We start from the raw sequence: 137,274 nt of genomic DNA, 5'->3' as shown, positions 1-137,274 counted from the left end.
GGACCCAGGTCACATAGCTGGTGGATTGCGCAGGCGTGCTCCTTCGTGCTCTGGGAAGCCGGGGAAGGCAGACAGGGAGGCCAGCAGTCATAATCCCGAGCTAGAACATGAAAAACTGATAAACTCTGAGAATACAGAGGAAATTGAGAATTATTGTCCCCAGGGGATTTGTAAGGAGGAGAGCAGAACTAGACAGATACTTGTGGAAGGAGTATTCCAGGCAGAGGAAACTGCTGGAGCAAATGCCCTCCCAGGAGGCAAACTGGCGCCTCGGAGGATCAGCAAGGGGGCCAGTGTGGCTGGAGTGGAGTGAGTCTTGGGAGGGAGAGGAGCGATAAGAGGGACTCAATCAGGTGAGACCCCTGGGGCCTTTGTAGGCACTCCGTCTTTGACTCTGAGTCCACTGGGGAGCCATTGCAGGATACTGAGCAAAGGAAGGACATTACTATTTTTGGGTAGGTGAAATCCACATAACATAAAATTAACCATTTTAAAGTGAACAATTCAGTGGCATTTTGTACAGTCACAATGTCGTGCATCCACCACCTCTATCTAGTTCCAAAACGTTCTCATTGGGGAAAAAGAAAACCCTGTACTCACTAAGCAGTCACTCCCGACTTCCCCTTACCCCTAGTCTCTGGCAACCACCAATGTGCATTCTGCCTCTATGGATGTGCCTATTCTGGATGTTTCATATAAATGGAATCATAAGATATGCGGCTTTTTGTGTCTGAGTTCTTTCATGTGACGTTTTTGAAGTTCATACACACTGTAGCATGTATCGGCAATTCATTCAGTTTTTTTCTTTTTAAGATGGAGTTTCGCTTTTTGTTGCCCAGGCTGGAGGGCAATGGTGGGATCTCGGTTCACTGCAAACTGCCTTCCACCTCCAGGATTCGAGCGATTCTCCTCCTCAGCCACCTGAGTAGCTGGAATTACAGGCATGCACCACCACATCTGGCTAATTTTTTTTTTTTTTTTTTTTTTTTTTTTTTTTTTTTTAGTAGAGATGCTGTTTCACCATGTGAGTCAGGTTGGTCTCGAACTCCTGACCTCAGGTGATCCATCTGCCTTGGCCTCTCAAGGTGCTAGGATTACAGCTGTGTGCCACTGCACCTGGCACAGAACTCCATTCCTTTTTGTGGCTGAATAATATTCCATTGTATAAGTACACCGTATTTATATTTTGTTTATTCATCCATCTGTTGTTGGATAGTGCTTTGTTTCCCCTTTTTGGCAACTGTGAATAGTGCTGCTAGGTGCAAACAAACGCTGGAAGGAAGCAAACATCAGTTGGAAACACGTGAAGATGACACGATCTTTTTGGCACTTCCCAGGCCCCTTCCTCTGTGGAGTGGCCGTCTACAGGTGTCTGTAAGGGAGATGGCATGATGCTGTGATTTGGGTGGGAACAATGGACTGAGAGTCCAGATTTTCTCACTTCCCTTGTCAGGGATGTAGTTGATTATAGGAGAAGAAAGTTCAAGATCTCCCAATTGCCTGCTGGGGAAGCTGGAAATGGTCAGATATTGCCACCTGCTGGCAAGTTCCAGCTCGGCCTGGCTTCCGTCAGGAGAGGGTGTGCGTTCCCAGAGACGGGTTTCACTTGAAGCTCACTAGAGGAAGGGACCCTCTCTCTAGCAAGGGTCTGTTCAAATGACTACCTGGAACAACCCCCTCCTCCACAAGAACGTCCCCTTAAGACCTCTCTCAGTATCTGGAATTCCTCCGTAAGGGTTGAGGATTGTTTGTTTTTGTAAGAGAGAAAATAAGATTCTACCACTTGGCATGAAACCGAATCTTCTCTACTATGAGGTCTCAGCAACAGGGGCCCAGGTTGTATGATGGCAGGGGCCACTGTGAGAAGGACAGGCTTGAAAACAGCTGCAATTAGAAAAAGTGGGGTTGCACAGTGTTTTACAGCACAGCCTTTAAATTTAAAAGAAAATGAAGCCCTGGGCTTCTAGTACACCATATTCTAGTTCAGTGACTATGGACCATTTATTTATTTTTTGTCTGAGTTTCTGTTAGCTCAGTTATAATAATGGGTATTATAAAAGTGTACATCTTGCAGGATTGTTATTGGAATGCACTGGTATGACAAAAAATCATTTAGCAGCAACTAGCACATAATAATGAGAATAAATATGAACACGACTATCTATTTGATGGATGAAGTCCTGGTCTGTTCATGAGAGGTGAGAGCTAGTTCTAGCTGGGTTCTATTACCTTGCTCTTGGGTTTTGTTTGTTTCTATATGTACAGAGAGGGGAATGAGAATGAATTATCTCAAGATTCTTTTCGTATTTATACATGATGATTTTGAGTCTCTAACAATCTAAGAGTCCATTTGCTGGTTGAAGAGTCTGTTTCGAGATTCTATGACTCTGGGGCCCTTTTTCTAGAATTCCAGAGTTCTATAACTCATTCAAAATTCGACTGAAAGGTTCCATTTGCACAAGTTATTACCTCTGCACGGAATGAAAGTTCTTCTAAGACGGGAAGAGTTTGCCTCACTAGCTCTTAGTGCACATTTCACCTTAAATAGCACTTCTCAGAAATTCCTTCCTAATTCATCTTCCAATGTCTTTTATTTTTGTTTTATTATTATTATTTTTATGATACAGGGTCTCACTCTGTTGTCCAGTCTGGAGAGCAGTGGCCTGATCAACCTCCATCTCCTGGGCTCAAACAATCCTCCTACTCAGCCTCCTGAGGAGCTGAGACTACAGGCATGTGACACCACACCCAGCTAATGTTTGTATTTTTTGTAGAGATGGGGTTTTGCTATGTTGCCCAGGATGGTCTTGACCTCAGGGACTCAAACAATCTGCTTGCCTTGGCCTCTCGAAGTGCTTGGATTATAGCTGTGAGCCACGACGCCCAGCCCTCCACTGTCCTTTTTATTTACTTAATATTTGTTTATTTATTTATTGGCAGAGATGGGGTTTTGCCATGTTGCCCAGGCTGGTCTTGAACTCCTGAGCTCAAGTGATCTGCCTGCCTCATCCTCCCAAAGTTCTAGGATTACAGGCATGAACCACTGCTCTCAAGGGTCCTTTATGTACCCCTTCCCATAGTCTCTCCTAAAATCCTGTTTTTTTCCATGATCATTCAGATCTTAATCGGTAATTAAATTTTTATTTATGTGATTTTGGTTAATGCTGTCTTCTTTATGTTTCCACTGCTTGGTAAGTAGATAATAACTATTAGATGAATGAAAAATAAGTGAATGAATGAATTCTACAACTCAAAGATTCCATGAGTGTTTATTCCCAAGGCCGTCTATTTCAAACACTCCCCACCACCTGCCCTGCCTCAAGGTTGACACCTGGGAAAGGAGTGAACTTTCCAATTTCATGATGCTGCCTGGACTGTGTGTGCCCTGCCCGCTCAGTGTCCCACCGCTCCATTATCGGCCTCTTTGGGATGTCTTGGATTAGAAGAGAAGGCTGAGCCACGTCTCTGCTATTGAAACCAGCCTGCAGCAGCAATTCATTCACAGCACATATTTGTTTAATGCCCACAAAGTGCCAGGCACTGTGCTGAGGCACTGGGGACAAAGCGTGAGGAGAGCAGACCTGATCCCAGCTTTTGGAGAGCTCAGAGCCTAGTACCCTGGAGATGGACATTCGTGACTCCATCACACAAATTCTCATAAAATTACAAACCATGATAAGTGCTGTAGGATGGAGAGGAACAGGGTGCGCTGGGATCAGACAACAGTTCACAGTTTAGACCCAGGACCTTGGGCTCAAGGGCACAGTGGTGCCTTGGGTGGGTCCCACATGAGCATTATCTAGGACATGTGGATACTCTTCTTATGGCATCTCTGCCCTGGGAAACCATCAGCTAGAACTTGGGTTCAAGGTGTGACCTGCCACGCTCCCAGCACTTTTCCTTGAGATTCTTTTTTTTTTTTTCAGAGAGGGAGTCCTGCTCTGTCACCAGGTTGGAGCGCAGTGGCACGATCTCAGCCCACTGCAACCTCCAGCTCCCAGGTTCAAGCAATTCTTCTGCCTCAGCCTCCCGAGTAGCTGGGACTACAGGTGTGTGCCACCACGCCCAGCTAATTTTTGTATTTTTAGTAGAGATGGGATTTCAACATGTTGGCCAGGATGGTCTTGATCTCTTGACCTCGTGATCCGCCCACCTCCACCTCCCAAAGTGCTGGGATTACAGGCGTGAGCCACTGCGCCTGGTCTTCCTTGAGATTCTTTTTTTTTTTTTTTTTTGAGACAGAGTTTCTCGCTCTTGTAACCCAGGCTGGAGTGCAATGGCGTGATCTCGGCTCACCGCAACCTCTGCCTCCTGGGTTCAAGCAATTCTCCTGCCTCAGCCTCCCGAGTAGCTGGGACTACAGGCATGCACCACCATGCCCAGTTAATTTTTGTATTTTTAGTAGAGACGGGGTTTCACCTTGTTGACCAGGATGGTCTTGATCTCTTGACCTCGCGATCCACCCGCCTCGGCCTCCCAAAGTGCTGGGATTACAGGCGTGAGCCACTGTGCCCGGCCTCTTCCTTGAGATTCTTAAGGCTAAGCAATCACCTCTCAAAGCCCTTCCCCTCCTTTTCAGGGGACTCAGTCACTGAAAAAAGCCCTGGAAGGCCAGAACTCTAGGTGTCCAAGACCCTTCTTGAACGGGCGGCGAAACTAGGGCCTAATGAGAAGAGGCTGTGCAAGGTCACACAGCAAGGGGCAAAGCCAGAACGAGAACCCAAGCTCCCCTGCGCCCCATTCTCTGCTGCTTTCTGCCCTATCTACCTCCCTTTTTCTAAGAAGGATCAATGATTTTAGAGAGGGAATTCTGTTTCAACTAGAACCTGGAGGGTTTCCACTGGCTCCAAGCAATAGTTAGGACATAGACAAAATTCTGCTGGACAGCAAGAATCTTCCAGCTATATTTGGAGGGGTTTGCCCCGTGGTGATGACTTAAGACACAAACACATATGAGGGAAAATACATCAGGTGGCATGTTTGGATTGAATGCCATTCTTTCATTTAATAAACATTTTCTTCAAGAAAAATGTAGCTGTTTGAGCCTTGGAATGCTAATCCTTCCATTTTACAGTATTGTTTCCAGCAGCAAAAAAAAAAAAAAAAGAAAAAAAATTTGACAAAATCTAAATTTTCTTTGGCAAGGGAATAGATAAACTGTGGTGAAGCCCAACCATGGAGTACAAGGCAGCATTTAAAAAATAATGAAGGTTGAGACCAGGAGTTTGAGACGAGCCCGGGCAACAGCCTGGGCAACATAGTGAGACTCTGTTTACACACACACACACACACACACACACACACACACACAGACACAGACACACAGACACACACAAAGCCAGGCCTGGTGGCATGCACTTTTGGTCCCAATACTCAGGAGGCTGCGGTGGGAGGATCGCTTGAGCCCAGGACACTGAGGCTGCAGTGAGCTGTGATCCCATCGCTGCATTCCAGCCTGGGTAGCATGGTGAAACGCTGTTCCGAAAAAAGGAAAGGGAGTGGGGGGTGGGGAAGAATAAAGGTAGGTCTGTATAGGCCACCAAAGCACATTGCTGAGTTTAAAAAATGCAAATTTTAAAAAGTATATGCAGTGTAAAACCATGTACAGAAAGAAGAACTCATGAAAAAAGTGTATGTTTCTATAGATACGCATATACATACATAAACGCAGAAAAATCTCCAAAAGGAAACACCCCAGAGCGCTAACTTCCGAGTAAAGGTGGGGATGGCCGTGTGTGTTGGGACAGGGAGTGATGGGTTGGTCGAATGGAACTTAAGCTTTATCTGTTTTTTTTGAGAGTGAATTGTATTTCTACATTATTTAAGTGAAATTGTTTTCTAGAAATACCATACTTTAGCGCAAGCGTCAACAAACATTTTCCATAATAATGTCGGTAATAAATATTTCAGACTTGTTGGGGCACACAGTCTCTGTTCCAACTCTTCCATTCTGCTGTCATAGCACAAAAGCAGCCACGGACAGAACGTGCAGGAATGAGTGTGGCTGTGTTCCAATAAAACTTTATTCATAGACATTGAAATCTGAATTTCATACAATTTTCACTTGTTACCAAATTTTAATGTTTTCCAATCATTTAGAAATGGTAAAACCATTCTTAGCTCGCCCCCTATGCAAAAGCAGACAGCCCCGCAGCTTTAAGGCCAGTTGAAGTCTCAGCACCTTCGTAGCCCCACTCACCTGTTTTGTCCTCTCCTCTGTCTGTCCTTCAGCACCCCCTTCTTGTGACCTTCAATGGCCCCTCCAGCTGCTGCCCATCCCTGTCTGCCCTTGGGACCCTCCTCTCCTGGCTGCAGGACTGTTTTTTTCCTGAGTAGGACTCTGACTAGCTCCATTTACTTTGGTAGGGGGAATACAGAGAAAGGAATTTTGTTTGGCTTTTGAAATCAGGACTTTGATTTGCTTTTGAAATCAGATCCCATCCCTCCCATACGTAGGGGCCCCTGGCCACTTCCCTGCGCACACCCCGGGGCCCCAACAGTCTCTCTCCTGTATCCCTGCTGCCAACATCTGCATCGTGGCTCCGAATTGCTCCACCATGGACCCCAGAGCCCTCTGCTTCTTGGCCTGTTTCCTGCTCATCTGTGTCATTTCAGGTATGGACATTTCCTTCCATCTCAGCAAAACTTTTAACTCCCCTGCAGTGTCCTGAGGTCCCCCGTCTCTTCATTTCCCAGGAACACTGTAGGCTGGAGTGCAGTGGTGCGATCACGGCTCCCTGCAGCAGCAGAAGGAAGGGTGATGTGCACTGGAACCTGGTGTCAGGAGGCTGAGGTCCCAGGTCAGCATCTTTGCTCACTGTTCTGCTTTGGCCAAATCACCTCTCTGAGCTCAGCTTCTTCATCTGTGCAGTGACAAGGGTGAACTGTGTGCTCTTTCAGGTCTTTTCCAGACCTAATGATCCCCTCTGATCTGAAAGATCATTTTTAGTCTAGCAATCTGGGACTCATGTCATGGTTTGAAGAGTATGGAGCTCTGGAATCTGATAGAACTAATTCTGGCCCCTCCACTAACTGGCAAGATTTAATGAGACTGAGCCTTTAAGACTCAGTTTATTCAGGAATATAATGGGAATAACAATAACCTGAAGGATTTGTAGCCCAGAACTTGATAGCAGATAGATCCCAGGAGAGGCCGAGGCCCCAGAGAGCTACCACCTCTGTCTCTCAGCTTCCAGACATTCTAGGAAGAGGTTGGGGCCATAATAACCTCTGCAAAACATGGCTGTGCTCAGAACAGGATTTAGAGAGACATTGCCATTCCAGATTTCCTCTTCCAGATACTGCTTGGCTGTTAGATGCTCCTTAGGGAAACTCATATGGAAAGAAAGGGGCAGGCACCTTCATGGTAAGAAAGTAGCAGTTTAGCAAAGGTCTGTTGGTTGGTGGGTTTGTTTGAAGGAGAGGGAACTGGAGAATGGGGGTGCTGGGAGTGGGTTGTGACCTGTCTACAGTGAAAAGGAGCCGTGAGAGCTCATATGGTCCAAGGATTTAAAACTACGTTCTGAGGAATTCTGCTGCCCTACTGCATGCCTTAGAGTAAGGATGGGTGGTGATTGAGAAGCTGATGGGTAGATCTCCAGCTCCCACCCTCTCTAATCAGAATAACCCTATTATTTCTTTTTTTAACATTGACCTTTTAGTTTTTTAGTTTTTATTATTATTTTTATTTTTTGAGATGGAGTCTTGCTCTGTCACCCAGACTGAAGTGCAGTGGCATAATCTCGGCTCACTGCAACCTCTGCCTCCTGGGTTCAAGCTATTCTCCTGCCTCAGCCTCCAGAGTAGCTGGGATTACAGGCATGCGTCACCTTGCCCAGCTAATTTTTGTATTTTTAGTAGAGATGGAGATTCCCCATATTAGCCAGGCTGGTCTCAAACTCCTGACCTCATGATTTGTCTACCCCAGCCTCCCAAAATGCTGGGATTACAGGCATAAGCCACCATACCTGGTGACCTTTCAATATTTCAAGGAATTGTTCTGTTATCTATAATCAACCTAATTAATTGGTTTGTTTTAAACTTGAAAACCTCAGGGTTAGTCTTATCTATTTATTTCAAAGATTAGGGCTGGGTATGGTGACTCATGCCTGTAATCCCAGTGCTTTGGGAGGCTAAGGCAGGAGGAATGTTTGATACCAGGAGTTTGAGACCTAGACAAAAAAGCAAGATCCTGTCTCTATTTAAACAAACAAAAAAAGCCAGGCTCACACCTGAAATCCCAACACTTTGGGAGGCCAAGGCAGGTGGATCACCTGAGGTCAGGAGTTTGAGATCAGCCTGGCCAACATGGCAAAACCCCGTCTCTACTAAAAATACAAAAATTTGCTGGGCATGGTGGTGCACACCTATATTCCCAGCTACTTGGGAGACTGAGGCAGGAGAATCGCTTGAACCAGGAGGTGGAGGTTGTAGTGAACCGAGATTATGCCACTGCACTTCAGTTTGGGCAATGGAGTGAGACTCCATCTCAAAAAAAAAAAAAAAAAAAAAAAAAAAAAAAACAACTGGGCATGGTGGTGCACACCTGTAGTCCCAGCTGCTCAGGAGGCTGAGGTGGGAGGATTGCTTGAGTCCAGGAGTTCAAGGCTGCAGCTATGATCATGCCACCATACTCCAGCTTGGGTGACAGAGTGAGTACCTGTCTCAAAAATAATAATAAAAATAATACTTAATAAAGATGGCAAAACCAGAGACCCAGAGACAGCAAAATAAACCATATGGAGAGGTACCATCAGACAGGATTCCTCTAGTTTGGTGGCCTTAGGAAAACTACGTAACTTGTGTGACACTCGGTTTCCTCATCTGTAAAATGGAGATGTCAGTGACAGATTCCCGGTGGGCTTTGTGAGTCTTAAATAAGAAAATGTATGAAAAGTGCTTTGCACTGTGTCTGAGTGTCCAGTAACTTTTAGCTATGAACATAGTCATCATTATGAGGTTTTGAAATCACACTTGGCATCTTCTTTAAGTTTGCCTGGGTGACTTGGGAAACCCAGGAGGCCCAAAGCTGTACACAACTGTGATGGCTCTTAGACAGAGCCCCTTCCTCAAGGCCTGGCAGCCACACTGCCTCAGGAGATGGAGCCTCTGCTAATGAAGATATATTTGCAGCCACCTCATAATCAGCCTTGTCCTGGGTCCTATCAGAATCGGGCCAATACAGACCCAGCTCCGGGAGCAACTCTAACCTGGCCCTTGGTTGGATTTCAATTTCAGACCCAAATGGGAAGGTGGCCAGAATCCAGGGACTTCCTCTTGCCAGCTGCTCTACCAGCCTCTCAATCAGGGCAATCAAAAAGCCAGTGGGTGCTCCTAGCCCCTTTCTTCTCCTGCCCTCTGATTGGCTTGCTTCTGCTTCACAGTGGAGGCCCTATACTTGGAGATTTGGCTATTAAAGGATTAGCTTTGTATTTGGGTTTTTTAAAATATAGTATACAATTTGAGGAGCAGAATCATGGCTCCTCAAAGATTTCCACATCCTAATCCTCAGAACCTCACATGGCAAAGAGCAGTTAAGGTTGAAGATAGAATTAAAGTTGTTAATCAACTGACCTTAAACTTGGGAGTGTTTGCTGGGTTATTCATTCAAGTGGGTCCATCATAATCACAACGGTCCTTAAAAGTGGAAGAGGGACTCAGAAGAGAGAACCACAGAGATGGTGGCACGAGGAAGACTTGGTCCAACCTTGCTGGCTTTGAAAATGGAGAAATGGTTCCATGAGCCAAGGAGTATGGATGGCCTTGAAAAGCTGGAAAAGGCAAGGTAACATTTTCCAAGAGCCTCCAGAAGTAACACAGCCCTGCTGACACCTTAATTTCAGCCCGGTGAGACCAGTTTCAGACAACTGACCTCCAGAACTGCAAGATAATAAATTTGTATTGTTTTAGCCACTAAGTTTGTGGTAATTTGTTACAGCAGTAATAGGCAATTAATACTCTCTTCGTGATAATGAGTATTTATTGAGCTTCTATTGTATGCCAGACACCGTGCCAAGGGCTTCACATATGCTATCTCATCTAATATCCATCCTAGACATGGAAGGCAAATGTTCTTGTTCTCATTTTCTAAATGAAGAAAATGGGACTCATGGAAATTAAATGACTTGGTCAGGGTTACACAACTAACTTGTAGCTGAGCAAAGATCAAATCCAGCACCCCTGGCTCCAAAGCCAATACTTCATCTGGTCACCTTGTCTCATTATCTCTTCGCTAAAGTTGTCTGACTACCTCCTTAGAGAATCTTTGTTTTTAGATGCCAGATACCATTGTTCTAGGTCACCTCATCAATGTGCTGAGTGCAACTGTTCTCTCTGAGGCTTCCTTTCTCAACCTGTAATAAGGGGGTCTTACTGCTCACGGGGTGCCCTTTTGGAGCTACAGCAAGGATTCAACCAGAATGTGCATAGGGAAAGTCTCCCTTTTTAGTGCTCTCTCCGTGTAAGAGATTCAGTATAAATTTTCCTCAAATTTCCCAAAACCATTATGCCACCCTTTCTCCCTAAGGCCAGGCATGGTCCCCAGGAGAGAGGTCCTCACTAGGAAGATCTTTTGAATTGTGAAAACCAGAAGACCAGGGTTTGAAAGTGGCTGTTTTGGCTCTGTTATCTTGCTTTGCTTTTGCCAACTGGGTACCTGCATATATTGGTGGGGGTGGTTTGAGCTATTGGGCCCAACTTCATTGGGGCCATCTCTATTACTGCTGGAATAGAAGTAGTTAACTGATCTTAGTATGGAGGTGTAAGAAAGCTTTTGTACCTGATCTTAGTACTGAGGTGTGAGAAGATGTATGTGGGCTGGAAGCGGTGGCTCATGCCTATAATCCCAATACTTCGGGAGGCTGAGGCGGGCAGATCACCTGAGGTCAGGAGTTTGAGAACAGCCTGGCCAATGTGGTGAAATCCTTTCTCTGCTAAAAATACAAAAATTAGCTGGGTGAGGTAGTGGGAGCCTGTAATCCCAGCTACTTGGGAGGCTAGGGCAGAAGAATCGCTTGAACCTGGGATGCGGAGGTTGCACTGAGCTGAGATCGCGCCATTGCACTCCAGCCTGGGCGACAAGAGTGAAATTCTGTCTCAAAGCAAACAAAAACAAAAACAAAAGAGAAGAAGATGTATGTGATATTGTGTGCAAGGCAGATTAGAGGCCAGGTGACACACAGGTGGCTAAAGTAATAGTCCAGATGTGATCTGATCAGGGCTTGCACAGATGGTGTTAGCAGTAATGATGGAGAGAAAGGATGCCTCTCTGTATGCAGAGACGATTTGGGGCTGGGGTGGCAGAGAGGTACATGAAACAGTATTGCTTCCTCCTCCGTGAGAAAGAAAAATGAGATCAGTGGAAGTTACAGGCAATTTTTCTTCCTCTTCAACAGGGAAGAAAAATGAGATCAGTAGATCAATATCTAAAAGGGCTTTCTAGTAGTCAGAGCCAATCTGCACTAAGGCCATATGTGGGACTGCCACGGGCTCTGGAGTAAGGCTGGCTCGGGTTTGAGTTCTGGGTCTCCTTCTTGGTGCAGCACTCACTCTGGAAAAGTTAGTCTCTGTAAGCCTCAAGTGCCTTACCTGTAAAATAAGAATAATACCTTCTTCGCAGTCATTAAGAGGGTAGAATAAAAAAATGTATTTTAAGGGGCTAGCACTTTTCCAGAAATACTGTATGTTTTGCCAGTGGTAGTTATTGATATTGCTAAGTGCTGAGTTCCCTATCATCAGACGTATTTAACCTCAGGTTGAATGACCTCTTTTGTAGCATGTTCTAGAAGGTTTTGAAATCTTGGTGGAATCTTGGAAAAAACAATGCATAAAATTGCTTCCAGAGCCCACTGGCAGTTCCTTCTAAGGAATTCATTCAAGGAAGTGACCTTTTCAAAGGTGCAAGCGCAAGATGTTTATTTCAGAATTGTTTATTCTGGTTAAGACTGTGAAATAACCTAAATATCCAACAATGAAGAAATAAATCATGATACATCCCTATCGTAAAATATCATGCAGGTCATTTAAAATTTTAGTGAAGGGTCAGGCATGGCGGCTCACGCCTGTAATCCCAGCACTTCGGGAAGCTGAGGCAGGCAGATCACCTGAGGTCAGGACTTTAGACCAGCCTGGCCAACATAATGAAACCCCATCTCTGCTAAAAATACAAAAATTAGCTGGGTTTGGTGGTATACACCTGTAGTCCTAGCTATTCGGGAAGCTGAGGCAGGAGAATTGTTTGAACCTGGAAGGCGAGGTTGCAGTGAGCCAAGATTGTGCCACTGCACTCCAGCCTGGGTGACAGTCTAAAACTCTGTCTCAAAAATAAATAAATAAATAAATATAAAAATAAAAATAAAACTCTGACCAGGCACAGTGGCCTGTAATCCCAGCACTTTGGGAGGCTGAGGTGGACAGATCACTTGAGGTCAGGAGTTTGAGACCAGCCTGGTGAAATGCCATCTCTACAAAAATTGTAAAAATTAGCTGGGCATGGTGGCACGAGCCTGTAATCCCAGCTACTTGGGATGCTGAGACATGCGAATCACTTGAACCCGGGAGGTGGAGGTTGCAGTGAGCCGAGATCATGCCACTGCACTCCAGCCGGGGCAACAGAGTAGGAGTCTGTCTCAAAAATAAAATAAAATAAAATAAAATAAAATGTTGGCGCACATGTATTTCCTGACATAGAATGATAAACACTACATATTCCTAAGTGAAAATGCAGATTATTAATATGTATTACATTTTTCCATTTTATTTTTTAACAAAATATTTAAAATATTTGCATTTAAAGACCTCAGAAAAATATGCTTCAAAATATTAACAGTGGTTATCTCTAGATGGTAAGCTTCAGAGCAAATTTAATCCTTTGTCTTGGTTTGGCTGTATAATTTTTTTCTCTGAGTAAGAATTATTGGCAGTAGTAATAAGTACAAAAGATGACAGAACTCTGAGATTCCACTGAGGTGAGTGAAGGCTGGTGATCCCAGATCCACCCTGTCTTCTCTGCAACTGAAATCCAGGAGCATGGCAGAACGCCAAAGGCTCAGGAAATGAGGAGCTGCAAAGCAGCTGACCCCAGTGAGTGAAGCCTTCAGGAGTCCCCCGCCAGAGAAAACCCAAAGTAAATGGGAGGCAGAAGCCCATGCAGATGGAGACCCCCATGGAGGCTATAGCCTCTGTAACCCCAAGCCCCCCACGCCCCTCCATCCTGACCCAGGTGTTAGGGAAGGGCCAGTGCCAAAAGGTGGGACACTCTTTGAGCCTGCTGGTGGCACGCCCCTGGAGGTGCGCTGCAGAGGGAAGGTGGTTTGCTGAAAGGTGCCTGTGTATCTGGAGGAGGAGGGCGAGGGATGCCTGAGGTATGGGGTAGAAGAACTCTGGCAAAATTTTAGTCTAGGAGTGCATCAGAGGATGTCGGGCAGCAGTTCACAAGCACTGAGAAAACAGTTTACAGGGATTAAGATGGCTCAGGATCCACACTGGGTATCCTGTTATGTACAACCATAGGCGCCTAAAAGAAACAGTAAGATGGGTCAAGCCTCATTAGATGCATGGTGATTAAACAGAGTAGGAGACAAGCAAACCTTCCCACAATCCTGGGCTGCTTATATAGGGGCAGGGGAGGGGGCGGGCCACAAATCGAGCCACTAGGGAGAGAGGTGGCAACAGAAAGGCAAGAGGTTGCCTGTCTGTCTGACCTATCTGTGTTGGATGGCAGGCTGGAGACCACTCTTCTGCCAAGACACCATAATAGGGAGGCCAAAAATGAAAGCAAAGTTGACCCCACCAGCATTTCCCTCTGCCAACCCAGAAGGAAATCAGGCAGAGGCTGGGATAGAAAACTGGGTCTAAAAGATTCGCCTATCGCCGGGCGCAGCGGCTCACGCCTGTAATCCCAGCACTTTGGGAGGCCGAGGCGGGCAGATCATCTGAGATCGGGAGTTCCAAACCAGCCTGACCAACATGGAGAAACCCCATCTTTACTAAAATTACAAAATTAGCTGGCGTGGTGGCGCATGCCTGTAATCCCAGCTACACGGGAGGCTGAGACAGGAGCATCGCTTGAACCTGGGAGGCAGAGGTTGTGGTGAGCCGAGATTGCACCATTGCACTCCAGCCTCAGCAACAAGAGCGAAACTCTGTCTCGAAAAAAAAAAAATTCGCCTATTCTTTCTCACTTCAGCCTCTTAAGATGGGCTCTCCTGGGACTCTGCCTCCTTTGGTGGGTGTTATAGGAGGGATCTTTTAGGAGGTGAATGAATCATGGGGGAGCATAGGAGGCCACGATGATGGAGAATGGGAAGAAAAGTGTGAAGACACAGCAAGCAAATATCACCTTCTCAAACAGGGCTGTGTCTACACAGGCCAGCTTCAACAGGGATAGCATTTAACAGAAGAAATGATTCATTTCCCTCAAGCCACAGTAGGGGAAGTTCATTACTACCACCATCTGGATCAAGCCATCTATTATCCCAAAGGCCCAGGAGCTCCCAGTAATTTGGAGACAGACCCTCTGATTCATGAGGATGGGATAGTGAAGTGGGTGGCTAACGGCCACATAGCAGTCATAAACCATGAGTCCCAGCAAGAGCCCCTCAGATCCTACAAGACAGACGAAGAGGCCAATTTGTGTGCCACAGCCCACAAAGGAGATGGACTTCCTACCAGACAGGAAGTTGGCCACCATTTTTGGCACATTGATACAGACCAACATGAGGTCCATGAGGGAGAGCTGGCTGAGGAAGAAGTACATGGGGGTGTGAAGTTGAGGGTCCATATAGATGAGAAAGATGAGGAGGACATTCCCACAGAGGACCACTGTGAAGACCACCATACCCACAGAGAAGAGGACAAGGTCCCCTGTACTGTGGGAGAAGATGCCCGAGAGGATGAAGTCATTTGTGGTTGATTGGTTCTCTCATGTCTCCATGGCTCAGTTGTTATTCCTGGTCACCTGAGAATATGGACAAAATGTATTAGATTGACTGACATTTCTTTTTTTTTTTGAGGCGGAGTTTCACTCTTGTTACCTAGGCTGGAGTGCAATGGCGCGATCTCGGCTCACCGCAACCTCCGCCTCCTGGGTTCAGGCAATTCTCCTGCCTCAGCCTCCTGAGTAGCTTGGATTACAGGCACACGCCGCCATGCCCAGCTAATTTTTTTTTTTTTTTTTTGTATTTTTAGTAGAGACGGGGTTTCACTATGTTGACCAGGATGGTCTCGATCTCTTGACCTCGTGATCCACCCGCCTCGGCCTCCCAAAGTGCTGGGATTACAGGCTTGAGCCACCACGCCCGGCCCTGACTGACATTTCTTTATAGACCTCTGCATGCTCTGTCTTTAGTCAGCTATTTTGTGTGTAACTTATTAGAGCTTAACAACTGAAGCTTTGGGTCATGATAGAGACACTCCTTTATGTCTCCCTAACACAACAGTCGGAGCCCTTCTGGCTCCTAGAATTGGACTGCATATATGTGCTGTGTGTATCTTTATCAAGAAGGGTAGAACTGAGCTGTTTCATGTGTCATAGACCTTTGGACAACCCTCTTCATCACGCAAAGTCTTGGCTGTGCCGTATGAAACAAAATTTTTTTATCTGAGATCACATGGACTTGGGAAACTATGTTTCATGGAGCTGAAAGCATTTCATTCCCAGGAGATAATTCATGTGTTCTATAGAAAGGAAGGGAAGAAAGCAGGTGTTGCCCTTCAGTCTGCAGTCTGTATGTTCTGAGAGTTTTCTTAGGCTAACTACTCTATTATGTTCATAATATAGGAAAAGGATGTTCTCCTGTTGTGCCCCACATGAGAAAGGAAGAGTTGTGATGGATTCTGTCATTTTCAGTCATATTGAGAGTGACAGGAAGTCACAGGGGCAGTGAGGAGAAGCAATGACTTGGTATCCAAGACTCTTAAGAACAGTGAGGTTTTAGTTATGCTGGGCCTTATAAAATAATCCCACAGTCAGAGCTTCAGTAGAAGTGGCTGAAAAAGTAGTATAGGTAATATGTGCTTCCTAAGTTACCTTTATTAGAAATTGCAGTGCCTTCTTTATGAGATCCTTTTAACTGATATATTTCACTTGGATTTCTGAGTCGTTTATTCACTGTTTTATCAAACAAAGTTCCAATGAATTTGTTTGGAGCCTGCTAATAAAGAGGGATTTACCTTGATATTTAGCCAGGAATTATTTTTTGTTTTTGTTTTTTTGAGACAGGGTTTCACACTGTCACCAGGCTGGATGCAGTGGAATGATCTTGGCTCACTACAACCTCCGCCTCCTGGACTCAAGCCACCCACCCACCTGAGCCTCCCACAGGTGCCTGCCACCATGCCCAGGTTACTTTTTAATCTAATTTTGTTAGATACGGAGTGTTGCCATGTTGCCCAAGCTGGTCTCCCAACACTTGAGCTGAGGTGATCTGTCTGCTTTGGCCTCCCAAAGTGCTGGGATTGCAGGTGTGAGCCACCATGTCCTGCCAAACAATTTGTCCTAAACACCTTAGTATAGAGAGACATCAGAGACATGGTCTGATTTTACATGGACAAAGCCAAGTCAGGAAATAACATCATGCATATTAAAAAAGGCAAATGTTCCTTGACAGTAGAATATCTGAATCCAGGGCAAATAACAGAACAGATAATTACAGACAACATGTCGAAAACATTGCCATATTCCGACTCTGAGTCTGTTATCATTGGCGTCACACTCTCCCCCGGCTGAGCCTTGTCTCCGCTCTCCAGGGAGTTCCCAGTTTTCCTTGGGCCTCTTTCTATTCTATTTCTCATTTGCCTCCTTTCGATTTGGTTGTCCGTTTATCCATCTGGGCCTACATTGTCAGGCAATATCACTGTTCTGTAAGTAGCACAGCACTGCAGTATGTTTTCCCTTAATTTTGTATGACTTTCTTATTGCTTTGTAGCAAATAGCTCCAGAACCGAGGAGCTTCAAATAGAATCACACACATTTGTTTTCTCATGTTTCCCATGGACCAGGGATCTGATGCAGCTCAGCCATGTGCCTCCATCCTGAGGCCTCTCCTGAAGTTCCCGCTCAGCTGTTCAGCAGGTGCAGCCCTCTCAGGGCTTGGAGGGGGAGGCGCTTCCTGTGGCTTTTGGCACCTCGTTCCCTCCTCGAAGGTGCCTCACTACATGACCGTTGACTTCTGCCAGGGCAACTGATCCTCCAGAGAGTGGGAGGAAATCACCCTGAAAGGAGCAGGGTATTTTGTAACCTCACGTTGGAAGTCACATCCCTTCAGCTCTGTGTACTCTGTTTTTAGATATGAGTCACTAAATGCAGCCACATTCAAGGGAAGGAGAGTACCCAAGGTTGTGAATGCCAGGAAATGGGCACAGATGAGGACCCTCGTAGAGGCTGCTGACCACCTTCCCTGTTTCTGTCTCAAGTCTTGATTGCTGATAAAAATAAATTGAGCCTTGATTAATTTAATAGGCAATCATGGCATACAGGAAAGGTGATGAATTGCATGGAGCCTAGAAAACTAAGAATCAAAGGTTTTGGGCTGGGTGATGTAGATCAAACCTGTAATCCTAGCACTTTGGGAGGCTGATACAGGAAGGTCACTTGATGCAAGGAGTTCAAGCCCTGTCTCCACGAAAAATAAAAAATTAACTAGGTGTGGTGGCATGTGTCTGTAGTACCAGCCACTCAGGAGGCTGAGTGAGGAGAATCACTGGAGCCCAGAAGCCCAAGACTGAAGTGATCTGATCATGCCACTGCACTCCATCCTGGGAGACAGAGTGAGACTCTATCTCAAACAAACAAACAAACAAGCAAAGTCTTTGGGTTTGTCAGTCTATCTCCAATCTGCTGAGAAGAGGCAGGTCTCTAGTGACAGGCAGCACTCACTCAGAAAATCACATTCAGTGTCTGCAGCCACAGTATTCACATCCATTTTTATTTTGGCCCATAGTGATCCTGCAATAAAGGTAGAGTGATTTATTAAAATGGATCTTCTTATACAGGAGAAACAGAGGCTCTGAGAAGTTGACTGCATAGCCCATGTTTGGTAAATGTAGAACCAAGACTTGAGAAGGAGCCTTTGAATGTCAGTTCTGGAAACTTATCTTTAGATCAGCCTATTCCTGGGGAAAATACTTTGAGAAGGGTAAGCTGCCTTATCTTGTAAAATCTTTCGGTTAGGAACTTCTGGTTCCTTTTTCTCTGACTCTTGGCTCACCCAGCAGGCTTCTTGTTTGAACTCTGAACAATGGGAGATGCTTTTGCTGAAGAGCAGCACTGGTATCCTGTGAGATGCAGCTCTCATTACGGGTGGATGTATGCTCTCCTGTGGTGATTAAGTTCCTGACTTATGAGTTAGTTAGTGCAAATGCAATTCCCCAACCTTAGAGGAAAATTACCATTGGATTTCTGGACCTGCTGAATTCCAGGGGTGACCTCGATGATGGTCATGAGGCTGAGGTGCAGGAGCCAGAGACCCCTCTGGGCATCTCTCCAGGTAATGCCATAAGTCTTCATGGGATTCCAGACACCCCTCCCAGCCCCAGCCTTGAACTGCAAATTTCCCACAGAACATATACAATTGAGTGACTCCCTGACACCTCAAACAGAAAACAACCAAGCACTGTTTTTCAGCTGCCCGCCATACAAAAGTTATATCCCCTCCTCTCATCTTATTAATGCTGATGTCCTTTAGGGCTCAGCTCAAGTTTACTTCTGCCATGAAGGGCCCTCCACCTGACCCCACCAGGTGATCCCTTCCTGTGCCCATGGCACTTCTGACACAATGCATGTGTTGCTGAGGACTGCAGCTGGGGTCACTACAGCCTCCCCACTGGCTTCACCCAGCAGACTGAGGGTGAAGCCATCGCCTGGAATTTAAGCCAGATGATGTCAGTCTTGTGCTCAGAATATGACACTGGCTCCCAACATCCTCCCAGCAAGGGCCAATGTCCTCCTAGGATCCCCCACTTTGCCTCCCACAGCTGCCAGCCCTCACCTGACTCCAGGTGTTTCATTTGTTAAGGCCCTTGTATTATTATTTTCTTCCTGGAGAGAGCCAGATGCCTCTGACCTCAGCACCTTTCCTGCTCCTTCTGCATGGAGCATCTTCCCCACTTGTCTATACCCTCCCTTCAGGTCTCCCACCATGTGCCTTCTGCTCATTGAGAACTTTTCTGCAAAGCACCCGATGCTGCCCTCCTTCCCTGCTTGCTTTCACTCCACAGCTCTTATCACCCCTGATACTCTACATGCTTACTTATCTGGTGGGGCTTTTTTTCTGTCATTGAGATAGGGTGGTCCAGGCTGGGGTGCAGTGGTGCAATCAAGGTTCACTGTAAGTTCCACCTTCTGGGCTCAAATAATCCTCCCCCCTCAGCCACCCATGTAGCTGGGACCACAAATGCTCAGAAAATTTCTAAATTTTTTGTCAAAATGGGAGTCTCCTTATGTTGCCCAGACTAGTCTTCAACTTCTGACGTCAAGCTATCTTCTCACCTCAGCCTTCCCAAGTGCTGAGATTCCAAGAGTGAGCCACTGCACCCAGCCCTGTGGGTTTTGAATCATCAGCTCTATCCCACTGGCTGTGAGCATCCTGAGAGCAGGGCACTCCTGCCTGATTGGCTCTCTGTTCTGTTTTTAAGATGGTCCCTCTGTGAGATATGCGTGCTAACTGAATAAAACCACACCCATGAAGTGATATGCAGCTGGAGTTTCCATTTTCCGAATGCAGAAGGTTTCCTCTTTACATGTGGGAGAGCTCTCTCCTGACCTGACTGTAGCAGAGGTCAGTGCCAGCTTCCTTCCCACGCAGAGCTGTGAGTGCTAGTGCATGTCTTCAGTTTACAAAAGACAAGTGTGAGAAGCGCAGATAGGGGACAGTTGCATGCAGATGTATTCAGGTCCTTCTCTCGCTGCAAAGACAAAATGAGGCCATTCCATAGGACACGTTCTCTGGGCAAAGACCTGGAGTAACATCCTCATCTCTGATGCACCTGCCCAATTGCAGAGCCTTGGATTTAGCCACCTGAGCTGTGTCCCTACAGAGCGAAGCATGTCCTGACTTGTGCCCTAGAAGATGTACCCAGGGGTCCTTGCCACCAACACTTAGGTGTGATGTGGTGAGGGTTTTCTTTTTTCTTTCTTTCTTTTTTTTTTTTTTTTTTTTTTGAGATGGAGTTTCGCTCTTGTTACCCAGGCTGGAGTGCAATGGCACGATCTCGGCTCACCGCAACCTCCACCTCCTGGGTTCAGGCAATTCTCCTGCCTCAGCCTCCTGAGTAGCTGGGATTACAGGCACGTGCCACCATGCCCAGCTAATTTTTTGTAGTTTTAGTAGAGACGGAGTTTCACCATGTTGGCCAGGATGGTCTCAATCTCTTGACCTCGTGATCCACCCGCCTCGGCCTCCCAAAGTGCTGGGATTACAGGCTTGAGCCACCGCGCCCGGCCATGTGGTGAGGGTTTTCTATAGATGCAAACTGCTTTTCCCACAGCCTTCAAACACCGTCTTGTCCAGATGGGCCCGAGGCCCAAACAACCAACCAAACAAAGCAGGTCCTCCAGAAATTCACAGCGGAAGTTCCCCTTCCTGTCTGCAGGTGCCCAGTCCCACTACTGTGTACAGAGGCACAGGCCGCCTGCACCTTCAAAAACATGCATTCTGTCTATCTCGGATTCTCTCTTTCTCTGTCCATCTCTCTCTTCCTTTTGCTCCATGTTTACATTTCTGTGTCTCTTGAGAAATGCTTATAGTGCATTTATGTAACAAGTGACTCTCCAGAAAGAATCTTTCTTTGCAGAAAGTGCAAATAGTCAGAAAACCAGAAGGCATTTGAAGCCATGTGCCCAAGATCCACACCTGCTGCCAGTTACTGTGGGCCATGTCCACAGCTATATCTGCAGAGTCAGTCTCTCTGTGACTCTGCAGATACAGCTGTGTCCTCCGTGAAGATAATCGTGGCATGCCCATGAGCCTCTGATGAGGAAATTTATGTGGGGCTTCCAGGACAGATTCTGCAGAGGTAACTTGTACAATGCTATATGGGTCACTAAGGACATTTGTCTCCCTGTCTGGGATGGCTTCCTTGAACTCAGATTCTTAAACCCACTGCGTACTTAGCATCCACCTGGATGGCCAGTGGCCTATTCTGCCTGAAGTTACCAAACAGAGCTGTTGGTCTGCCTGGAGAAACACTTGTCCTGTCCTCCTTCCCAGCTCAGTTAAAGACAGGGCTGTCCAGCTGCCCAGGTCACCTCACTTGGGTTATTCTGGAGTCCTTTCCTCTCACACACACATCCCAACCATTGGAAACCCCTGCTGGCTCTTCTTCTAAAACTTAGCCACCTCACATATCCACCCCTGATCACCATTCAGCCCTGCCTGGCCACACCATCTTTGCAGCTGCCCTGGAGGATGGCATTCATCCCCAGCTGGATCTGTCTCCTGAGTCCTCTCTAGTCCCCCACCCCAGGCTATGGTCACACAGCCCTGGAGTGGACCCACCCCTGTAAAAATAAAGCCAAAGGAAATTCAGACATCAACTGCAGGCCCTCCATCAGCACCCAGCCCTCCTCTCCTTCTGCTCTCCCCAGAGCTCTGTGGGCTCCTGTCTCCCTGGCTTCCCTGCGGTTTCCCTCACACAGCAGGACAAGATCACCCCAAGGGCCTGGCACTTGCTCTCACCTCCATGCAGAAGGCTCTTCCCGACTGGCCCTGCCTTGCTCCCTCGGCTCCTCCTCACCTTCTCAGCAAGGCCTTCCCTCAATCCCCCATTTAGAGTCGAAATCCTTCTTCCTCCTTCTCCCTTCCCTGCCTTGGCTCCCATAGCACACAAAGCCAGGAGGCAGGCTCCAGACTGTTCACGAAGACATTTTTTACCCCCTGCTTTCCCAGCTAGGACCCAAGTTCCCTGGTACTTCTGGTGCTCGGTGGGATCCCCGGCTCCCGGAACAGTGCCCAGCATCTATTGCGCTCTCACTAACCATGTGATAAATGAATCATGATTGTGTTATGAAATACAACTGAATTTATTATTGCATGTCACTTGCTCATTTTCAGACTTTTCTGCTGGGTGTTTAGTTAATGGTTTCACTTTTCTTTCTAGAAACCACAACATGGAAGAAGCCACCATGTCTCTGCGATATTTCCCAGGGATGAGCTGACCCTGTCCCACGTCGGCCCCCACCTGCCTGCCGCTTCACCTTCGCTCTTCACATACATCCCTCATTGTCTTTCAGCTGTGGACCGCTCTCCACCCCAGGGACCTACAGCCCAGTCTCCAACCCAGACAGAGGGAGAGGGACAGGAAAAGGTGAGTAAGACACCAAAGAAAGAGAGAGAGAAGTGGGTCAGAGGAAGAGGATGAGAAGAGTGAGGAGAGGCACCACACAAGAAGGCGGACGCCCTCCAAAAACCCAAACAATTGCACCCTGATGCAGCAGGCAGTGCGAGGAAGAACACGTGCTGATGAACAAATGGGGACATGAACCGGGAGCAGAAGCTGCAGGGAAGAGTCAGGGGTGACAGGACAAGACCCTCAGTCACCTGTGGGCGGGCCCCCTGCAGGGGAACACACTCAGCAGGGATGCCTGTGAAGGAGCTCCTAGTGTCAGGAGCAGGCACGCATCCTCCTGTGCTTGCTCCCACTGGGGTCGGGGGACAGGAGGAGCCCCCACCCCGACCTCCTTCCTCAGCCCTTGCTGACCCCTCGTCAGGCTGTGGAGCTCACGGCACCCTTGGCCTCCAGTGGCCCCTCAGGCTCAGAGAGCATGACTCACACAGACCACAGCCTCCTTTTAGAGGGAGAAACGGGCCCAGAAGGAGCTGGGCAGGAGGGGCAGAGCCAGCAGTGGTGCTCCAAGCCCACCCAGGATGCCCACTTGCCCAGAGGACACCCTGGCTCAGGCCCGGGTGGCAGAGTGACCTCCTACTGCCCACACTGGTACTGAGCACAGACACGGGGTGAAGAGGGGGAGCTGACTTCAGACCTCAGCTCCCAAGGGACCCCACAGGCTCCAGCCCTGAACAGGCACTCCCAAGATTACAATTAAAGAGACCCACAGAGGGGCCTGGGGACAGGAACAGCAGCAGGGCCGGTGCGAACAGTGTGAGGAAATCCAGTTAGGGAAGGAAGGATACAGGGCACCGCAATACAGCTGTGGAACCCGAATATCTGAGACAGGTGTCAGTGAATTTAGAAAGTTTATTTTGCCGAGATTGAGGACATGCGCCCATGACACAGCCTCAGGAGGTCCTGACGACATGTGGCCAAGGTGGTCAGAGCACAGTTTGGTTTGACACATTTTAGAATGAGACATCAATCAGCATATGTAAAATGAACATTGGCTTGGTCTGGAGAGGCAGGACAACTGGAAGCAAAGGTGGAACAACTCAAAATGGGGAGGGGGGTTCCAGGTCACGGGTAAATAAGAGACAAATGATTGCATTCTTCTGAGATCTTGATTATGGAGGCAACCAGATATGCATTTATCTCAGTGAGCAGAGCGGTGACTTTGAACAGAATGGGAGGCAGGTTTGCCCTAAGCAGTTCCCAGCTGGACTTTTCCCTTTAACTTGGTGATTTTAGGGCCCCAGGATTTATTTTCCTTTCATACAGGAATGCAGGGGATATTCCTGGTGTTCTATAGGACCCCCACATTCAGCACCTCCCAGTGACCCCCAGTGCTCTCATGGGGTCTCCATCTCATACCTTGTGAGAGGGAAAGAGCAGCACCACATTCAGAAGAGCTGGATGGAGGCATACGGGCCTTGGGTTATCCCAAACCCTGACAGGTATTTCTGCAGGCTCAGTGCCTTCACGGGTTGCTGGGTAAAGCGCTGAGAGGCACAGTTCTGATGCTGCTGCCCGTGCAGGCATGGGCAGCACCGCCTTTCACTCTCAAGAGTGTCCAAGAAGGATGCTACATTTTTTGGTCACTCTGTGCTGGACTTTATGTCTCACCGAAACAGATCTCTTTTCAAAATGGCAAATTCATTGGAAACCCAGTGGTAGAGTCATCAACTTATCTGTTCCTTTTAACTCTTTGGTTGTTTGATTTTACTCGTTTCCTTTTATTTTCACAACAGCAATAAAGTGTGTTTCACCTGCCATACAAAGCTATTGGGGGCTTCAGCTGGAGGCAAAACTCCAGAACTTCAGTCAGATCAGAGGGCTGAGGGGAGATGATGGATCATGTGGAGAGGGTCCAGTGTAGGTAGTGGATGCTGTGGACCTAGGAAAGCAGGCCTCGGTCACGTGGTTCCAGGGACAGCAAAGTGGGCTTTACAGAGTCTCCCTACAGCACCACACCCTGTCCCAGCCTCCCTCACGGCTATCCCTCCACAGCCAGCTGCTCTGCTCTGGGTCTGCACAGGAGCCTGGTGTTTCCCCTCCGCACTTTCGATCAAGCTATTCTCCCCTGGGAACTACTTTGCCTCTCTGTCTCCTCCTACTGAAACTTAACCACTCTACAGAGAAACATCTAAAACTCCCTTTTACTCTTCTAACCTTCCAAAGACTCCATCCACAGCCCACTCCTTTGCTGTGAGTTCCTCCATGACCACATAGATGAGCCTGAAGGACTCTATGCTTAGTGAAATCAGCCAGGCCCAGAAGGACAAATTCCACGCATCTCACTCATGTCTAGAATCTAAAACACACACATCGAGGCAGGGGATACAAAGGCGGATAAGAGGCTGGGGCTAAGAGGACTGAGGAGATTTTGGTCAAAGAGTATAAAGTTTTAGTTAGACAGGAGGAATAAATTTTTGAGATATATTGCGCAGCCTGGGGGCTGTAGTTAATAATACTATATAGTATACTTTGAAATGGCTAAGAAAGTAAATGTCTAATGTTCTCTACATTAGATGTGGATGTTGGCCTTAGTGCACCAGGACTCCAGTTCAGTTGGGTACGAATAATTTTAAAATATCCTCACAAAAGGAAGCCCAAGGCTAAATGGCTTCCGTGATACATTCTACCATGAATTTAGGGAGGAAACAACAGCAATCTTCCAGGGATGTTTTAGTAAGGGAGTGGAGACTCTTCCCATTCATTCTACGAGGATAGATAACTTTTTACCCAACACATGACAAGGATGTTACAAGAAGGAATAGAGGCCATGAGAGAGACCCTTCATGAGAGAGGCCATTCTCTCTCATGAATACAGACACAAAAATCTTTAACAGCAAAATATTAGCTAATCGACTATAGTGATATATAAAAAGAATATTACACAACAAAAGTTATATTAATTCAATGAATGTTACAGTGGTTTAACATTTTAAAACAACCTGTGTAAATGTTTTAATGTTTTAATGACATATGGGACTCCCTCAATCTATCCATTGGGTAGCCTTTTTAAAAATTATACTGTAAGTTCTGGGGTATATGTGCAAAATGCGTAGGTTTGTTACATAGGTATACATGTGCCATGGTGGATTGCTGCATCCATTTCCCTTCCCCCTTCCCCGGTCATCTACATTAGGCATTTCTCCTGTTAGCCCTCCCCAATCCCCCCACCCTCTGCTATGCCTCCCCTAACGCCCCCAACCTCTGACAGGCCCTGGTGTGTGACCTTTCCTGCCCCCTGCCACCACCGTGTCCATGTGTTCTCATTGTTCAACCCCTACTTACAAGTGAGAACATGTGATATTTGGTTTTCTGTTCTTGTGTTAGTTTGCTGAGAATGATGGTTTCCAGCTTCATCTATGTCCCTGCAAAGGACATGATCTCATCCTTTTTTGTGGCTACTTAGTATTCCATGGTGTATATGTGTCATATTTTCTTTATCAAGTCTGTCATTTAATGAGTATTTGAGTAGCCTGTTTGGATACATACAGGTTTTAGTTGTTTTATCTTTTTGCCCACTTAGTACCTTTAGTTTCTTGCATATGTTAGATAACAGTTCCTTTCAGATACATGCTTTTCCATAATTTTATCCCAATCTGTAGTATACCTTTTCTTTGGGTTCATTGTTTTCTCCTTGAGAAATTTTAAAGTTGTCCTTTGTCTAACCTGTTTCCATTTGCTCTTGTTAGCAGTGATTTCTGTGTCTCATTGGGAGATAAAGTGAGAGAGATGGAGAAGGTATTGTATTATTTATGGATATAATCTCAATAAGTTTTTCTTTTGGCAAATGGCGTACACAGATTCAAATTTCCTCAAAAGAGTCACCCTATGTTTATTCTTGGGAGCTTTTCTGGTTTCAGGATTAGACTTAGGTGTTCATTTTCTGTTGATGTTTGTGTCTTGTGCAACACAGGGGTCTTACTTCAGTCCTCTGTACATGAATACCCAGGTTTCTGAACTTGGGGGTCTTTGATGTGTTTCTGAAAAATGTGTTTATGCTGTATATTTTGGTCTGATTATTTGGCTCCCTCATTTGGCCCATTTGATTATCTTTCTGTGTTTATGCCACTAACGGATGGAGAGGGTTGGTGGAAGTTTTGTTTTGTTTTCTTGTGTGTGTTTTTCTTTCTTTCTTTCTTTTTTGTTCTCAATCTTGATTTTCTAAAAGAATACCTACTTTTACTATTATTAACAATGTTATGAACACAGTGCCAGTCGGGTGGTTTATCAGTGTAGAATCTCTAATTCAATAGGGGTAAATGTTAATTAAATAATAGAAATAGCAAAGACATTTATCAACAGAGAGCTTTCATCCACACATAAGTTCCTCATATGTTGATACAATGTCTTCTAATATTTATAACTTTTTTATCCGTATGTCATATTTGTCTGTAGTATTCAGTGTATCTCAAACCAGTTAATGATCTTATCACCGAAGAGACCAACCACACGTGGACATCGAGTGGGTCATTATAAGGTGGGGTAGTTAACCTGAACCCTAAGCTGGCACAGAGAGAAGCCACAGTCCTTTAGAGAGAAAAAAATTACAAAGTATAAATATCTTTTGTTAAGAGAAACAGAGACCATCTACAGAGGATATAATAGTATTACATTGTGGTCTCACTGTTCAGCTCCCACTTATGAGTGAGAATATGTAATGTTTGGTTTTCTATTTCTGTGTGAGTTTGCTGAGGATGATGACTTTCAGCTTCATCCATGTCCCTGCAGAGGATGTGATCTCATACCCTTTTATGGCTGCATAGTATTCCATGGTGTATATGTAGCACATTTTCTTTATCCAGTCTAGCACTTATGAGCATATGAGTTGGTTACATGTCTTTCCTATTGGGAATTGTGTGGCAAAAAACATACATGGAGCAGACTGTGCTCAGAGCAAGATGGACCTCTGAGCAAGATGGAGCTCCAAGCATGATGGAGCTCAGAGCAGACGGAGCCCCAGGTGAGATGGAGCTCCGAGCAATATGAATCTTGGAGCAGATGTTGCACAGAGTAAAAGGTAGAGTTCCAAGCATATCGTCTCAGAGCAAAATGGAGCTCAGAGCAGATAGTGCTCAGAGCAAGATGGAGTTTGGAGTGACTGGAGTTCTGAGCTAGGTGGAGCTCAGAGCAGATGGTGCTCAGAGCAAGATGGAGCTTGCAGTGAATGGAGCTCGCAGTGATTGGAGCTCTGAGCAGATGAAGCTCATAACAGATGGTTTTCAGAGCAAGATGGAAACTGGAGTGGTTGGAGCTCAGAGCAGATGGTGCTGAGAGCAAGATGGAGCTTGGAGTGATTGAAGCTCTGAGCAAGATAGAACTTGGAGCAGATGGAGCTCTGAGCAAGATAGACCTCAGAGCAGGCAGAGCTCTAAGCAGATGAAGCTCTGAGCAGATTAAGCTCAGATAAGAAGGAGCTCCAAGCAAGATGGAGCTTTGAGATGATGTTCCTCTGTGTAAGATGGAGCTCAGAGCTAGATGGAGCTTGGCATGAAAGGAGCTCGGATGGTGCTCAGAGAAAGATGGAGTTCAGACTGATTGGACCTCTGAGCATGGTGGAGCTCAGAGCAGATGGTTCTCAGAGCAAGATGGAGCATGGAGTGATTGGAGTTCTGAGCAAGATGGAGCTTGGAGTGATAGGAGCTCAGAGCAGATGGTCCTCAGAGCAAGATGAAGCATGGAGTGATTGGAACTCTGAGCAAGATGGAGCTTGGAACAGATGGAGCTCTGAGCAAGATAGAGCTCAGAGCAGGCAGAGCTCTAAGCAGATGAAGCTCTGAGCAGATTAACCTCAGATATGAAGGAGCTCCAAGCAAGACAGAGCTTTGAGCTGATGTTCCTCTGTGTAAGATGGAGGTCAGAGCTAGATGGAGCTTGGAGTGATAGGAACTCAAAGCAGATGGTGCTCAGAGGAAGATGGAGGTCTGAGCAAGATAGAGCTCAGAGCAGATGGAGCTCTAAACAGATTAAGCTTAGAAAAAAAGGAGCTCCAGCCAAGCTGGAGCTTTGAGCTGATGTTTCCCTGTGTAAGATGGAGCTCCGAGCTACAGGGAGCTTGGAGTGATAGGCACTCAGAGCAGATGGTGCTCTGAGAAAGATGGAGCTCAGAGTGATTGAACCTCTGAGTAAGGTGGAGCTCAGAAAAGAAGGAGCACCAAGCAAGATGGAGCTTGGAGCTGATGTTTCTCTATATAAGACGGAGCTCAGAGCAAGATGGAGCTTGGAGTGATAGGAGCTCAAAGCAGATGGTGCTCAGAGCAAGATGGAGCTCAGAGTGATCGGAGCTCTCAAGAAGATGGAGCTTGGAGCAGATGGAGCTCTGAGCAAGATAGAGCTCTGAGCAGATGGAGCTCAGAAAAAAAGGGAGCTCCAAGCAAGATGGAGCTTGGAGCTGATGTTCCTGTGTGTAAGATGGAGGTCAGAGCTGGATGGATCTTGGAGTGATAGGAGCTCAGAGCAGATGGTGCTAAGAGTAAGATGGAGCTTGGAGTGATTGGAGCTCCAAGCAAGATGGAACTTGGAGCAGATGGAGCTCTGAGCAAGATAGACCTCAGAGCAGGCAGAGCTCTAAGCAGATGAAGCTCTGAGCAGCTTAAGCTCAGATAAGAAGGAGCTCCAAGCAAGATGAAGCTTTGAGTTGATGTTCCTCTGTGTAAGATGGAGCTCAGAGCTAGATGGAGCTTGGAGTGATAGGAGTTCAGAACAGATGGAGCTTGCAGAAATTGCTCCCAACAAAATGGAGCTCCAAGCTGATGGTAATTAGAGCAATCTGGAGCTCCAAGCAGATGGTGCTCAGAGCAAGATGAACCTCAGAATGATTAGAACTCTGAGAAAAATAAAACTCTGTGCAGATGGTGCTTAAAGCAAGATAGAGCTCAGAGTGATTGGAGCTCTGAGCAAGATGGAACGAGGAGGAGATAGAGCCTTGAGCAAGAAGTACCTCCAAGTAAGATGGAGTTTGCAGAAGTTGTTGCCTGGTGTAAGATGGAGCTCAGAGCAAGATGGAGCTTGGAGTGATGGGAACTGTGAACATTTCTCTGAGCAAGATGGATCTCTGAGCAAGAAGGAGCTCTAAGCAAGATGGAGCTTGGGACAGACATTGCTCGGTTTTAGATGGAACTCAGAGTGATGAGAGCTCCAAGCAAGATGGAGCTCAGAGCAGATAGAGATCTGAACAAAAAGGAGCTCCAAGCAAAGTGGAACTTGGAGCAGATGTTGCTTGGTGTAAGATGGAGCTCAGAGCAGATGGTGCTCAGAGCAAGAAGGAGTTTGGTGTGCTTGGAGCTCTGAGAAAAATGGGGCTTAAAGCAAATGGAACTCCAAGTAGATGAAACTCTGAGCAGATGGTGCTCAGTGCAAAATGGAGCTCAGAGTGATGAGAGCTCTAACCAAGATGAGCTCAGAGCAGATGGCGCTTCAAGCAGATGGTGCTCAGAGCAAGATGGAGCTTGGAGTGATTGGAGCTTTGAACCAGATGGAGCTCGGATCAGATAAACCTCTGAGCAACAAGGAGCTCCAAGCAAGATGGAGCTTGGAGCAGATGTTGCTGGTGTAAGATAGACCTCAGAGCAGATAGTGCTTAGAGTAAGAGGCAGCTCAGAGTGATTGGCACTCTTGAACATTGATCTGAACAATTGGAGCTCTGAGCCAGATGCAGCTTGGAGTAGATAGGGCTCTGAGCAAAATGAGCTCTAAGCAAGATGGAGTTTGGAGATGTTGCTGGGTTTTGGAGCTCAGAGCAAATGGAGCCCACAATGATTACAGCTCCAAGTGAGGTGGCGCTCAGAGTACATGTTGCTCAGAATAAGATGAACTCCGACCAGATGGTGCTCAGAGCAAAATGGAGTTGGAAGTGATTGGAACTCCCAGCAAGATGGAACACAGAGTGATTAGAACTTCCAGCAAGATGGAGCTCTGAGTAAATGGATCTGATTAGATGAAGCTCTGAGTAAGGTAAATGTCTATGCAGATGGTGTTCAGAGAAGGATAATGCTTGGAGTGACTGGAGCTCTGAGCAAGATGGAGCTTGGAATAAATAGAGCTTGAAGCAAGAAGGACCTCCAAGCAAGATGGAGATGTTGCTCTATGTAGGATGGAGCTCAGAAAAGATGATGCTCACAGCAAGATTGAGCTCGGAGTGATTGTCACTCCAAACATTGCTCTGAGCCATTGGCATTTGGAGTAGATTGTGATCAGAGCAAGACAGTGCTCAGAGTGATTGGAGCTCCGAGCGAGCTGGAGCTTGGAGAAGATGGAGCTCAGAAAAGATGATGCTTACAGTAAGATGGAACTCCGAGCAGATGACCCTCAGAGCAAAATGGAGCTCAGAGTGATTGGAGCTCCAAGCAAGCTGGAGCTCAGAGCAGATGGACTTGGAAAAGAGACACATCATTTGTGGTATATTTCATTCACTCATGGTGACTTTTTAAACAACACATTATTTAGACATCATTTGGGAAAAAAATGAACAGCATTTATCTTTTGCAATCTTACAGAGGAATTTCTAGCAGATTGTAGTACCAAACTTCCAGTGAAGGAAGAGACCAGGTATTTATTGGCCACATATACTATGATGCCAGTCCTAGGATCACCTTGCAATGGAAAGTTTAATGACAGTTTAAGTCTCAACACAATACATAATCCAAGAGAAGACTTAAAGATTCCTACATCAAGTTCATTGTCTTCAAATATCATAATGGAGAACTACTTGTCAAAGGTTAGTTACAGTATCTCTTTTCTTTAGTTTTCAGATTTCTAACATAATTCTTGTACCTTTCTGTTAACAGATCAGAGCAGGTCCAAGAACACATCAGAGATCTTATAGACCAGGCCTCTTACCTTTGGTGAAGGGGTATTAAGAGTTGGCTCAGCCTGGGTGTCACCTGGTCTTCATTCTCAGGGCTCTTCCCTTTCCTGGAACTCCTGGCCTCTATCTTCCTTCTCCTTTTTGAGCCTTGCTCTCTGAATCTTCTCAGTTTATTTCCTTCTACCTAGAAACCATCAGACTTCAAATGGTTTTGTGATGGGGATATCAACCTTTTTCTTTCCCTCCAGGACAACCAAGTCCCTGTATGTCTCCTCTGGACAGCACGGATGAAATCTTCTAAAAGACAACAATCATGAAAACCTGCTCACCATGACAGCAAGCAAGGAGGAAGGCCCTGAAGACCCTTAATGCCCCTTTTCAGCGGGAAGTAGCTACAGAGAATGACTCTGCCCCATCTCCCAAAAGATTTCTGGATCCCAACCACTTGACAGAGAAATGTAAGAGTAGACAGTCAGATATCAGCAGGTACAAGCGGGAGGTATCCATGTTGGAAAGAACCCCCTGGAACACCTCTTTGGATGCTCAGTACTCATTCCATCTTCGAACTGTCAGAATGTTGTTAACTAGATTATGATTAGGAAAAAAGGCAAAGGGGAATTCCCGAGAGCTGAGCAGGCACAATGAGTACAAAATTGACTGATATACCTTCCCTGGGTGCTGGTAATATGCAGTGCCACCATTAGGTAGGATTCATATTGATGTTTCTCATGCATGTGCACAGTAAGTAAGGGAGGATCCCCCAAACTTTGGTGAGAACTGGTCAAAGAAAGAACTGAGGCAATGGAAGATCACAATGCAGAATGTCATGGGGATGTTTCCAGCAGGGTCAGCCCCCTCTTCTCTTGGAGTGTATTTGTACTTTCCAAATAAAACTTGTCTTTATTTACAAATCGGTCTTTTGTGTAAATTCTTTCTTCCACAAAGACAACCAAGGATAGCCTGGGTAACATCTTCATGTGATTTCACTCATAGTAACGTGAGTCTATTTCTGGAGAACTTAAAGTGAATTCAGTAATGACAAGGAGTGTCAATTACAGAGTTGGTAAGGAAAAAATAGTTCAACCATGCTTGACTTATTAAGAAACTTATCTAGGGTTTGACAGTTTTTCAACTGGGTGAAAATCACAGAATCTAGGTGCAGTAATGCGCAACTGTAGTCCCAGCTACTCCAGAGGCTGAGGCAGAAAGATCTCTTAAGCCCAGGAGTTTTAGGATGTACTGGGAAATGATGTGCCAGTGAACAGCCACCGCACCCTATCACTGCAGCCTGGGCAACAGCATGACCCTGTCTCTTGAAAATACTACAATTATAAAACATTCATTTTAACAAAAATAAGTTGTAACTCTTTTGTCTCATTTTTATTTTAAAAATTCAGTCAATGCACTTTAACTTGTGGTTTTGATGGTGTTTTTATGATCTCAATGCCCAGAAAAGTAATATAAGCTCATGTTAAAGGACGCCTCAGATTTCTTTCTTTACTTGAGTTCCTGTACTAGCACATCACAAAAAAAGCAAATCTAACGTTTTTAGGAAAGCATTGTAGCAGATAAAAGAGAACAAATTAAATGGTTGCTCTAATACATAAATTGCAAACTCCCTGCTAGCTGATTCAAAAAATCTTATTGCTTTGTGTTATTTCCCTACAAAAATCATATGATGAGAGTCTAAGTGCTTTAGAGTCATGAAATTTTGCCGCTGGGTGGAAAAAAGAAAATGAAGACTTCTGTAAATTAAGCATGGTGAAAATGTAAATGTTCTCAGTTTTCGCCAGCAAAATCAGGTAGTATGTCCTTTTACAAGATGAAAATGAAGAGTATACTAATGAAGATTTATAGTTTGCCAAGTCATGTTAGAGTTAATACATGATTCAAAATTATTCAGACAAGACAGAATGGTGTGATTCCATAATCACTGCAGGATGCCTTGAAAGAATTTTAATATGGTTGCTGTCTACTAAATTCTTAAGTTACAGAAAGATGACTTCTCGAATTGTTAGTAAGTGTAAATTGATTTTAAACAGTGATGAACTTTCTGGATGCCTCTTTCATGTTGGATTTTAATATTTTATTTTCAGGCAGAAGCCATTTTCTTCATTCTGCGATGAGCTAAAGGATGACATAACAACAAGCACTCAATGAAGATACCAAGAGACTAGTGCGTGGATATTAGATCTGTCCAGTGCTGTCAGACTGCTTCTGGCAAATGGCATTGGTCATGGCCGCAAGAGCCAGAAAGATAGAAGAAAAAGCTGTTTTCCACCAAATATTGGCAAAAATCTGGAGAGGGGAGTGGATACATATGTAAAGGTCATCTACAGAAAACCACCGTGGAGTATAAAGTGTGCTCCAGCCTGGAGCTGCAGCCACTCAAGCTGTGGCTGTGACCTGGGCATCTCTGCACTCAGGGGCCCAGGAAGGTCCTCCTCCCCCACCCGCATAGGCTCGGCGGTGTCTGCTCTTGCTACCTGGTCTCTCCACACTCCCAGTGCCCACTCCAGTCTTGGAGCAAGGTTGGGGCTGAGCCCATGTGCTGTCACGGCCAAGTGGGGTGTGTGCACACTTGGGGCAGCACTGATATGCAGGCCCCCTGCTGCCTCGGCCCCCTCTGGACTTCGGGCACTGAGGAGCACAGACTCCAAAGTGACAAAACACTGCTTCTCCAGGTCTGTCCCACCGTTTCTACAGAAGTCTGAGTGCCCCTCAGATACCTCCTAGATAGATCCAGATGTCTCGAAATGTCATCTGTGCACTCCTGCACACACGCACAGATGCACACACATGCATTCATGCAAGAGCATCCCTAGAGTTTGGGCCCCCAATGGTGGCTGTCACTGGCCTCTGCAGTCGGGGCTGCTATCTTCTGGCAGCAGGCTAGGCTACTGTTCTGCCCAGGCCCTGAGGCATGGCCTCCTGCCCGACACTGGCTGCAGATGCCCTGAGCTGCTTTAATTTATTATTATTTTCATTCTCTGGATGCTGGAATCCATGGTGCCTTGTAGGGGGACAATCAGAATGACAGTCACAGTGTTCCACTCAGGATCGCCCCCTGGACCTTTCAACCAAGCAGGAGCCTTAACTCTGCACCCTTGGGAGAAGGGGCTCTTTCCTGGAGGCTCCCTGGTCCTGAGGCGGCCTGCTTCCCACTCCCAACCCAGTCCTCCAGGCAGGCCTGTCTCCTGAGGCCTCTGCCATGGGATTTTCCCCATAAACATGTACAATCCTCAGAAAAGTGCTTGGGATAGTGCTTGGCACTTAGTAAACACTGCGTAAGAATGCTTACTGGCCAGAAGCCATGGCTATGCCTGTGCCTGTCATCCCAGCACTTTGGGAGGCCAAGGTGGGAGGATTGCCTGAGCCCAGTAATTCAAGACCAGTTGGGATAACACAGCGAGACCACATTTCTACAAAAATTAGCCAGGCAGCCTTGGCATGTGCCTGTAGTCCCAGCTCCTCAGTAGGCTGAGGTGGAAGAATCACTTTGGACTCAAGATTTGAGGTTACAGTGAGCAACACTGCACTCCAGTCTGGGTGACAGAATGATATGCTGTCTCTTAAAAAAAAAAAAAAATGGCCGGGTGCAGTGGCTCACACCTGTAATCCCAGCACTTTGCGAGGCCAAGACGGGCAGATCAACTGAAGTCAGAAGTTTGAGACCAGCCTAGCTAACATGGTAAAATCCCATGTTAAATTTTTAGTACAAAATGGTACATGGTAAACAATTTTTGGTACAAAAACTTTTTGTATTTTTGTACTAAAAATACAAAAAATTAGCCAGGCATGGTGATACATGCATGTACTCGAGCTACTTAGGAGGCTGAGGCAGGAGAATCACTTGAACCCGGGAGGCAGAGGTTGCAGTGAGCCGAGATTGTTGTGCCATTGCACTCCAGCCTGGGCAACAAGAGCGAAACTCTGTCTCAAAAAAACAAAAAGCGCTTACTAACAATCCCAGCCAGACACAGTGGCCAGTGGCTTACACCTGTAATCCCAGCACTTCGGGAGGCCAGATGGGCAGATCACCTGAGGTCATGAGTTTGAGACCAGCTGATCAACACGGTGAAACCCTGTCTCTACTAAAACCACGAAAATTAGAGCTGGGTGTGCGGCAGGCTCCTGTAATTCCAGCGACTTGGGAGGCTGAGGCAGAAGAAGTACTTGAACCCTGGAGGTGGAGGTTGCAGTGAGCCAAGACTGTGCTTCTGCGCTCTAGCCTCAGCGACAGAGCAAGACTAGGTCTCAAAACAAAACAAAACAAAAACAAAAATCTCCTTTATATTTCTGTCTAGTATAATTTCTATAGCATAGGGATTAAGAAAAGAAGTCCTGACCAAGTGAGTGGCTCACACCTGTAATCCCAGCACTGTGGGAAGCCGGGGCGGGCAGATCCCCTGAGGTCAGGAGTTCAAGACCAGCCTGGGCAAAATGGTGAAACCCCATCTCTACCAAAAATACAAAAAAATTAGCTGGGCATGGTGGCGGGAGCCTGTAATCCCAGCTATGCAGGAGGCTAAGGCAGGAGAATTGCTGGAACCTGGGAAGCAGAGGTTGCAATGAGCTGAGATTGTGCCACTGCACTACAGCCTAGGTGACAGAGTGAGACTCTGTCTAAAAAATAAAAAAAAAAAAAAAAAGAAATTGACACTTTTTATTATGAAGCTTAAAACTTACATTAATTTTACCTGAGTTCCTTCCTCAGGAAAGGCCCCCAAGCCTCTCAGAGATTATCAAAGAACTGAAGCTCATCAGATCATGGCATCCTCATAATGAGACTCCAGACCCCTCATTCATCATGATTGCATCCTTACCCCTCCTGAGTTTCCGTTTTCCCACACATAGTTGCATTTCTTCCCTGCTGTATAAAGCCCTAATTTTAGTAGCCAGGGAGATGGATTTGAGACTGACCTCCCCTCTCCTCAGCTGCAGCACCCAATTAAAGCCTTCTTCCTTGGCAATAATCATTGTCTCAATGATTGGCTCTCTGTGAGGCCAGCAGCCGGACCTAGGCCAAACCCTGGTGTTTTGGTAACACTAAAATAATGAAATGTGGTCCTAAACATGCAGTGGTTCTAAAACATGTCTGCAGATTTTTTGACACCCCTCACAGGGTGCAGTCTAATCCCTCCCCACCTTGAACATGGTCTGGGCTTCACGAATCACTTCCTTTTCTTTTGAGACAGGATCTCACTCTGTTGCCCAGGCTGGAGTGCAGTGGCACAATCATGGTTCACTGCAGCCTCAACCTCCTGGGCTCTGGTGGTCCTCCCACCTTAGCCTCCTGAGTAGCTGGGATCATAGGTGCTCACCACCGCATTCAGCTGATTTTTTTTTTTTTTTTTTTTTGAGACAGAGTTTTGCTCTTGTTGCCCAGGCTGGAGTGCAATGGCACAGTTTTAGCTCACTGCAATCTCTGCCTCCCGGGTTCAAGCAATTTTCCTATCTCAGGCTTCCAAGTAGCTGGGATTACAGGCACCTGCCACCACGCCCAGCTACTTTTTGTATTTTTTAGTAAAGATGATATTTCACCTTTTTGGCCAGGTTGGTCTTGAACTCCTGACCTCAGGTGATCTGCCCACCTTAGCCTCCCAAAGTGCTGGGATTACAGGCATGAGCCACTGCACCTAGCCAATTTTTGTATTTTTTGTAAAGATGGAGTTTCACCATGTTGCCCAGGCTGGTTTCAAACTCTTTGGCTCAAGTGATTCTCCCATCTCAGCCTCCCAAAGTGGTGGGATTATAGGCATGAGTCACTGTAACTGGCCAACTCACTTCTTCTTAGTATTATTATTTTGAGACAGAGCCTTTTCTGTTGCCCAGACTGGAGTGCAATGGTGTGATCTCGACTCACTGCAACCTCCACCTCCCAGGTTCAAGAGATTCTCCTGCCTCAGTCTCCCGGGTAGCTGGGATTGTAAGTGTATGTCACCACACCCAGCTAATTTTTGTATTTATAATAGAGACAGGGTTTCATCATGTTGGCCAGGCTGGTCTCTAACTCCTGACCTCAGGTGATCCACCCGCCTCGGCCTCCCAAAGTGCTGGGATTATTGGCGTACCACCATGTCCAACCCTGACTCACTTCAAAGGAGTAGAATGTCGTGGAAGAGACTGCATGACAGCTGAGGCTGAGTCAGAAAAGGCGATGCAGCTCCCACCTGGCTCACTCTGGGAATATGGGCCTTTGGAGCATGAAGTGAGCCTATAAGAAGCCCAGCTGCCTCAAAGGCACCATGCTGGAGGGATTACATGGAGAGACCACATGGTTATAATGTGAGATGTCCTGTCTGTTCTAGCCCTCAGCCATTTGAGTCTTCCCAGCCTAGATACAAGATATACAACTAAGGAAGCTTTTGAAATGACCCCTCATGGTGGTGCGCGCCTGTAATCCCAGCTACTTGGGAGGTGAGGCAGGAGAACTGCTTGAACCCAGGAGGAGGAGGTTGCAGTGAGCCACAATCAAGCCATTGCACTCAGAGCCTGGGCAAACAGCCTGGGCAACAGAGCAAGACTCCATCTTGAAAAATAAAAATAAAAATAAAAATAAAAATAAAAATAATATGGCCCCAGCCTCAGCCAGTACTGTAACCATATGAGGAACCCTAAGCAAGACCTTCTAGCTAATTCAACACCCTGAATTATCAGAGGTAATAATTATAACAGTTGTTTTACAACCTGGGATATCTCCTTACGTAGCAAAAGACAGCAGATACACACATAGAGTACTTTGCACATAAAAGACATGGAAAACATAGCAATCCTGGCCAGGCAAGGTGACTCACGCTTGTAATCCCAGCACTTTAAGAGGCCAAGGTGGGCAGATCACTTGAGGTCAGGAGTCCGAGACCAGCCTGGCCACCATGGTGAAACCTTGTCTGTACTAGAAATACAAAATTAGCCAGGTGTCGTGGTGGGCACCTGTAATCCCTGTAATCACAGCTACTCAGGAGGCTGAGGCAAGAGAATTACTTGAACCCAGGAGGTGGAGGCTGCCATGAGCCAAGATCATGCCACTGCACTCCAGCCTGGGCGACAGAACAAGACTCCATCTCAAAAACAAAAACATAGCAGTCATAACTACTATTACTATTTCAAAGCAGCTTTATCTTGACCCACCAGGGCCTTACGTATTAATTGTAGCAATTATTATTTATTGAATAGTATGAATCAGACATGTACATATAGGCACATCCTGTTACATTGCACTTTGATTTATTGTGCTTCACAGAAACTGCACTTTTTACAAATTGAAGGTTTGTGGCAACCCTGTATTGAGCAAGTCTGTCAGTGGCATCTTTCCAATAGCATGTGCTTACTTTATACCTCTGTGTCACAGTTCGGTAATACTTGCAATATTTCATACTTTTTCATTATTACTGTATCTGCTGTGCTGATCTGTGGTCAGTGGTCTTTGATGTTACTGTTACAATTGTTTTGGCATCAAACACTGTGCCCATATAAGATGGTGAATTTAATCAATAAATGTGTGTATTCTAATTGCCTCACTGACCAACTGAGCCCCCATCTCGTGCCCTCTAGCCCTCTTGGGTCTCCCTATTTCCTGAGACAAAACAATATTGAAATGAGGCCATTGATAACCCTACAGTGGCCTCTAATTGTTGAAGTGAAAGGAAGGGTCCTACGTTCTCTCGCTTAAAATCAAAAGCTGGAAATGATTAAACATAGTGAGGAAGTCATGTTGAAAACTGAGACAGAACTAAAGAAAAGCTTCTTTTCCCCTTAGCCAAGTTGTGAACACAAAGGAAAAGTTCTTTTTTTTTTTTTTCTCTTGAGATGGAGTCTCTCTCTGTCACCCAGGCTGGAGTGCAATGGCGAGATCTTGGCTCACTGCAACCTCCGCTCCTGGGTTCTAGTGATTCTCCTGCCATAGCCTCTTGAATAGCTGAGATTACAGGCGTGCACCACCACACCTGGCTAGTTTTTGTGTTTTTAGTAGAGACGAGGTTTCCCCATGTTGGCCAGGCTGGTCTTGAACTCTTGACCTCAGATGATCCACCCACCTCAGCCTCCCAAAGTGCTAGAATTACAGGCATGAACCACCGCACTGGGCAGGAAAAGATCTTGAAGGAAATTAATAGTTTGACTCCAGTGAGCACTTGGATAAAAAGAAAGCAAAATAGTCTTATTGCTGATATAGAGAAAGTTTGAGTGGTCTGGATAGAAGATCAAACCAGCCACAACATTCCCTTAAGCCAAAACCTAACGCAGAGCAAGGCCCTGACTCTCCTGAATTCTATGAAGGCCAAGAAGGGTGAGGAAGCTGTAGAAGAAAAGTTGGGGCCGAGTGTGGTGGCTCACGCCTGTAATCCCAGCACTTTGGGAGGCTGAGGTGGGTGGCTCATGGATGATTCTGGGATGTTTGAGACTTCAGTGGAGCAAGGAACTGCAGGTATAGTGGAAATAGCAAGAGAACTAGAAGTTCAGTCCGAAAATGGGAGTGAATTGAATTGCTCAACCCATGATCAAACTTGAATGAATGAGCAATGGCTTCTCATCATTGAGCAAAAAAATCAGTTTCTTCCGATGTGATGTACTCCTGGTGAAGATACTCTGAACATTGTTAAACAACAGCAAAATATATAGATCACTACACAAAAATCTTGTTCATAAAGTAGCAGCAGGGTTTGAGAAGATTGACTCTAATTTCAAAAAAAGTTCTGCTATGTGTAAAATGCTATCAAACAGCATCACATGCTTCAGTGAAGCTGGAAGTCAATTGATGCCACAAACTTCACTATTGTCTTATTTTAAGAAATGGCCACAGCCATCTCAACCTTCAGGATCAGTCAGCAGCCACCAACATTGAAGCAAGGTCCTCCACTAATGAAAATATAATGACTTACTGAAAACTCAGATAATCATTAATCTGTTTAAGCAATAAAGTATTTTTAATTTAAGGTATCTACACGGTTTTTGTAGGTGTAATAAGAGGCACACTTAAGAGACGACAGAGGCTGGGCATGATGGCTCACACCTCTAATCTCAGCACTTTGAAGGCTGAGGTGGGTGGATCGTTTGAGGTCAGGAGTTCAAGACCAGCCTGACCAACATGGGAAAATCTCATCTTAACTAAAATACAAAAAAATTTAGCCAGGGGTGATGGTGCATGCTTGAAATCCCAGCTACTTGGGAGGCTGAGGCAGGAGAATCACTCGAACCCAGCAGGTGGAGTTTGCAGTGAGCCGAGATAGCACCACTGCACTCCAGCCTGGGCAACAGAGCAAGACTCTCTCTCAACAATAAATAAATAAAAGAGACTACAGAATAGTGCAAACATAACTTCTTTCTCTTTAAGGCAGGGTCTCACTAAAAGAGGCTAGAATGCAGTGGCATGATCATAGCTCACTGCCTTGAACACCTGGGCTCAGGTGATCCACCTGCCTCAGCTTCATGAGTAGCTGGGACTGTAGGTGTGTGCCACCACATCCGGCTAATTTTTTTATTTTTAATTTTTTAGAAAGAGAGTCTTGCTATATTTCCCAGGCTAGTCTCGAACTCCTGGCCTCAAGCTATCCTCCTGCACTTACCTTCTAAGCACTGGGATTGCAGGCACATTGTGTCCTGCCTAAACATAACTTTTATTATTTTACTTTTACTTATTTATTTATATTTTGAGACAGAGCCTCATTCTGTCGCCCAGACTCGAGTATAGTGGCACAATCTCGGATCTCTGTAACCTCTGCCTCCTGGGTTCAGGTGATTCTCCTGCTTCAGCCTCCTGAGTAGCTGGTGTTACAGGTGCACACCACCATGCCTGGCTAATTTTTGTATCTTTACAGAGATGGGGCTGGTCTCAAACTCCTGACCTCAGGTGATTCACCCGCCTTGGCCTCCCAAAATGCTGGGATTACAGGCATAAGCCACTGCACTGGACCCTAAACATAACTTTTATATGCACTGGGAAACCCAAAAATGTGTGTGACTGACCTTATTACAACATTCACTTTATTGCAGTGGTCTGAAACTGAATCTGCAATATATTCGAGGTATGCCTATATACAATAGCATTTGTATTTTTCTCATTTTTTTTTTTTTTTTTTTTTTTTTGAGACAGAGTTTCACTCTTGTTACCCAGGCTGGAGTGCAATGGCGCGATCTCGGCTCACCGCAACTTCCGCCTCCTGGGTTCAAGCAATTCTCCTGCCTCAGCCTCCGGAGTAGCTGGGATTACAGGCACGCGCCACCATGCCCAGCTAATTTTTTGTATCTTTAGTAGAGACGGGGTTTCACCATGTTGACCAGGATGGTCTCGATCTCTTGACCTCGTGATCCACCCGCCTCAGCCTCCCAAAGTGCTGGGATTACAGGCTTGAGCCACCGCGCCCGGCCTCTCTCTTTTTTTTTTTTTTTTTAAATAGAGAATGTCACTTACTGTCCAGGTTAGTCTCAAACCCCCGGTCTCAAGTGGTCTTCCTGCCTTGGCTTCTCAAAGTGTTGTGATTACAGGCATGAGCCAGTGCACCTGGCCAGCATTTCTAGATGATAACAGTCATTTATTAAAATATTATTAAAATAAGGCTGGGCATGGTGGTTCATGCCTGTAATCCCAGCACTTTGGGAGGTTGAGGCTGGTGGATCACTTGAGTCCAGTAGTTCAAGACCAGCCTGGCCAAAATGGTGAAACCCCGTTTCTACTAAAAACACAAAAATTAGCTAACTGTGGTGGCAAACACCTGTAATCCCAGATACTCAGGAGGCTGAGGCAGGAGAATCACTTGAACCCAGGAGGCGGAGGTTGCAGTGAGCCAAGATTGCACCATTGCACTCCAGCCTGGGTGACAGAGTGAGACTTCATCTCAAAAAAAAAAAAAAAAAAAAAAAGAAAAGAAAAGAAAAGAAAAAGAAGATGAAATAAAGATGCTTTCAGACATACAAAGGCTGAGAGGGTTCATCACCAACAGAACTGCACTACATAAAATATCAAATAATTTTCTCACACAGGAGGAAAATGATAACAGATGAAAACCTGGATTGACAGAAAGAAACAAAGAGCATAGGAAATGAAAAGTCCATAGATAAGTATGTAAGACTTTTATTACTATTTAAATCTCTATAAGCATAAGTCACTGTTTAAACAAACATAGTAACAAACTAGAAAGAGAAGGAAACTTCCTCAACTTGACTATGAGCAACTATGGAAACCCCAATGTAGAGGATTAAACTGTGTCCTCAGAAATAGATGTTCAAGTCCTGACTTCTGGTACCTGTAAATCTGGTCTCATTTGGAAATGGGTCTTTGCAGATGTTATCAAGTTAAAACAAGATCATTCTGGGTTAGCAGGGGCCCTACGTCTAAGGACTGGGATCTTTATAAGAGAAAAGGGAGGGTCAGTTAGTCCTTTGTCCCACTGCTATAAAGAACTACCTGAAGGCTGGGTGCAGTGGCTCACACCTGTAATCCCAGCACTTTGGGAGGAGGTCAGGAGTTCAAGACCAGCTAGGCCAACATGGTGAAACCCCATCTTTACTAAAACTACAAAAATTAGCCAGGCATGGTGGCAGGCACCTGTAATCCCAGCTACTCGGGAGGCCAAGGCAGAATGTTTTTATTTATAAAAATAAAATAAAATAAAATAAATTTGGCTCGTGACTGGGGCTCCCTATGACCTATGGGACTAAGAACAACTCCCTCTCTACATTCAAAGCTCCTCGCAGTCTTCTCCAAACTCCGTCCACCTCTCCTCCCTATCTTTTATTATAGTTAGAGCCACTAGATTGATGTCTTGTTCTCCAAGCAGGCCAGTCGCCATTTTCTTCAGACTTCTCCCTCTGTCTAGAATGTTCATCTTCCCTTCCTCCCTGGGCAACTTCCCCCCATCTTCCAAGACCCAATGCAGAGGACAGGTTCACTTCAGGGTCTTCCCATTGCCTGGAATCCATTCTGTCATTTTGGTGAATAATTAATAATTATTATTATTTAATAATTAATCAGAACAAGGCTATGTTCCCAGAGTATGCAACATAGACTCTCCCACTGCCCCAGCCTGCCTGCTCCCTGCACACCTCCTCCACGCTATGTTGGAACTTCTTGAAGTGAGGCTTCATTTCTTTCTTTTTTTTCTTTTCTTTCTTTCTTTTTTTTTTTTTTTGAGACTGAGCCTCACTCTGTCGCCCAGGCTAGAGTGCAGTGGTGCGATCTCGGCTCACTGCAACCTCTGCCTCCCGGGTTCCAGCAATTCTCCTGCCTCAGCCTCCTGAGTAGCTGAAACTACAGGCGCCTGCCACCACACTCGGCTAGTAGAGATGGGGTTTCTTCACCGTGTTAGTCAGGCTGGTCTTCAACTCCTGACGTCAGGTGATCTGCCCGCCTCAGCCTCCCAAAGTGCTGGGATTACAGCCGTGAGTCACCGCGTCTGGCTGCGTTTCTTTTCCTTTTTAGAGGAGTCAGGCTGGAGTGCAGTGGCACAATAGCTCACTGCAGCCTGAAACTCCTGGGCTTAAGTGCTCCTCCTGCCTCGGCATCCTGAGTAGCTAGGACTGCAGGCATGCACCACCACGCTGGGCTATTTTTTTTTTTTTTTTTTTTTTTTTGGAGAGACGGGGTCTTGTTACATTGCGCAGGTTGGTCTCCAACTCCTAGCCTCAAGCGATCCTTCCACCTTGGCCTCCCAAAGTGCTGGGATTACAGCTGTGAGCCACCGCGCCTGGCAAAGGCTTTATTTCTTATGCTCCTTCCTTTTTCCTCAATGCCTTTTTAACTCTGCACCTGGCCCGTAGAGATGCTCAGTAAGTGTTTGTTGAATGAATGAATGAATGAATGAATGAACGAACGTACCATTTCACCTTATACATCTTATGAACCCGCCAAACCCGGGTCTGGTGTCATGGCCTCTACCCTTGGCCCCAGTCTCCAGTACCGCTGGGATACCACCCTCCCCAACCCAAGCCCCGCCCCCTTCCCCACTGGGGATTCCTTCCCCTACCCTCCCCACACCAGACCCTTTCCCCGCCCGCTTCCCCTCCTCCACCCAGTCCCGGGGCTACTCAGCCTGCTGCTTCGCGGGAGGCGTCCCCGCCCACAGCCAGGATTGGAAGACAGAGGCAACGCCCACCCCTCCAGGCGCCATGATTTATCTGGCAATGGGGTAATAATAGCTATTGGCCTGCCTCTGTAAGGAACTGGATCGTAAGGCCATTGCATTGGACCCTTCAAGTGAAAGGACCTTGTGGTTTTTGATTTGCATTCCCCTGATTAGTGTGATGTTGAGCATGTTTTCAGATACCAGTTGGTCATTTGTGTGTTTTCTTTTGAGGAATGACTATTCAAGTTCTTTGTCCATTTTCAATTTTTTGTTGTTGTTGCTTTTTGTTTTGTTTTTGTTTCTGTTTTTTTTTCTGAGACACAGTCTCGCTCCGTTACCATGCTGGAGTGCAGTGGCACGATCTCAGCTCACTGCAACCGCGGCCTCCCAGGTTCCAGTGGATTTTTCTGCCTCAGCCTCCTGAGCAGTTGGGACTACAGGCATACACCACCATGCCCAGCTAATTTTTGTATTTTTAGTAGGGATTAGGTTTCACCATGTTGGCCAGGATGGTCTTGATCTCTCGACCTCGGGATCCACCCACCTCAGCCTCCCAAAGTGCTAGGATTATAGGTGTGAGCTACTGCACCCGGCCTCAAATTTCTTTGTTTCTTGCTGGTGAGTTGTTTGAATTCTCTATGTATTTTGGATGCTAGCACCTTGTCAGATGCGTGGTTTGCAGAGATTTCCTCCCATTCTGTAGGTTGTCCGTCCACTCTGTTCACTGTATCCCTTGCTGCGCAGAAGCTTCTCAGTTTGCTGTAATCTCATTTGTCTATTTTTGCTTTTGTTGTCTGTGCTTTTGGGGTTAAATCCAAAATGTCATTGCCCAGATCAATGTCATGGAGCTTGAGCTCAGGAGTTCAAGACCAGCCTCGGCAACATAGACCACGTCTCTACACACAAAAAAGTTTTAAAAGCCATGTGTGGTGGCATATGCCTGTAGTTCCAGCTACTCAGGAGGCTGAGGCAGGAGGATCACTTGAGGCAGGGAGGTGGAGGCTGCAGTAAGCCATGTGCTACTGCAGTCCAGACTGGGTGACAGAGACTGTCTCAAGGGAAAAAAATAAGCATGTCATCTGCAAATGGAATTTCAATGTTTTTCTTTCCAATTTGGATGCCTTTTGTTTCTGTTGCCTGATTGTTCTAAGACCTCCAGTATTATACTGAATAGAAGTGGTGAGAGTGGGCATCCTTGTCTTGTTCTGGATCTTTATCTGTTGATTAAGATTCTAACTATGGCTCTGTCATATGCAGCCTTTATTGTGTAGTTGCACATTCTTTATATACCTAATTAGTTGCGAGTTTTTATCGTTAAAAGATGTTGAATTTGTCAAATGCTTTTTTCTGCATATATTTGAATGCTCACAGAGTCATGTGGTTTGATCTCTGTCCCTACCCAAACCTCATGTTCAATTGTAATCCCCACTGTTGGAGATAGGGCCTTGTGGGAGGTGGTTGGGTCATGGGGGCAGTTTCTCATGGTTTAACACCATCCCCCTTGGTGTTTTCGTGGCAATAGCAAGTTATCATGAGATCATGTTTAAAAGTGGTGAGCACCTCCTGTTCCTCTTGCTCCAGCCATGTGAAGTACCATTTTCCCCTTCACCATCCACCATCACTGAAGCTGAGCAGATGCTGCCATGCTTCCTGTACACCTTATGGAACCATAAGCCAGTTAAACCTCTTTATTTTCGCCTGAATAGTGGGATTACAGGTGCCTACCACCATGCCTGCCTGATTTTTAAAAATTGTTAGTAGACATAGGGTTTTACCACGTTGGCCAGGCTGGTCTCAAACTCCTGATCTTAGGTGATCTACCCACCTTGGCCTTCCAAAGTGCTGGGATTACAGGCATGAGTCACCGTGCCTGGCCTAAACCTCTTTTCTTTGCAAATTAACCAGTCTCAGGCATTTCATAACAATGCAAGAATGGACTAGTACCAAAAATTGGTACTGGGAGTGGGGCATTGTTATGAAGATACCTTAAATATGGAAGCAGCTTTGGAACTGGGTGATGGTCAGAGGCTGTAACAGTTTGGAAGGCTCAGGAGACAGAAAGATGAGAAAACAATGCAAACTTTCTAGAGGCTTGTTAAATTCTGATAGACAAGTCATGTGGATAATGAAGTCCAGGCTAATAGATGGGCATATGGACTAAAAATGCAGACAGTCATGTGGACAATGAAGTCCAGGCTGAGTAGGTTTCACATGGAGATAAAAACCTTATTGGGAACCTGGAGTAAAGGTCACTCTTGTATGCTTCAACAAAGAGACGGGTGGCATTGTGCTCCTGCTCTAAGAATAGGTGGAACTTTGAACTTGAGATAATTTAGGGTATCTTGTGGAAGAAATTTCTAAGCAGCATAGCATTCAAGCATTGACCTAGCTGTTTCTCATATGCCTGAGTAAAGAAATGGTCTGAAACCGGAACTTATATTTAAAAAGAAGCAGAGCTTATACATTTGGAAAATTTGCAGACTGGCCATGCAGTACGTAAGAAAAATCCATTTTCAGGGAAGGTATTACAAGCAGGCTGCAGAAATTTGCCCAAGTAAAGAGGAGTCAATTGCTAACAGACAAGACAATGGGAAAAAGGCCTCAGAAGCATTTCAGAGACCTCTGTGACAGTCCTTCTCATCACAGACCTGGAGACCTAGGAAGACTGAATGGTTTTATGGGCCAGGCTCAGGGCCCTGCTGATCTGTGCAGCCTCAAGACGTGATGCCCTGCATTTTGGCCACTCCAGCTCCAGCCATGGCTAACAGTGGTCAAGGTACAACTTGGGCTGCTGCTTCAGAAGGTATAAACTATAAGCCCTGGCAACTTCCACCTGGTGTTAAGCCTGCAAGTGTACAGTGAGGCTTAGGAACCTCTGCCTAGATTTCAGAAAATGTATACAAAATCCAGAGAAACTCTTAACTAGGATGGTGTGGAGGGGAGATTTGGGGTTGGAGCCTCCATATAGAGTCCCCACTGGGGCACTGCTGTGAGAGGAGCCTCCATATAGAGTCCCCACTGAGGCACTCAACCCCAGAATGGTAGAGCCACCTGACACCAGAAAGGAGTCTGAATCCAGACCCCAAGAGAGGGTTCTTGGATCTCATGCAAGGAAGAATCTGAAGCAACTCCACAGTGCAAAAATGGAAGCAACTTTATTAAAGGAGTGCAAGAATAGCGACTCCATAGACAGGGCAGGGCATTTCCAAAAGTAAGAGGAGAAAAGCATCCATCCTAGGTACAAAGCATATTTAAAGCTAGAAATGCTTTTGTTCTCAAGGTACCAGGAGATTCTGGGTCTGTCAAGGCCTGAGTCTGTTTAGGAAACATCATTAATCTGTTCCCTGAACTGTAAACATCCGGAGGCTAGGAATGCTTGCCCTCCTGGGAATGCAGCCCAGCAGGACCCAGCTTCATTTTTATTGGCCCTTATTCAAAATAGAGTCACACCGGGCACGGTGGCTCACGCCTGTAATCCCAGCACTTTGGGAGGCAGAGGCGGGTGGATCACGAGGTCAAGAGATTGAGACCATCCTGGTCAACATGTTGAAACCCCGTGTCTACTAAAAATGCAAAAATTAGCTGGGCATGGTGGCGCGTGCCTGTAATCCCAGCTACTCTGAAGGCTGAGGCAGGAGAATTGCTTGAACCCAGGAGGCGGAGGTTGCGGTGAGCCGAGATTGCGCCATTGCACTCCAGCCTGGGTAACAAGAGCGAAACTCCGTCCCCAAAAATAAAACTAAATAAATAAATAAATAAAAAATAAAATAAAAAAAACAAAATAGAGTCACTCTGGTTTGAATGCTTCTAACATATCCCTCCCACCCTTTTACAAGAGAACCCTTAATCCTAAGGGTTGCAGAAGGATGAAGGTCCGTCTTCTGTAACTTCTTCATGCTGAACAGGGGCGATGATATTTCTACATATCTATTAGGGTCTCTTGTATTCAGGGTAGAGAGGAGCTCAGTCAGAAAGCATTGGTACGTTAAGTGTCATTTGTACTTCTGTGTTCCAGCAAAAGGTGAAACCTGGAAGATTAAGAGGTGTCCAATTTAAGAAAGTATTGAGTAAGCTTATCCTGTGTTTCTACACAAAGAGTACAACCACAATGCATTCAACAACAGCAAAGCAAAATAAGTAAGATTATCCCAGGTAAACTAACAGGAAGGCTTTCCAAACACTGGGCAGTTGTTGGAGCCAAGTCGACATGGAGGTGACTGTCAGCACATCAATGGCAGAGACAGGAGTGTCTCCAGCTTTCTTAGCTGGGGTAATAGTGTGTGAATAGTCTGGAGCATGCAACATTTGGTTTTGATCAAAGCACAAGTTCCCCCTTGAGCTGCTGTTAAAATGGCTTTACCATACAGTTTGTTAAGGCCACCTGCCTAATCTGAGAGGTGTCCTCAGGAGGGTAAGGGCATGGTGCATGTTATTCAAAACTGCAGCCGTGTGTGTGGCCAAGGCTTCAACATTGATTGTGGCTGCCTGTGAAGAAAGTCTAGCCATCTGGTAGAAGCAGATGGCTTCTAGAGTGAGCCCTTACAGTTTCCCAGTTAGATGGAAGACAGTCCAATGTGGTGAGGATACACCCCAGAGGATAAAGATGACCCCATGTATACCTTCCAGTCCACTTATAAGATACGTATGACCAGCTGAGTTCCACAAGGCCCTAACAACCTCAAAAAAGAGGAAGAGACACATTTTTTCTGTGAATTACATTGCCATCTCATCCACATTTTGTCTGTTAAAAGAAGGGTCTTACTCAAATTTTGGGAAAATCAGCAGCTAATAAATTATTTAAGCTGTGTGTCCATGTCTCCTCTGCCTTGTATTAAAAGAGAAAGCTGAGACCCTTGGCTCCTGGTACTTGGCCTTCCACAGGTACAATGACTGGAAAAGACTTAACCTGTAAGAAACATTACTCACAGTTTTCATTTTTATTTATTTACTTTTTACTGTGTGAAAAACTGTGGTCATTATTTTAAAGTAGTAGCATTAACAAGTGGAAATGGAGAGGCTGGGCTTCCGTAGAGTCATATAATCAGTTAAACGTCCTCAGAGGTTAAGAACTGCTTGAGGGAAGGAGAACTATTCCTGCCACAGGCTTCTGAGAGCTGTTCCTTCCAGAGGTCCTTTTAAAGATGAATTTGCATAATATGGGGAGTCTCAAAAACCCAATTTTACAGTAAATACTAAATCCTATTTCCTAGGGTCTGCTCCTTTGAGGTGCTCCATCTGGTATGGTCAGGAAGTGTGACACCTAAGGCTGGTGCCTCCAATCCACTTCTGTGGGTTTTGCTAACTCATGTGGTGACTGATAGAGAAATGTAGCTCACTGAGAGGCTGAATAGCATGTTTTCTGCACAGCTCTCTGCAAATCTCTCTCTTGGCTGGCTTTTGAAAATACCAAGTGGCCATAAGTTTGAGGTGATAAAACTCCCTCTTCAGCAGCTCCCGTGTTGTGGTCATGTGTCAGGTACTCTTTGCAGCTGGTGAAGGCAGAATCAGGATTGGAATATATGCTAAACAAAGGCCGAATCTAGACACATGCACATCTAGAAGGCTTTTCCAGTTCTTTACAATGGAGCTTCATCAGTGTCTGTTGCAACAAAATTGTCCTCCAAACATTAATTTATGATCTTCTCCAGTACTGTACAAAGAGTGGACTGTCTGTCTGTCTGACACTTACCGTGTTCCACCAAGAAGGACACCTTCCAAAGCAAGAAACTGTTGGACAAAATCAACAGACTGTCTGGGCGTGATCCACGTGGCAGACGTTTACTTCCTGAAGAATGGACTTCACTTTTTATCACCATTCACACTGAGGTCCAAATGGCCGCACAAACATTTTTTAGATCCTAACAGAGAAAGAAAGTCTGAGTTGAAGATTCTAAATTCGATTCTTTTGTTAACTATTTCCTGTATTTCCTTTGTCCAAAAGACTAAGCTAGGGAATACAATGGTATTCCCACCCTTAGAGCTTATGCCCCAGAGAAGAATAGAGGGAAGGAGAGAGATGATCACAACACCATCTGCACAGCGGGTGTGAGCAGCCCTGGTGCTACAGCATGCTACTCATGAGAAATCTGGGAAGAATAGAGGAAAGCTTCCCAGAAGGAGCCAGCCCAGGGAAGTTCAGGACAAGCAGTCCAGGCACAAGCATTCACTCGCACTGGTGCAGGCAGGACTCTTGTCTTCTTCCGTAAGGTTCTAATAGCAGCCTGAGCACACAAGAGTTCTGTAACCCAGGCAGGAGGATAAGCCACGTGTGACTCAGAGGAGAGTGCCCTTTAAGCAAGGGTCACACAAGCAAGATTGATACTCTTGACAGGGGAGCTCTGGCTGTAAGTTGATATTCACTTAGGATTTGGAAGCCCAGAATTCATGGGCCCACAGAAGACATGAAGAAATATAGCTCAACAGCTGACAAAATCCACTAGTAGCTTCTGGAAGAACAAGAAAAGTGAATGAGAAGCCGGGCATGGTGGATCATGCCTGTAATCCCAGCACATTGGTAGACCAAGGCAGGTGGATTACGAGGTCCGGAGTTTGAGACCAGCCTGGCCAATATGTAAAACACCGTCTCTACTAAAAATACAGAAATTAGCTGGGTGTCGTGGTACACGCCTTTAGTCTCAGCTACTTGGGAGGCTGAGGCAGAAGAATTGTTTGAACCCAGGAGATGGAGGTTACGGTGAGCTGAGATCACGCCACTGCACTCAGCCTGGGCAGCAGAGTGAGACTCTGTCTCAAAAAAAAAAAAAAAAAAAAAAAAAAAAAAGAGAGAGAGAGAGAAAATGAAAAATGAATGAGAAAAATCAATATTGTTGTTTCATTATTTACTTTTGTCAGAATATACTTAAAAACAATGATTTCTTAATATCTACTCAGCTGGTTTCAAAGGAGATTCTGTCACAAAAAGATGAAAATCTGAAGCTAAATGAAAGAGTTTACACTGATTCACAGCATCTATTAGCGAAAGTAAGATGTGGACTTTGTCATTCAAATTGTGGATCTTGAAGCACATGCGAGCGCGTGGCTGTTTTGAGAGATGAGTAAAACCTTGTCATAATAAACATATTTATGTTACCCTTCCTCCCAAACTTTGTGATCCTTTGGAGAAAAAGACAACTATAACCTCTTGTTCCTCTCCAGGTTTAACAGATAGATTCTCTAGATCCACTAAGAGGGACTTCCTCATTCTGGAACCTAAACAGTGACAGAATCATAATGAAATGTTGACTTACAAAATGCAGCTCTCACTCAGTGACTCCTGCCTTAGGTTTCTTCCTCATTTACTAGGAGAGGTGAATTTTCCCTGTCTCCTAGTCCATCACAGTGTCAACTCATCCTGTTCCCTTGGAAAGCACCTCTTTTCCATCTTTTTCTTCCATAACAAACCTGATCTCCCACAAACTGCACCCCCAATTTCATGTCACTAACACCCTCTCACGTACCTTCATGTCACAGAAAGAGGTCAAAGTGTGTGGGTCGCTCTTTCTCAACTCCAACCACAGGCGGACACGCACATTTTTTTCAGAAATCAATTCAGCACTTGGTTTTCATATTCAAGACATTGGGCTCTACACTGAGAGCACCATAGCATACATACACTTCAGGCTAGAGAAACATCCAGCTTTTCAAACTCTCAGCAATGCCACCATCTGCTCCTCAGGGCACCCTGAAGGGACAGGCAGCACCAGGGCTCGCAGAAGGCAGGGAACTCTCACAGTCTCAGGAAAGACTAGTTGATGGTGCTCTGACAGAAATTCATAAAATCCATATGTTGATTATCTAAATTTCGATGTTCCCAGCATTTCTCAGAGGTAAGGGCTGCTTTATGGATGAGGCCATGATGGCCACCAAATGCATCATCTAGAAAATGGAGCCAGATGGACTTTCAACTATCTGTCACCATTAAAGTGACATCAGTGTGAATGCAAGACACTGATGGCAGAGGGCAGGACTGAGGATACCTGTAAGTCCCTGGGAGCATGAATTTTAACTCTTTCTGCGCTTTCCTGGATATCAACACTTCTCGGAACTGGTGTAGGTTTTGGGCTGTCAACTTCTATGTCAACTCTTGCCACGAAGTCTCCTCCTGAGTCCTGAACCTCTAAAATTAAAAAAGGCTATTCCTTCTGCCAACTTTTTTCTAGAAAAACAAAAAACAAAAAACAAAAAACAAAACGTTTATTCTTTTAGTTCAGAGACCAGAGAGTTATTGAATTGTACGTGCCATCAGCACTCCAACACAATGCCCTTGGGGCCACACAAAAATGTAGGCGAGAAGATTTTTTAAAGAATTGAAAGAGGACTGGAAATGAGTGCAGAAGCAGAAAAAGCAAGAGCACAGTCAGCTGGTAAGTGAGATGAGATCAATGTAGGGAAAGTATCCCAATAGGCCCTTGGTGGTACTGCTGTGGCCACACACGTTCACTTAGGTTTGATCCAAAGCAGTAAGCCCTCTGCCTCGTTGTCAGAGCAACATGAGATACTTGACAGATGACTGGGAGCATCACACTCACTGACAGAGGAAATCAGTCTTAAATTTGTAATGTATTCAGATATAGAGAAAAGCAATTTCCAGGAAATATAAACCATGATATCTAAAGAGCCAAGTTGCTTTTGGAAAAGAACGGAAATTATCAGAAATTCTGGACCTTATGAGAAAAAAAATTAATATGTACTAGTATTAAGTTTTAAATCTGAATGAAAGAAAAGCCGTTTAGAAAACCTTATCTTTTTTTTTTTTTTTTTTTAATGGAAAGCCCATCCTCTCCTACCTGTCCCTCATAAATGGCAGGTATCACGTGGTTGACCACAAAGCAGCCTGCCAGCCAAGGGACCACTCAGTGCAGGGAGTAGCTCCCATAGGAGGTCAACCGGGTTCCTTGGAAAACGTCAGACCCTGCCAGACCACGGTGTTCTGTTCAGAAAGAGAAGACTCAGTTTCAGTAAAGCCAACAGCAGTAAGAATGTAAAATGTGTTAACAAATCTTTAACAAAAACATTTCAGTTCATAGAAATGACGTATTCTGGGAAGAGTATTTTTCACTGGACATTTGTATTGACAACACTGAGAATCAGCTTGACGGGTACAGTGGTGTATGTCTGGTTCATTGATTTTCTTGGCAGGGACTTCCAGCCTTCACAACTTCAGTCACCAAAATCAAGAATGTCTTTCTATGTTTCCACCTAATTACAAAAAAGGAAGTGATTTATGAAAAGCAATATATTAATAAATAGCACTACTTATGTTCATATTACTGCCATTTCTAGCCATAAATTAAGAGTCAGGATTCAGGAGTTTAAGACCAGCCTGGCCAACCTGGTGAAACACAGTCTCCACTAAAAATACAAAAATTAGGTGGGCCTGGTGGTGTGTGCCTGTAATCCTAGCGACTCAGGAGGCTGATGCAGGAGAATCACTTGAACCCAGGAGGCAGAGGCTGCAGTGAGCTGAGATCACACCATTGCACTCCAGCCTGGGCAACAGAATGAAGACTCCATCACACACACACACAAAAAGGCAGGATTAAGGAGAACTTTCTAATTGCTTACTTTCTGCAAAAAATAAATGTTAAATTCTTTTTGTGAGGTCATCTCCATACCTAAATAGGCCAGAGAATTAAGCTGCTGCAGCCTGGAAGAGACTAATCTTCAGATGAAGTGACAATCACATGAATTATACAGACCTCCTTTGTATTGTCAGGAAGTTTTAACAATGAGTTCTACTATTAGAATAACGACTTCTCCATTCCCTTCAAAAAATTACTACTATCTTGGCATTTTCAGATTTTATTTTAAAATGTTAAAAATTATATCAAAATAGACATAAAGTTTACAAGTGTCTATGATCACGATGAACTGAATTCCTTCATCAGTGGCCAACGTAACTGAGACCGCTGAGGCCCCCACATGTGGAAATATTTGAAGATATGGGAATCCCACTGGACATCATCATCTGTGCAAGTCCCTGACATGAAATGGCACCATGCTTGCGTGCGGCCTAGGCACATTCTCCTTCATACTTCAGATCAGGCGTCCCCAAATTTTTACACAGGGGGCCAGTTCACTGTCCCTCAGACCGTTGGAGGGCCGCCACATACTGTGCTCCTCTCACTGACCACCAATGAAAGAGGTGCCCCTTCCTGAAGTGCGGCGGGGGGCCGGATAAATGGCCTCAGGGGGCCGCATGTGGCCCATGGGCCGTAGTTTGGGGACGCCTGCTTCAGATCATTCCTAGATTACTCATAATACCTAACAGAGTATAAACGCTATGTAAATAGTTGTTGTACATTATCAGGCAGAGAATAAGAACAAGGAGGAAACGCCTGTACATGTTCAGTATAAATGCAGCTGTCTCTTTTATGGGAGGGGCACGAATATTTTTGATCCATGCTTGGTAGAGTGTGAGGATGCAGGACGCACAGATACAGAGGGCTGCAGAGATTTCACACACACACATTTTGCTTTGCCCTATTCAACCATAAAATAAAGGGAACTCAAAGGCTGCCTGGGAAGAGGGAGCTGAATTGCACGGAGGCCAGAAAAGTCTGGGGTCCAGATTCACCCTCAAGGTGGTAAAGCTTTAATACCTTCCAGAGAACAATCGATGTGACTTCAAGCTTGTTGTGGACAGGACGAGGCTAAAATAAAATTTGAATTCTATACAAAGCCCAGAAATTCAAAGACGTGCCCTTTCTAGAAATAAAAAGAAAACGGAAAAAAAAGTCTGAGGGCATGTCTGTGAGGGTAACAACGAGCCTGTCCAGAAGTGGGTGGCATCGAAGATTGTTAATAGGAGCGTAAAGCCTGGGCCTAGGCCCCAGCAGGCATGGGAGCCCCAGGTGGAAAATCACCAAGGCTTTCAGTGCCTCCAGCATTTCTGCAAAAGGCTCTCTAGGGACATTTCCAAAGACAAGGGCACATGGGATTCCTAGAGCAAAAAAGCAGCCTCAATCAATGTGAGCTTGCATGAAACAATTTTAAATATATATTTAAAAAAATGGAATCCACTCAGAGAAAGTCAGGAAGAATCAACAAAAGTAACTGGTGGAAACATTAGTACCTCAAGAAACAGAAATCTGAAATAAACCACACAATGAGTTGGTTTTCAAATACAGACCATGAAGTCTGTAACAGAGGAAAAGGTAGAAGATTCATGAAGCAATGGTGAGCACAAAGAAGTATCAATAGCTTGATCAATCTCTAAAATCTTTTTAATGTTGGGGTTTCAAAAAATGTTTAGAACTAAAATATTGGTCAAAGGTAATATGGAAGAAAAAGACGAGCATTTAAATGAAGAAAGCGACTATGTTGCTTGAGAATCGAACAGAGCTCCTGATTCACTTTAGATTTGGGTAAGCAATATTCGATGAGCAGAAATGGAAACACAGGCGGGTGCAGTGGCTCAGGCCCGAAATCCCAGCATTCTGGGAGGCCGAGGCAGGTGGATCACCTGAGTTCAGGAGTTTGAGACCAGCCTGGCCAACATGGCAAAATCCTGTCTCTACTAAAAATACAAAAATTAGCCAGGCGTGATGGTGAGCACTTGTAATCCCAGCTACTCAGGGCGCTGAGGCAGAAGAATCGCTTGAAACAGGGAGGCAGAAGTTGCAGTGAGCTGAGATTGTACCACTTCACTCCAGCCTGGGTGACAGAGTAAGACTCTGTCTCAAAAAAAAAAAAAAAAAAAGTAATAAAATAAATAAAAAATAATTCTTTTTCTCTCTTTTGTCTTAGAGTCAATTTTGTCTGTTGTTAATACTGTGCATCATCTTTATTTTTCTTTCTTTCTTTCTTTCTTTTTTTGAGATGGAGCCTTACTCTGTCACCCAGGCTGGAGTGCAGTGGCACAGTCCCGACTCTCTGCACCCTCTGCCTCCTGGGTTCAAGTGATTCTCCTGCCTCAGCCTCCCGAGTAGCTGGGACTACAGGCATGTGCCATCAAACCTGACTAATTTTTTATATTTTTAGTAGACGGGGTTTCACCATATTGGCAAGGCTGATCTTCAACTCCTGACCTAGTGATCTGCCCACCTCTGCCTCCCAAAGTGCTGGGATTGCAGGCATGAGCCACCACGCCCAACGCTATTTTATGAATTTTAAAATTTTTTAGGGTCAGAGTCTTGTTCTGTCACCATTCCTGGAGTGCAGCAGCACAACTATAGCTCACTCCAGCCTGGACCTCCTAGGCCACCACAACTGGCTGATTTTCCAAAACTTTTTTAGAGACAGAGTCTCACTGGGTTGCCCAGGCTGATCTAAAGCTCCTGGCCTGAATGAAGTGGTCCTCCCTACCAGGCTTCCCTAAGTGCTGGAATTACAGGCATGAGCTGCCAAGTCTGGCCAAGAATTCTTAAAAGGAACCATTCCACATAGAAGACAAAACAATCCTAAGCCTAAACATATGTAACAATATAGCTGCGTAATACCCGAAAACAAAAATGATAGGATGTATAATTCTCCTTGTAAGAGAAATTTCAGCTCTACAACCATCTCTCAGAAGCTGAAAGGCTAAGCAAAGAAAAATATGAGTAACGATTCCAAAGATTTGAACTACAGAGAAATAAACCAGAGCCGATTACACGTAAGAGCCCTGCACCTGAGATACAGTCCTTCTGAGCTCACAGGAGACGCCGACATCAGCTGAACACACCCTAGACTAAATGGTGTGTTAGTCTAATGGAATCAACCCATCTGCCTCCATCCCACACTCTGACCATGAAGGGGGATATGGGGGCTGGGGAGAAAGCGGCCAAGTATGACAAAGGCTCATTTACAAGTTCTCACCTTCATAACAGGACTCCCCACAGTAACAGTGAGAGTGACACCAAATGCTGGCTAGACTGGACTTCACCTTTTAACACCACTTCACACTGAGGTCCAAATGACACAAATATTTTCCAGATTCTAACAGAGAAAGAAATCCAAATGGAAGGTCCTTGTATCGAATTATTTTGGCAAGTATTTTCTACATATTTCCTTTGTCCGAAAGACTTAGCTAGGTGCTGAGGATATGAATGATATTCCCACCTTTAGAGCTTATGCTCCAAAGAATATAGACAAGGAGAGAGACGAGCACAAGGCCACGTGCACAGGGGGTGTGAGCAGCCATGGTGCTACCGTAATGCTGTTTATAGGAAGTCTGGGAAGAATGCAGGAAAGTGTCCCAGAAGGAGCCAGCCCAGGGAAGCTGAGGACAAGCAGTCCAGGCGCAGGTACTCACACTGTGTGGGCAGGACTCCTCTTCTTCTGTAAGGTCCTAAGAGCAGACTGAGCACACAGGAGAGTTCTGTAACCCAAACGGCAGGAGAAGCCACGTGTGTCTCAGAGCAGAGTGTGCTTCAAGCAAGGGTAATACAAGCAAGCTCAACACCTTAACAAGGGAGCTCTGGCTGTAAGTTGATATTCATTTACGGTTTGAGGGCCCAGAATTCGGGAGCCTGGAGAAGAAATGAAGAAATATATCTTAACAGCTGACAAAGTCAACTAGTAGTTTCCGGGAGAAAAAGAAAAGGTGAATGAGAAACGTCAATACACTGTGCGGTGGGGACAAAGAGCCAGGCTCATCGCTGAGGTCTCGCAGCCCCACACCACCCCGCCTGTGACGACAACTCTGGCCACTCCTCCCTTGTCACTCTCAGTGGGGATCATCTCTTCTGCTCCCCACTTCCAAAGACAACACTGCTCCATTCACAGACTCCTGGGCACCCCTAAAAAGTCTCCACAGCCCACTTTTCACCTCAACCCTTTCCTTCAATCACCTGCTTTTCATCTAAGCTGAGGATCTGAAAGTAGAGGGGAAAAGCCAGGAAAGGGGAGGTGGGGAGGGCAACCTGATTTTACCAGGTAAACAGGGGCCACTAAGAGCAGCAAAGGAAGACTAAACCTCTCCACCAATGCTGGTTTGCAAGTAGTGGTCACAAAACGGGGACACTGAAAACCAGTAGCTGCTGACCCTGTTCCCTGCCCCGCTCCCTGCCATTCAGATGGTCGTTGCAACCAGGAAAGATGTGGAGTCTGGAATTACAGCAGCTGCAATTGAGTGTGTGAGAGACTCTTGCCTTCAGAGCTCATGTTAAAACTGCATTTCCAGGTATTTCAAAAGCTTATGTAAGGCAACTGTCAGATAAATTAGTAAAAAAGACTCCCCTTACCAAGTGAAGGCAGAGCCCCAAGATTGACTTGTTTCTCTCCTTTCTTTTGCTAAATGACAATAAGTTACATTTAGTCCCATTTTACAAAATTAACAAGTAGAGGGACCAGGATCTCTGAGCTTTCAGTGATTGTACTAATAGTGCTACAAACAAATTTGTATGATTTTATAAATAAATAACAATGAAATATAAATAATGACACAAAAAATAAAATATTCAGATTTCAGTGTACATTGTTACATGTACTATGACAAAATGGGGCCTGAGGAGAAGATCCATGGCAGTGCCAGTGTGAGGTGGAAAGGGGCAGGGAGAGCCTGGCCCCGAGAAAGGAGAAATCAAGCGCTGATGCCGAGTGCAACTGTTACTTCAAAGAAGAGCACCCGAGAAGGCTGCCTTCTCCCCACTGGCGTGGAGCTGAGGACCCCGATGCCAGCTGCATTGAGCACATGAAGGCAGGTCTGGGAAGCAGTCCCAACACAACAGGCATGGGGAAGCGTCCCCTCCTCAGGCACTCGCACACTCCCTGGGTGAGAATAAGGCACAAAGATGCAAGTGACAGCAGACCCCTGACCAGAGCTCAACCGGTTCAATGACAATGAGTCTATGAGACGGCCTGTGTGTAGCTCAGAGCTACAGTTCAAAGTGCTCCAGAGGCAGGGGTCCTTGTCACTGCCTGAGCCTCAGCCGAGGCCTAGCAACAATTTTTTCCTGCCTCTATCCAGCCTGGGAAAAACAACTAAAATTACATCGAACTCACCATTATAGCTACTGAATTCTTTGGTGTCGCTGCCAGTCATGTCTTCCTGTTTTCTCTCACAAATCATAAGCCGCTGCTTGACCTAAAAGAAAACCTCAGAGGCTCTAACTTTCCAGATGTGGAGCCTATCCGACTCAAATACTACCACCCGTCTCTGTCCCATCCTCACGCAGTTGCTCCGGAGGGCAGAGAAGACAGCACCCTAGTAGCATGTGTGCCATGTCAGGAAAAGCACCACTCCCAGCTATGGGGGTGCGGTGACCACCAGCAAGAGAGCGGCTGCCCCACAGATGTGCCCGAGGGGGCTGCCTCTCCACCGCGACAGCCACCCGGAGACTCACAGGGGGAAGCACTCGCTCGCTCTGGGATTCAACTCTAAACGGGACGTCTCCTAGGTGAAATCATCACAAAACTGCAACAACAGAGCAAAAGAGAGGTAAGGAAGACAAAGCCACAGGCAGCCTGTCACCTGCATAGATGCTTGGGGTGTTTTAAGCCATCTTCAAGAACGCTTGCACAAAAAATATGTTGTGGTGCTCTCAGTTGAAGACAAAGCACAAAGCTTACAAGAAATTAAGGCCAACCAGTAACTCCATGAAACAAACTAGCTTTGTGGGGTCATTTGAAAAAAATTCAACTATTAAATAACTACCAGAGCCTCAGAATTGTAGGTAACATATGCCTAATGGAAATATCAGAAGGAGAAGACAAACCGAAAGGAATAGAAGAAATATTTGCAACAAAAATGACTCAGAATTTCTCCAAATTAATTCAGACACCAAATCACATATCCAGGAAGCTTACAAAACACCAGACAAGATAAAGACCTTATTGCAATGGGACTGTTCTTGGGGGGCAAGGAGGAAGAAAAAGGCCAAAATCAACACCATATCTAAGCATGTTATTTTCAAACTACATAAAATCAAAGATAAAAAGTCCTAAGAGAAGCCGTGTGCAGGGGGAGGGGAGGGGCATGGAGAAAATCACCTTACTTATCGAGAAACGAAGAACAGCCTCTGAAATCTCCTCAGAAACTATTTAAAGCAAGAATTGAGTGAAGTAAAATATTTTAGAGATGAAAGAGACCACCAGCCTACAATTCTGTCCCTTGAGAAATTATCCTTCAAAAGTAAAGAAGTAAGGACATTCTCAGACAAGCAAACTATGAAGGTATTTGTTGCCAGTAGACCTGCCTTGCAAGAAATGTTTTCAAAAAGTTCTTCTGAGGGAAGAAAAATAATACAGCTCAGAAGCTTTTATCTATGAAGAAGGAGTGATCATCAAAGACAGAATAAAGAGTAAAACATAATCTTGTATTTTTCTTATTTTTAATTGGTCAAATAAAAAATTGTCCAAAACAATACTGGCAATAATGTGTGCAATTATGTATAGTTATGTGTGTATGTGTGTATATATATGAGGGTGGGTGTGCATATATAGATGTATATTATATGTATGCTTGTGTACATTTGTATGTCAGTAAACTGAATGACAGCAACGATACAAGGAATGGTAGAGAGGAATTAGAAATCTTTTGTTACTATGAGGTGCTCAAACTACCATGAAAGCAAGATAATGTTATTTCAAAGTGAGCATGGATTCATTGTAAATGTATATTGCAAACACTAGAGTAACCACTAAAAAAGTGGGACCAAAGAATTATGTCTCATGTGCTAAAAAAGAGAAAATGGAATCATACAAAATGCTGAACTAAAACCATGTAAAGCTAAAACCCCTCAAAATAGCATTTAGTTCATTCTTCTTATATCCATGAAACATATGTTTATATACATAATCTTAAACAATTTAACTTAGATTTTCCAAACCAAATTCTGATTATTTGCCTATAATGTTAGAAATGAGAAGATAATATGAAGTGACATTAGGAAAGATGGCAAAGTAGAAAGTGCCAGAAATGTGTCTCTCCACCTAGTCAACTGTAAGGCTGGTTGCCTCGCCGGGAGTTGGAACACGCCCATCTCCCTCCCTGCTTGAAAATTATGTTATCAGAATATGCCCATCATCTAGCTCCGCCTTGGACATCCCCTCTGCACCTGGCACCTAACCCCACCCTTGGAAATCCCCTCTGCACTCGGCACCTAGCCCCACCCTTGGAAATCCCGTCTGCACTCAAAACTTAGCCAGCTCACCGGAAATCTCACCTACCTACCAATAGCAGCTCACCCCGTCCACATCCTGTTTCTCCAAATCCAATCGAACGCCTTCACTCCCTATAAAACTCTGCTCCTGAGAGGTCTGGCATGACCTCCCTGGCCCCTCTCCCGGGGACCACAGAACCTCACCTGGGAGCTGAATAAATTGGCATCTAATTTTCTTGTGCTGATCCTCAGCACAGATACACCTGACACCATTTTTTAAAAATCTTAAACCTTGGAGAAAAGTAAGGATCTGACTTCCTGAGTTACCACATTTTAACTTTAAAATGTCTAGTTTCCAACAGAAACAAATCACAAGGCATACAAAGTAACCAGATAGCACAGCCTATCAAAAAGAACTAAGTAAGTGAATATAAAATGTACCTGAGGGCCTGGCATGGTGGCTCATGCCTGTAGGCCCAGCACTTTGGGAGGCCCTGCCCAGCAGATCACAAGGTCAGGAGATCAAGACCATCCTGGCTAACATGGTGAAACCCCATCTCTACTAAAAATACAAAAAATTAGCTGGGCGTGGTGGGATGTGCCTGTAGCCCCAGCTACTCAGGAACCTGAGGCAGGAGAATCACTTGAATCTGGGAGGCAGAGGTTGCAGTGAGCCAAGATAGCACCACTGCACTCCAGCCTGGTGACAGAGCGAGACTCTGCCAAAAAAAAAAAAGTGCCTGAGGATGCCCAAACATCAGACTTACTAGACAAAACTCTGTAAGATGTGCAAAGAGCTAAAGGAAGAAACGGACAATGATGGGAAAATGATCTTTGACCAAAATGAGAATGTCAATGAAGAGGTAATAATTAAAAGGAATCCAAAAGAAATTCTGCAACTGAAAAGTAGAATAACTGAAATAAAAATTTGCTAGAGAGGTTTAAAAGCAAATTTGACTACATAGAGAAAAAACTAGCAAATTTGAAGACAGAACACTTGAAATGATCGAGTGTCCAGAAGAGAAAGAAAATAGCTAAAGAAAAATCAGCAGATCCTAAGGGACCCGTGGGACACGATGAAGTGGACCAACGACACTTTGTGAGAATCACAGAAGAACAAATAATGAATATTTGGAGAAACAATGAAAATTTCCCCAATTTTATTTAAAACATTAATATAAATATCCAAGCTGGGCACAGTGGCTCATGAATAATCTCAGCACATTAAGAGGCTGACATACGAGGTTTGCTTGAGGCCAAGGAATTTGAGATCAGCCTGAGTAACATAGAAAGACCCTGTCTACACACGCACGCACACACACACACACACACACACACACACACACACACACACACAAATTAAAAATTAGTGGCCAGGAGCGGTGGCTAATACCTGTAATCCCAGCACTTTGGGAGGCTGAGGCGGGCAGATCACTTGAGGTCAAGAGTTCGATACCAGCCTGGCCAACATGGTGAAACCCAGTCTCTACTGAAAATACAAAAATTAGCTGGGCGTGGTAGTGCGCACCTGTAATCCCAGCTACTCAGGAGGCTAAGTCGGATGAATCACTTGAACCAGGGAGGGGAAGGTTGCAGTGAGCCAAGATTGCGCCATTGCACTCCAGCCTGGGCAACAAGAGCGAAACTCCATCTCAAATATATATATATATATATATATATATATATATATATATATATATATATATTTGAAGCTACTGAAGAGGCAACTTCTAGATAAGTCATGCATTTCTGTCCACAATAAAGTACTCTACTGTAGAATACAATTATTACAATAGGAGTCAGATATAGTCTAATATTAATAAAAAAGTAACCCAGGACATGCCCTAAGACTGGCAAGATGGTTATATTTTGGATAAGGGACAGAAGGGGAAAAAAATGTAGAAAGTAAATGAGACAGATAACATGGGCCAGATGATACTGTACCTTAAGAAGTATTAATTTGAAACATAGGAACATAGAGAATATTACACACAAAGAAAGCCACTGTAACAAGATTAATCTGGTGGTTTCAGGCATGACAGAAGTGAGATACTATAGATGGGGCAATGAATCAGATGTGGTCATTAGCACCTTGACTTGAATTGGTGTAAAAGAAATAAACAGGAAAGAACAAATCTAAGATACAGGCTTGGGGCTGGACTGACAGGACTTGGGTCTCTGAAAGTCAACTCCCCTAAGATGACAATTCCATCTCTCGCTGCTTTAGTACACTCATAAAATTTTTGTGAGGATGGAATGACTGTTTCCATAGCACACACACCCCTCCGAATAGTATCATTCCACAATCATGAGTCATACATTATTAACAAAGGGCATAATGAATAGGTAAGAGTCAGAAATGATGACCACGTTTCAAGCACAGAAAAAATGGGGTGCTATTAACAAACAGAAAAAATAGAAACAACGAAAAACAAAGATGCTTGAGTGAGGTAAAAGGTCTGTTTGCTTATTTAGTGACTTGACACTGAGCAAAAGAACTTTCCACATTAAAAATCTAAATGCAAGTCATTAAATATTCAAATGCAAGAAAATGTATACAATTATATGAAAGATACTTACAAACATACAGAAGCATTATTGGTAGTAATTTTTACACTTTTCTGTATTTTTCAGATGTCAACAGTAATTGCTTCTTTGGAAAAAAAAACTGATATACAAACACAAAAGATTCCTTATTCCCTTTCATAGTACATCTAAGGAAAACACATAACGTACTCTGCTAAGATCTGGAAATACCCTTCACATTTTTCTGCCATTTCTTTCTCAGTTCTCCAAGTACTAGAGGAAAATGGCATGATCTGTGTGCCTCCAGTACCTACAGAATTATCTGGAAATACAGTTAATGGAGCAGTGTCTAATCCCAGCAATCTAATAACTGCATCTTGCTCATCAAATTATTATTTTATGTAAACCTAATACTTAGCATTTCCATGACAAATGTCACAATTTGCATAGAGAGAAAATGAGCAACAGTAAGTAGCAATAATAAACATAAGAAACTGCTACCAAATGAGAGAGTTCACATCTAATTCCCGACGTCTGGGTAGAATACAATCATTCATCCTATTTAACCCAAGAAGTATATACTATGGGTTTTCTAATAACACCAATTTACTCAGGTTTTATTAAAAGTTCTTTTGAAAAGTTTTCGACTTAAGGGACTGGAAAGGTTAATGTATGCTAAATCATATCAAAGAAATAATTTTTTAAAGGTAAAGTAAAACTTAGAATTTAAGAACAAAAGAAATATTTCAGCACTTACTAGTCCCAGGAAGACAAATAAGCTGGCCCACATTTAAGTGAGAACTGCTTCCTCAGGCTCTCTGAGTTGTTTCAGAAGAGTGTGAGCCACAGAAATCTGAGGGCTGTTAGCTTCTGACTGAAACTTAAACTGTGGTTTTCATTTGTCTGTTGAAAGAGTATCTTGGCTGTATTAATCTTTTAAGTTAAAATTAAACATTTTGAAGAGGAAAATGTAGGGAACGGTCAATGTCTGCTTCACTGAAAAACGCAGGCAGTCAACGTAGAAGGAATTAGAGAAATCACCACTGCCACCATGAGTGTCATCAGTGTTTTCCAGAGGCTTCAGCGTTGGCGCTGAAATCAGCTCTGAAGGGTCTTCAGGGAACAGGATGTTCACAGAGCTTTGACGTCTCATCCCACAGATGACTGATAACAAAGGGGAAAGGCTACCTTCACAAGGAGACGTCTAGCCGGCTCCACCTTAGCCAAAATTACCAAATACAGCACCACAAATCACAAGACAGAATCAAACGTCTCCTGGTGTGAGGCAATGAGACATACATCACGCTGCCCATGTGCAAACTGAACCCACTCATGAGAAAACAGTTTAATCTGTACTCTTGCAAAAACACTTAATCTAATCTAGTCACCAGGGGAGCCATCAGATGTATCTAGATTATGAGTCACTATAAAAAAACAGAAAGCCTGGATTTTACAAAAGGATTCATGTCATGAAAGGAAGACTGCAAATTAAAAGAGAATACAGAGATATGACAACCCAAGGTAGGGTTAATCTTTAAACTGTGGCTCTAAAACAATAAAAAGAAAGGACATTGAGGAGATAACTAGGTCAATTGGAATGTGGATGTACATTAATTTATTGCATCGAAGTTAGAGAGTAGAATTATGATTATGTAGAAAACTGTCCTGATTCACAAGCAATAGATGCGGAAGTGTTGAGTAAAATGTCATGTTTCTGCAACGTACTTTCAAATGATTGAGGGAAGAATGTCTGAAGACAGAAAAAATGCGAAGGTGGCAAACACTAGCAACTGGTTAACCTGGGTGAAGAATACGTGGTTCTCCACTGAGTTAGCCTTTTAATTTTTTATAGGTGAGGGAGAGTTAGGAAGAAGGAAGAAATGGAAGGCGCTCCTCGTCGATTCATACCTGAAAAAAATGGAGTCCAGAGAAAATCGGAGGCTTAAATTTCATGTGAACATCCAGTGAGAACAATAGTAATTTTCCAATGTCAAATTTTGGAAAAGCCATAAAGACTGGAACATTCCTGCCTAGGAGCACTTGCAGGTAACTTCCAATCCTTTTCTGGAGGCTCCAGTCCTTCTAGATCTTCATATGTTTAGTGTCATCATTCCTGGAATTGTCAGTTGTTCAAAGTAAGCCTTCAAAGGATCACCATCAAACATTTCATCATCAATATCATCATCGATGGATAAAATTTAGGAAAAAATAGGAAATTTAGGAAATTTAGGAAAAAATAGTCACATTTTAAAGTGGTGACTAAAAAAAGAATAATTTGTAATAAAAAAGTTGGAGACATAAGTGAGTCAATGAACTATAAGATTTTGCTGTTATATTTGACATAAGAAAACTTGTCAGTTATAACTCAATATGAAAAAAATATTTAACCCCTTTGAGAGGACAGTAAAAAATGATCCTGGCATGTTGTCAAAACTTAGGATGCAACTGGGCACAGTGGATCACATCTGTAATCCCGGTGCTTTGAAAGGCCGAGGACGGTGGGTCACCTGAGGTCAGGAGTTCGAGACCAGCCTGGCCAACATGGAGAAACCCCGTCTCTACTAAAAATACAAAAATTAGCCAGGCATGGTAGCACATGCCTATAATCCCAGCTACTCAGGAGAATTGCTTGAATCCAGGGTGTGGAGATGGCAGTCAGCAGAGATCATGCTACTGCACTCCAGACTTGGCAAAAGAGTAAAACTTTGTTAAAAAAAAAAGTTAGGATGCAATACATATGGCATCACAGATAAATGAAAAGAGAGTAGGAGGCTCTTTAAAAAGTGATATATAAATATATACATAAATTTATATTTATATATAAATATATATTTATATATATTTTATTCATGTATATGTATATATTATTTTTATATGTATTTTTTATTTTTATGTATATTTTACTCATATATTTTTTAAAAACATACAAAAATTTTTTAAAAAATATTTTTTTAAAAATAAAATATATATTTTATTTATACATATTTTATGTATATATAAAAATATATACATAAAATATATCATATATAAATATTTTATATACAAAATATATTTACATATTTTATATATAACATATTAATAAAAAATATATTATATTATATATAACATATATAAGCATATTTTATAAATATAATATAATATAAGCATATATTATAAATATATAATATATATTATATAATATATAATATATAATATATATTATATAATATATAATATAATATATATTATATGAATATATGATACATATCAAATATATAAATATATGATATATAATATATATTATATATCTATTATCTTTATATATAATATAAATATATCTATTATATATTATATTAAATATTACATATTATATAATATACTATATAATATAAATATAATATAATATACAATATAATAAATATTTATTATATTTATGTATAAATATATTTATATTTATATATAAATATTTATTATATAATATATATTTATATATTATATAATATATATTATAATATATATTATATAATATAATAATATTATATTATATATTAATATATTATAATATATATAATATTATATAATATTATAAATATTACATATAAATATATATTTATTATATTTATACATAAATATATTTATATTTATATAGAAATATTTATTATATTATATATTATATTATATTTATATTATACTATAGTATATTATTTAATATGCAATATTTCATAATATATATTAGATATGATATTTATATTATATATAAACATAATAGATATATAATATATATTATATATCATATATTTATATATTTGATATATATATCATATGTTCATATAATATATTATATATTATATGTTATATATTATATGTTATATATTATATATTTATAATATATGCTTATATATAATTAATATACAAATATATATTATATATCTATTATATAATGTATATTATATGTAATATATATTAGAAAAAATATATTACATAATATATATTATATATTACATAATATATTGTACATTATATAATATAATAGATATAATATATCTAACATATATTATATATTATATATTATGGAATATAGATATATCTAACATATATTATATATTATATATTAATATAATAGATATATCATTATATCTATTATGTTAATTATATTATATATTAATATAATAGATATAATATATACTAACATATATTATATGTTATATATTATATAATATGGATATAATATATCTAACATATATTATATATTATATATAATATAATAGATATATCTAACATGTATTATATATTATATATTATGTAATATATATATTATATAATTAATTATGTAATATATGATATATTATGTAATATATATTATATATAATATGTTATGTAATATATATTACATAATGTTTTACATAATACATTATTATGTAATATTATGCAATATAATACATAATATTATACTATATATAGTATTATGTAATATATAATATAATATATTGTATAATATTATATATAATATATTATATAATTTATATAATATATTACATAATATTATATATAATATATTACATAATATATATTGTATACTACATAATATATAATATATGTTAGATATATGATACATTAGCTATATAATAAATATATATATACTAATGTATTATGTATATATATATATTTTTTTTTTGAGATGGAGTTTCACTCTTGTTACCCAGGCTGGAGTGCAATGGCGCGATCTCAGCTCACCGCAACCTCCGCCTCCTGGGTTCAGGCAATTCTCCTGACTCAGCCTCCTGAGTAGCTGGGATTACAGGCACGCGCCACCATGCCCAGCTAATTTTTTGTATTTTTAGTAGAGACGGGGTTTCACCATGTTGACCAGGATGGTCTCGATCTCTTGATCTCGTGATCCACCCGCCTCGGCCTCCCAAAGTGCTGGGATTACAGGCTTGAGCCACCATGCCCGGCATAAATGTATATATTATGTATAGTATATATTATATTGTATATTATATATAAAAAATATATAATATATATATTTAAATATATAATATATATTATATGAAAAAATATATATAAAAAATATATAATATATAATATATATATTTGAATATATTATATGTTATATATACAAATATTTAAAATATATATTATATATAAAAATATATATTATATATTATATATAAAAATATATATAATATATATAATATATAAAAATATATAATATATTATATATAAAATATATATTTAAATATTTAAATATATATTTATATATATTTATATATATTTAAATATACATATTTATTTTTAATTATAAATATTATAATTATATTATAAATATATATTTATAATATAATTATAATTTATATAATATAAATTATATTTATATATTATAAATATAATTTATAATATAATTATAATAAAATATTATAAATATATATTTAAATATATAAATATATATTCATATATATTTAAATATATAAATATATAAATATATATATTTAATATATATTTAATAATATATTTAAACATATATAAATATATATTTAAATCTTTAAATATATATATTTATATATATTTATATATTTAAATATTTATAAAATATTAAATATTTAATATATAAAGTATAAATATAATATAATATATATAAAATATACATAAAATATATATAAAATAATATATATAAAATATATATAAAATATATATAAAATAATATATACAAAATATATATAAAATATATATAAAATAATATATATAAAATATATATAAAATATAAATATTAAATATTTAAATATATATTATATATTATATATTATATAATTGATATATATAATAAATATATATTATATCAGCATATTTTATATATATTTTTATGTTTATTTTATATAAAATAAAGTATATATTATATAAAATACATATAAAAATAATGTATATATATTATATATTTTATATAATATATATTAAAACACTAAATATATGTAAATATATAAAATATATTAAAAATATATAAAGTACATGTATTATATATATTTTATGTTTTTATATTTTTATGTTAATTTTTATACATAATGTAGAAATATATAAACTATATGTATTATCTATATTTCATATATATCATACATTTTGATATATATTTTATATGTATTAATATTTATATATAGTATGTAAAACGTATGGGATATATATACTTATGTATTTTTATATAAAATACATAAGTATATATATTATATATTATATATAAAATACATATATTTTATATATTTATATATACTATATGATGTAATATATAATATATAATATATACTTTACATATTTTATAAAATATATATATTTTTATAGTATATATATTATATAAAATATATATTTTTATATAACGTTTTTAATATATAATATGTATTATATACTTATGTATTTTATATAAAAATACATAAGTATATATATCATATAGATTTTACATACTATATGTAAATATTAATACATATAAAATATATATCAAAATGTATAACATATATGCAAAATATACTACATATAGTTTATATATTTCTACATTATATATAAAAATTAATATATACTATTTATAAAAATTTATAAAATGTAAAATACATGGACTTCATATATTTTAAAATATAATTTATATATTTACATATATTTTATATGTTTTTCTATATAGTATATGAAATATATATTATATATACTTTATTTTTATATGTATTTTATATCATATATACTTTGTGTTTTTATATAAAATAAACATAAAAATTATATATATCATATATGCTTTATGTATTTTTATTAAAAATACGTAAGATATATAAGGTATATATATTATCTGTGGTTTTTATATTATATGTAAGATATATAAAACATAAAATACATATTTATATATATTTTATGTATTTGTATATTTTTATACATATTAATTTTAATATACAATATATAAAGTATATATTAAAAATTTATAAGGTATATATATTATATATTTAATTTGTTTTTATTTATGTATTGGTATATAATTATATATATTAATATATACTTTCTATAATTATATATATTAGTATATATAATTATATATAGTTTACATAAATATATGTGATTATATATACTTATATAAATATATTAAATTATATATATTAATGTATATAATATATACCTTATATAAATATATATTATATATAAATATATAATATATACTTTATATAATTTGTGTATTTTTATATGAAATACATTTAAGCGTGTATAAAGTACATATATGCATTTTATTTTTATATGTATTTTATTTATATACTTTATTTTGTATATGCATTATATGTAAAAATACATTTAAAAATATACATTTTATATGTATTTTTACATATAATATATATGTTATATGTACCTTAAAACCCATGAAGTATATGGTATACATATAATATGTATATTTTATGGATTTTTCATAAAATACATATAAAAATATAGACAGTATATGTTATACATATTTTATATACTATATATAAAAATTAATATATCTAAAATATATATAAATGTATAAAATATATATAAAACTATATAATACATACTTTTTAATATATTTTGTATATTTATGTGTATTTTAGATATGTTAATTTATTTATAATATATGTAAATATGTAATACATATTTTATATATTTTTTATATTTATGTTATATATTATATATACTTTATTTTTATATAAAATAAACATATGTTATAGACTTTATGTATTTTTATATAAAATACATAAAATATAGTGTATATATTTTATAGAAAAACATATGTATATAATAAATATACTTTATATATTGTACATATTTTTATATATTTTATATATTTATTTTTATATATAATATATAAAAATATATATTATATACTTTATATATATATATATTTTATTGCATTTTAGGTTTTGGGGTGCATGCAAAGAACATGTAAGATTGCTCCCCATGTTATTCCTCTAATTCCCCACTCCCCACTGTCCCTCCCCTAGTTCTACCCCATAGACCCCAGTGTTTGAATGATAGTTTCCAGGTTCATCTATGTCTCTTCAAAGAACACGAACTCATCATTTTTTATGGCTGCATAGTATTCCATGGTGTATATGTACCACATTTTCCCTGTCCAGTCTATCATCAACAGGCATTTGAGTTGCTTCCAAGTCTTTGCTATTGTAAACTGTGCGTGTGTCCTTATAATAGAATGATTTATATTCCTTTAAATATATACCCAATAATGGGACTGCTGGATCAAATGGAATTTCTATTTCCGGGTCCTTTAGAAATTGCCACACTGTCTTCCATAATGATTGGACTAATTTACCCTCCCACCAACAGTGTAAAAGTGTTACTATTTCTCCACATCCTCTCCAGCATCTGTTGTCTCCAGATTTTTTAACAATTGCCATTCTAACTGGCGTGAGATGATATTTCAATGTACTTTTGATTGACATTCCTCTAATGACCAGTGATGATGAGCATTTTTTCATATGTTTTTTTGGCCTCATGTATGTCTTCTTTTGTAAAGTGTCTGTTCATATCCTTTGCCCAGTTTTGAATGGACTTGTATTTTTCTTGTAAATCTGTTTTAGTTCTTTGTAGATTCTGGATATCAGCCCTTTGTCAGATGGGTAGATTGAAAAAATTTTTTCCCATTCTGTTGGTTGCCAGTTCACTCTAATGATTGTTTCTTTTGCTGTGCAGAAGTCGTGGAGTTTGATTGGGTCCTATTTGTGTATTTTGGCTTTTGTTTCCAATGCTTCTGGTGTTATAGTCATGAAGCCCTTGCCTATGCCTATGTCCTGAATGGTTATGCCTAGATTTTCTTCTAGGATTTTTATGGTGTTAGGTCTTATGTTTAAGTCTTTAATCTATCTGGAGTTAATTTTAGTGTAAGGTGTCAGAAAGGGGTCCAGTTTCTACTTTCTGCACATGGCTAGCCAGTTTTCCCAACACCATTTATTAAACAGGGAATTCTTTTCCTATTGCTTGTTTTTGTCAGGTGTGTCAAAGATCAGATGGTTGTAGATGTGTGGCATTGCCTCTGTTCTGTTCCATTGGTCTGTATCTCTGTTTTGGTACCAATACCATGCTGTTTTGATTAATGTAGCTTTGTAGTATAGTTTGCAGTCAGGTAGTGTGATGCCTCCAGCTTTGTTCTTTTTGCTTAGAATTGACTTGGCTATGCAGGTGCTCTTTTGGTTCCATATGAGGTTTAAGGTGGTTTTTTCCAGTTCTGTGAAGAAGATTTTTGGTAGCTTGATGGGGATAGCGTTGAATCTATAAATTGCTTTGGGCAGTATGGCCATTTTCACGATATGATTCTTCCTAACCATGAGCATGGAATGTTTTTCCATCCATTTGTGTCCCCTTATTTCCTTGAGCAGTGGTTCCTAGTTCCCCTTGAAGGGGTCCTTGACATTCTTTGTTAGTTGTAATCCTTATTTTATTCTCTTTGTAGCAATTGTGAATGGCAGTTCATTCTTCATTTGGCTCCCTTTAAGTCTGTTATTTGTGTATAGGAATGCTTGTGATTTTTGCACATTGATTTTGTATCCTGAGACTTTGCTGAAGTTGCTTATCAGTTTCAGGAGATTTTGGGCTGAGACGATGGGGTCTTCTAAATATACAATCATGTCATCTGCAAATAGAGACAATTTGATTTCCTCCTTTCCTAATTGAATACCCTTTATTTCTTTTTCTTGCCTGATTGCTCTGGCTAGAACTTCCAGTACTATATTGAATAGGAGTGGTGAGAGAGGTTTCCTCATTGTGTTGATGCTCTTTACCATTTGGTATGATACTGGCTGATTTCCAATTCTTGGGCTCAAGTGATTCTCCTGTCATGGCCTCCCAAAGTGCTGGGATTACAGGTGTGAGCCACCATGCCTGGCCACTGACACTTACATATGTGAAAATATGTACAGAATATGAACTACTAGAAAACATAAGAATACTATGTCTTACTATAACTTACTGTACCATGGATTTGTTAAAAACTAAAGTAAAAGTCATTTAAGAAAATAATACAAAGTATAAAACATCTATCAAAATTACAAAAATTCCAGAAAAACTGGACAAAAATCCAAAAACACTAATAAAACAATTGAACAATTTCTTAAGCAATAAAATGTAAGCTACAATGACATAGTGACAGCTTGTGTCTTACAAAAAGCAGATTAAAGTAAGAATTTTTTTTTTTTTTTTTTTTTTTTTTTTTTTTAGATAAGAGTCTGGCTCTGTTACCAGGCTGAACTGCAATGGCACAATCTGGGCTCACTGTAAACTCCACCTCCAGGGTTCAATGATTTTCCAGTCTCAGCCCGCCGAATACTGGGATAACGGGTTCCCGCTACCACACCCAGCTAATTTTTGTATTTTGAGTTCACCATGTTGGCCAGAAATGATCTCCATCTCTTGACTAGTGATATGCCTGCCTCAGCCTCCCAAAGTGCTGGGATTACAGGCATGAGCCACCATGCCCGGCCTAAAGTAAGAATATATATATATTTTTAAATTAAATGAGAGAATATAAAAGTCCAGAGAGTGTAGCACAATCCCCAAAACTCTCACGATCCAGATGGTCACTGGGCCATGCTGAGGTCTTGAGTCTTGGCCCTTCCAGATGTTGGAAAAATCTGCAACACAGATAGAGGTGTGAGGGTCACTGAGGGGCACAGAGGTGGAGGGAGGAGTGGCTCCCTGGGGTGGGTGTGCTCAGAGGGCTCCTCGGGCCCTGGTCTCCTCAGAGTCCGCCCACAGGGCTCTGAGGACTGCATGCTGCTCTCTGATGAGGGGGTTACCTGTGCACAGAGAGTGTCTATAAATGTCCTGCAGGAGGCACTGAGCCCAGGCACAAATACAGGCACCTTCCGGGGGCTGGACCCCTGATACTGAAACAGATGCAGAAGGAGGGGGTGGCTCAAGGATCAACAGGCAGAGTCCCATCCCCTCGGGCCCTGGGAGGAGCAGGAGGTCTGATGACACAGGGCGGGGTGGTGACCTGCCCCTCCCCCCAGACCCTCCATGCCCTCCAGGTGGAAGAACTGCATGTTAAATGTGTGCAGCTTCCTGGAGCACGTCATCATTACTGCCTAAGAATACTTGGTCCTGCCAACACCCCACCAACCCTGTCTGTGCATTTTCATTTAGGAAATCATTATGCTTTGGCCAAACACACGTTTTCCACATAATACATTCCAGCATAAAAGGATTACAGAAAACACTACTTTTTAAAGAATAAAAAACAGGGGGTGTGTGTGTATAATGTATAATATAATATTATATATATATATATATGTATAAAACACACATTCATATGTATATGTTAATTTTGAATAGTAAAATACATTTAAAACAGTGGCTCCCTGAATCGTGCTCCTCAACTCCTCGCAAGTGAGCACAGCCCTTACTTGTCTTCAGGGGTTTCTTTTGTTGGCATTGGACACAGACACAGAACCATCGATGCCCAAGCCAGTGCTCTCTGCACACAGAAGCCTCCAACCTCATCTTGAGGAATGGGGCCAGGAGGCCACCCGAGACCCCAGAGCTCCGGGGAGGCTGACGGGCTGCTGGGACTGGGCACACCCCAGTGGGTCCTGGATCCTGGCTTTTCCCCTACTTGATGCCAGGACCTACTGAGTGCCCACGGGTGTCCAGTGCTGGGCTGGGTGGGCTGCTTGCCAGTATGGCAAAGCCCAGGGATGCCTCCCTCCCTTTCACATCTTTCCCAGGAGGCATGAAACATGGGGGTTCATGGTCAGCCCCAATGTCTGCTCATGATGAACTGATGATGCTCCCTGTTGGCTTCAGGGGGCTGGGATGGTAGAGCTGAGTCCCCTCAAATGAGCTTCAGTGGCACTGCAGACAAGAACACGGTTCGTGGCCTTGGAATCCTGCACGTGGTAGCCTGACCAGCACCTCAGCCTCTCCCTCATTAAAGCAGCCTGTGGAGGGCTCAGCCCAGCAGGCTCACGGGCTGCTGTGGAGAGGGTGTGTTCCCTGGAGGATGTTCTCTGGGCATCCTTCACTTGCCTTTAGGGATTTCCAGCATGACAGACAAAGGTCACAACAGGTCAGGCAAGGCTCTTCAGCATCCTCATCCTCCTTGAACTCTCCAGGTGTCCTGATGAGATAGCAAGAGATTGCGGCAGACACGGGGACACAGGCACTGTCTGCCTTCCCCTGGTCACGCCGCCCCTGCACACTCACTTTTCTTCTGCCTGTTCAGGCTTTGTCTCTACTGCTTTTTCCGCAGGTGCCTGGAGAGGACTTGCTGGCATCTGAGAGGAAGAAAACAACTGTGCATGTCCAGAGTCCCCAGTGCAGCTTTGGGGGGTGGTCCCCAGAGCAGACCCAGATGTCATTGGGAACCCCTCCAGTAGGGTGGGGCCCCAGCCCGGCTTCCTGCCTGGACCCTGTGGAGTTGCTCAACAGGATTCAGCGCTGCAGCCTGGGGGTCAGGAGTCAGGGCAAGGGCGAGACCGTGGGCAGGAGGGCTGCAGACGGACTTTACAGGTACTGAAGACCCAGAACATTGACTGCCACGATGAGACCAGGTCCCTCAGGAGGATGATAAGAGAGAAGGGGGAGAGGGCCGGAGCTAGAGGAGCTCAGGAGTCAGAGGGGAGATGAGATAATTACATGCTGATGGCCGTCTGCACTCTTGGACTCTTCCATGTCTGCTCCAGCAGCTTCAGGGTGTTGGGAGCAGCAGCCGTGATGGGGCGGCCATGGGAGGGAAAGGGGAGAGTGAGAGTCGATCAGGCACTCGGGCCCTGCCGTCCTGAGGCTGCGGAGCCAACCCCACAGGCTCCGGTGTGCTCATCTCCAGAGCCTTCTCCGCAGCCTGGATCACTTCCTATAGCGAGGGAGGAGCCCCTGTCTGCCACACACTTCCCCAGTCCTCACATCCTGTAACTGTGCCCAGACGGGGAAGGCCAAGGCCGTATCATCTCATTCCTCCAAGGGGCGGCCACCATCTTCAGCACGTTGTGCACAGTATGTGATTCCCTCCCTCCGCCTCCTCTAGGGCCCGTCTCTGCTCTTCTGATGAATCCTGTGTCCTTTCTCCCTGTTGATCACCAATCCCGCTGCTCTCCAACAAAAAGACACAGGAGGGAAGGGCAGGGCTGCACCGCCAGGCCCTCCATAAACCTGTGGGTCGCACCCTAGGTCGGCAGCACCTGCCACAGGCCTGGGGCTCAGTTGGGGCCTGTGGGACAGGTTGACAACTGATGTCACAGATTGAGTGACTGTTGTATGCCTGGGATGACCTTAGGGACTTGGAAAATACTCAACCCTCACAAGAATCCCACAAGCTTCTGAAAGCTTAGAAACACTGTGACGGGACTCTAGGGAAAGCCCCTTGTCCCACTGCCTTAATCCTCAAGTGAGGCTGTGGTTGTCAGCACGTGAATGAACGGGCCCTGCCAGGTTTTGCCTGAGCTGTGGGAGGACTGGGCGGGAGGGCACCTGGCAGGCCTGAGACAGGGAACAAGCTGGGTCTGACTACAGTGTGGGGCTCAGGACAAGGCTGTCAGGTCAGAGCGGAGGGTGTGACAAGACAAGTGACCCCTGTGCCAGCTGTCCAGCGGCTCCATCCTGGGTCCAGTGGATTCCAGGAACCAGGTTATAAGGAGGGTGTGAGCCTGCAGCAACACGCAGCCACTCCACACACATACCGTAAAATTCCTGCTGGCCGCAGAGGGTCTCGGTGACAGCTGGACACTGAATTCTCAAAACCAATTCAGCTTCCAGTCCTAGCTCAAGGATTTGGGACTGGGTGAGAAGTAGAAGCCAGAGCCATGCCTGAGTATGGGATTCCCCCTTGGGTCTCTAGGATGGGAGCACACAGTAATCCCAGAGGAGGATTCTCTGCCTCAGGAGACCCAGGGAGTGCCCTGTGACCAGGAGCAGATGCTGAGGGCTGGACAGGAAGGTGCTGCTGCAGGTCCCCAGACTGCAGAGGGAGAGGGTGGACTCCTGCCACCTCCTGGCACATGCATGAAGGACTCTGTGTCCAGGGTGACACAGCAGCTGTGAGAGGCTGTGTCCCACCTCACTTCCTGCACAGCACTCAATGCCACACCAGTATGCTCATCTTACTCATCTCTTGTTTTCCGTTCACAAAGGACACTACTCGCTCCCCTCAACACACACACACACATAAAACCCAGGGCTTTGGTGTTCGCTGTGGCGGCACAGGCAGGAGACGTCTGGCCTTCTGGAAAAGGTCATCTTGCCCATGAAAACAAAACTCCTTCCATTCTCATTAACATGCAGAAAGAACAAACCATATCCCTACACCTATTTCCTTTTATATTTACTGACTTCGCAGCTCCCAGCCGAGGCGCAAAAACCACAGGTGTAACCCAACTGCCCCAAGAACCCTATGCCCCAGCCCCACCTGGAGTGTCTCCGCTACTGGCAGAGTCTTTGTCATCACTGGTTTCAGGAAAGCTGTCCTCAGAGCTACCTACAGAGACACAAACATCAGAGAAGGGTGACTTCAGAGTGACTGGAACAGCACTCCTGCTCCACGCTCAGCCACACTGGGTGACACCAGGTGTCCTGCTCCACCTTCTGTGATCTCAGACTCTCCCTGGGCTCTGTGGACTCATCTGGGAGCCTTCAGATGAGACAGAAAACGTGAAAAAAAATCCCCCTTCACCCATCCACCTCCTCTGGCCCATTATGACTGTCAGCTCCATTCTGAGAACCTTGAATTCCCAGCATAGATGCACACATGTTGAGTTAGGTGAGTGCAGTGAACAGAACCTGGGTCAGGCTCATGACAGCTGGCCCAGAGAACATTCCGACAGGATGGCAATGCTCTCTGCAGTGTGCGCATTGAAATACTGGGTACTCGAAACAGGGGTCTTCAGAGGAGGTTCTGAATGTTTTACTTTTGTGTCTTGAAATTAATTTAAATTAAATATAAATAAGCATAGAGGCCTGCAAGGTGCCCTTCCACCCAGTCCTCCCCCAGCTCAGGCAAAACCTGGCAGGGCCCCTTCATTCATGTGCTGACAATCGCAGCCTCACCTGCGGATTAAGGCAGTGGGGCAAGGGGCTTTCCCTAGGGTCCCGTTACAGCGACACATAGATGGGTCATGGAGGATCAATTCTGAGGGCTTTAGTAGAAAAGGCTTGTGAAGGAGGGAACTGAAAACACTGAGGTGTCATGACCACTCCAAGGGCAGGAGGAAATAGGAAGGCCTGCTACCAGATGAGATTTATTAGAAAATGAGGTTTAGAAGCGGATTCCCAGTGAAAACAAATGAGTTTGCAGAGATAATGCAAACAGTTTTGTTCTGTTACTACCCAGTGAACGTTTGCCCAGGCGCTGGCAGGATTTCCTTTAGGTTAACCAAAGTGTCCTTGGCGTGGAATCAACTGCATTCTTTTTTTTTTTTTTTTTTTTTTTTTGAGACGGAGTTTCGCTCTTGTTACCCAGGCTGGAGTGCAATGGCGCGATCTCGGCTCACCGCAACCTCCGCCTCCTGGGTTCAAGCAATTCTCCTGCCTCAGCCTCCTGAGTAGCTGGGATTATAGGCACACGCCACCATGCCCAGCTAGTTTTTTGTATTTTTAGTAGAGACGGGGTTTCACCATGTTGACCAGGATGGTCTTGATCTTTTGACCTCGTGATCCACCCGCCTCAGCCTCGCAAAGTGCTGGGATTACAGGCTTGAGCCACCGCGCCTGGCTAACTGCATTCTTTTTTAAGATTATGCTTTCTTTCTTTTTTTCTTTTCTTTTCTTTTTTTTTTTTTTTTTTTTTTTTTTTTTTTTTTTTTTTTTTTTTTTTTTTTTTTTTGACACCGAGTCTGGGACTCTCAGCCAGCCTGGAGTACAGTGGCCCAATCTTGGCTCACTGCAACCTCCACCTCCCAGGTTAAAGCTATTCTCCTGCCTCAGCCTCCCAAGTAGTTGAGATTACAGGCACTCAACACCACGCGCAGCTAATTTTTGGTATTTTTTAGTGGAGACAGGTTTCACTATGTTGACCAGGATGCTCTCAAACCCCTAACCTCGTGATCCATCTGCCTGGTGCTCCCAAAGTGCTGGGATTACAGGCATAAGCCACCGGGCCCAGCCAAGATTGCACTTTCAGTGAAACTACCCCACACACACCCAGGCACACCAAGCACCACAGCATATGCATTCACACAGACGCACACCAGCCCTGTGCACACAACTCCATCCCACCTACAGAACACAGAGCTGCTCCCAGGGACTGAAGAATGTGGCCATTGCTCCTTATCTCAAAACAATATTCCTCTCATTGACAAAAGGAAGCTCAATTCAGGCTTTTTGTCTACAAAAAAAGCAAGTGAGACAGTGCCACATTCCTCATCATGTTACATATTCATCCACACTGAGGAGGGTCCCCAATACATACCGTTCTCCGAGACTCCTGAGGCCAACTGTAAGAAATGGAAACATATTGCTGTTAGCAACAGACCATGCTGGATCCTGTGCACACAGATGTCTTGTTCACCTACTGACATTAGAAAAGCAAATTGGAAAAAGGCAAAGTAACTCATAAGGAAACAGGACAAAAAGACTCATGTGAAAAACCTAAGCTTTTCTTGGAGGATGTTTCCTGCAAGTTTATGTGGCTTGGCAGTTAAGTAATTTTGCTCCAAAAAGACAACCAAGCAACTGAGGAATAAAACAACTGCCCGTCAGTGCGTGGCTGGTGCTGCCATTTTCTCCTCCTGTCTTAAATGAAGCCTCAGTGGGGAACAGACTCTCACTCAGAATTCTCCCCACCAAGGACACTGGATAAATCACCTACGATACGTACAGTCAGATTCTCCTACCTTACTGAAATTCAAAAGGATAAAGTTAAGAAACCTTTTCTCCAAACAAACCAGGTGGACTGACCTTCTGCTGTGGGGGCTCCTCCTCATCTGAGGAATGGTACGAGCAGATATCCACCACGGTATATTCTGCAGAAAGTAGAAAGACACAGAGTGACCAACAGCAGGTGCAGGGGAGGAGCAGAGAAGAGAGGGTTTCTAGCCCCAGGTCACCTCATTAATGTGAAATAGCCCATCTCAAACGCGGCACACCACCCAGAGCAGGCTGTGTGTCCCGGCAGCCTCTTAGGTGTTCTGCCGCCTAATCTGGCCTGAGCTCACTTGCCCTCCCTTCCTGAGTCCTTCCAAGCTCATTTCCTCCCTGGAATCCACCTCTGGTGCTTCTGTGTGCATCAGTCATTCTGCGATATGTTCTACTTGGTAAAAAGCAACCTTTCTTCTAAGGCATCTCATTCTAGCCAAAATATATGGTATATTCACTAATCTTTTATGTTGAAGACGATAAATCTTTGAAAACACATAGTTATCCTCTCCTTTCAAGGTAGCCCCTATTTAGAAAGTGCTATCTGTCCTTGCACTTGACTTTCTCAACACTATGTCTGCATGTGTCAGGAGTCCGTTGCTGCTCACACTCACACTGGCTCTGACACTGGAACAGCCCATCATGGGGGCAGCAGGTGGGGCGCTGACCCTCTCCATCCCAGCTCCAGGAGGTTCCCGCAGGGACGGTGGGTGGGAGCCCAACACCCAAGTGGTTTCTTGAGATCATAGTCAGCGCTGTGTTTGACTGTGTTTACTACTAAACTAAAGCATTTTCCCACTTATTCCTTTTTTTTTTTTCTTTTGGCAGATGGTCTCTGTTACCAAAGCTGGAGTGGTGTGACATGATCTCTGCTCACTGCAACCTGCACCTCCAGGGATCAAGTGATCTTCCCCACTCTGCCATCCAGGTAGCTGGCACAACAGGTGTTCCACCACACTCAGGTAACCTTTTGTATTTTTAGTCGATATGAACTTTCACCACATTGCCTAGGCTGATCTTCAAATCCTAGACTCAAGCAATCCACTCGCTTCTGCCACTCGCTTCTGCCTCTCAAAGTGCTAGGATTAGAGGCATCAGCCATGCATCCAGCCCACCTAAGCATGTCAAATGCTTGTAAAAATCGGGTTATTAAACACAATAGAGTATGTCCTTGATTATTTCTCTGCTTTAGACCACAAGCTGAGAAACGATGCCACCATGACCCCCAACCACTTGTGAGCTCGCTTCTCTGTTTCACATAATAAAGGCACATAGAAAAGTCCAGCGTAAAATGTACCTACTGATACTCTGCGTCAGGCAGCCCTTGAACTCCCTAAAATGACAGACAGTGTTTGGGACCTCTCAAGACTCTTATCCTTCCACATGCACAAACAGATGCCAGAACTGCCTGGCATAATGACGAGTTATACCAAGGACGCCTGGTGAATGCACAACAGTAACCCACTGCATCAATCCTCCTCCCGTTCCTGAGTTCATGTCTGGCTCTTCTGTTTCGGAGACAGAGAGCCTGGGAAATCCATCTCTGCACCATCTCTATCTGAGGAGTGAAGATATAACATTGACTTCAGGTACAGCTGTGGTGGAGGATGAGTGCGTTTATTTAGGTGAAATGTGCAGCAGCGATTCAATGTTTTAGAAAGTTTTCTGAATTTTCTGGGTAAACGCGCATACACTCCCAAAGACATTCCCAATCACTCCACACAGCTGTCTCCTCCATACCTCATCGCCCTCATGCACACCACCCTGTTCCATCTAAAATGGCATTCTGCCTCAAGGGACTCAAGGGGATGGCCACGGTTCTTTACTGGATGGACTGAGTGTTTTTTAAACCAAACTGTCCCAGTCTTCTTTCTGTCAAGAAGCTCAAACCAAAGCGGTCCTTCAGCAAAAGCAGGAGAGTAAGTGCAACCTGTTGCCACACTGAAGATCTTTCCCTAGCCAAGGAGCGCTTCCAGAATACACACCTTTGTCCTTGGTGGGTTCCTCTGCCTGCATGGAGGGAAAGAAAAACACCGTGAGCTTCAGACCATCCTGAGGCTTGAGTGCTCAGGGCTTTTCTTCACTTGTTGACATTAGAAGACCAGATGGGAAAGAGTGTTCAAGTCAAAGGAACGCAGAAGGAGAACAGGACAGCTGACTCATGCGAAAGTCGATCTTGCAGGACATTCCCTCTGAAGGTCCTGTGGCTTGGCAATGAAGTGATTTTGCCCCAAGCACAGAATCAAGCTGCTGAGGAGGAAGCTCACTGCCACTCAGTGCGTGGCTGGTGCTGCCATTTTCTCCTCCTGCCTTAAATGAAGCCTCAGTGGGGAACAGACTCTCACTCAGAATTCTCCCCACCAAGGACACCGGATAAATCACCTACGATATATAGGCTCAGATTTCCCTACTTTACTGAAATTCAAAAGGATAAAGTTAAGAAACCTTTTCTCCAACCAAACCAGGTGGACTGACCTTCCACTGTGGTGTCTCCTCCTCATCTGAGGATTGGTACGAGAACGGTTCCACCAGGGTGTATTCTGTGGGAAGTAGGAAGACACAGAGTGACTGTCAGCAGGTGCAGGGGAGGAGCAGGGAAGAGAGGTTTTCTAACCCCAGGTGACCTCATCAATGTGAAATAGCCTATCTCAAACTGGGCACACCACCCAGGGCAGGCTGTGTGTCCCAGTAGCCTCCTCAGGGCTCCTGCCTCCTCATTTGACTTGAGCTCACTTGCCCTCCCTTCCTCAGTCCTTCCAAGCTCATTTCCTCCCTAGAATCCACCTCTATTGTTTCTGAGTGTATCAGTCATTCTGCAATATGTTATATTTTGTAAAAAGCAACCTTTCTTCTGGGATATCTCACTCTAGCCAAAATATACGGTATATTCACCAGTCTTTTGTGTTGAAGACAATAAAGCTTTGAAGATACTTAGCTATCCTCTCCTATAAAGGTAGCCCCTATTTAGCAAGTGCTATCTGTCCTTGCACTCGACCCTCTCAAGGCAATGTCTGCGTGTGTCGGGAGTCTGTTGCTGCTCACACTCACACTGGCTCTGACACTGGAACAGCCCGTCATGGGGGCAGCAGGTGGGGCGCTGACCCTCTCCATCCCAGCTCCAGGAGATTCCCGCAGGGACGGCGGGTGGGAGCCCAGCACCCAAGTGGTTCTTTGAGATCATAGTCAGTGCTGTGTTTGACTGTGTTTACTACTACACTAAAGCGTTTTTCCTCTTATTCCTTTTTTTCTTCATTTGGCAGATGGCCTGTGTTACCCAAGCCGGAGTGGTGTGACATGATCTATGCTCACTGGAACCTACACTTCCAGGGATCAAGTGATCTTCCTCACTCTGCCATCCAGGTAGATGTCACAACAGGTGCGCCACCACACCCGGGTAACTTCTTATATTTTTAGTAGATATGAACTTCCACCACGTTGCCTAGGGTGATCTCCAACTCCTGGACTCAAGCAATCCATTCGCCTGGGCCTCTCAAAGTGCTAGGATTACAGGCATCAGCCACGCATCCGGCCCACCTAAGCACGTCGAATGCTTGTAAAAGCCCGGTTATTAAACACAATAGAGTATGTCCCTGATTATTTCTCTGCTTTAGACCATGAGATGAGAAACAATGCCACCATGATCGCCAACCACCCGTGAGTTCACTTCTCTGTGTTTCACGTTAATAAATGCACATAGAAAAGTCCATCGTAAAATGTACCTACTGATACTCTGCGTCAGGCAGCCCTTGAGACCTCCCTAAAATGACAGACAGTGTTTGGGACCTCTCAAGACTCTTATCCTTCCACATGCACAAACAGATGCCAGAACTGCCTGGCATAATGACGAGTTATACCAGGGCCGCCTGGTGAATGCACAATAGTAACCACTGCATCAATCCTCCTTCCGTCCCTGAGTTCACATTTGCCTCTTCCGATTGAAAGCCTGGGAAATTCATCTTTGCATCATCTCTATCTGAGGAGTGAGGATATAACATTGACCTTCAGGTACAGCTGTGCTGGAGGATGAATGGGTTAATTTAGGTAAAATGTTCAGTAGCGATTCCATGTTTTAGAAAGTTTTTCTGAATTTTCTAGGTAAATGCACATACACTCCCAAAGACATTCCGAATCACTCCACATGGCTGTCTCCTCCATACCTCATCGCCCTGATGCACACCACCCTATTCCATCTAAATGGCAATTCTGCCTCCAGGGACTCGAGAGGATGGTCACGCTTCTTTACTGGATGGACTTGGTGTTTTTTCTTTTTTTGGACGGAGGAGATTCGCTCTTGTTACCCAGGCTGGAGTGCAATGGTGCGATCTTGGCTCACCACAATCTCTGCCTCCTGGATTCAGGCAATTCTCCTGCCTCAGCCTCCTGAGTAGCTGGGATTATAGGCACACGCCACCATGCCCAGCTAATTTTTTGTGTTTTTAGTAGAGACAGGGTTTCACCATGTCGACCAGGATTGTCTCAATCTCTAGATCTCGTGAGCCACCCGCCTCGGTCTCCCAAAGTGCTGGGATTACAGACATGAGCTACCGCGCCCAACCCTGGAATGAGTGTTTTTTAAACCCAACTGCCCCTATTTCCTTTTGGTCAGGAAGCTCAAATGAGAGCAGCCCTCCAGCAAAAGCAGGAGAGTAAGTGGCACCTGTTGCCACACTGAAGATCTGTCCTTATCTAAGGGGTGCTTCCAGAATACACACCTTTGTCCTTGGTGGGTTCCTCTGCCTGCATGGAGGGAAAGAAAAATACCGTGAGCTTCAGACCATCCTGAGGCCTGAGTGTACAGGGCTTTTCTTCACTTGTTGGCATTAGAAGGCCAGATGGGAAAGAGCGTTCAAGTCAAAGGAAAGCAGAGGAGGAACAGGACAGCTGACTCATGCTAAAGTCGATCTTGCAGGATATTTCCTCTCAAGGTCCTGGGGCTTGGCAATGAAGTGATTTTGCGCCAAGCACAGAATCAAGCTGCTGAGGAGGAAGCTCACTGCCACTCAGTGCGTGGCTGGTGCTGCCATTTTCTCCTCCTGTCTTAAATGAAGCCTCAGTGGGTACAGACTCTCACTCAGAATTCTCCCCACCAAGGACACTGGATAAATCACCTATGATACATAGGGTCTGATTCTCCTACCTTACTGAAATTCAAAAAAAGAAAATTAAGAAAGCTTTTCTCCAACGAAACCAGGTGGACTGACCTTCCACTGTGGTGTCTCCTCCTCATCTGAGGATTGGTACGAGAACGGTTCCACCAGGGTGTATTCTGTGGGAAGTAGGAAGACACCGAGTGACTGTCAGCAGGTGCAGGGGAGGAGCAGGGAAGAGAGGTTTTCTAACCCCAGGTGACCTCATCAATGTGAAATAGCCTATCTCAAACTGGGCACACCACCCAGGGCAGGCTGTGTGTCCCTGCAGCCTCCTCAGGGCTCCTGCCTCCTCATCTGACCTGAGCTCACTTGCCCTCCCTTCCTGAGTCTTTCCAAGCTCATTTCATCCCGAGAATTCATGTCGGGTGCTTCTTTGTGTATCAGTCATTCTGCGGTATGTTATACTTGGTAGAAGGCAACCTTTCTTCTGAGACATCTCATTCTCGCCAAAATATACGGTATATTCACTAATCTTTTGTGTTGAAGACAATACAGCTTTGAAAATTCTTAGTTATCCTCTCCTTTAAAGGTAGCCCCTATTTAGCAAGTGCTATCTGTTCTTGCACTCGACCCTCTCAAGGCAATGTCTGCATGTGTCGGGAGTCCGTTGCCGCTCACATTCGCAGGGGCTCTGACACTGGAACAGCCCGTCATGGGGGCAGCAGGTGGGGCGCTGACCCTCTCCATCCCAGCTGTGCGGGAGGTTCCCGCAGGGCAGGTGGGTGGGAGCCCAACACCCAAAAAATTCCTTGAGATCATAGTCAGCGCTGTGTCTTGACTGTGTTTAATACTAAACAAGCAGTTTTCCACTTATTCCTTTTTTTTTTCCTTTCATTTGGAAGATGCCCTGTGTTACCCAAGCTGGAGTGGCATGACATAATCTCTGCTAACTGGGACCTGCGCCTCCAGGGATCAAGTGATCTTCCCCACTCTGCCATCCAGGTAGCTGGCACAACAGGTGTGCCACCACACCTACTTAACTTTTCGTATATTTAGTCGACATGAACTTTGACAGCGTTGCCTAGGCTGATCTCCAACTCCTGGACTCAAGCAATCCATTCGCCTGGGCCTCTCAAAGTGCTACGATTACAGGCATGAGCCACGTACCTGGCCCACCTGAGCATGTCAAATGCTTGTGAAAATCGGGTTTTTAAACACAATAGAGTATGTCCCTGATTATTTCTCTGCTTTAGACCACGAGCTGAGAAATGATGCCACCACTACCGCCAGCCACGCATCAGCTCAGTTCTCTGTGTTTCACATTAATAAATGCACATAGGAAAGTCCAACATAAAATGTACCTACTGATACTCTGCGTCAGGCAGCCCTTGAGACCTCCCTAAAATGACAGACAGTGTTTGGGACCTCTCAAGACTCTTATCCTTCCACATGCACAAACAGATGCCAGAACTGCCTGGCATAATGACGAGTTATACCAGGGCCGCCTGGTGAATGCACAATAGTAACCCACTGCATCAATCCTCCTCCCGTTCCTGAGTTCACATTTGCCTCTTGCGTTTAGGAGATTGAGAGCCTGGGAAATCCATCTCTGCACCATCTCTATCTGGGGTGTGAGAATATAACATTGACCTTCAGGTACAGCTGTGCTGGAGGATGAATGTGTTCATTTATGTGAAATGTTCAGTAGCAATTTAATGTTTTAGAAAGTTTTTCTGAATTTTCTAGGTAAATGCACATACACTCCGAAAGACATTCCCAATCACTCCACACAGCTGTCTCCTCCATACCTCATCGCCCTGATGCCCACCACCCTATTCCATCTAAATAGCAATTCTGCCTCCAGGAACTCGAGAGGATGGTCATGCTTCTTTACTGGACGGACTCTATGATTTTTTTTTTTTTTTTTTGACGGAGGAGATTCGCTTTTGTTACCCAGGCTCGAGTGCAATGGCGCGATCTCGGCTCACCACAATCTCTGCCTCCTGGGTTCAGGCAATTTTCTGCCTCAGCCTCCTGAGTAACTGGATTATAGGCACACGCCACCATGCCCAGCTAATTTTTTGTGTTTTTAGTAGAGACGGAGTTTCAGCATGTCGACTAGGATGGTCTCAATCTCTAGACCTCGTGATCCACCTGCCTCGGCCTCCCAAAGTGCTGGGATTACAGACATGAGCTACCGCGCCCAACCCTGGACTGAGTGTTTTTTAAACCAATCTGCCCCTATCTCCTTTCTGTCAGGAAGCTCAAACCAGAGCAGCCTTCCAGCAAAAGCAGGAGAGTAAGTGGCCCCTGTTGCCACACTGAAGATCAGTCCTTAGCCAAGGAGCGCTTCCAGAATACACACCTTTGTCCTTGGTGGGTTCCTCTGCCTGCATGGAGGGAAAGAAAAACACCATGAGCTTCAGACCATCCTGAGGCTTGAGTGTTCAGGGCTTTTCTTCACTTGTTGCCATTAGAAGACCAGATGGGAAAGAGTGTTCAAGTCAAAGGAACGCAGAGGAGGAATAGGACAGCTGACTCATGCTAAAGTCTGTCTTGCAGGATATTTCCTCTCAAGGTCCTGGGGCTTGGCAATGAGGTGATTTTGCCCCAAGCACAGAATCAAGCTGCTGAGGAGGAAGCTTACTGCCCCTCAGTGTGTGGCTGGTGCTACCATTTTCTCTTCCTGTCTTAAATGAAGCCTCAGTGGGGAACAAACTCTCACTCAGAATTCTCCCCACCAAGGACACTGGATAAATCACCTATGATACATAGGGTCTGATTCTCCTACCTTACTGAAATTCAAAAAGATAAAATTAAGAAAGCTTTTCTCCAACCAAACCAGGTGGACTGACCTTCCACTGTGGCGTCTCCTCCTCATCTGAGGATTGGTATGAGAATGGTTCCACCAGGGTATATTCTGTGGGAAGTAGGAAGACACAGAGTGACTGTCAGCAGGTGCAGGGGAGGAGCAGGGAAGAGAGGTTTTCTAGCCCCAGGTGATCTCATCAATGTGAAATAGCCCATCTCCAACAGGGCACACCACCAAGGGCTGGCTGTGTGTCCCTGCAGCCTCGTCAGGGCTCCTGCCTCCTCATCTGGCCTGAGCTCACTTGCCCTCCCTTCCTGAGTCCTTCCAAGCTCATTTCCTCCCTAGAATCCACCTCTGGTGCTTCGGTGTGCATCAGTCATTCTGCGATATGTTATACTTGGTAAAAAGCGACCTTTCTTCTGAGACATCTCATTCTAGCCAAAATATATGGTATATTCACCAGTCTTTTGTATTGAAGACACTAACAATATAGTTTTCCTCTCCTTTAAAGGTAGCCCCTATTTAGCAAGTGCTATCTGTCCTTGCACTCGACCCTCTCAACGCAATGTCTACGTGTGTCGGGAGTCCGTTGCTGCTCACACTCACACTGGCTCTGACACTGGAACAGCCCGTCATGGGGGCAGCAGGTGGGGCGCTGACCCTCTCCATCCCAGCTCCAGGAGGTTCCCGCAGGGACGGCGGGTGGGAGCCCAGCACCCAAGTGGTTCCTGAGATCATAGTCAGCGCTGTGTTTGACTGTGTTTACTACTAAACTAAAACATTTTTCTACTTCTTTTTATTCATTTTTGGCAGAAGGTCTCTGTTACCCAAGCTGGAGTTGTGTGACATGATTTCTGCTGAGGGGAGCAGGCACCTCCAGGGATCAAATGATCTTCCCCACTCTGCCATCCAGGTAGCTGGCACCACAGGTGTGCCACCACACCCAGGTGCTTTTAAAATTTTTAGTCAATATGAACTCTCTCCACATTGCTAAGGCTGATCTCCAACTCCTAGACTCAAGCAATCCACTGACCTCCGACTCTCAAAGTGCTAGGATTCCAGGCATGAGCCATGCACCCGGCCTACCTGAGCATGACAAATGCTGTTGAAAATCGGGTTATTAAACACAAAAGAGTATGTCCCTGAGTATATCTCTGCTTTAGACCACGAGCTGAGAAATGATGCCACCACTAGCACCAACCACCCGTCAGCAAACTTCTCTGTGTTTCACATTAATAAAGGCAAATAGAAAATTCCAGTGTCACATGTACCTCCTCATACTCTGCGTCAGGCAGGCCTTGAGACCTCTCTAAAATGACAGACAGTGTTTGGGACCTCTCAAGACTCTTATCCTTCCAAATGCACAAACAGATGCCAGAACTGCCTGGCATAATGACTAGTTGTACCAGGGCTGCCTGGTGAATGCACAACAGTAACCACTGCATCAATCCTCCTCCCGTTCCTGAGTTCACATTTGCCTCTTGCGTTTAGGAGATTGAGAGCCTGGGAAATCCATCTCTACACCATCTCTATCTGAGGAGTGAGGATACAACATTGACCTTCAGGTACAGCTGTGCTGGAGGATGAATGCGTTAATTTAGGTGAAATGTGCAGTAGCGATTCAATGTTTTAGAAAGTTTTCTGAATTGTCGGGGAAAACACACATACACTCCCAAAGACATTCCCAATCACTCCACACGGTTGTCTCCTCCATACCTCATCGCCCTGATGCACACCACCTATTCCATCTACATGGCAATTCTGCCTCCAGGGACTTGAAGGGATAGTCATGGTTTTTTACTGGATGGACTTAGTGTTTTTTAAACCAAACTGCCCCTGTCAACTTTCTGACAAGAAGCTCAAACCAGAGCAGCCCTCCAGCAAAAGCAGGAGAGTAAGTGGCACCTGTTGCCACACTGGAGATCTGTCCTTAGCCAAAGAGTGCTTCCAGAATACACACCTTTGTCCTTGGTGGGTTCCTCTGCCTGCATGGAGAGAAAGAAAAACACCATGAGCTCCAGATCACCCTGAGGCTTGAGTGTACACGGCTTTTCTTCACTTGTTGCCATTAGAAGACCAGATGGGAAAGAGTGTTCAAGTCAAAGGAACACAGAAGAACAGGACAGCTGACTCATGCTAAAGTCGATCTTGCAGGATATTCCCTCTGAAGGTCCTGTGGCTTGGCAATGAAGTGATTTTGCCCCAAGCACAGAATCAAGCTGCTGAGGAGGAAGCTCACTGCCACTCAGTGCGTGGCTGGTGCTGCCATTTTCTTCTCCTTCTTTATCAAGCCTCAGTGGGGAACAGACTCTCACTCAGAATTCTCCCCACCAAGGACACTGGCAAAATCACCTATGATACATAGGCTCAGATTCTCCTACTTTACTGAAATTCAAAAGGATAAAGTTAAGAAACCTTTTCTCCAACCAAACCAGGTGGACTGACCTTCCACTGTGGTGTCTCCTCCTCATCTGAGGATTGGTACGAGAACGGTTCCACCAGGGTGTATTCTGTGGGAAGTAGGAAGACACAGAGTGACTGTCAGCAGGTGCAGGGGAGGAGCAGGGAAGAGAGGATTTCTAGCCCCATGTCAAGTCATCAACGTGAAATAACCTACCTAAAACAGGACACACCACCCACAGCGGGCTGTGTGTCCCTGCAGCCTCATCAGGGCTCCTGCCTCCTCATCTGGCCTGAGCTCACTTGCCCTCCCTTCCTGAGTCCTTCCAAGCTCATTTCCTCCCTAGAATCCACCTCTGTTGCTTCTGTGTGAATCAGTCATTCTACAATGTGTTATATTTGGTAAAAAGCAACCTTTCTTCTGGGATATCTCACTCTAGCCCAAATATACGGTGTATTCACCAGTCTTTTGTGTTGAAGACAATAAAGCTTTGAAGATACTTAGCTATCCTCTCCTTTAAAGGTAGCCCCTATTTAGCAAGTGCTATCTGTCCTTGCACTCGACCTTCTCAACACAATGTCTGCGTGTGTCGGGAGTCCGTTGCTGCTCACACTCACACTGGCTCTGACACTGGAACAGCCCGTCATGGGGGCAGCAGGTGGGGCGCTGACCCTCTCCATCCCAGCTCCAGGAGGTTCCCGCAGGGACGGCGGGTGGGAGCCCAACACCCAAGTGGTTCCTTGAGATCATAGTCAGCGCTGTGTTTGACTGTGTTTACTACTACACTAAAGCATTTTTCCTCTTATTCCTTTTTTTTTCTTTTTGCAGATGGTCTCTGTTTCCCAAGCTGGAGTGGTGTGAAATGATCCCTGCTCACTGCAACCTGCACCTCCAGGGATCAAGTGATCTTCCCCACTCTGCCATCCAGGTAGCTGACACAACAGGTGCGCCACCACACCCAGGTACTTTTTGTATTTCTGGCTGACATGAACTTTCACCACGTTGCCTAGGCTCATCTCCAACTCTTGCACTCAAGCAGTCAACTCTCCTCGGCCACTCAACCTGCTAGGATTACAGGCATGAGCCATGCACCCGGCCCATAGCGCATGTCGAATGCTTGTGAAAATCAGGTTATTAAACACAATAGAGTATGTGCCTGGTTATTTCTCTGCTTTAGACCACGAGCTGAGAAATGATGTCCCTCACTACTGCCAGCCACCCGTGAACTCGCTTCTCTGTGTTTCACATTAATAAAGGCACATAGAAAAGTCCAGTGTAAAATGTACCTACTGATACTCTGTGTCAGGCAGCCCTTGAGACGTCCCTAAAATGACAGACAGTGTTTGGGACCTCTCAAGACTCTTATCCTTCCACATGCACAAACAGATGCCAGAACTGCCTGGCATAATGACTAGTTGTACCAGGGCTGCCTGGTGAATGCACAACAGTAACCACTGCATCAATCCTCCTCCCGTTCCTGAGTTCACATTTGCCTCTTGCGTTTAGGAGATTGAGAGCCTGGGAAATCCATCTCTACACCATCTCTATCTGAGGAGTGAGGATACAACATTGACCTTCAGGTACAGCTGTCCTGGAGGATGAATGCGTTAATTTAGGTGAAATGTGCAGTAGCGATTCAATGTTTTAGAAAGTTTTTCTGAATTCTCTGGGAAAACACGCGTACACTCTGAAAGACATTCCCAATCACTCCACACGGCTGTCTCCTCCATACCTCATGCCCTGATGCACACCACCTATTCCATCTACATGGCAATTCTGCCTCCAGGAACTAGAGGGGATGGTCACAGTTCTTTACTGGATGGACTGAGACTTTCTTAAACCAAACTGCCCCTATCTGCTTTCTGTCAAGAAGCTCAAAACAGAGCAGCCCTCCAGCAAAAGCAGGAGAGTAAGTGGCACCTGTTGCCACACTGAAGACCTGTCATTAGGCAAGGAGCGCTTCCAGAATACACACCTTTGTCCTTGGTGGGTTCCTCTGCCTGCATGGAGAGAAAGAAAAACACCATGAGCTTCAGACCATCCTGAGGCTTGAGCGTACGGGGCTTTTCTTCACTTGTTGACATTAGAAGACCAGATGGGAAAGAGAGTTCAAGTCAAAGGAACGCAGAGGAGGAACAGGACAGCTGACTCATGCTAAAGTCGATCTTGCAGGATATTCCCTCTGAATGACCTGTGGCTTGGCAATGAAGTGATTTTGCCCCAAGCATAGAATCAAGCTGCTGAGGAGGAAGTTCACTGCCACTCAGTGCATGGCTGGTGCTGCCATTTTCTCTTCTTGTCTTAAATCAAGCCACAGGGCGGAACAGTCTCTCACTCAGAATTCTCCCCACCAAGGACACTGGATAAATCACCTATGATACATAGGGTCTGATTCTCCTACCTTACTGAAATTCAAAAAGATAAAATTAAGAAAGCTTTTCTCTAACCAAACCAGGTGGACTGACCTTCAACTGTGGCGTTTCCTCCTCATCCGAGGATTGGTATGAGAACGGTTCCACCAGGGTGTATTCTGTGGGAAGTAGGAAGACACAGAGTGACTGTCAGCAGGTGCAGGGGAGGAGCAGGGAAGAGAGGTTTTCTAGCCCCAGGTGATCTCATCAATGTGAAATAGCCCATGTCCAACAGGGCACACCACCCGGGGCTGGCTGTGTGTCCCTGCAGCCTCGTCAGGGCTCCTGCCTCCTCATCTGGCCTGAGCTCACTTGCCCTCCCTTCCTGAGTCCTTCCAAGCTCATTTCCTCCCTAGAATCCACCTCTGGTGCTTCTGTGTACATCAGTCATTTTGCAACATGTTATACTTGATAAAAAGCAACTTTTCTTCTGAGACATCTCATTCTAGCCAAAATATACGGTATATTCACTAGTCTTTTGTGTTGAAGACAAAACATTTTTGAAAATACTTAGTTATCCCCTTTTTGAAATGTCGCCCCTATTTAGCAAGGGCTATCCTGCTAAATGTCCTTGCATGTCCTTGCACTGGACCTTCTCAACGCAATGTCTGCGTGTGTCGGGAGTTCATTGCTGATCACACTCACAGTGGCTCTGACACTGGAACAGCCCGTCGTGGGGGCAGCAGGTAGGGCGCTGACCCTCTCCATCCCAGCTATCTAGGACGTTCCCGAAGGGAAGGTGGGTGGGAGCCCAACACCCAAGTGGTTCCCTGAGATCATAGTCAGCGGTGTGTTTGACTGTGTTTACTACTAAACTAAAGCAGTTTTCCACGTATTCCTTTTTTTTTTTTTTTATTGACAGATGGCCTGTGTTACCCAAGCTGGTGTGGTGTGACATGATCTCTGCTCACTGGAACCTGCACCCCCAGAGATCAAGTGATCTTCCCCACTCTGCAATCCAGGTAGCTGGCACAACAGGTGTGCCACCACCCCAGGTAACATTTTGTATTTTTAGTCGATATGAACATTCACCACGTTGCCTAGGCTGATCTCCAATTCCTGGACTCAAGCAATCCTCTTGACTTGGCCTCACAAAGTGCTACAATTACAGGCATGAGCCATGCACCTGGTCCACCTGACCATGACAAATGCTTGTGAAAATCAGGTTATTAAACACAATAGAGTATGTGCCTGGTTATTTCTCTGCTTTAGACCACGAGCTGAGAAATGATGTCCCTCACTACTGCCAGCCACCCGTGAACTTGCTTCTCTGTGTTTCTCATTAATAAAGGCACATAGAAAAGTCCGGTGTAAAATGTACCTACTGATATTCTGTGTCAGGCAGCCCTTGAGACCTCCCTAAAATGACAGACAGTGTTTGGGACCTCTCAAGACTCTTATCCTTCCACATGCACAAACAGATGCCAGAACTGCCTGGCATAATGACTACTTGTACCAGGGCTGCCTGGTGAATGCACAACAGTAACCACTGCATCAATCCTCCTCCCGTTCCTGAGTTCACATTTGCCTCTTGCGTTTAGGAGATTGAGAGCCTGGGAAATCCATCTCTGCACCATCTCTATCTGAGGAGTGAGGATACAACATTGACCTTCAGGTACAGCTGTGCTGGAGGATGAATGCGTTAATTTAGGTGAAATGTGCAGTAGTGATTCAATGTTTTAGAAAGTTTTTCTGAATTTTCTGGGAAAACACGCGTACACTCCGAAAGACATTCCCAATCACTACACATGGCTGTCTCCTCCATACCTCATGCCCCGATGCACACCACCTATTCCATCTACATGGCAATTCTGCCTCCAGGAACTAGAGGGGATGGTCACAGTTCTTTACTGGATGGACTGAGACTTTCTTAAACCAAACTGCCCCTATCTGCTTTCTGTCAAGAAGCTCAAAACAGAGCAGCCCTCCAGCAAAAGCAGGAGAGTAAGTGGCACCTGTTGCCACACTGAAGATCTGTCCTTAGGCAAGGAGCGCTTCCAGAATACACACCTTTGTCCTTGGTGGGTTCCTCTGCCTGCATGGAGAGAAAGAAAAACACCATGAGCTTCAGACCATCCTGAGGCTTGAGCGTACGGGGCTTTTCTTCACTTGTTGACATTAGAAGACCAGATGGGAAAGAGCGTTCAAGTCAAAGGAACGTAGAGGAGGAACAGGACAGCTGACTCATGCTAAAGTCGATCTTGCAGGATATTCCCTCTGAATGACCTGTGGCTTGGCAATGAAGTGATTTTGCCCCAAGCACAGAATCAAGCTGCTGAGGAGGAAGCTCACTGCCACTCAGTGCGTGGCTGGTGCTGCCATTTTCTCTTCCTGTCTTAAATCAAGCCACAGGGCGGAACAGTCTCTCACTCAGAAATCTCCCCACCAAGGACACTGGATAAATCACCTATGATACATAGGGTCTGATTCTCCTACCTTACTGAAATTCAAAAAGATAAAATTAAGAAAGCTTTTCTCCAACCAAACCAGGTGGACTGACCTTCAACTGTGGCGTTTCCTCCTCATCCGAGGATTGGTACGAGAACGGTTCCACCAGGGTGTATTCTGTGGGAAGTAGGAAGACACAGAGTGACTGTCAGCAGGTGCAGGGGAGGAGCAGGGAAGAGAGGTTTTCTAGCCCCAGGTGATCTCATCAATGTGAAATAGCCCATCTCCAACAGGGCACACCACCCAGGGCAGGCTGTGTGTCCCTGCAGCCTCGTCAGGGCTCCTGCCTCCTCATCTGGCCTGAGCTCACTTGCCCTCCCTTCCTGAGTCCTTCCAAGCTCATTTCCTCCCTAGAATCCACCTCTGGTGCTTCTGTGTACATCAGTCATTGTGCAACATGTTATACTTGGTAAAAAGCAACTTTTCTTCTGAGACATCTCATTCTAGCCAAAATATACGGTATATTCACTAGTCTTTTGTGTTGAAGACAAAACATTTTTGAAAATACTTAGTTATCCCCCTTTTTAAATGTCGCCCCTATTTAGCAAGGGCTATCCTGCTAAATGTCCTTGCATGTCCTTGCACTGGACCTTCTCAACGCAATGTCTGCGTGTGTCGGGAGTTCGTTGCTGCTCACACTCACAGCGGCTCTGACACTGGAACAGCCCGTCATGGGGGCAGCAGGTAGGGCGCTGACCCTCTCCATCCCAGCTATCTAGGACGTTCCCGAAGGGAAGGTGGGTGGGAGCCCAACACCCAAGTGGTTCCCTGAGATCATAGTCAGCGGTGTGTTTGACTGTGTTAACTACTAAACTAAAGCAGTTTTCCACGTATTCCTTTTTTTTTTTTTTTCATTTGACAGATGGCCTGTGTTACCCAAGCTGGTGTGGTGTGACATGATCTCTGCTCACTGGAACCTGCACCCCCAGGGATCAAGTGATCTTCCCCACTCTGCAATCCAGGTAGCTGGCACAACAGGTGTGCCACCACCCCAGGTAACGTTTTGTATTTTTAGTCGATATGAACTTTCACCACGTTGCCTAGGCTGATCTCCAATTCCTGGACTCAAGCAATCCTCTTGACTTGGCCTCTCAAAGTGCTACAATTACAGGCATGAGCCATGCACCTGGCCCACCTGACCATGTCAAATGCTTGTGAAAATCAGGTTATTAATCACAAAAGAATATGTCCCTGATTATTTCTCTGCTTTAGACCACGAACTGAGAAATGATGCCACCATGATCGCCAACCACCCGTGAGCTCGCTTCTCTGTGTTTCACATTAATAAAGGCACATAGAAAAGTCCAGTGTAAAATGTACCTACTGATACTCTGCGTCAGGCATCCCTTGAGACCTCCCTAAAATGACAGACAGTGTTTGGGACCTCTCAAGACTCTTATCCTTCCACATGCACAAACAGATGCCAGAACTGCCTGGCATAATGACGAGTTATACCAGGGCCGCCTGGTGAATGCACAATAGTAACCACTGCATCAATCCTCCTCCCATTCCTGAGTTCACATTTGCCTCTTCCGATTCAAAGCCTGGGAAATTCATCCTTGCACCATCTCTATCTGAGGAGTGAGGATATAACATTGACCTTCAGGTACAGCTGTGCTGGAGGATGAATGGGTTAATTGAGGTAAAATGTTCAGTAGAGATTCCATGTTTTAGAAAGTTTTTCTGATTTTTCTAGGTAAATGCACATACACTCCCAAAGACATTCCCAATCACTCCACACGGCTGTCTCCTCCATACCTCATCGCCCTGATGCACACCACCTATTCCATCTACATGGCAATTCTGCCTCTAGGGACTCGAGAGGATGGTCACGCTTCTTTGCTCACCACGATCTCCGCCTCCTGGGTTCAAGCAATTCTCCTGCCTCAGCCTCCTAAGTAGCTGGGATTACAGGCACATGCCACCATGCACAGCTAATTTTTTGAGTTTTTAGTAGAGACAGGGTTTTACATTATTGACCGGTATAGTCTCAATCTATTGACCTTGTGATCCACCCGCCTCGGCCTCCCAAAGTTCTGGGATTACAGACATGAGCCACCGCGTCCAACCCTGGAATGAGTGCTTTTTAAACCAAACTGCGCCTATCTCCTTTCTGTCAGGAAGCTCAAAACAGAGCAGCCCTCCAGCAAAAGCAGGAGAGTAAGTGGCACCTGTTGCCACACTGAAGATCTGTCCTTAGCCAAGGAGTGCTTCCAGAATACACACCTTTGTCCTTGGTGGGTTCCTCTGCCTGCATGGAGGGAAAGAAAAACACCGTGAGCTTCAGACCATCCTGAGGCTTGAGTGTTCAGGGCTTTTCTTCACTTGTTGACATTAGAAGACCAGATGAGAAAGAGTGTTCAAGTCAAAGGAACGCAGAGGAGGAACAGGACAGCTGACTCATGGTAAAGTCGATCTTGCAGGATATTCCCTCTGAAGGTCCTGTGGCTTGGCATTGAAGTGATTTTGCGCCAAGCACAGAATCAAGCGGCTGAGGAGGAAGCTCACTGCCACTCAGTGCGTGGCTGGTGCTGCCATTTTCTCCTCCTGTCTTTATCAAGCCTCAGTGGGGAACAGACTCTCACTCAGAATTCTCCCCACCAAGGACACTGGAAAAATCACCTATGATACATAGGCTCAGATTCTCCTACTTTACTGAAATTCAAAAGGATAAACTTAAGAAACCTTTTCTCCAACCAAACCAGGTGGACTGACCTTCCACTGTGGTGTCTCCTCCTCATCTGAGGATTGGTACGAGAACGGTTCCACCAGGGTGTATTCTGTGGGAAGTAGGAAGACACAGAGTGACTGTCAGCAGGTGCAGGGGAGGAACAGGGAAGAGAGGATTTCTAGCCCCATGTCAAGTCATCAACGTGAAATAACCTACCTAAAACAGGACACACCACCCACAGCGGGCTGTGTGTCCCTGCAGCCTCTTCAGGGCTCCTGCCTCCTCATCTGACCGAAGCTCACTTGCCCTCCCTTCCTGAGTCCTTCCAAGCTCATTTCCTCCCTAGAATCCACCTCTGTTGCTTCTGTGTGAATCAGTCATTCTACAATGTGTTATATTTGGTAAAAAGCAACCTTTCTTCTGGGATATCTCACTCTAGCCAAAATATACGGTGTATTCACCAGTCTTTTGTGTTGAAGACAATAAAGCTTTGAAGATACTTAGCTATCCTCTCCTTTAAAGGGAGCCCCTATTTGGCAAGTGCTATCTGTCCTTGCACTCGACCTTCTCAACACAATGTCTGCGTGTGTCGGGAGTCCGTTGCTGCTCACACTCACACTGGCTCTGACACTGGAACAGCCCGTCATGGGGGCAGCAGGTGGGGCGCTGACCCTCTCCATCCCAGCTCCAGGAGATTCCCGCAGGGACGGCGGGTGGGAGCCCAACACCCAAGTGGTTCCTTGAGATCACAGTCAGCGCTGTGTTTGACTGTGTTTACTACTACACTAAAGCATTTTTCCTCTTATTCCTTTTTTTTTTCTTTTTGCAGATGGTCTCTGTTTCCCAAGCTGGAGTGGTGTGAAATGCTCCCTGCTCACTGCAACCTGCACCTCCAGGGATCAAGTGATCTTCCCCACTCTGCCATCCAGGTAGCTGACACAACAGGTGCGCCACCACACCCAGGTACTTTTTGTATTTTTAGCTGACATGAACTTTCACCACGTTGCCTAGGCTCATCTCCAACTCTTGCACTCAAGCAGTCAACTCTCCTCGGCCACTCAACCTGCTAGGATTACAGGCATGAGCCATGCACCCGGCCCATAGTGCATGTCGAATGCTTGTGAAAATCAGGTTATTAAACACAATAGAGTATGTGCCTGGTTATTTCTCTGCTTTAGACCACGAGCTGAGAAATGATGTCCCTCACTACTGCCAGCCACCCGTGAACTCGCTTCTCTGTGTTTCACATTAATAAAGGCACATAGAAAAGTCCAGTGTAAAATGTACCTACTGATACTCTGTGTCAGGCAGCCCTTGAGACGTCCCTAAAATGACAGACAGTGTTTGGGACCTCTCAAGACTCTTATCCTTCCACATGCACAAACAGATGCCAGAACTGCCTGGCATAATGACTAGTTGTACCAGGGCTGCCTGGTGAATGCAGAACAGTAACCACTGCATCAATCCTCCTCCCGTTCCTGAGTTCACATTTGCCTCTTGCGTTTAGGAGATTGAGAGCTTGGGAAATCCATCTCTACACCATCTCTATCTGAGGAGTGAGGATACAACATTGACCTTCAGGTACAGCTGTGCTGGAGGATGTATGCGTTAATTTAGGTGAAATGTGCAGTAGCGATTCAATGTTTTAGAAAGTTTTTCTGAATTTTCTGGGAAAACACGCATACACTCTGAAAGACATTCCCAATCACTCCACACGGCTGTCTCCTCCATACCTCATGCCCTGATGCACACCACCTATTCCATCTACATGGCAATTCTGCCTCCAGGAACTAGAGGGGACGGTCACAGTTCTTTACTGGATGGACTGAGACTTTCTTAAACCAAACTGCCCCTATCTGCTTTCTGTCAAGAAGCTCAAAACAGAGCAGCCCTCCAGCAAAAGCAGGAGAGTAAGTGGCACCTGTTGCCACACTGAAGATCTGTCATTAGGCAAGGAGCGCTTCCAGAATACACACCTTTGTCCTTGGTGGGTTCCTCTGCCTGCATGGAGAGAAAGAAAAACACCATGAGCTTCAGACCATCCTGAGGCTTGAGCGTACGGGGCTTTTCTTCACTTGTTGACATTAGAAGACCAGATGGGAAAGAGCGTTCAAGTCAAAGGAACGCAGAGGAGGAACAGGACAGCTGACTCATGCTAAAGTCGATCTTGCAGGATATTCCCTCTGAATGACCTGTGGCTTGGCAATGAAGTGATTTTGCCCCAAGCACAGAATCAAGCTGCTGAGGAGGAAGTTCACTGCCACTCAGTGCATGGCTGGTGCTGCCATTTTCTCTTCTTGTCTTAAATCAAGCCACAGGGCGGAACAGTCTCTCACTCAGAATTCTCCCCACCAAGGACACTGGATAAATCACCTATGATACATAGGGTCTGATTCTCCTACCTAACTGAAATTCAAAAAGATAAAATTAAGAAAGCTTTTCTCCAACCAAACCAGGTGGACTGACCTTCAACTGTGGCATTTCCTCCTCATCCGAGGATTGGTATGAGAACGGTTCCACCAGGGTGTATTCTGTGGGAAGTAGGAAGACACAGAGTGACTGTCAGCAGGTGCAGGGGAGGAGCAGGGAAGAGAGGTTTTCTAGCCCCAGGTGATCTCATCAATGTGAAATAGCCCATCTCCAACAGGGCACACCACTCAGGGCTGGCTGTGTGTCCCTGCAGCCTCGTTAGGGCTCCTGCCTCCTCATCTAACCTGAGCTCACTTGCCCTCCCTTCCTGAGTCCTTCCAAGCTCATTTCCTCCCTAGAATCCACCTCTGGTGCTTCTGTGTACATCAGTCATTGTGCAACATGTTATACTTGGTAAAAAGCAACTTTTCTTCTGAGACATCTCATTCTAGCCAAAATATACGGTATATTCACTAGTCTTTTGTGTTGAAGACAAAACATTTTTGAAAATACTTAGTTATCCCCTTTTTTATATGTCGCTCCTATTTAGCAAGGGCTATCCTGCTAAATGTCCTTGCATGTCCTTGCACTGGACCTTCTCAACGCAATGTCTGCGTGTGTCGGGAGTTCATTGCTGCTCACACTCACAGTGGCTCTGACACTGTAACAGCCCGTCGTGGGGGCAGCAGGTAGGGCGCTGACCCTCTCCATCCCAGCTATCTAGGACGTTCCCGAAGGGAAGGTGGGTGGGAGCCCAACACCCAAGTGGTTCCCTGAGATCATAGTCAGCGGTGTGTTTGACTGTGTTTACTACTAAACTAAAGCAGTTTTCCACGTATTCCTTTTTTTTTTTTTTTTTTTTTTTATTTGACAGATGGCCTGTGTTACCCAAGCTGGTGTGGTGTGACATGATCTCTGCTCACTGGAACCTGCACCCCCAGAGATCAAGTGATCTTCCCCACTCTGCAATCCAGGTAGCTGGCACAACAGGTGTGCCACCACCCCAGGTAACGTTTTGTATTTTTAGTCGATATGAACTTTCACCACGTTGCCTAGGCTGATCTCCAATTCCTGGACTCAAGCAATCCTCTTGACTTGGCCTCACAAAGTGCTACAATTACAGGCATGAGCCATGCACCTGGTCCACCTGACCATGTCAAATGCTTGTGAAAATCAGGTTATTAATCACAAAAGAATATGTCCCTGATTATTTCTCTGCTTTAGACCACGAACTGAGAAATGATTCCACCATGATCGCCAACCACCCGTGAGCTCGCTTCTCTGTGTTTCACATTAATAAAGGCACATAGAAAAGTCCAGTGTAAAATGTACCTACTGATACTCTGAGTCAGGCATCCCTTGAGACCTCCCTAAAATGACAGAGAGTGTTTGGGACCTCTCAAGACTCTTATCCTTCCACATGCACAAACAGATGCCAGAACTGCCTGGCATAATGACGAGTTGTACCAGGGCTGCCTGGTGAATGCACAACAGTAACCACTGCATCAATCCTCCTCCCGTTCCTGAGTTCACATTTGCCTCTTGCGTTTAGGAGATTGAGAGCCTGGGAAATCCATCTCTGCACCATCTCTATCTGAGGAGTGAGGATACAACATTGACCTTCAGGTACAGCTGTGCTGGAGGATGAATGCGTTAATTTAGGTGAAATGTGCAGTAGTGATTCAATGTTTTAGAAAGTTTTTCTGAATTTTCTGGGAAAACACACGTACACTCCGAAAGACATTCCCAATCACTACACATGGCTGTCTCCTCCATACCTCATGCCCCGATGCACACCACCTATTCCATCTACATGGCAATTCTGCCTCCAGGAACTAGAGGGGATGGTCACAGTTCTTTACTGGATGGACTGAGACTTTCTTAAACCAAACTGCCCCTATCTGCTTTCTGTCAAGAAGCTCAAAACAGAGCAGCCCTCCAGCAAAAGCAGGAGAGTAAGTGGCACCTGTTGCCACACTGAAGATCTGTCCTTAGGCAAGGAGCGCTTCCAGAATACACACCTTTGTCCTTGGTGGGTTCCTCTGCCTGCATGGAGAGAAAGAAAAACACCATGAGCTTCAGACCATCCTGAGGCTTGAGCGTACGGGGCTTTTCTTCACTTGTTGACATTAGAAGACCAGATGGGAAAGAGCGTTCAAGTCAAAGGAACGTAGAGGAGGAACAGGACAGCTGACTCATGCTAAAGTCGATCTTGCAGGATATTCCCTCTGAATGACCTGTGGCTTGGCAATGAAGTGATTTTGCCCCAAGCACAGAATCAAGCTGCTGAGGAGGAAGCTCACTGCCACTCAGTGCGTGGCTGGTGCTGCCATTTTCTCTTCCTGTCTTAAATCAAGCCACAGGGCGGAACAGTCTCTCACTCAGAAATCTCCCCACCAAGGACACTGGATAAATCACCTATGATACATAGGGTCTGATTCTCCTACCTTACTGAAATTCAAAAAGATAAAATTAAGAAAGCTTTTCTCCAACCAAACCAGGTGGACTGACCTTCAACTGTGGCGTTTCCTCCTCATCCGAGGATTGGTACGAGAACGGTTCCACCAGGGTGTATTCTGTGGGAAGTAGGAAGACACAGAGTGACTGTCAGCAGGTGCAGGGGAGGAGCAGGGAAGAGAGGTTTTCTAGCCCCAGGTGATCTCATCAATGTGAAATAGCCCATCTCCAACAGGGCACACCACCCAGGGCAGGCTGTGTGTCCCTGCAGCCTCGTTAGGGCTCCTGCCTCCTCAACTGGCCTGAGCTCACTTACCCTCCCTTCCTGAGTCCTTCCAAGCTCATTTCCTCCCTAGAATCCACCTCTGGTGCTTCTGTGTACATCAGTCATTGTGCAACATGTTATACTTGGTAAAAAGCAACTTTTCTTCTGAGACATCTCATTCTAGCCAAAATATACGGTATATTCACTAGTCTTTTGTGTTGAAGACAAAACATTTTTGAAAATACTTAGTTATCCCCCTTTTTAAATGTCGCCCCTATTTAGCAAGGGCTATCCTGCTAAATGTCCTTGCATGTCCTTGCACTGGACCTTCTCAACGCAATGTCTGCATGTGTCGGGAGTTCGTTGCTGCTCACACTCACAGCGGCTCTGACACTGGAGCAGCCCGTCATGGGGGCAGCAGGTAGGGCGCTGACCCTCTCCATCCCAGCTATCTAGGACGTTCCCGAAGGGAAGGTGGGTGGGAGCCCAACACCCAAGTGGTTCCCTGAGATCATAGTCAGCGGTGTGTTTGACTGTGTTAACTACTAAACTAAAGCAGTTTTCCACGTATTCCTTTTTTTTTTTTTTTCATTTGACAGATGGCCTGTGTTACCCAAGCTGGTGTGGTGTGACATGATCTCTGCTCACTGGAACCTGCACCCCCAGGGATCAAGTGATCTTCCCCACTCTGCAATCCAGGTAGCTGGCACAACAGGTGTGCCACCACCCCAGGTAACGTTTTGTATTTTTAGTCGGTATGAACTTTCACCACGTTGCCTAGGCTGATCTCCAATTCCTGGACTCAAGCAATCCTCTTGACTTGGCCTCACAAAGTGCTACAATTACAGGCATGAGCCATGCACCAGGCCCACCTGACCATGTCAAATGCTTGTGAAAATCAGGTTATTAATCACAAAAGAATATGTCCCTGATTATTTCTCTGCTTTAGACCACGAACTGAGAAATGATGCCACCATGATCGCCAACCACCCGTGAGCTCGCTTCTCTGTGTTTCACATTAATAAAGGCACATAGAAAAGTCCAGTGTAAAATGTACCTACTGATACTCTGCGTCAGGCAGCCCTTGAGACCTCCCTAAGATGACAGACAGTGTTTGGGACCTCTCAAGACTCTTATCCTTCCACATGCACAAACAGATGCCAGAACTGCCTGGCATAATGACGAGTTATACCAGGGCCGCCTGGTGAATGCACAATAGTAACCACTGCATCAATCCTCCTCCCATTCCTGAGTTCACATTTGCCTCTTCCGATTCAAAGCCTGGGAAATTCATCCTTGCACCATCTCTATCTGAGGAGTGAGGATATAACATTGACCTTCAGGTACAGCTGTGCTGGAGGATGAATGGGTTAATTGAGGTAAAATGTTCAGTAGAGATTCCATGTTTTAGAAAGTTTTTCTGATTTTTCTAGGTAAATGCACATACACTCCCAAAGACATTCCCAATCACTCCACACAGCTGTCTCCTCCATACCTCATCGACCTGATGCACACCACCTATTCCATCTACATGGCAATTCTGCCTCTAGGGACTCGAGAGGATGGTCACGCTTCTTTGCTCACCACGATCTCCGCCTCCTGGGTTCAAGCAATTCTCGTGCCTCAGCCTCCTAAGTAGCTGGGATTACAGGCACATGCCACCATGCACAGCTAATTTTTTGAGTTTTTAGTAGAGACGGGGTTTTACCTTATTGACCGGTATAGTCTCAATCTATTGACCTCGTGATCCACCCGCCTCGGCCTCCCAAAGTGCTGGGATTACAGACATGAGCCACCGCGTCCAACCCTGGAATGAGTGCTTTTTAAACCAAACTGCGCCTATCTCCTTTCTGTCAGGAAGCTCAAAACAGAGCAGCCCTCCAGCAAAAGCAGGAGAGTAAGTGGCACCTGTTGCCACACTGAAGATCTGTCCTTAGCCAAGGAGTGCTTCCAGAATACACACCTTTGTCCTTGGTGGGTTCCTCTGCCTGCATGGAGGGAAAGAAAAACAGCGTGAGCTTCAGACCATCCTGAGGCTTGAGTGTTCAGGGCTTTTCTTCACTTGTTGACATTAGAAGACCAGATGGGAAAGAGCGTTCAAGTCAAAGGAACGCAGAGGAGGAACAGGACAGCTGACTCATGGTAAAGTCGATCTTGCAGGATATTCCCTCTGAAGGTCCTGTGGCTTGGCATTGAAGTGATTTTGCGCCAAGCACAGAATCAAGCTGCTGAGGAGGAAGCTCACTGCCACTCAGTGCGTGGCTGGTGCTGCCATTTTCTCCTGTCTTTATCAAGCCTCAGTGGGGAACAGACTCTCACTCAGAATTCTCCCCACCAAGGACACTGGATAAATCACCTACGATACATAGGCTCAGATTCTCCTACTTTACTGAAATTCAAAAGGATAAAGTTAAGAAACCTTTTCTCCAACCAAACCAGGTGGACTGACCTTCCACTGTGGTGTCTCCTCCTCATCTGAGGATTGGTACGAGAACGGTTCCACCAGGGTATATTCTGTGGGAAGTAGGAAGACACAGAGTGACTGTCAGCAGGTGCAGGGGAGGAGCAGGGAAGAGAGGATTTCTAGCCCCATGTCAAGTCATCAATGTGAAATAACCTACCTAAAACAGGACACACCACCCACAGCGGGCTGTGTGTCCCTGTAGCCTCCTCAGGGCTCCTGCCTCCTCATCTGACCGAAGCTCACTTGCCCTCCCTTCCTGAGTCCTTCCAAGCTCATTTCCTCCCTAGAATCCACCTCTGTTGCTTCTGTGTGAATCAGTCATTCTACAATGTGTTATATTTGGTAAAAAGCAACTTTTCTTCTGGGATATCTCACTCTAGCCAAAATATACGGTGTATTCACCAGTCTTTTGTGTTGAAGACAATAAAGCTTTGAAGATACTTAGCTATCCTCTCCTTTAAAGGTAGCCCCTATTTGGCAAGTGCTATCTGTCCTTGCACTCGACCTTCTCAACGCAATGTCTGCGTGTGTCGGGAGTCCGTTGCTGCTCACACTCACACTGGCTCTGACACTGGAACAGCCCGTCATGGGGGCAGCAGGTGGGGCGCTGACCCTCTCCATCCCAGCTCCAGGAGGTTCCCGCAGGGACGGCGGGTGGGAGCCCAACACCCAAGTGGTTCCTTGAGATCACAGTCAGCGCTGTGTTTGACTGTGTTTACTACTACACTAAAGCATTTTTCCTCTTATTCCTTTTTTTTTCTTTTTGCAGATGGTCTCTGTTTCCCAAGCTGGAGTGGTGTGAAATGATCCCTGCTCACTGCAACCTGCACCTCCAGGGATCAAGTGATCGTCCCCACTCTGCCATCCAGGTAGCTGACACAACAGGTGCGCCACCACACCCAGGTACTTTTTGTATTTTTAGCTGACATGAACTTTCACCACGTTGCCTAGGCTCATCTCCAACTCTTGCACTCAAGCAGTCAACTCTCCTCGGCCACTCAACCTGCTAGGATTACAGGCATGAGCCATGTACCCGGCCCATAGCGCATGTCGAATGCTTGTGAAAATCAGGTTATTAAACACAATAGAGTATGTGCCTGGTTATTTCTCTGCTTTAGACCACGAGCTGAGAAATGATGTCCCTCACTACTGCCAGCCACCCGTGAACTTGCTTCTCTGTGTTTCTCATTAATAAAGGCACATAGAAAAGTCCAGTGTAAAATGTACCTACTGATACTCTGTGTCAGGCAGCCCTTGAGACCTCCCGAAAATGACAGACAGTGTTTGGGACCTCTCAAGACTCTTATCCTTCCACATGCACAAACAGATGCCAGAACTGCCTGGCATAATGACTAGTTGTACCAGGGCTGCCTGGTGAATGCACAACAGTAACCACTGCATCAGTCCTCCTCCTGTTCCTGAGTTCACATTTGCCTCTTGCGTTTAGGAGATTGAGAGCCTGGGAAATCCATCTCTGCACCATCTCTATCTGAGGAGTGAGGATACAACATTGACCTTCAGGTACAGCTGTGCTGGAGGATGAATGGGTTCATTTAGGTGAAATGTGCAGTAGCGATTCAATATTTTAGAAAGTTTTTCTGAATTTTCTGGGAAAACACGCGTACACTCCGAAAGACATTCCCAATAACTCCACATGGCTGTCTCCTCCATACCTCATGCCCTGATGCACACCACCTATTCCATCTACATGGCAATTCTGCCTCCAGGAACTAGAGGGGATGGTCACAGTTCTTTACTGGATGGACTGAGACTTTCTTAAACCAAACTGCCCCTATCTGCTTTCTGTCAAGAAGCTCAAAACAGAGCAGCCCTCCAGCAAAAGCAGGAGAGTAAGTGGCACCTGTTGCCACACTGAAGATCTGTCCTTAGCCAAGGAGCGCTTCCAGAATACACACCTTTGTCCTTGGTGGGTTCTTCTGCCTGCATGGAGAGAAAGAAAAACACCGTGAGCTTCAGACCATCCTGAGGCTTGAGTGTTCAGGGCTTTTCTTCACTTGTTGACATTAGAAGACCAGATGGGAAAGAGTGTTCAAGTCAAAGGAACGCAGAGGAGGAACAGGACAGCTGACTCATGCTAAAGTCGATCTTGCAGGATATTCCCTCTGAAGGACCTGTGGCTTGGCAATGAAGTGATTTTGCCCCAAGCACAGAATCAAGCTGCTGAGGAGGAAGCTCACTGCCACTCAGTGCGTGGCTGGTGCTGCCATTTTCTCCTCCTGCCTTAAACGAAGACTCAGTGGGGAACAGACTCTCACTCAGAATTCTCCCCACCAAGGACACTGTATGAATCACCTATGATACATAGGCTCAGATTCTCCTACCTTACTGAAATTCAAAAAGATAAAGTTCAGAAACCTTTTCTCCAACCAAACCAGGTAGACTGACCTTCTGCTGTGGTGGCTCCTCCTCAGCTGGAGAGTGAGAGGAGAAGTCTTTCACCAGGGTGTATTCTGTGGGAAGTAGGAGGACACAGAGTGACCATCAGCAGATGCAGGGGAGGAGCAGGGAAGAGAGGTTTTCTAGACCCATGTCACCTCATCAATGTGAAATAGCCCATCTCAAACTGGACACACCACCCAGGGCAGGCTGTGTGTCCCGGCAGCCTCTTGAGGGCTCCTGCCTCCTAATCTGACCTGAGCTCACCTGCCCTCCCTTCTTGAGTCCTTCCAAGCTCATGTCCTCTCTAGAACTTACCTCTGGTGCTTCTGTGTGTATCAGTCATTCTGCAATATTTTATACTTGGTAAGAAGCCACCTTTTTTCTGAGACATCTCATTCTAGCCAAAATATATGGTATGTTCACTAATGTTTTGTGTTGAAGACAAGAAAGCTTTGAAAATACTTTGCTATCTCTCCTTTAAAGGTAGCTCTTATTTAGCAAGTGCTATCTGTCTTTGCCCTTGACCTTCTCAACGCAATGTCTGCGTGTGTCGGGAGTCCGTTGCTGCTCACACTCACACTGGCTCTGACACTGGAACAGCCCGTCATGGGGGCAGCAGGTGGGGCGCTGACCCTCTCCATCCCAGCTCCAGGAGGTTCCCACAGGGATGGCGGGTGGGAGCCCAACACCCAAGTGGTTCCTTGAGATCATAGTCAGCGCTGTGTCTTGACTGCGTTTACTACTTAACTAAAGCATTTTCCCACTTATTCCTTATTTTTTCTTTTGGCAGATGGTCTCTGTTTCCCAAGCTGGTGTGGTGTGACATGATCCCTGCTCACTGCAACCTGCACCTCCAGGGATCAAGTGATCTTCCCCACTCTGCCATCCAGGTAGCTGACACAACAGGTGTGCCAGCACATCCAGGTAACTTCTTGTATTTTTAGTAGATATGAACTTTCACCACATTGCCTAGGTTGATCTCTAACTCCTGGACTCAAGCAGTCCACTCGCCTTGGCCTCTCAAAGTGCTACAATTACAGGCATGAGCCACGTACCCGGCCCACCTGAGCATGTCAAATGCTTGTGAAAATCGGGTTATTAAACACAATAGAGTATGTGCCTGATTATTTCTCTGCTTTAGACCACGAGCTGAGAAATGATGCCACCAGGACCACCAACCACCCGTGAGCTTGCTTCCCTGTGTTTCACATTAATAAATGCACATAGAAAATTCCAGCGTAAAATGTACCTATTGATGCTGCGTCAGGCAGCCCTTGAGACCTCCCTAAAATGACAGACAGTGTTTGGAACCTCTCAAGGCTCTTATCCTTCCACATGCACAATCAGATGCCAGAACAGCCCGGCATAATGACGAGTTAGTTATACCAGGGCCGCCTGGGGAATGCACAATAGTAACCACTGCATCAATCCTCCTCCTGTTCCTGAGATCACGACTGACTCTTCTGTTTAGGAGACTGAGAGCCTGGGAAATCCATCTCTGCACCATCACTATCAGAGGAGTGAGGATATAACATTTACAGGTACAGCTGTGTTGGAGGATGAATGGGTTCATTTAGGTGAAATGTGCAGTAGCGATTCAATGTTTTAGAATGTTTTTCTGAATCTTCTGGGTAAACGCACATACACTCCCACAGACATTCCCAATCACTCCACACGGCTGTCTCCTCCATACCTCATCGCCCTCATGCACACCACCCTATTCCATCTACATGGCAATTCTGCCTCCAGGGACTAGAGGGGATGGTCACGGTTCTTTACTGGATGGACTGAGTGTTTTTTAAACCAATCTGCCCTATCTACTTTCTGTCAGGAAGCTCAAACCAAAGTGGCCCTCCCACAAAAGCAGGAGAGTAAGTGCCACCTGTTGCCACACTGAAGATCTGTCCTTATCTAAGGGATGCTTCCAGAATACACACCTTTTTCTTTGGTGGGTTCCTCTGCCTGCATGGAGGGAAAGAAAAACCACCGTGAGCTTCAGACCATCCTGAGGCTTGAGTGTTCAGAGCTTTTCTTCACTTGTTGACATTAGAAGAGCAGATGGGAAAGAGCGTTCAAGTCAAAGGAACGCAGGAGGAGGAACAGGACAGCTGACTCATGGTAAAGTCGATCTTGCAGGATATTCCCTCTGAAGGTCCTGTGGCTTGGCAATGAAGTGATTTTGCGCCAAGCACAGAATCAAGCTGCTGAGGAGGAAGCTCACTGCCACTCAGTGCGTGGCTGGTGCTACCATTTTCTCTTCCTGCCTTAAATGAAGCCTCAGTGGGTACAGACTCTCACTCAGAATTCTCCCCACCAAGGACACTGGATAAATCACCTATGATACATAGGCTCAGATTCTCCTACCTTACTGAAATTCAAAAAGATAAAGTTCAGAAACCTTTTCTCCAACCAAACCAGGTGGACTGACCTTCTGCTGTGGTGGCTCCTCCTCAGCTGGAGAGTGGGAGGAGAAGTCTTTCACCAGGGTGTATTCTGTGGGAAGTAGGAGGACACAGAGTGACCATCAGCAGATGCAGGGGAGGAGCAGGGAAGAGAGGTTTTCTAGACCCATGTCACCTCATCAATGTGAAATAGCCCATCTCAAACTGGACACACCACCCAGGGCAGGCTGTGTGTCCCGGCAGCCTCTTGAGGGCTCCTGCCTCCTAATCTGACCTGAGCTCACCTGCCCTCCCTTCTTGAGTCCTTCCAAGCTCATGTCCTCTCTAGAACTTACCTCTGGTGCTTCTGTGTGTATCAGTCATTCTGCAATATTTTATACTTGGTAAGAAGCCACCTTTTTTCTGAGACATCTCATTCTAGCCAAAATATATGGTATGTTCACTAATGTTTTGTGTTGAAGACAAGAAAGCTTTGAAAATACTTTGCTATCTCTCCTTTAAAGGTAGCTCTTATTTAGCAAGTGCTATCTGTCTTTGCCCTTGACCTTCTCAACGCAATGTCTGCGTGTGTCGGGAGTCCGTTGCTGCTCACACTCACACTGGCTCTGACACTGGAACAGCCCATCATGGGGGCAGCAGGTGGGGCGCTGACCCTCTCCATCCCAGCTCCAGGAGGTTCCCGCAGGGACGGCGGGTGGGAGCCCAACACCCAAGTGGTTCCTTGAGATCATAGTCAACGCTGTGTCTTGACTGCGTTTACTACTTAACTAAAGCATTTTCCCACTTATTCCTTATTTTTTCTTTTGGCAGATGGTCTCTGTTTCCCAAGCTGGTGTGGTGTGACATGATCCCTGCTCACTGCAACCTGCACCTCCAGGGATCAAGTGATCTTCCCCACTCTGCCATCCAGGTAGCTGACACAACAGGTGTGCCAGCACATCCAGGTAACTTCTTGTATTTTTAGTAGATATGAACTTTCACCACATTGCCTAGGTTGATCTCTAACTCCTGGACTCAAGCAGTCCACTCGCCTTGGCCTCTCAAAGTGCTACAATTACAGGCATGAGCCACGTACCCGGCCCACCTGAGCATGTCAAATGCTTGTGAAAATCGGGTTATTAAACACAGTAGAGTATATGCCTGGTTATTTCTCTGCTTTAGACCACGAGCTGAGAAATAATGTCCCTCACTACTGCCAGCCACCCCTGAACTCGCTTCTCTGTGTTTCACATTAATAAAGGCACATAGAAAAGTCCAGCGTAAAATGTACCTACTGATACTCTGTGTCAGGCAGCCCTTGAGACCTCCCTAAAATGACAGACAGTGTTTGGGACCTCTCAAAACTCTTATCCTTCCAAATGCACAAACAGATGCCAGAACTGCCTGGCATAATGACTAGTTATACCAGGGCTGCCTGGTGAATGCACAAAAGTAACCACTGCATCAATCCTCCTCCCGTTCCTGAGTTCACATTTGCCTCTTCCGTTTAGGAGATTGAGAGCCTGGGAAATCCATCTCTCCACTATCTCTATCTGAGGAGTGAGGATATAACATTGACTTTCAGGTACAGCCATGGTAGAGGATGAATGGGTTTATTTAGGTGAAATGTGCAGTAGCGATTCAATGATTTAGAAAAGTTTTCTGAATTTTCTGGGTAAACGCACATACACTCCCACAGACATTGCCAATCACTCCACACGGCTGTCTCCTCCATACCTCATCGCCCTCATGCACACCACCCTATTCCATCTACATGGCAATTCTGCCTCCAGGGACTAGAGGGGATGGTCACGGTTCTTTACTGGATGGACTGAGTGTTTTTTAAACCAAACTGCCCCAATCTCCTTTCTGTCAGGAAGCTCAAACCAAAGTGGCCCTCCCACAAAAGCAGGAGAGTAAGTGGCACCTGTTGCCACACTGAAGATCTTTCCTTAGCCAAAGAGCAGTTCCAGAATACACACCTTTCTCCTTGGTGGGTTCCTCTGCCTGCACGAAGAGAAAGAAAAACACCGTGAGCTTCAGACCATCCTGAGGCTTGAGTGTACAGGTCTTTTCTTCCCTTGTTGACATTAGAAGAGCAGATGGGAAAGAGTGTTCAAGTCAAAGGAACGCAGAAGGAGAACAGGACAGCTGACTCATGCTAAAGAGCATCTTGCAGGATATTTCCTCTCAAGGTCCTGTGGCTTGGAAATGAAGTTTTTTTGCCCCAAGGACATAATCAAGCGGCTGAGGAGGAAGCTCACTGCCACTCAGTGCGTGGCTGGTGCTGCCATTTTCTCCTCCTGTCTTAAGCCACAGTGCAGAACAGACTCTCACTCAGAATTCTTCCCACCAAGGACACTGTATAAATCACCTATGATACATAGGGTGCGATTTTCCTACCTTACTGACATCCGAAAGGATAAAGTTAAGAAACCTTTTCTCCAACACAACCAGGTGGACTTACCTTCCGTGGTGGCTCCACCACATCTGAGAGTTCGTTAAATAAGTCTTTCAGCAGGGTACAGTCTGTGAGAAGTCAGAGAATACAGAGTGACCATCAGCAGGTGCAAGGGAGGAGCAGGGAAGAGAGGTTTTCTAGCCCCAGGTCACCTCAGCAAGGTGAAATAGCCCGTCTCCAACAGGGCACACCACCCAGGGCAGGCTGTGTGTCCCTGCAGCCTCCTCAGGGCTCCTGCCTCCTCATCTGACCTGAGTTCACTTGCCCTCCCTTCCTGAGTCCTTCCAAGCTCATTTCCTCCCTAGAATCCACCTCTGGGGCTCCTGTGAATATCATCCCTTTTAGAAGTGTTCTACAAAATAGCAAGCAGCCTTTGTTTAAAAAGAAGCCTGGATTCTAATTAAAATATTCTGTGTATTCACTAACCAATTTTTAAAGCTATGTCCTATTTTTATATGCACACGCTCGAACTTCCTGTTGTGCTGAGAACTTCCAACAGGGCTGTCTCATTAACGCGGTGCTTCAGCCCATCCTTCCGCTCTTCACCACCCATTCCTGAGATCGCTTTGCCTTTTTCATTCAGGAAATTGACAGCCTGGATAATTCATCTCTCCACCCTCTCCCATCTCATGACTCAGCATATTCAAGTACCCTCCTTGTACAGCTGTGGCAAAGTATGAGTGTTGACTGATGTGATTTGTCCAGTGGGGATGGAGTTTTGTTTCTAGAACATTGATTCTAATGCTGTGCTTTGAACAGGAGAACATCTTTTCTAGAGAAATTCACACAGACACTCCTATAGACATTCCCCATCACTCCGCAGAGACTGTCTCCTCCATATCTCCCCACCTTGATGCACCCCTGTTCCTATTTCAATGATATTACTGCTTCTGGGAGCTAGAGTGGATGGCCACAGGTGTTGACTAAACTTTTCATTTTTGTTACACCAAATTGTCCAAACCTCATTTCCAGCAGGAATCTCACACTAGGGTGGCTCTCCAGCAAAAGTAGGGAGGAAAGTGTCACCTTTCTCAACACTAAGATATTTCCTTAGCAAATGGGTGACCCCAGAGTACGTACGTACCACTTGCCCAAAATGATGATTCCCTCTGCAGAGAGAAAGAAAAACACTGTGAGCCTCAGACCATGCTGCGTCCTGTGTGCACAGGTCTTTGGTTTACATGATGAAATTAAAAACCCAGACAGGAAATACTGCTTGAGGCCATGGCCAGAAAATAAAGCCTAAAGGACACTTGTGGAAAGGCAGAAGAGTTCTGTGAAGATTCTCAAAATAATTTTGGTTGCAGTCACCATAATTTTCAAAAAAATATGCATTTCCTATGAGGAAAATGCTCTGTCATGTAGTTTGCCACTAAAGCTGGCATCTGTGGGTGCCATCTTGAATCAGTTCTTAGTTGGTCATGAACTCTTACTTGTATTTGCCCACCAAGAAATTCTGCAATTCATCTATAAATTCCGTGGTGAGATTTGCGTATCATAATTCAAATGAAGTGGGAAGAAACCAAGAGAAACAAAATTCCCATCTCAGAAAAAGAATAAAAACTTTACCCCAAGAAGAGATAGGGAAGCTTCTGTAGTCATCTCACTTGGCGTTGCTGCCAGGTGTCTTTTGAAATCTAGGAAACATAGAGTCACTGTCAGCCGTGGGAGCTGCTGAAGGCCATCTGGCAGCCCTGGGTGCTGAGGACACAGGACTGGCATGTACGGAGGAGGTGGGGTAAGAGCAGGGGCTGAGCTGCTTTCTGGGCCACCCTCCTTGGTGGTGAAGGAAGGCAAAGGACACCATCAGGAGAGCCCTGGGGGAAAGAGCCTCGGGTCTCTGGCTAAGCCACCCTCATCACTGTGAAGTAGGCAGGGTTCACGTAGGCAGCACACAAGTGCATGGCATGACTCCAGGACAGGGTCTCCTCACAGAAAGGGGCCTGGTAAATATCCTCTTTTTTGTAAACAGGTTACTGTATCACTTAACTTTCCTTAATATACCTATGCTCCTACGGCAGTGAACATCCATTTTATTGGACTTTAAACCATGATGGTGAGCTATACATGATATTTAATACTTTAACTCTTAGTTGCACACTTCAGGAGCAGACGGGACAACAGCAGCGAACACGGAGGGAGCCCACGCACTTCTCCCTGACCCTGCATCAGAATCCACACAGGAACCTGGATTTGTGTGGGACTCAGCAGGCTGCAGAGGGTGAGCAGGAAGCCTTTTCACACTCGTGCTATCTCAGTACAGGGCTGTGTGCAGCAGAACATCACTGGGGCCCCCAAGGTGGGCTGCCCAGGGCTAAGCTCTGGGATGAGAAGGAAGGAAAAGGACATAGCCCCTGACCTCACAGTGACCAGCCAGGGCCAGAATCCTTCCACCCATGAATGGCACGTCACAGACTGTGACTGATGAGTCCAAGCCTATCTCAGAGAAACCAGCAAAGTGATGTCTTATGGGTCAGAAGGGAGATGTGCAAGGAATACCTGGGCTCTGGGGCAGCCCCTCCCTTTGCTGAGCTCACCCTGCACTGGAACCGGCTCCCCTCCCACCTCTGCTGCAACCTAGTGCGATGCAGCTGCCCTGGCCAGGGGCTGTGAGCTTCCTCTGATTAAATGGGATTCTGGGATAGACCAACCTTGGCCAACAGCATCTACACAAGGACCAGCTGTCAGGCAACTTCCAGAAGCTGGTGAAAAGTAAATGCTCTTCTCTGCCCCAGTCACAGGAATAGCAGGCCTGGGGATGGTGCTATGTCTGACCTGACCCTGACGTCCACCCCTGCTCATCATATCCCCCATGATTAAGTCAGATATTTTGGGAACTCCCTCCTGTTCTTTGCCTCTCACTAATTTCTGATTGTGTTATTGCCATCAACACAGAAAGATGGAGAAGACAAATGAAAAAAGCAGCTCCTCTCTCCAGGCTCATAGAACGATGGCCGGGCAGTGCTCATGCCAGCCCTGAAGTCCAAGCTCTGCTCCTTCCCCATCAGATGGGGCCTGAACATCCTGGCTGCACCCAGGGCATGACATTGAACTGACTCTCCTGACCTTTCAACCTTGGCTTACCCCCATGGCGTCAATGTCCTTCTGCCTTCTTCCTGCTCCTCTAAATTATGTTCCTTTTGAGGCGCAGGCCAAGGCTATGCCCTGCTCTCTCATGGAGCACACTGTGCAGCTGGCCATGAATTTTTAGAACCTCAATGTTGGTAACACTGATTTGTACCTTTAATCGCACACAGTAGAAGGCCACCTAGGTGTCACAGAAAAAACTGTACTCTAGAGATTAAAGATGACTAGGGACATTTGGTTATAAGGATATACTTTCGAGGGAAACAAGGGACATTTAAAAATCACATGGTCTTATTATACTGCAAAGTAGGGAAAATACCGTCACCTACATAGCAATGCAAATTGCATACAGTAAGTTTCTACCAAATGCACAATAAAAAGGCTCAAACCATAATTTGGCTCATTTTATATTCATGTGGACTGAAATCAACCACCTTGACTTGTTTTTTCACAGGCCTCTGAAGCAAAGAAGAACGTTTGTCAACAGTGGGTGCAATGGGAGCATCGTGGAGCCTCTGCTGTCCCGCAGCCAAGTCTGTCTTTCCCCACCTCATGCATGAGCCTCCCACATCCTGCTAGGAGGAAGGCAAGGGCTCACCCTGCCTCTCAGGCCCTCGGGCAAAGCCCTTGGTCCCCTTGCCCTCTGCTGTGTTTCCTGAGCTGAGCACACAGAAACCATGACTCGGCTGAGTGCTGGAGGCTGGGCCCCTACATGAGCCCGGCATCATCTATTCTGGGCCACATTAGCTGATGGTCAATATGGGGCTGCACTGGAGAGAGTCGGGTGATTTTACCCCAACCCTGCCTGCAGGCTCCCCTTTTCTCAGGCTCCTATCAAAAGTGGTCATAGCATGGGGCCGCCCCAGGGTCTCCCTGCACAGGAAGGAGCCCTGCCCCACTCTCCATGCTGAAGATGGGTCGTGGAGGATCAATTCTGAGGGCTTTAGTAGAAAAGGCTTGTGAAGGAGGGACGTGGCAACAGTGAGATGTCATGACCACTCCAATGCCAGGAGGAAACGGAAAGGCTTGTTACCAGGTGACATTGATTGAAAATGAGGTTTTGAAGCAGATTCCCTATGAAAAAATAATGAATAAGTAGGGATCCTGAGACAGTTTTGCTCTATTGGCACCCACGGAATATTTGCTTAGGTGTTGACAGGATTTCCTTTGGGTAACTGAACGGTCCTTTGCATGCAATAAACTACACACATCGTAAGCTGACATTTTCACTAATGATGACCTATACCTCTTGTCAGGCTGCAACAGTGAGGCATTTTTCATTAAGAATGTGGACACTAATAAGGGAGAGACATGTACCTAGGGAAACCCACACACAACCAGGCACAGTCAGCGTCACACTGCACACATTCACACAGACACACACCAGTCCTGTGCACACAACCCCACCCCACAGACAGAGAACGCTGCTGCTTCCTGGGACTGCAGAATGTGCCCATTGATCCTTATCTGAAACAACCACTTCTCCCGTCACAGCCTGGGTCCTCATTCACAACAGGAAGCTCAACTCTGGCTGCCTGTCTACAGGAAATCCAGCAAGACGCACGTTCCTCATCATCTGGATTATTCATCTGCATGGGAGGATTCCCCTATACATACCTCTTTCCGGGACTCCCAAGGTCTCCTGTAATGACAGAAAACATATTGCCGTGAGCACCAGACCATGCTGTGTCCTGTGTGCACAGATGTTTTCTTCAGTTGGTGACATTAGAAAACCAGATGGCAAAAGGTGCTCAACTCAAAGGAACCCAAAAGAAGAACAGGACAAACTGACTCATGCTAAAAACACGAGTTTTTCTTGGAGGATGTTTCCTCTAAGCCCACGTTGCTTGGCAATTAAGTGATTTTGTTCCAAGGAGATAATCGAGTTGCTAAGGAAAAAGGTCACAACCACTCAGTGCGTGGCTGATGCTGCCATTTTCTCCTCAGGTCTAAAATTGAGTCTCATTGCGGAACACTCTCACTTGAAATTCTCCCAACCAAAGACACTGTATAAGTCAGTTGTAATACATATAATCATATCTTATTTTAATTCAATAAGATAAAGTTAAGAAAGTAACTTTTTGTCAAACAAAACCAGGTGGCCTGACCTGCACATGTGATGAGGCATCCTCTCTTGAGCTTTTGTTGGAGAAGTAACCCATTTGCGACTCAAGCCAGGCAACTGGGAGGACACAGAGTGACTGTCAGCAGGTGCAAGGGAGGAGCAGGGAAGAAAGATTTTCTAGCCCTGACTGCCTCATCAACGTGAAATAACCCATCTTGAACAGAGCACAGCCCCGGGGCAGGCTGTGTGTCTCTGCAGCCTCTCAGGGCTATGCCTCCTAATCTGACCTGAGCTCACTTGCCCTCTCTTTTTCGGTCCTTCCAAAGTCATTTCATCTCTAGCAACCACCTGTGGTGCTGCTGTGAATCTCATCCTTCCCCTCCTAGAGGTTTTCTACTTGATAAGAAGCAACCTTTCTATAATTCGAACAAGAGAGAAAAATAAAATAAAATTAAAAAGCAACCTTTCTTTAAAGAGAAGATTTAATTCTAACCAAAATACTCTATTTATTCACTAATCATTTGTTTTTAGGACAATGAAACAAACCTTTGAGAATCTGTTTTCCTCCCATTTAAAGATGACCCCTATTTAGCACGTGCTATCTGTCCTTCCACTCTGTTTTCCCTGCACCATGCGTGTGTGTCTGCGGAGTCCCTTATGCTCATACTCACACTCGTTTCGACGCTGGCACAGCCTGTCATGGGGGCAGCACGTGGGGGTGCTGGCCCTCTCTAACCCAGCTGTTAGAGATTCCAGCAGGGAAGGTGGGCACCAAGCTAACACCTTGTCTCTTGGGTGTCTGTGTTACTAAACTGGAGCATTTCTAAGGCTGTGGTCATCATGATTTTTCTTTTCTTTCTTTCTTTTTTTTTTTTGTGACAAGATCTCACTCTGTTTCCCAGATGAAGTGCAGTGGCACAATCATGGCTTAGTGAAGACTCAACCTGTCCGGCCAAAGCAATCCTCCAGCCTCAGCCTCCTGAGGAACTGGGACTGCAGGAGCACGTCGCCACACCTGACTAACTTGTGTACTTTTTGTAAAGATGTGGTTTTACCGTGTTGGCCAGGCTGATCTTAAACTCGTGGGCTCAAGTGATCCTCCTGCCTCAACCTCCCAAAGTGCTGGGATTACAGGTATGAGCCTTCCCACTGGGTCCAATCATATTTTTAAATACAATAGGACATGTCCCTGATTATTCTCTGCTTTTGAACAGGAGCTGAGAAATGACCCTACCACTGCAGCCAAGAGCCTGTGACTCCCCATGTGTGTTTCACATTAATGACCACCCCAAAGTCCACTGCACTGCTACCCTGCCTTTCACCATCACTGAGAACATCTTATGCTGGTGGACAGTGTCTGAGATCTCTCTAGGCTGTCATACTTCCACATGCACACACAGATGCTGACGCTCCCTGGTGTGGTGACGAGTTACATCAGGGCCACACGAGGACTGCAGAGTAGCAGCCCATCACGTCAACCTGGCACCTATTCCTGAGTTCACATTTGCCTTTTCCATTCAGGAAATTGAGAGTTCATTTCTCCACTCTCTCCAATTTTGAGGACTGGGGATATTAAACTAACCTTCAGGTACAGCTGTGATGAAGCATGAAAATGTTGACTGACGTCAAATGTGCAGTGGGATGGAATTTGTTTTCTAGAACACTGATCCTTGGGTCATGCTTTGCACAGGGGAACATGCTTTCTAGAGAAATGCACACACGCTCCCAAAGACATTCACTGTCACTCCACACAGACTCTCTCCTCCATGCCTCCCCACCCTGATGCACCCTTGTTTCTATTTAAATGACATCACTGCTTCTGGAAACTAGAGTGCATGGCCACAGTTGTTAACTAAGCTCTCCATTTTTTTTTACACCAAAGTACCCAAACTTAATTTCCAGCAGGAAGCTCAAATTAGTGTGACTCTCCAGCGAAAGCAGGGAGGAATGTGTCCCCTTTCTTAAAGTTTTCCATTAGCAAACAGGTGATCCTATAGTACGTACCATACTTCGGTAAAGCTGACATTGTCTGCAGAGAGAAAGGAAATCACTGTCAGCCTCAGACCATGCTGTGTCCCATGTGCATGGGTCTTTTCTTCACTTGGTGGCTTTAGAAAACCAGTTGGGAAATAGTTCTCAAGGCAATAACCCCCAAATAAAGCCTAGCGGACACTTGTGGAAAGGCACAAGAATTTTGCATAAGATTTTCAAAGTGATTTTGTTGCAACGTCACCACTATTTTCCAAAGAATGCATTTCTCCTGAAAAAAAATGCTCTCTGCCATGCAGTTTGTCAGTGAAGCTGTCCTCTCTGAATGCCATCTGGAACAAGTTCCAAGTTGGTGATGGACACTCACATACCTTTGCCCACTAGGAAATTCTGTGACTCATCTATAATGTTCATGGTAAGATTTGTATATCTCAATTCAAAATTAAAAAAAAAAAAAGAAAAAGAAAAAGAAAAAAAAATCCCATCTCAGACAAAGAAAGAAGACTTACGGAGTGAGCACCCTTAATACGATACCAGGAACTTCGTTGAGAGGACTCCTTCCAGTTGATTGGGTAATCTAGGAAACAGAGAGTCACTGTCAGCTGTGGGAGCTGCTGAAGGCCCTCTGGCAGCCCTGGGTACTGAGGACACAGGGCTGGCATGTGCAGAGGAGGTGGGGTAGGAGCAGGGGCTGAGCTGCCCTCCTTGGTGGTGAAGGAAGGTAAAGGACACCATCAGGAGAGCCCTGGGGGACAGAGCCTCGGGTCTCTGGCTAAGGCACCGTCGTCACTGTGAAGTAGGCAGGGTTCACATAGGGAGCACACAAATGCACAGCATGACTCCAGGACAGGGTGTCCTCACAGAAAGAGGCCTGGTAAATATCCTCTTTTGAAAAAAAGGATGCAATGTTTAATGTCCCTGAATCTACGCGTGCTCCTCCTGCACTTATCATCTATATCATTGAATTTTAAATCATTGTTGTGGTGAAAAATACACAACATGTATTATTTTATTCAATGCACACTTCAGTGGCATTAGTTCCATTCACAACGCTGTGTAGAAAACTAAAAGCAGGCTGGGTGTGGTGGTGCATGCCTGTAATCCCAGTGCTTTGGGAGGCTGAGGTGGGTGAATCACCTGAGGTCAGGAGTTCGAGACAAGCCTGACCAACATGGTAAAACCTCATCTCTACTACAAATACAAAAATTAGCCAGGCATGGTTGTGGTCACCTGTAATCCCAGCTTCTCGGGAAGATGAGACAGGAGGATCACTTGAACCTGAGAGGTGGAAGTTGCGGTGATCTGAGATCCTGCCACTGCGCTCCAGCCTTGGAGACAGAGCAAGACTCCATCTTCTTAAAAAAGAAAAAACTAAAAACAATCTTAATTCAGTGTTCTTACCTTCCACCTAGGAAACTAGAGAAAAAAGTAGAGTGTAATGTAACCCAGACACAAAAATAGAACAAAAAAATTTGCAGAAATCATTATAATAGAAATCATAAAATAAACAGAACTAAACAAAACCAAGAGCTGCTTCATAGAAAAAATAAATAGAATTGATAATTCTCCAGCCAGTCACACCACAAAGAAAAGCTAGAAGACATAATTTACGAATAATATAAAGAAAAAGAGGAATGATTCCTGCCGATCCCATTAATATCAAGCAGATAATAAAAAGAATACTTAGAATAAATCTATGCTCACAAATTTGACAGCTTAGATGAAAATGACAAATTCCTCCAAAGGCAGAAACTATAACTACCCAAAGGAGGTCAGATAACCTGAGTAGACTTACATCTATTGTAGAAATTGAATCAACACCAGCTTTTTTTTTCAAAATACCCTGGTGACTTTACTGAATTCTACCTAATTCTTACAAAGGAAGACATAGTCTTATTATATAAACAACCAATTAAAATTTGCAACATTTACCCAGTTAAATTTAAAAATTATGCCCATTACAAAATCCACACAAGAATTAGGGCATGTGTATTCATAATTGCCTGAACTGGAAGCAGCTGAGATGCTCTTCAGGAGGTGACTGCAACAACCCACACCGTTACATGGACCCAACAGAATATGACCCACTGGTAAAAATGCGTAAGCCATTAAGCAACTAAAAGATATGAAAAATCTTGCATGTATATTGCTAAGTGAAATCAGTTAGTCCTAAGTGGCTGCATACTTTATGATTCCAATTCTGTAAAATTTGGAGGAAAATGGATAGAGGCAGTAAAATAAATGACCTATAGCAGGCAGGGGTCCTGAGAAAAGAAGAAAGGGATGAAGAGGTGCAGCACAGGTCATGTGTTGGGTGCGAAACTCTTCTGTCTGGGTCATGAATGACATGAGTTTGTCAAAATCCACAGGCTGAACAGCACAGGGTGAACCTTAATGCGACCTCCAGACTTTCATGAATAAGAAGCTATCACTATTGGTTCAGCCACTGTAACAAATGCACCACATTCGTGTAAGCTGTGATCACAAAAAGGATACTGAGGGGGGAGGGCGTCTGGGAACTTTCTGTACTACTTCAATTTTTATGTTCATTTACACGTTTCACATGACGTTCGTTTCTTTGACAATGCGGCCACACTATCTCAGGAACAGTTCCATTTTAGCTACTGCCTAACAATCAGCTAAATATTTAAATCTTGCACTGAGATGTTCTTTACGATTAAAAGTGAACCAAAGCGGAAGTGGAAATACATCTTTACTTTCTGCATTTGTAGCACTAGTGATTGACTTGATACATTTCAATTTGAACACCTGAAATAATAAAGTGCAGCAATTTTAGAGTTGTCTGCAGTGTGCAACACTGCAGAATCTGGAATCCTCATGCTTGCAAGAGGGAGTAACTGAGTTTCCACAGTACCTTCAGGTCGCAGACTGACGGTGCGAGGGCGATAAAACGGTGGGGGGCGGTACATGGGCTGTGGCGGTTTTGGCTCCTGAGCACTTGCAGGAACATTTTCTGCCTCTTCGGGGCAATATTCTGGAAAATGTATCAAAATAAAGACAGCTTTTGACATCTTGCTGCAGAAAACCATAGAGAAATGAGTAATCATTTGTTCACGGTTTAACCCATTTCCTGAGTCCCCAAGAACACCGTGCTGCCGGCAAGCTGCACTTTTATTTTCAAAATGGGAAATAGGTTAAATCACATGTCCCCAACCTCTGGGCCACAGATACTTGTGGCCTGTTAGGAACCGGGCTTTGTCCCCAACCTCTGGGCCACAGATAGTCGTGGCCTGTTAGAAACCGGGCTGCCCAGCAGGAGGTGAGCAGCAGGCTGGAGCAAAGCTGCATCTGTGTTTACAGCCGCTCCCCATCACTCTGTGACGGCCTCAGCTCCACCTCCTGTCACATTAGCCATAGCATTAGAGTCTCAGAGGAGTGCAAACCCTACTGTGAGCTGCACAAGCCAGAGATCTAGGCTGCACGTGCTTTGTGAGAATTTAATGGCTGATGATGTGTCACTGTTTCACATCACCCGCAGATGGGACTGCCTAGTTGCAGGAAAACAAGCTCAGGGCTCCCACTGATTGCACATGACGGTGAGTTGTATAATTATTTCATTAACTAAAATGTAATAATAATAGAAATAAAGTGCCCAATAAATGTGCTAGAATCTTCCTGAAAGCACCCTTCCATCCCACCCCACCCCACTGAAAAATTTTCTTCTTGAAACTGATCCCTCCTGCTGTCAGAAAGACTGGGCACCACTGGGCTCCATGTTTGATCGATCCATGGTCCACTGTGCACCATCTGCAGGGATAAACCTCCGGAATCTGATTTGGGCATTAGGAAGAACTTACACTGTGGGCTGCATTTAAAGCTGTGCAGAAAGACCTTGCAGGCAAACCCCTGTACTGAGATGAGACAAGGTAGAAATGTGGCAGATGGAGTGACCAAGAGCACGGGGCCTGGTGCACAAAGGTTTCGGCTCAAGTCCTTATTTGGAAAATACATGAACCTGAGGAGTTCTATAGACCTTTCTGTGCCTCCGTTTCCTCTTCTGAGTGTGACGATGTTCATAATGGGCTATGTTATGTCCTAAGGCCAAAAGTAATTAAACAGAGGTAATGCCTGAAGAAACGGAGTGCCTCCTGAGTGCCATTCATGTTCAATCATTACATGTCTGAAAGAGTAAGCCAGGCCCTTGGCAGTGATTAATACGGAGAAGATGCGGGGCGAGGGGTGTGGGGGGGTGGGCAGGGCTTCAGGGCGGTAGAGGATAAAATTTTCTTCCTCCTTTACATGGGCCTGCTGCTTCAGCTCTCGTGGACACTATCTGTTATTTCCTGTGATGCCCACATTGGCCCAGATGGATGGGCAGGGCAGGGGCCGCCACCCACAGTCGATTTCACTCAGGGAAGTGAAATGAGAAATTTGAAGTGAACTGCCCAGAGTCACAGCACTCAGGGGTGAAGGATCTGGGACAAGAATGTAGATGGTTCTCCTGAGCACAGGTCTCTGGACACCTGAGACCTCTAAATTCCCGCCTGGACCCTGAACCAGGAGCTCTTTCCACTGCCTTTCTCAATCCTCCTCTCCAGAGTCTCCTTCAGGAGGATGGGTACCGGGAGGTAGCTAAGTCCAGAGAAAAGCTCAAATCATTCAAACAAAACTTCTGTCTCTAGATTTTAATTCTTGACCTAAAATATGGCACTTTACTGCAAACAAAGCCTCTCTGATGAACAAATTCAAATGTCTGGCCATCCTTCCCAGCAGCTTCACACTGCCAGCTGCCTGGCGGTGAACACCCTCATGACCTGAGGGACCAGGGGTCTGCTTGGCCCCCAAGATGGCTAAAACTCAGAACATTCTAAACCAACTGCCACCTGATGGCTGTGCCAAGAATCAGCTTCCCTTCAACTAACCAACCCTGCATGAGCAGTTAACTGAAAATACGGCCATCAGGGCTGGCACTTCAGTGATTTAATGAATTATATCTGTGACCCCCACTGTCTCACTGACTACCCATCTGAGCGACCCTCTGAGCAGGCTGAACTAAGGCCTGCCTCAGAGTGAGCAGTGTTTCAATGAAGTCTACTGAATACCTTAGAAGTCACACCTGATGAGAAGAGCACTCACATTTAATGAGACACAGCATGTGTTGTCATGAGTGAATGCTGGATTACAGAGGAATGGAAACAGACAAGCTACTAATTTCAGCAGGGGGATACCTGGCTCTAACTAATAGCATGGGTTTCCTGCTCACCTGAAACATTAGGACATATCAAAAGGCCAAGAGTACAAAATCATGTTACGTCTGAGACCAACATTAGTATTCTAGGCCTTCAAAAATAAGCAGTTTAGTATTACAGCAGCAGAATTAGAACCTGGGTGGGTGGAGGGCATGGAGTGAGTTAAAGAAGCTGATGAAAATTTAAAGGAGAGAGTTATCGTCCAAGTTCAGTACAAAGATGCACCTTTTTCAGGAGAAAAGAAACAGAAGGCGATGATGTGGGACCTGTAAATTACATGTAAAGAGACCCAGTAAAAGTCAAACCTCTGAGGTATAAATCTGAGAAGTTAAAAAAACAAACAAACAGATTTCGGAATGAAAAATTATTACCTCTTTTATTTCATTGAGAACAAATTATCTATCTTAACAAAAGCTTATTTTTTAAACCAAAATTTTAGTTAGGTATTAGTGTATTTTTAATATTGTAGCTAATTTTAATAACACCTTATCAATAAATCTATCTAACCCAGTCCATTTTGACTGCAAAGTAAGATTTTCATCTGCCTTTTATAACCTCTAATATTAATTTTTTCTATTTCATAACTTTTTATATCCACTTGATTGTGTTTATCTTTTAAAAATGTCTTTAATTTAAAACAATCCCCCAAATAGTCTTAACTAGGATACTTTTTCCCATCAGAAGATCTCAGTTTATTTTCTAAAAATCTCTGGAGTCAAGCTTTTCCAAACTTTGATTTAGGAGTTTCACAACTCAGTTTAGAAGATGTTGGCCTGTAATGGATCTGCCTTTCATGGAATGGCTCCTACTGTATTTGGTATCAAGATCTCCTGACATGATTAAGGCAAGGTTGTTGTGTTTCTTCTGGATCTATTCTACGAACGTGTGAACAAAATTGGCCTGGGAAATAGTACAGTTTTCTAAACAGAGAAAAATATTTAAAGCAAAAAGTTTTATAGCAGAATCAAAATTACAAATTGAGACATAAAACTCTAAAGCAAATTTGTACATCTGTAGACAAACTGCATGTACAAATCTGGGAAAAGAATACTTCAGGAAGACATTTCTAGTACACGCGGCCTAAAATCTGAAGAAATTGCAGTGAGAAGATGGAAATGAACATACCTTCAATACAGGAGCAAAGGCATCCCATCTTGACTAGTAGTCTAGCTGACAGTTGAGACACAGTGTCAGTTGGGATGAAGACAGGATATACATCATCACGTGACCTCAGCGACAGGTCATCAGAGAATGTTCAAATGAACACAGGAGCACATGCCACACTACGGGGTCCAACTGCCGCTATCTAGACCAGTGTGCTTTCCCAAGGACAGGGGTCACTCAGAGTCCATGTTTCATTTCAAAAATGGAATCCCAGACCCTCAGTATTATTCTCTGTGTATTAAATCAATGTTAAATAAGAAAAAAAGACCTGCCTTACAAACATACTTGATAGTGAAAATTTCAGGGTGAAGAGGGTCAAAATTAATACATACTCTAGAACTTAAAGTATAATAATAATAAATAAAAAGTGCATTTGTAAGAAGCCAGCGAAGTCCACATTACAAAGCAGATGATGAAACTGTCTAAAAAGCATTCAGGCCGTATCTGCTGGACACATAGGCAGAAACAGGCTGAAGCTCCCCAATCTCCATGTTGCACAGAAGCCACAACTGGCCTTCTCCACGTGTCTGGAAGAGGCCCCCAGCGAGGCACAGGCAAGCCAGAGGCCCCGTCACACTAACCAGTATCTGGTCAGCGGTGCCCTCAGGCTGGGGCTGCCTCGTGTGAGCAAAGCCTCCAGGGGCTTGGGTGGGCACAGGCATGAATCAACCCTCCACTCCAAATGTGTCATTACAAGGTCAGAGGAGTGAGCCTCTGTAGCAAAGGGGTCCGCTGGGATCCCAGGCTCTCTCCCTCCAGCCCCGAGAAGGCTGGGAGTTCCCTGGGGAGAGCTGGAAGTGTATGGTTGAGCCAGGACACAGAAGACAGGTGTGGGCTCTGGCAGGCTAGCCCCACACACCACACAGGTGCAAACTGTCACTCATGGGTGCGTGCTGTCACCTGTGCAGATGGGAAGACCAGACTGTTTGGGTCTGGGGTCCCCTGGCTTTCTGTGCCACCTAAGCACTGTACACTGGCCGCTTGGGCCTCATGGCCTCAGCTCCTCCAGCTGACCTGATGGAAGAGAGGCTGGTGACAGGGCAGATGGGCCCTAAGGGGGTCACAGAGCCCAGCCAGGCAGTCAGCCTGTCCAGCGTCAGCCAGGGTCTGGCCAGAGTGGCCCCTGGGAGGTGTGGGGAGGGGTCTGTTCAGGCCCAGCCCTTCCCTCTTCATTCTCCTGGGAGACAGTCACAGGGGTTTGTTTGCAGTCCAGATTCCCCCACAGCCCCTCCCTCCCTATGGATCCCTTCCCTGGGCATAGGCCTGAGTGTGCAGCCTGGGTAGCTGCTAGCACCAGAGATGGGGCCTGTCTGCACCCAAGGGAGTTCCCTGTGGTCAATTCCAGTTCTGTAAATCCTGGTGGGGGTGGGTGGCAGGCAGCAGGGGGTCCAATGCTTTAGAGCAGCTCTCTAGGGCTGGCTGCCCACACCACGTACCCCTCAGCAGGCCAGCTCTGGACATAGCAGTTGACCAAGTCCCAGCCAGCCTGTCTTGGCAGCTCCTCCTCCTGCCCTCCAGGGTGACTTCACTTTTTCAGATCTGCTAAGTGATGTGCAGATCACTGATTCAGTCCTGAGCTCAGCCAGAACACAGCAGGAAGAGGAGGGGCTGGCCCCACAGCACCCCAGGCCAGGTTCCTGAGCCCTCCCACTCCAAGGACATTCTTTTTTTAAGGTCAACAGGCAGCAGTGGCTGGTAAGTTTCAGCTCCCTGCTGCTGCTCCCTGGGAGGTTTCTGATGAGACAAGCCATTGAGACAAATATAACTTTCTTTAAGACTGGGATGATCAATTTCTATGTTTATTCAAAGGAGCAGTAAACTTCTTCTATAGGAGAATGTGGCCCTGTTCAGCCTCATGGGGCGAGTGTGGAGGGGGTGCCCTTCTCCCCTCTACACAGGAGAACACAGTCTTAAAGAAAGTTACATTTGTCTCAATTGCCTTGCCTTCTCAGGAAACCTCCCAGAGAGCAGCAGCAGGGAGCTGAAACTTACCTCCAGGCTTGACAGTGAGAGGCCTGCCCCTCACCCCTCCTGACTGCCTTAAGCTACTGCTGCCTGTTGACCTTCAGTCTCCCAGGAGAATGAAGAGGGAAGGGCTGGGCCTGAATAGCCCCCTCTCCACACCACCCAGGGGCCACTCTGGCCAGACCCTGGCTGACGCTGGACAGGCTGACTGCCTGGCTGGGCTCTGTGACCCCCTCAGGGCCCATCTGCCCTGTCACCAGCCTCTCTTCCATCAGGTCAGCTGGAGGAGCTGAGGCCATGAGGCCCAAGCGGCCAGTGTACAGTGCTTAGGTGGCACAGAAAGCCAGGGGACCCCAGACCCAAACAGTCTGGTCTTCCCATCTGTACAGGTGACAGCACACCCCATGGGTGACAGTATGCACCTGTGTGGTGTGTGGAGCTGGTGGCCAAACACAAGACTAGCCTGCCAGAGCCCACACCTGTCTTCTGTGTCTTGGCTCAACCAGACTTCCAGCTCTTCCCAGGGAACCCCCAGCCTTCTCGGGGCTGGAGGGAGAGAGCCTGGGACCACAGCCCTCCCTTTGCTACGGAGGCTCACTCCTCTGACCTTATAATGACACACTTAAAGTGGAGGGTTGATTCATGCCTGTGCCCACCCAAGCTCCTGGGGGCTTTGCTCACCTGAGGCAGCCCCAGCCTGAGGGCACCGCTGGCCAGACACTGGTTAGTGTGCGATGGGGCCTCTGTGGACTTGATCAGCTTCTTACAAATGCACTTTTTATTTATTATTATAAGTTCTGGGGTACATGTGCAGACCTTGCAGGATTGTTACACAGGTATACACACATGCCATGGTGCTTTGCTGCCTCCATCTCCCTGTCACCTACGTTAAATATTTCTCCTAATGTTATACCTCCTTCAACCTCTCCACCCCCTGCTATCCCTCCCCTAGCCTCTTACCCCCCAGCAGACTCCAGTGTGTGACCATATGTTCTCATTGTTCCACACCCACTTATGAGTGAGAACGTTCGGTGTTTGGTTTTCTGTTCTTGTGTCAGTTTGCTGAGAATGATGGTTTCAAGCTTCATCCATGTTCCTGCAAAGGACATGAACTCATCCTTTTTTATGGCTGCATAGTATTCCATGGTATATATATATATATATATATATGCTACATTTTCTTTATCCAGTCTATCCTTGATGGGCATTTGGGTTGATTCCAAGTCTTTGCTATTGTAAACAGTGCCATAGTGAACATACGTGTGTATGTATCTTTTTAATCGAATGATTTATAATCCTTTGGATATATACCCAGTAATGGGATTGCTGGGTCAAATGGAATTTCTATTTCTAGATCCTTGAGGAGTGACTACACTGTCTTCCACAATGGTGGCACTAATTTTCACTCCCACCAACAGTGTAGAAGTGTTCCTATTTCTCCAGCTCCTCTCCAGCATCTGTTGCCTGCAGATATTTTAATGATCACCATTCTAATTGTCGGAAGATGGTATCTCAACGTGGTTTTCATTTGCATTTCTCTAATGACCAGTGAGTTGTTCCTGGAGCTCCTGTTTGAGGCTGTGCCTGAGATGTGTGTGCTACTGAATTGGAGCATTTCTAAGTCTTGTGGTTATTATGTTCTTAAATAAAACAGAATATGTCCCTGATTATTCTCTGCTCTTGACCAGGAGCTGAAGAATGAACCCATCATGGCGCCAAAACCTTCTGAGCCCTGCAAGTGGACTTCACATTAATGACCACGCCAGATTCCACTGTAAAATGTAGCTGTTCCCACCCTGGGTTAGGTGACCACTAAGACCGTCCTGTGATGACAGTGTGTAAAATCTCTACAGGTTGTCACACTTCCACATGCACACATAGGTGCTGGAACTCCCTGGCACAGTGATGAGTTATGCCAGGGCTGTCTGCCAAGTGCACAATAGTAGCCATCACATCAACATTTCACCCATTCTTGAGTTCACATTTGTCTCTTCAGTTTAGGAGCCCAAGAGCTTGAAAAATTCATCTCCGCAGCATCTCTACCTGAGGAGTGAAGACATGAAACTGACTTTTAGGTAAGCTGCCATGGACGATGAAAGGGCTGATTGATGTGAAGTGTGCAATGGTGATGCATTTTGTGTTTGGAACAGTGATCCTTGTGTTGGGCTTTGCACATGGAAACGTGCTTTCCGGGGAAATGCACACAGGCTCCCAAAGATACTTATGATCACTTTACACAAACAGAAGTGCACGGCATGACTCCAGGACAGGGTCTCCTCACAGAAAGGGGCCTGGTAAATATCCTCTTTTTTGTAAAAAGGTTACTGTATCACTTAACTTTCCTTAATATACCTATGCTCCTACTGCAGTTAACATCCATTTTATTGGACTTTAAACCATGATGGTGAGCTATACATGATATTTAATACTTTAACTCTTAGTTGCACACTTCAGGAGCAGACGGGACAACAGCAGCGAACACGGAGGGAGCCCACGCACTTCTCCCTGACCCTGCATCAGAATCCACACAGGAACCTGGATTTGTGTGGGACTCAGCAGGCTGCAGAGGGTGAGCAGGAAGCCTTTTCACACTCGTGCTATCTCAGTACAGGGCTGTGTGCAGCAGAACATCACTGGGGCCCCCAAGGTGGGCTGCCCAGGGCTAAGCTCTGGGATGAGAAGGAAGGAAAATGACATAGCCCCTGACCTCACAGTGACCAGCCAGGGCCAGAATCCTTCCACCCATGAATGGCACGTCACAGACTGTGACTGATGAGTCCAAGCCTATCTCAGAGAAACCAGCAAAGTGATGTCTTATGGGTCAGAAGGGAGATGTGCAAGGAATACGTGGGCTCTGGGGCAGCCCCTCCCTTTGCTGAGCTCACCCTGCACTGGAACCGGCTCCCCTCCCACCTCTGCTGCAACTAGTGTGATGCAGCTGCCCTGGCCAGGGGCTGTGAGCTTCCTCTGGTTAAATGGGATTCTGGGATAGACCAACCTTGACCAACAGCATCTACACAGCTCAGGGAAGTGAAATGAGAGATTTGAAGTGACCTGCCTAGGGTCACAGCACTCAGGAGTGAAGGATCTGGGACAAGAATGTAGACTCTGAGCCAGACACTGTGGCTCACACCTGTAATCCCAGCACTTTGGGAGGCTGAGGCAGGGAGATCATCTGGGGACAGGAGTTTGAGACCAGCCTGGCCAATGCAGTGAAACCCCATCTCTACTAAAAGTACAAAAATTAGCTTGGCGTGGTGGCAGGCACCTGTAATCCCAGTTACTCAGGAGGCTGAGGCAAGAGAATTGCTTGAACCTGGGAAGTGGAGGCTGCAGTGAGCCAAAAGGCAAAGACAGTCCAGACCAGGCCTGGCCAAAGGCAAGACCAGGTCAGACCAGACCAAAAGGCAAGGCCATGCCAAAAGGCCAGGCCAAAATGCCAGACCAAGAGGCAAGGTCAGGCCAGACCAGGCCAAAAGTCCACGCCAAAAGGCAAGGCAAAGCCAGACCAGACCAAAACTCAAGGTCAGACCAGGCCAGGCAAAATGGCCAGACCAGGCCAGATGAAAAGGCCAGGCCAAAAGACAAGGCCAGGCCAAAAGGAAAGGCCAAAAGGCCAGGACAGGCCAAAAGGCGAAACCAGGTCAGATCAGACCAAAAGCCAAGGCCAGATCAAAAGGCAAGACTAAGTCAGACCAGACCAAAAGGCAAGGCCAGGCCAACAGAACAGGTGGAAAGGCCAGGCCAGGCCAAAAGAACAGGCCAAAAGGCAATGCCAGGCCAGACCAGGTCAAAATGTCATGCCAAAAGGCCAGGTCAGACCAGACCCGGCCAAAAGGCAAGGCCAAAAGGCAAGGTCAGGCCAGACCAGGCCGAAAGGTAAGGCCAGGCCAGGCTGGACCAAAAGGAAAGACCAGGCCAGACCAGACCAAAAAGCAAGACCAGGCCAGACCTGGCCAAAAGGTAAGACCAGGCTAGGCCAGACCTGGCCAAAATGTAAGGCCAGCCTAGACCAGGCCAGGCCAAAAGGCAAGTCCAGGCCAGGCTAGGAGGTTGCAGTGAGCTGAGATCATGCCACTGCACTTTAGCCTGGGTGACCAAGTGAGATTCCATCTCAAAAAAAAAAAAAAAAAAAATTGGCTGGGTGTGGTGGGGTGCACCTGTAATCCCAGCTTCTCAGGAGGCTGGGATGGGAGGATCACTTGAGCCAGGAAGGCTGAGGTTGTCAAGAGCTATGATCATGCCTGTGTTCTAGCCTGGGCAATAGAGGGAGACCTTATTTAAAAAACAAAAAAACTTATAAAAGAGATGAAGTTCCAAATCTTACCAAAATGAAACAGGAACAAGAAGGCTATAAGAGAAAAGTTCAGGGATATGGACAGCAGAAGCAGCAATGCTAATATCTGTTTAACAGATGTCCCAGGAAGGCAAAATAAAAGTGGGTAGTAGGGATTAGGAGGTATTTGAAGGGATAAAGAAGACACATTTTCTAGAATTACAAATGGGTCAGGCCAAGAGCTGTAATCCCAGAACTTTGGGAGGCTGAGGCAGGTGGATTGTCTGAGGTCAGGAGTTCGAGACCAGCCTGGACAACATGGTGAAACCCCATCTCCACTAAAAATGCAAAAAATTAGCCAGAAGTGGTGGTGAGTGCCTTTAGTCCCAGCTACTTGGGAGGCCGAGGCAGGAGAATCGCTTGAACCCAGGAGGTGGTGGTTGCAGTGAGCTGAGATCGTGTCACTGCACTCCAGCCTGGATGAAAGAGCAAGACTCTTGTGTGAAAAATAAAAAAGGAGGCTGATGGAGAAGGATACATATACATATATATGTATGTATATATATATATGTATGCATGTAGGTATATATAGGTATATATATGCTTGTGTTTGTGTATATATTTAAATACACAGAGAGAGCTTCCCCTAGTGAAGGCCTGGGGCCAGCTGTCTGTGGGTCAGGAGTCTAAAAATGGCTCTACTGGGTCCTCTGAAGGCTGCAATCCATGCTGGGGCTGCGTTCTCATCTGAGGCTCGACTGAGGAAGGGTCCATCCCCAAGTGCACTTGGTTGTTTCCAGCATTTACTTCCTTGGATGTGGACTGGATGCTGCCCTCAGCTCCTGGCCACGGGGTCCTTTTACAGCTGCTCATGACATAGCAGCTGACTTCCTCAAAGCCAGCAAGGGAGAGGGTCCTGCAGCAAGGCACATGTTAGCATAAGTCATATGTGATGCTTACTCTTCACCTCTGCTGTATCCCGCTGGGCAGGGCTGAGCCTCAGGACCCATGCACACTCAAGGGGAGGGTCCCCCACAAGGCATGAGCACTGAGAGGTGGGGACCCTGCGGCCATCCGAGAGTGCCCACCACATCTGGGAGCCATGTGTCTAGAAGACTATTGAAGTTTTGCGCCAACTTTTTTTGTTTTTTGTAAATGGAGTCTTACTCTGTTGCCCAGGCTGGAGTGCAGTGGATCGATCTCGGCTCACTGCACCTTCTGCCTCCTGGGTTCAAGCAATTCTCTGCCTCAGTCTCCTGAGTAGCTGGGACTACAGGTGCCTGCCACCATGCCCAGCTAATTTTTTGTATTTTTAGTAGAGAAGGGGTTTCACCATCTTGGCCAGGCTGGTCTTAAACTCCTGACCTTGTGATCCACTTTCCTTTGCCTGTCATAGTGCTGGGATTTACAGGTGTGAGCCACCGAGCCCCGCCTGTGGCAAAATTTTCTGTGAAATGACGCATCCCTTACCTATATAGTGAACAATGCAAAACTTGAATATTAGAGAGCACTGTGTGTGCATGTGTGTGGCGGGGGGTGGGTGTTTTGAGGCAAGATTTCACTCTGTTGTCCAGCCTGGAGTGCAGTGACATGGTCATAGCTCTCTGCAGTCTTGAACTCCAGGATCAGGTGATCCTGCCACCTTAGCCTCCTGAACAGCTGGAACTACAGATGTGCGCCACCCTGCCTGGCTAATTTTTGTATTTTTTTTTGTAGAGACGGGGTCTTGCTCTGTTGCCCAAACTGGTCTTGAACTCCTGGACTCAAGTGATTCTCCTCTTTTGTCCCCCAAAGTGCTGGGATTGCAGGCATGAGCCACCATGCCTGGCCACATTGTTTATTTTTATTTTTTATTTTCTTTTATTTTGAGACGGGGTTTCATTCCTGTTGCCCAGGCTGGAGTGTAGTGGCATGCTCTCAGCTCACTACAACCTCCGCCTCCCGGGTTCAAATGATTCTCCTGTCTCGGCCTCCCGAGTAGCTGGGACTACAAGCATGCCACCATACCTGGCTAATTTTTGCATTTTTTGTAGAGACAGTGTTTCACCATGTTGGCCAGGCTGGTTTCAAACTCCTGACCTCAGGTGATCTGCCTGCCTAGGCCTCCCACAGTGCTGGGATTACAGGTGTGAGCTACTGCACCCGGCCAGAGAATAATAATTATTATTGTCCATGGTTCCTAGGCTTCTACTATGAGTTGCGTGCCCATGCTCAGTCTCATCCCTCAGTCCTCGTATGTCCACCCAGATTTGAGGATCAGTGGCCTCTCCCGTCAGCCACAATCCTCTGCAGTATCTCCTCCATCCTCAGCTCAGAGAGCTCGCAGATGTTGCTCAGTGAACGCAGCTGGCTGGCGGAGGCTCAGCAGCCGCAGCCAGGAAGCCCACCTACAGATCCCATCTCAAACCACGACGCTCTGCAACCTCCCCAGTGGCCAGAGCAACTTAACAAAGAATCTTTGTCTCCTTTCTGCAGCCCAGAAAATATCTGTGTTTGTCTCTTTGCCATGCTGAGTGAATAAAGAATAAGACAAACACCAACCGTGAATACTTGGTGCTTTCGACATAGCAGGGGAGACAGAGATTGAGCCAGCAGCCTTGCCCATCATTATTCAATTGCACTTGTGACGAAAGCTAGCTACCACGGAGAAGTACTGGGATCCCTGGGCCCTCTGGAGGCGGTGCTGGTGCCTTAGGGAATTTCCCTGTGTAAGTAACATTTTGGTTGCATCTTGGAGGGTGAATTGGAGCTGACAGAGCACAGAGTTTAGAGGTGTGTGATGACTGGGAAAAGAATGTGGCTTTGGTGGGTGCGGTGGCTCATGCCTATAGTCCCAGCACTCTGGGAAGCTGGGGAGAGGATTTTTTGGGGCCAGGAGTTCAGGACCAGCCTGAGCAACATAGTGAGAGCCCATTTCGACCAAAAAAAAAAAATTTTTTTTTTAAATCCCAGGTGTGGTGGTGCACACTTGTGGTCCCAGCTACTCAGGATGCTGAGGTGGGAGGATGGTTTGAGCCCAGGAATTTGAGGTTGCAGTGAACTGTGGTCACAGCACTGCACTCCAGCCTGGGCGACAGAGTAAGATCCTGTCTCAAAATAACAACAAAAAGATTAAAAAAAAAAAAGCATAAAGAATGTGGCTCTTTGGTTGGAGTTTTGCAAAGCATGGTCACTGTGGTACAGTTGGTCACAATGAATCCTACAGGCACATTCTAGGGTGAAGTAAGACCCCATAGGGCTTAGAAATGTGAACAGCTTTGCTGGGAAAAATAATAGGGCCAAGCATGTAGGGTGGGTCCTTCCCTATGGGCAGAGGGCACTTTCCTGGGACTTTTGAATGGATAACCCAATCGCCAGCTGCCCATTTTCAGTAGAGGGCATAGCTTAGCCACTGTGTGACAGCCGGGATTTGTCACTGTGGCGACCCACCTGTTGAGGTTCACATGGTTTGATGACCAAGCACAGCTCCTCTGAGTTCACCGGACCCCTCCCTGTGTCTTAATCCAGGACCATTTAATCGGGTTGTTAGTGTGTGTGTTGGGGGGGATTATGTAAGAGCTGGGGTGTATTCACTTGGATGTTCTCAGTTGCAACTAACAAAAAGCAAAAAGCCAACTGGCTCAGGCAGTAGAAGGTATTTATTTTATTTATTTAGAGATGGAGTTTTGCTCTCATTGCCCAGGCTGGAGTGCAGTGGTGCGATCTCGGCTCACTGCAACCTCTGCCTCCCAAGTTCAAGTGATTCTCCTGCCTCAGCTTTCCGAGTAGCTGGGATTATAGGCACGTGCCACCACGCCTGGCTAATTTTGTATTTTTAGTAGAGATGGGGTTTTGCCATGTTGACCAGGCTGGTCTCGAACTCCTGACCTCTGGTGATCCACCTGCCTCAGCCTCCCAAAGTGCTGGGATTACAGATGCGAGCCACCATGACTGGCTGAAGGCATTTATTGATGAACAGAATTGGGAAGTCCAGATATGGGGAGAGCCTCAGGTTTAGTTTGAGGATGGCCGTGGCTCCGTTTCTCCAGGATCCTGTTTCTTCCCACTTCTGTGTCGATTTCATCCTCTGGGACTGATCAGACAGTGAGCAGGACACTAAGGAACCATCTGGCATTGGCTCAAGCCAGTAAGGCTGCAGCAGGAGAGGCCTGGGAATCAGGCAGAAGGTCGTCTGCAGGCTGGGGCGGTGGGGGCCACACCTCAAACTTCTACCAGAGCCAGTCTGGAGAGGGAGTTCTTACAGGGTGGGGGAGGGGCAGAGGTTGGGGGCCACTGGAACAGGGACCTGAA

General features: G+C 45.0%; 2 protein-coding genes and 3 long non-coding RNA genes across 9 annotated transcripts; all 5 read right to left on the bottom strand.

The window, feature by feature from the left end:
• Positions 1-14,263: 14,263 nt before the first annotated feature.
• Positions 14,264-14,932, bottom strand: LOC101049919 (olfactory receptor 2V2). The gene is given in 1 exon segment (XM_074400744.1): positions 14,264-14,932. A coding segment is annotated over 1 exon segment (669 nt).
• A 26,528-nt stretch (positions 14,933-41,460) lies between these two features.
• On the bottom strand, positions 41,461-65,147 carry LOC141580037 (uncharacterized). Of its 5 annotated transcripts, none has more exons than XR_012512027.1 (3): positions 64,510-65,147; positions 49,892-57,653; positions 41,461-48,230 (listed from the first exon to the last, which is right to left on the bottom strand). It is a non-coding gene; the product is annotated as an uncharacterized LOC141580037 (long non-coding RNA). The 5 variants fall into 5 exon arrangements; XR_012512024.1 differs by having other exon boundaries at positions 41,461-52,357; positions 52,989-57,653; XR_012512023.1 differs by having other exon boundaries at positions 41,461-53,131; positions 57,001-57,653.
• A 9,932-nt stretch (positions 65,148-75,079) lies between these two features.
• On the bottom strand, positions 75,080-88,044 carry LOC141584835 (uncharacterized). The gene is made up of 11 exons (XM_074400688.1): positions 88,014-88,044; positions 85,760-85,824; positions 85,271-85,295; positions 83,034-83,098; positions 82,544-82,568; positions 80,601-80,665; positions 80,113-80,137; positions 78,115-78,183; positions 76,350-76,399; positions 75,918-75,988; positions 75,080-75,831 (listed from the first exon to the last, which is right to left on the bottom strand). Exons 1-11 carry the CDS (start codon positions 88,042-88,044, stop codon positions 75,678-75,680), a joined length of 645 nt encoding a protein of 214 aa, XP_074256789.1. The 3' UTR covers positions 75,080-75,677.
• Positions 88,045-90,880: 2,836 nt separating this feature from the next.
• LOC141582135 (uncharacterized) lies at positions 90,881-100,397 on the bottom strand. Its single transcript, XR_012514977.1, has 8 exons — positions 100,368-100,397; positions 98,436-98,500; positions 97,947-97,971; positions 95,773-95,837; positions 95,283-95,307; positions 93,327-93,391; positions 92,837-92,861; positions 90,881-90,970 (listed from the first exon to the last, which is right to left on the bottom strand). It is a non-coding gene; the product is annotated as an uncharacterized LOC141582135 (long non-coding RNA).
• Positions 100,398-102,821: 2,424 nt separating this feature from the next.
• LOC141582125 (uncharacterized) lies at positions 102,822-107,929 on the bottom strand. Its single transcript, XR_012514969.1, has 5 exons — positions 107,903-107,929; positions 105,972-106,036; positions 105,486-105,510; positions 103,312-103,376; positions 102,822-102,846 (listed from the first exon to the last, which is right to left on the bottom strand). It is a non-coding gene; the product is annotated as an uncharacterized LOC141582125 (long non-coding RNA).
• Between the last annotated feature and the right edge of the window lie 29,345 nt (positions 107,930-137,274).

Source organism: Saimiri boliviensis, chromosome 1 (assembly GCF_048565385.1).
Source record: "Saimiri boliviensis isolate mSaiBol1 chromosome 1, mSaiBol1.pri, whole genome shotgun sequence".
Classification (NCBI taxonomy): Eukaryota; Metazoa; Chordata; class Mammalia; order Primates; family Cebidae; genus Saimiri; species Saimiri boliviensis.
The sequence above is the reverse complement of the archived record's forward strand: the minus strand, read 5'-3'. Positions and strand labels throughout refer to the sequence as shown.

What these genes read in the sequence shown, in the direction of transcription:
- LOC141584835 (XM_074400688.1), bottom strand. Translation starts at nt 88,044, where the DNA reads ATGCAGGCAGAGGAACCCACCAAGGACAAAG. An exon ending in CTCAGGAGTCTCGGAGAACG is followed by an intron (nt 78,184 to 80,112) that starts GTATGTATTGGG and finishes GTGTCTCTGTAG; the next exon opens with GTAGCTCTGAGGACAGCTTT. An exon ending in CCTGAACAGGCAGAAGAAAA is followed by an intron (nt 75,832 to 75,917) that starts GTGAGTGTGCAG and finishes CTATCTCATCAG; the next exon opens with GACACCTGGAGAGTTCAAGG.